We start from the raw sequence: 144,179 nt of genomic DNA on the forward strand, positions 1-144,179 counted from the left end.
GATTCGCTAGCTTTCAGCATTCACGAGGTGAGTCTTCTCACTATACTGTACCCGGAAGGGTTGACTGTGTGACCGGAAGGTCAGATATGATATGTGATATGTATGCTATGTGTGGTAAGCTGTTTGTTATATGTGCTATGTATGTTATGGGTCGGAAGGCGATTATGTTATGGGCCGGAAGGCGTTGTGTTGATGACCGGAAGGTCAGGGCCTGGAAAGGCGTATGTGCGTAAGTTGTATATTGGGGAACTCACTAAGCATTTATGCTTACAGTTGTCATGTATGTGTTTCAGGTACTAGCGAGGACCGTGGGAAGGCGCCGGCGTGATCGATACACACTGAAGGATGCTTTTATGATCTTGGGATTTATACAATTTGTATTTGATATGACACTTAAATTACTTATGCCTTGTTTTGAATGAAAATAATTTATTTTTAAAATGAAAAATTTGTTTGGAAAAATTTGCGTTGTTACAATAATAGTATATAATAAGAATTGAAAATCGGTTTGAACAAACAACTCTGCAAGTTAAAAACAGTTTGTTAATAGGTTTTCAATTCTTAAAAATGTACGAATTATGGAACCATGTAAATGAAATCATGAATTTAAGTACAAGATATTCTTGTACTCTTGCTTGTATTCCCCCCCTGAAAACATTGAAAAAAAAACATTGAAAAAGGGTAGGGGTATGAACTCACAGACGAGAAAACGTGTCGGTTCGGATGCTAAGTGTCGGTTCGAGGCTTGATAACACGCGAGGTTCCTATGTAATATGAAATGGTATACAAATATATTTAATTAGATTTTAAATTACTAATTAGATATGATAATACACTCCAATGAACGAAAACACTTCAAAACGATTGTTTGGAGTGACCCGGGTGACATATACGGGCGTGTATTGATGCGTGGGACTTGGGAATTGAGTTTGCTCTGCAAGAGTAAACTCCTTATGGAGTTTTCGGCCTCTTATACTATACACACATGAGTTCACGGCCGTGAACTCATGTTTGGGTGCTTTATGGTGCTAAAATGGTCCAATACACTTGGGAAGAGTTGGTATAATTTTATCTAAGGCATGGAATGGAAATTAAATGATCAATAACATCACTTAAGGGAGTTTACGGCCGTAAACTCCTGTACCCCCTTAGATTGATGATTTAATGGCCTTAGGTTAATCACATGTGATTCCAATAATTTTTACAAGCCTTGGTATGAATTTAGGGCACCGAATGACTCATCTTTAGGAGTTTACGGACCTGGAACATATTCTTAGGGTATCATGGCCATAAACACCTAATTGGAGGGTGTTTGACATGTTTAAGGTCCCCAAACTATTTTTAGATGATTATAGGATTTATTCCAAGGCTATTGGTGAAGTTATATGGCTTTTTAACACTAGAAAATGAGTTTACTCCCCATGTATGAGGAGTTTATGGCCCAAGCATGTTCTTGGGCAGTAAACTCAAGTTTGCTCCTCAAAATTTATGTTTAGGGTGCTCTAAGTCCGGATTTGTAAGCCATATAGTCGTATCTAAGTCCCAAAATTGATTTGGAGGGGTTTAATTGCTTAAAACCCAAGTTTTTAGGTGTTTACGGCCCAAGCATACTCCTTGGCCATAAACACATGTTCCAGGTCCAAAATGATAATTTAAACACGAATTTGAAGGCCTAAGAGGTTAAACAACAAGTTGGGGATGTTACCTCAAAGATTTGGAGCCTTAATTCAATGTTTTGGACCTTGAATCTTTGGTTGAGGAGAGAGGTTAGAGAGAGAGTAGTGAGATGAAGCAAAAGCTTCAAATGGAAGTTTAGAACACTTTAAATAGTGTTCGGGATTTGGAAACGGTGGAATTTTACCCGATACCGGCTTTAGACGGCGCTTTTGGTCGCACCCGATCAATTTGCCGTAACTCGATATGGTTGATTCTAGAAATGTTCCGATCACTAATATGAGGTGTTAGAATGAGTTCTAAAGGTATTAGGACACCCATTAAGTCATAATATAAAATACACGTTAATGACTTAATTAAATGACGGAATCGAAAACGAAATTGGAAACGGCGATTGGATTATCGAAATGAGTTACGAAAAGGGGTACAAGCGATGAAGCGAAATTTCGGGTTGTTACATTATCCCTACGTTAGAGGGAATTTCGTCTCGAAATTCAAAGATTTGAACACATATCGCGAAGTGAAAAGAGATATGAGGATGGATCTACTGCTTCGGTTCTTCATGCTCCTAAGTGGAATCGGGTCTCCGCTTGACATTCCAGCGAACCCTCACTGTCGGGATGCGGCTTTGTTTTGAACGGTAAACCTATCAATCCATGATATCAATTGATTCATTCATGAAGGTTCGGACTTCCGATGATTTCGATCTCATCAAAGGGATTACTAGGGTTTCGTCAGGTCGGCACTCCTTACGAATAACGACGTGGAATTCCAAATGGTTGTTGTTGAGTTCTGAAGATAACTCGGAGAGGGCTACGGAATCGATTCCTAACGAGGATATCGAAGGGTATAATGTTCCACGAGTTAAGTTTTCCGCACTTCTCAAAGGCGTAATATGTCTTTCCAGAGTAAGACTTACAACAAGTGGGTACATTTTCACACGACAGAGTAGCTAAGGGTCCGATGGTTCTAAAGGAATTTCTAGGCGGTTTTGCAATAATTAGTCGGCGGGACCCAAGAGTTGACGGGTTTCTATGGGTACCCCCGGTGCCAACTAATTCTTTATTGCCTTAGATTTTGGAAAGGTCCATGAGTATGACTGCTTTGCTAATCTACGTGATCAGGAAAATGGTTTGACCGAAGGGCACCACTACTACCTCGTAGTGATCATATCAAGCCCTGGTTGCTGTCTTGGACACATCGTCCTCACTAAGGTTTTGGCTACAAGGTAATTCCAGGGATTAAGTCGATGCGAGACTTGACTATGCATTCGGAAAGAATTCTCAAGAATTCTTCGGAAAATGGCATCGGGAAAGAGCTGTAGACTTCTCGTTCTCGATGATCACACGGACAAGGAATACATGGGAAAAAGTTTTTAGCTTTGATGCACGAAGACCATGAGAGTCGGGTCAGAGGAAAACTAAGACAGATGGCTTTCTTGAAATTAAGAACAACAACATGTATGAGGCTCGTTCATTACATGCCACAGATGGCATTTAAGCATTTCATGAAAAGTTAGCCATTAGATCGAATGGAAAAGAATAATTGTTCGGATTGAGGATACAATCTACGGATATGACGTTAGCGTTCTCATTCTCACTTGATAATCATCTCGACAGTATACGTTTTCGATTACTCACGAACGACAGGGTTTAAAAGATGTTCAAATGGATGGTCAGCGAATTTCTTTCAGTGCTAGAATCGAAAAGAATCACAGACATAAAATTTAACGAGGGGAAATATACATGTGCCAACGGTGGGGTCGGTGGTAGTCTCCTCTTGTCCTATCGCTAGAACTCTTCCGGTGTTGCCAGATGTTACTGCCTTGGGGCAGTTTCGCTTGAAATTTCCAACTTCTCCACAACAATAGCAAGCCCGACCAATGCCCGCTCCGGAAGTTTGACTCGCTGATTGAGTTGGTGTCTTATAGTTTTCGCCATGTGACCCTTTATGCCACAACTGTTGCAAAATACCTCTATACATGGACCGGAAGAAAGGTGATGATAGTTGCACTTGTCACAACTAGGAAGGGTTCCAGCGTACCTACTGGCAGGTTTTCGAGTTGAGGATCCAACAACAAAAACAGTTACAGGGGAAGTGGCAGCATGCACTGCCACCGTTTGCTGCCTCTTTGAAGACTCCTGCGATGTCTGACTTTTCTCCTTCTTCCCAATTTTTCTTTTCTCACCACTCCTCTCTGTTGGCTCAGGAGTGGTAGTTGCCTCCTCAAGGTCCTCACTATGATCGATTAGGATTTGTGCTAGGCGTTATGTATCCGGCCTCGCAGCTATGACGTTTCCTTTCGTTGGCTGGGTCAGCCCCCAGATGAATCTCTCTATCTTCTTACTCCCCGGGGTAACCATTCCCGGGCAGAGTAATGCTAAGTCATTGAAGCTGGAAGTGTAAGCGATGATATCGGAACCCTTCATCTTCAGGTTCCAGAGTTCGTGTTCTAACTTCTGCATTTCGCCCCGAGGGCAGTACTCAGCCAGCAGAAGTTCCTTCATGGCTTCCCATCCCATGGCGTTGGCTACAGGTAAGGTTAGGGATTTGACTCAGCCGTTCCACCAAGTCAGAGCTTTGTCGATAAAGGTGCAGGCGGCAAACTTCACCTTGTCAGATTCTGAGCAGGCGCAAATTTCAAAGATGGATTCGATCTTCTCGAACCATCTGGTGAGGGAAATGACACTTCCAATGCCATCAAAGGACGTGGGTTTTGCTTTCATGAAATCTTTATAGGAACTCCCTTTTCGGTGTACCTGACTGCTTTCTTGGTTTTGGGTTTGGGTACCACCTCCCGAATCACCGGAACCGCCAGAGTTCCGTTGAGACATGGCAGCGGCCACTGCGGCTGTAACAGATGCCTGGAATACTACATGAGCAATTTGGGGAGGAGGTGGTGGCGGAGGGTTGTTGGTCCTGGAGCTGGGTCTCTTTCTGGGAGGCATCTTGATCTAATAAGATCAAGAAAGAGAGGATGATAAGTCCTCTGAATTGAATCAAGAGATATGACAGATATATGCTGAATAAGCGATAAAGCAGGGAAATAGTTATTAAAGCAAGAAAATTATCGCTAAGGGAATGATTAAAGAACAATTCATGAACGAGGATTTCTACCAAGGATCGGCTCGAGAAATACTCCCATAGTATTTCATGGTTCGCTACGACACTGGCTCGATGTTTGTGGTATTAGGGTAGGTTTTAGGCATGCCGCATACCACAGTCACTCCCAAGCATATGTTGGCCGTGTCTCGAATGAATATAGTTGGCCAGACTATATTGACCCTAGACACGACTACATAACTGCCCAGGTTTAACCGCAGTACACAACACCCATTTACTTATGTTTTGTTCTACTTGTAGTTACGGATCTCGACGATTCGGTATACTTATATACTTTTGAAAATACTTATATTTTTTTATGGATACTTTTAATTCAGAGCACTTAGGCCCCTTAATGTTTATAGTTTTATACCATGTAAGGTTTGGTATACTTCATTTACTATAAACAAGGGCTCTGATACCAATATGTAACACCCCGAAAACCGAAGGCGGAAATATTTTTGGGGTTGACTCCACGTTGAGTATCAAATCCAATGCACATAGTAAGTAAAGTAAAACAACCATTACATTACATATAGAAAAGTTTACATTTGTTTCAAAAGTAAAGTTATACATGTGATACATAGTATATATGAACAAAATGAGACAAGTCTTCTACGCACTCCGTCTTCGTCAAAAGAGATCGTCGGGTACCTGTCTAATGCGGACCTGAGAATACAAGCGGTTTGAAAATCAGCATAAAGCCGGTGAGTTCATAAGCGGTTAGTTTTCTGAAAATGTACGAGTTCCTTTAGTTTCCTGAAAAAGTGGTTATCCAAGAAAATCCCATATTTTCTTAAAAGTTGGTTACCAAATCCAAAATGTAATGTAAAAGATGTACACTGAAAACATGATTGTTCTTGTGAATTGTAAAGTTTGGTTATCTAACTTGTTACACTTTTCTAGTTACGTACTACTGTTACCCAGGAAAATCCTATATTTTCCTACATGTGTGTGTGAACTATTACCAATTCTGATTATGTTCAATGTTATCCCCTGGAAAATCCCATATTTTCCTGAATGTGTGTGTACGAATTGTTACCGGTTCTGATTATGTTCAAAGTTATCCCCAGGAAAATCCCATATTTCCTGAATGTGTGTGTGTGTGCGAATTCTCCTGAAAGTCTGATTATCCTTAAATGTACATTAGTTTTATTACGTACATAAAACTAATAATTAAGTGTGAAGTATTCATAATCTTGATTGCGAGTCCTTAACCATACTTCAGACTAGATATGACTCGGGCCAGGGCCAGTATCCTTTTTATGACTTTCGTCACCCTTGAACCTTTCGGTTCGGCTGTAGCTAGCAGCCAGGTGTGGGATTGTCAGTCCCGTATAGATCTATACACTCAAGTCACGTTCTCCCTCCTGGAGATTCTGGTTACAGGGGTAGTCCTCCACTCTCTCGTGCCAAGGAAGTGTTACAGAGGACGTGTCTCTAATATTTAAGATTACTCTTTACTTCTCGTGTCTAGGGAAGTAGTATCTATAACTAACTAAGTTCTAATGGTGCTACTCCTTTACACTCGAGCCTAGGTGTTTTATTAAGGACATTACAAATGTTTTATGTTTTCAAATGGTGTATGTCCTTTATACTCGAGCCTAGGGTGTTTTATTATAGTCATTACAGTTGTTTTATGATCTCTATCAATATAAGTGTGAACAATCAATTGTGAAGTATACAACATAATAGTATATAATAAGAATTGAAAATCGGTTTGAACAAACAACTCTGCAAGTTAAAAACAGTTTGTTAATAGGTTTTCAATTCTTAAAAATGTACGAATTATGGAACCATGTAAATGAAATCATGAATTTAAGTACAAGATATTCTTGTACTCTTGCTTGTATTCCCCCCCTGAAAACATTGAAAAAAAACATTGAAAAAGGGTAGGGGTATGAACTCACATACGAGAAAACGTGTCGGTTCGGACGCTAAGTGTCGGTTTGAGGCCGTATAACACGCGAGGTTCCTATGTAATATGAAATGGTATACAAATATATTTAATTAGATTTTAAATTACTAATTAGATATGATAATACACTCCAATGAGCGAAAACACTTCAAAACGAGTGTTTGGAGTGACCCGGGTGACATATACGGGCGTAAATTGATGTGTGGGACTTGGGAATTGAGTTTTATCTTCAAGAGTAAACTCCTTATGGAGTTTTCAGCCTCTTATACTATACACACATGAGTTCACGGCCGTGAACTCATGTTTGGGTGCTTTATGGTGCTAAAATGGTCCAATACACTTGGGAAGAGTTGGTACAATTTTATCTAAGGCATGGGATGGAAATTAAATCACCAATAACATCACTTAAGGGAGTTTACGGACCTAAACATGGAGTTTATGGCCGTAAACTCCTATACCCCCTTAGATTGATGATTTAATGGCCTTAGGTTAATCACATGTGATTCCAATAATTTTTACAAGCCTTGGTATGAATTTAGGGCACCAAATGACTCATCTTTAGGAGTTTACGGCCCTGGAACATATTCTTGGGATGTCATGGCCGTAAACACCTAATTGGAGGGTGTTTGACATGTTTAAGGTCCCCAAACTATTTTTAGATGATTATAGGATTTATTCCAAGGCTATTGGTGAAGTTATATGGCTTTTTAACACTAGAAAATGAGTTTACTCCCCATGTATGAGGAGTTTATGGCCCAAGCATGTTCTTGGGCAGTAAACTCAAGTTTGCTCCTCAAAATTTATGTTTAGTGTGCTCTAAGTCCGGATTTGTAAGCCATATAGTCGTATCTAAGTCCCAAAATTGATTTGGAAGGGTTTAATTGCTTAAAACCCAAGTTTTTAGGTGTTTACGGCCCAAGCATGCTCCTTGGCCGTAAACACATGTTCCAGGTCTAAAATGATAATTTAAACACGAATTTGAAGGCCTAAGAGGTTAAACAACAAGTTGGGGATGTTACCTCAAAGATTCGGAGCCTTAATTCAATGTTTTGGACCTTGAATCTTTGGTTGAGGAGAGAGGTTAGAGAGAGAGAGTAGTGAGATGAAGCAAAAGCTCCAAATGGAAGTTTAGAACACTTTAAATAGTGTTCGGGATTTGGACACGGTGGAATTTTACCCGATACCGGCTTTAGACGGGGCTTTTGGTCGCACCCGATTAATTTGTCGTAACTCGATATGGTTGATTCTAGAAATGTTCCGATCACTAATATGAGGTGTTAGAATGAGTTATAAAGGTATTAGGACACCCATTAAGTCATAATATAAAATACACGTTAATGACTTAATTAAATGACGGAATCGAAAACGAAATTGGAAACGACAATTGGATTATCGACATGAGTTACGAAAAGGGGTACAAGCAATGAAGCGAAATTTCGGGTTGTTACAGGATCTTCGATACATCTAGCCTTTTATTCTAATAACCTAGGACCCAAACAGCCTTAGGGACCTAAATTCTTTAAATGATTGCAGGTTTTGTGTGACGAGCAATACGATGACAAATGGTATATCGACAATGGTTGCTCTCGTCACATGACTAAGAAGAAGGAAAACCTGAGAGATTTTCAAAGTCTAGACAATGCTGGTTGTAGCACTCGGTTCCTGGAAGAAGGAAGAGCATAGAAGGATCTTGAAGAAACTGAAGGATTCAAGTTTAGTTCATCATTTGCAGTGTTTGAAAGCCGAAGGATTTGCAGAGCAGCAGCAGACAGAGGTTTCCCACGCAGATTATCAGCAACTACTCATACGAGGTGAGTTACCTTCCAGTAGGGGTGGGTCTAAGGCTACAATGTCGGCCCACCAAAGAGGAATATTTAGGAGATGATTGTCTTTGTGATAATTATATTGGTCTGGTTATGTGTATTGGTTATGAGATTTATCTGTATGATATGTTATGTGTATAGTAGGGATCAGTTTCCCTGACAGTGGTCCTTAGGACCGACAGGTAGGCCAGTACCTAGATATGCCTGACTGTATGTTTATATCTTGATGTTGTATGCTAGTGGTAGGGGTGGAATAATCCCCAGTTACCGGTTGAAAGATGTCGATGATGGTTACCGGTTGAAAGATACCGATGATATTGTATGGTATGTGGTATGATGGGGGAACTCACTAAGCTTTGTGTTTACGGTTTCTGGTTTGGTTTCAGATACCTCTTCGTCTAAGGGGAAGGAGCCGGCGGTGAAGCATCGCATCACACACACACATGATTCCGCATCGGATTTTCTGGGAGTGTACTCTGATTTTCATTATTTTTGATGTCATGGTTTGGGACACAACCTTATGATTTTGTAATGTGTTGCTTTACTGACAATGTTATGGTAAAATGTTTTAAAAATTATTAACTCAAAAATGAAATTTTTGGGCTTGAATTTTGGGACGTTACACTGGTGTTGTGAAATTTGGAAATAATAACAAGTGTCAGGTCAAAGGTTATGGCAAGTTGACCAATGGGAAGTTAACAGTCAACAGAGTTGCTTATGTCGAAGGTCTTCAACACAATTTGATCAGTGTTTCGCAACTTGTTGTGGGCACTGGCAACCAAGTTGTTTTTAATGAAGAAGGAAGTGTCATATCCAACATCGAAACAAAAGAAGTTATTCTTAAATCAAAACGAAAAAGAGATATGTTTACACTTGACATCAAACCCATTGTTGGTGTTCCTTCTGTTTGTTTACTTTTGAAGGCTTGCTCTGATATAAGTTGGTTGTGGCATCGAAGATTGTCACATTTGAATTTTAAATCTAAAGAAATTGGTGGTAAAAGATCTTGTTTGAGGTTTTCCTGTGTTAAAATTTGATAATGATTCTCTTTGTGTAGCTTGCGAACAAGGAAAACAACATAGACAAGGTCATTCAATTGTGACTGATACAAAGATCGTCGAAACTTTGGAACTTCTACATATTGATCTTTGTGGTCCTTCAACAGTTGAAACACTCAACAAGAAGAGGTAGATTTTGGTTATTGTTGATATTTTTTCCAGGGTGCTAAACAAGCAAACAAGGAAGATCGAAGAAACTTTTAATCTCACATTCGATGATTACTATATCAAAAGTGTTGAAAAATGTTTTCCACAACAACCAATCATTAATGAATCAAATAATGAATATGAAAGTATAAATTCATTCGATGTTGATTACGATAATTTTTCGTTCTCCTGATAGGGCTATTGATGCTGAAATTTATGCTAAGGATAATCGAATTCCAAAAGCATCAAAACACTCTAATGACTCGACAATAATACAACCAATTGTTGATTTACACTCGATAACAAATTCTCAAGAAAATGACGGAAGTCTGCCAGTTTTACAAACTAATCAAGTGGAGGGGGAGCACTTGCATAAGACTACTCATGTTGAGGGGGAGCATACTTTCGAGGGGGAGAATGGGAGAATGAATGTTGATGTTGAGGGGGAGCATCAAGAAGATAATTTTGTTGCGGGGTAGCAAAATGATAATCAAACAAATATTTCAAATAGTCAACACAAAATTTTTCATGATTCGATTGATAATGTGTCAATTGCAGTTTCATAGAATGATGAAACATTCGAAGATGCACCGTTGGACTTTGATCCAACATATCCTCTGATGGACAGATGGACTCGAAATCATCCACATGAACAAATTCTTGGTGATCCACAAGTTGGAGTATTAAAGAGAGCTCAAATACGTGCAAAGAATGAGGTACTCAATACTCATCAGGAATTTTGCATGTTCAATGTTTTTATTTTGAAAATTGAACCGAAAACAGTCAAGATTGCAATGGAAGATCCTGATTGGATTGTTTCTATGCAATTTGAGTTGGCTGAATTTGAAAGAAATAAAGTTTGGCATCTAGTTCCTAAACTAAAAGACGTGTCAGTGATAGGATTAAAATGGATTTTTAAAATTAAAACCGATAAAGAAGGTAACGTTGTTCGAAACAAAGCTAGGCTTGTAGTTAAAGGTTATTCGCAACAAGAAGGTATAGACTATGAGGAAACCTTCGCTGTTGTCTCAAGACTCGAGGCAGTTCGAATATTTTTGGCCTATGCAGCACACAAGGATTTTGATGTCTACCAGATGGATGTCAAGTGTGTATTTTTCAATGGTGAACTCGAAGAGACTATGTATGTTGAACAACCTCCAGGATTTGTTAACGAAAAATATCTTGATCATTGTTATATCTTAGACAAAGTTGTTTATGGGTTAAAACAAGCACCAAGAGCCTGGTATGCAACTCTTACCAATTTTTTAAAGCATTCGAAATTTAAACAAGGATCAGTTGATCCCACTCTCTTTCGAAAGAAAGTTGGGGATCATCTTATGCTTGTTCAATTTATTTTGATAATATTATTTTTGGCTCTACTGACCCTGTTTTGTCAAGAGAATTCGAAAATTTGATGAAAAGTCAGTTTGAGATGAGTATGATGGGGAAGATAAACAATTTTCTGGGATTAGATATTATAAACAATTTTCTGGGATTAGATATTCGTCAAAGCAGAGAAGGAATATTTATCAATCAAGAGAGGTACACAAGAAATCTGCTGGAAATGTTTGGAATGATGAATAGCACAAAGCTGAGAGTACCAATGGCAGTTGGAACAAGACTTAATCCTTGGTTGGATAAACCAAATATTAATCTCACAATATATCGAAACATGATAGGCTCATTACTCTACCTTACGACAATTCGACCTAATATTATGTTTTTTGTGTGCAATTGTGCAAGGTACCAATCGAATCCCAGGGAACCTCATCTGACAGCAGTAAAGAACATATTTCGCTATCTCAAAGGATCAACTTCGTTAGGATTGTGGTATCCTTCGAAGTCAGGATTTTTCATACAGGCATTCTCAGATGTTGATTTAGGAGGGTGTAACCTTGATCAAAAAGCACAAGTGGTGGATGTCAACTATTGGATGGGAAGTTAATAAGCTGGGAATCGAAAAAGCAAACATGTGTGTCGATTTCCACAACAGAAGCAGAATATGTTGTGGCTGCAGTTTGCACTTCACAAATCATATAGATACAAAGTCAACTGCATGATTATGCAATCAACATGAAGAAAATTATGTTGTATTCACAAAGTTCCATTCGCATCTACCATAACCCTGTGCAACGTTCGAAAACCAAACACATTGCTCTTCGTTACCATTTTATAAAAGATCACGTTGAAGATGGAAACATAGAAGTTCATTTTGTAAAGACCACTGATCAGCTTGCTGATATCTTTACAAAACCCTTGGATGAAAAATCTTTTGTAAGAATTCTAAATGGCTTAGGAATGATGAATGTGAATTTTGTTCATGGATAACTTTCGATAGAATGACAAGCCAAAATGGAGAAAGGATGTCGATTCAGCACTTACTGTTCATGACTCAGCGGTTACTGTTCACAATCAACGCTTCGACATGCTTCGCTTTCGACATTATGCTCATTGGTTTGATAAAAATCTTCGTTACTTTTGCTATGTTTTAAATTGTCGATAGTCAGGTAAAAAAATTTTGTTGTCTATTATTTTCGTTATCAAAAATAAAAAACAACCAAAAAGATTTTCATTTTTGTAATTCGTTTTCAAAGATTAAAAACAACAATAAGATTTTCATTATATTCTTTATTTTTCAAAATATCAAAAATACCAAAAAAAATTCGTTATTTTTATTATTTTTTCTCAAAAACTTAAAAATCCAAAAATAATTTTGTTTGTTATATTTTCTTGAGTAGGTATTAATGAAGATTTTTGGTGGTTCATGCTTGCTGCTTAAGGGAAAGGTATATTTTCGAAACTATGTCATAGTTAGGATGTCCCTAGAAGCATGCTGCAGCATGTCGACCCAAGCCTCCACGACTCAATAGGTTTCGAAGCCTTAATGAATCTCTCCTTCTGAGGATTCTTCCCAACTAGGCTATATTACCATTAGTCATTGAGCTACATATTCTACTCAAATGAGTTTAGAGTTTTCTGTTTGGTCAATGAATAACAGTGGTACTTTCGAATCTTTAAACCAATCTTTTTCATCCTAAAGTTCTTTCACAATCACACACGATGACATATGTCCAAGGGATTTCTAAATAAACCAATCAGGATCTAGACATATCAAAACTCTATGTTTATGATCTAACATCATGAGACCGTGATGGAAGTGAAACCCAAACTTTCAAAACATTAGGAATTGACGGGGAACTTGGTTCCAGATTTTAACAAAACATTTGTTTCAGTACCAAATTTCGATACTTAAAATCATATTCTATCTATTTGCGTGGTCTTGCTAAAAAGTTTTAAAAACCCACGACATTTTTACCAAACAAGATCCAAATACACTTTTGTTTTGTGGAATATGATTTCTGTGTAAGTATTTGTCTGATTCTTCGTTATTTCAAATGTTTTTCCAAGCCATACTTGTCCCTGACTACACAGGTCAAACAAGTAATTTCGTTTACAATGTATCACTCTTATGTTTAGATGTGATATGTAACGAAATCTCAAACCAACCCATGAAGCCATATAAAAAGATGCCCTTCGATACTTCTCTACAAGTATTCGATTGTACTTTACGGGAAACCACACAAGCTATTATTATCACTCTTGATAATTAACGAAGCGATCTTTTCCTGGGATCTAACTGTCTTTGTGTCGAAATTTTATTTTCGACATCACATGACTCATTTTTTTAATTTGTTTCTTATCTTTTTCATTGGCACACATTGAACTCACGAAATCCTTGAGGTTCTGAGTAATACCAACTCAAGCTGATGATTTCGCAAGTCTGGCATATGACTTCTCTTTGAAACCCAAAAGTGAAAGAGCCCAACCTCCATGTCGAAGATTTTTCATACTTATCCACTGGGTACTATCGAAGCGACGTTTGATGTGATGGTTTGGTTACTGTGCGCTTTCCTAGGGTAAAGTGCTCATCACTTTTTTATGACATGGCATGCTTTACGGCTACGGGTATAACTTTCAAGGAACATGTGGCAAGGTTATTAATGCTAACTGTTTGGGATTCAAATTGTGGTTACATATAAAAGGGGATTTGGGGATTCATTCCAATTTTACGCTCACAAATTATTTTCAAAAGATTGGTGATATTATACTCTCTGTTTCTTCAAGTTCTTTTCAAAACCCTAATCATGGCTACTCATCAATCGCTGACCATAGATGATGTCTCGTCTCAACCACTGATGAGGATTCAAAGCACAAATTACCAAGTTCACAGTGATGAAAGTGTTTATCCAGAGGAATTACAAATGCTAATCGTGGCTCTCAAGAGTTTTGTGTTGTCTATTGCCATGTTCAACTCTTTTGTTGTATCGATGTCTTGGCAATCTTTGGATGGTTCTACTGCGACATACAACAAAACCATGATGATTTTTACCTTTCAATTGATGAATGACAAGAAGTTCAGACTGACAAAGAAGTTGTTCGCCCAAATCTTGAACATACCTAATTCTGAACCATTTTACAAAGTCTCAAATGAACAAGTAATTCACATGTTCAATGAGATGAGTTATCAACCTACTATCACCAAGATCAGTGAGTTCAAGAAATTAGGGTTGCCGTGTATTTGGAACTTTTTGTTTGGAATCTATCTTCGATGCTTGACAGGTCGAAGTTTGGGATTATATAAAGCAAGGTTGGAAGTATACACAATGGTGGCTGGCATTTATTATGACCTACAAGTTGATTATGCAACTTAAATGTGGGATGAATTTGTTAAAAGTATTGAGTATATAAAATGCCAAGGATGGGAATTCGTGTTCTAGGTACTGGAGCCTTATTCTTCAGTTTTTCTATGATAAAGAAGGTATTCTAGTCCCTAAAAATGAAGAAACAACTGGATTTGCTTTATATCAGTTTCCTAAAACTGTTGTAGATGATGCTGAAGTTTTTCCGAGTAATGTTAGAATTCCAGATGCAATGCTTCGAAAGGTTGATCATATGAATCCTGTGTTGGTGAATTATTTAACAACGATTAATCCGGATGTTGAAACTGGGGTGTTATTTACAAAGACAACTGAAGGTCCTTCGAAGAAGAGAAGAGTATCAAAGAAGGAAGTTCAGTCAAGCCCTTCGACAGTTGTTTGAGTTGAAAAAGAGGCGAAATCTCCAAAGAAGGTCACTATTAAAGTAAAAGCTTCGAAGAAAATTTCAAAGCCCGTTGTTCCTGAAACTGTTGATCCTTTGAAGGATGTGGTACCTTCGAAGACTGGTGTTCTCAAACGACTCAAGAAAATGGCTCATAAACCTCGCCATTCTCCTTAAAGTTCTGGATGTTTTTCACCTTCCTTTGTTAGAAAGCCACAAATTGGTTGAAAGGGTGTTCTCATTCGTGAAATACCTATCCTTGTTTCTCCACAAACAAAGAAAAGCAGAGCATGAGATATGGCGAAGAAGATCTCAAAGAAACAAAGGAAGCAAAGGAAATTGGTATTGCAAGAAGATTCGAATGACGAAGAAGTGGTTCCTAAAACACCACTTGCAGATACAATACTAAGCTTCTTCACCTGTGGTGGATTCTCCAGTTAAGTCGACTTTCGAGGAGATTGGAAATCTTGATGGCACTGTGAAAACTTCTACATTGGACACAACCATCAATCACGGTGAACAACCAAAGATTTTGACTCCTGAGCAGACAACGGTCATACCACCCGAGGTTTCAAATACCGAATCATTTCATGAGGAGGTTCGAACCTCGGGCATCACTGCAAACGTATCTAATACGGGTGCAAATGTCAACAAGGGTGATGGAGTTTCGACACATGAAGCCCAAGGTAACCCTTATCTTGCCGTATCATCTACTTTCGAAACCTCCAATATTGATACTTCAACTCCGTTACCACTATTCCTTGTTCCCAATACATCTCATATCCCTTCATCTACTCATTCTCCTACTTTCAATACAATTATGCATCAACCCATTACTTCCTTATTCCCATCACAATCTATCGAAGAACCCATAATAGTTCTTGATGATGAAACTGATGATTGTGGGTTCGTTGGTTCCTTTGCTGACATTGAGTTTGATCCTGAAGAGGAGAATATTCCCGACAACATGCTTATGTCTAGGAAGCAGTTCAAGATCTTAAACCGCAAACTTAACTCTTTACTCCAATTACAAGCTGATAATGGGGGTAAACATTCTGTTTTTGGAATTGAAGTGGATGTTATGTTGAAAGCTCAAGAGCTTCATCTTCTCAACAAAATCGATCAATCTGACCAGAACAACGAATTAAGGGTAAAAGCTTAGTCTATGACTTTTAATGGCGAACTGAAAGAGTTGAAAACTGATGCCAAGCAAAGACATGTTTTGTTTGTTCGGGATGTGAAGACTGTTCGAGGGGATGTTAATCGAAAGATTGAAGAATTAAGAGCTGATGTGGCCAAGGAGTTACAAGAAGTGACTAATAACTACTCTTCGATTCTCGAGAAGGTAGACATTATAGTTGGTGCAGTAACCAAAATAGTTGAGCGCTACAATTCCATGCTTCCGGAGATGGATGCACAAGATGAGTCTGAGACAAAACAGTTTGGCAAGATTGATTCATTGTTGGTTGAGTTGAAAGCAAATGGTTTCGAAGTCCAGTTCTTCATCACTTTTCACTCCTAAGTTTTTAACTCAGAAGTTTTGTTGCTTGAGTCGACAATTCATTCTAAGTTGGCTCCGCTTTCAAAACTATTAAATTTACTACCAACAGATGCTCCACCTGTTGTTACAGGGGTGCAAGGGGGAGAAATAAAGGTGGTTGGTGTAAGTAAATGGGAAGGAGCATCTGGGAAGGCGAGTGGAGATGTAAGTGGTGATGTAAAAGTTGTGGGAAAAGTTCCGACAACTCAAATTCCTACTACTTTTCCAAAGAAGACCGATCCAATCATTTCGACAACTACAACAACAAAACCTCGGGCAAAAAGGAGTGTTATTAGTGGATCAAGTTCATCTTCGAAGCCAACTCCTACTAAATTAGATAAAGGCAAAGGAAAATTTGTTGTCATTGAACAATCGAAGGAAGAGAGAAAAGCAAATATTGAAGCTGAAATGGAAAAGCAACGCCATATTCAAACTATTCTCAGACTTCGTCAAAATGATCCTCCAACTCTGAACAAAGGTGACCCAAGGAAACTACATAGCTATGAGAATATTAAAGCTATGGTAGTACATGGAGAGATGCATGTCTTTGAGAAGAAGCCAAAGAAGATTTATGCTACTAAGAACTTGGATATGAATCATCTAGATTTTCCCATCAACAATATGATGTTTGTTACTTCGCAATATCAGATTGTTGACAAGTATGAAGACAAGGAAGAGTTCAAGAAGTTAAAACTTTGTTTTCATGTAGTACTTGGGAAAGAAGATGAAGTTTGGTCACTTATCAAGATTGTTCGAATTTTGAGTATATCCAAAGATGCTCTATTTGAGGGTGTACTTCAAAATTTTCGATATCAAGTGGTCAGAGCAAACAATACAACTTTCACCTTTACTGTTGCTGACTTTCCTCTTATGAATCTGAATGACTTGATCACAGTCGTGAAGATTCTTAAGGTCAACAATGAAACGAAACTTCAGGGTACAAGCAAAGAAGATTATTTTCTGAGTCTTCCTCATATCAAGGTTTTCATCGATAATTATTTTGATTGTTTAGCCTTGACATATGTTGAATTAACTTTAACAATGGGCAAAGAGATAACTATACCTCAATCAATCTTGAAGAGTAAAGTTGATTTGCAGCCTTATGATGATGGAGAGATTTTTCTAAAGCCACTTGGAGTAGTTTTTGTTGGAAGAAGCAAGAAGGGAAGAATGATGAAGTATTTGTTTCAAGCATGCGATGTCGAAAGATATACTACAACTCATTATTTGAACTTGATGGTTCGTATGAATAATTGTAAGAAAAACAATGATAAAGATAAGGCTGATTTGAAGATGGTGATGAATTGTTTGCAGCGATTAGAAGTTTGATGCATCAAACAATCCATATATTAATGACTTAGATTCAACGCTTCTCACAAAGGGGGGAATGTTGGGGTTCGAAGGTTATGAGATGTCGAAATTATCTTTGTTACTTGTAATGTTGAATTTTGGATTGTATTTTATTTTAAGGACTACTTTTGTAACGAAGCTTAGATGTCGAATGTCTTTTATTTTTTGTGCTTTCAGTTTTCCCTATAAGTATGGGATGGATACTTTAGAGGTTAAGAACTTTCCTTGATTGTTATCATTTATATTTTCCTCTTGTATTCAACAGATCAAACAATACAACATGCCAAACAGATTATATTTAGATCTCTTGTTCTTAATCATTTCATACTCTGATTTTGTTTGATTACTCGATTCAATCGAAACTACAAAATGATCGATGGCTTAGGTTATAAAGAAGCAAAGCACATAGATCTAGCAACATAAGCAATATAGGTGGCATCATTAGCAGCAACAATGGCATTAGCGGCGACACCAAGCACATTCATCTTGGTGTCACCGCTAAAAATGTTACCCAAATGCCCATATTTCTTAGTGTTTGAAAGTCAAAACCCTAAGTTGATCGAGTATCGACGCATAAATCAGTAAGTAAATCGATGTCTTCCTAAATAAGTCCAAATTAACCGAATAAAGCTCTAAAAAATGACATTCAGCAATTTATATGTTGTTTCAAGTTGTAACTGTTTAGGGTGACATATTTAAGATTTGTGATAAAACAAAAAAGTTTAGATTCTAGACTTAAGAATGACGTACAATTTAGGAATTTTCTCAATTGTAGCTTTTTTTTTTCTTTTCTTACTATTCTTATATAACTAATCAGTTTTGGATAGTAGCAGTACAAATGGTGGTTTAAATTGGACTACAAATATACAAACGTCTAAAGTTCATTATAAATCATATCATAATCATAATCATAATCATAATCATAATCATAGTCATAAATACTTATAAAGCTAACATTTTTTCTTGAATCTCATGCATTTGAAACCCTCTTTTTGAATTTTCTCAAACCACATTCATTTGAAACCCCCTTTTTAACTAATGCAACTCAAAAGTTTTCTTAATTATGATTTAACACTCAAAAGTTTTATAACTTATGTTATGTTTAATTAGCATTTAGTAAAAAGTTTACTATAAAACGATCAATTTTTTGGGAAGACATGCATACAAATCATATACAAATTTCAGGAAGTAAACAAACTTAAAGGTTTTTGTGTTGGGTTGAGGTCGTATGACCACTTTTGGACATATGCTATTATATTAGAGCTTTTAATTTGTAAGTTTGCTATACTAATTGGTTTTTATATTTTCTTTGTTTTTGGATTATTGTAATACAGTCGCTATATATTGTGGTTTAATCGTTAATATATTGATCATATGTTATATAGGGTGATGTCGAAAATATTTAATTAAATATTTTGAAAATGTTTTTTTTCTTTTGTAATTGTACCGTTTTAAAAAGTCAATTAATTAAAACTCATACATATGTTATAGTTTCCATCTCTCTCTCTCAGAATTCTACAGATGCCTATTTTCTTTTAATATTATTTTTCATATCTAACATTAAACTTTTTAATAATTTATATCAAATAAGAAAAACCTCATGGGATAAACAAACAACGAACAAAAAAACGGCATAAGACTTATGGTTTTTTCTTTGTGACATCAATTAACTGTTCATATATTTTATAGCTGTAAAAGTATCCATATGAATTATGATGGAAATTCAGTAAATAATAAGTTTTAATAGCAATGTTAAAGTGAGTAAAAATCGTAAAATAATTTGTTAAAGTAGAAATGAAAGGAAACAATCATAATTCGATATTACTGGGAGTAAAAATAGGAGAATAGCTTTATTTAAAATATAGTATTTGTAGCTATACTACGTAGTTTTAAGTCGAAACGACGTAGTATTTGAGGTTCTATATCTAAGCTTACATACTAGACAGCCACGTATTCACTTTTCCCTATATATATATATATATATATATATATATATATATATATATATATATATATATATAATAGAGGTCAAAACACTTCAACCAAAATTTATTTAAAATCTAATATTTCAAATGCTTTTTAATAATTATTGTAAAAATTCCAACATATGTTACTTAATTGATCGATTAATAAAAATATTAATGTTTTGAAACTCCTAACTCTTAAACTTATATTATTTAATTTGTTAGTTAACTAAAATATTTATCCTACATAAAGATAACATTTTTATGTTTGGTTACTCCTATTTTGTTTATGTAATTAGAAAGAAAGGTGTAAATAGAATGACTACTTCAATTTCACATAAGAATCGATACCATTAGAGAGATATATTGTCTTTAACCGGTGGTAGAAGATCCAAATATCATTTTTAATTATTTATATTAATGCTTAGTAATATCTACTTTATATTTCTATTCTCCTTAATTTTTTAGGTACAAATTAAGGAAGAGGATTCTCGGCGCACCAACATAAAGTCAAACGTACGCCTTGCAAAATATGTAATTAAAATTAAATATCATATTTACTAATCGACTTATTTTAGAACTCTTAATGACATTTATGTATTATGATATATTTTGTATAACTTCATTCTTAATTTCAATGTTTAATATTTGAAAGTTCATATATGAAACCTTGGATGTTTTGGTGTAATATAAATAGTGTAATACAAAGTTTATTAGTTCAATATTGTTTATTAATAGCTCATTCAAAACAACTTATTTCTTATTTTATCCAAAAAAAATATTATCAAACATAAGAAAAGTAGATTATATTAATGTTATACAAAAACTTATAATATATATTGGATATTATAAAAGTAAAAGTAAAGTTTATAATGTATAGACTATATTACATAGTATCAAAATATAAATTGATGAATTTTTATGTTATTTGATAATTCGGTTAATGCCCAAAACATGACTAAAAACGTAAATTTCAACAAATTTTTATATTTTTTCCCATAATTATTTTAACCAATTAAATGCATTCTTGCGCAAAGTGCGAGGTTACGCCTACTATATTATAAAGGGAACATTTTTTCTTTCACCACATTCATTTGAAACTCTCATTTACACCAAATTCATTTGAAACTCCCATGACTTTTCAATTTCTTTATAATAATGAATATAAATTGGTTAATAAGATTAAATAAATATCAAACCTAAAGTGTAATCATATATAAACTAAATTTCAATATTAAAAAAAATATCTTTACTTCTATTTATAAAATTATGCTTTTTAACTTTTTGCATATTATACTTAATTTATTAGTTTTAATATATTGTTGGATGTAAATCATTATCATTTTAAAGCTACATTTTTTGAACAATTTGTATAAAATATTTTAATTATAAACTTAAATATAACATTACAAGATTAACTTAAATATAAATTTTAGTTTAACTTAAACAACCCAAATAATATTTTATAAATAGTCAAAACTGATAAAATATAATGTCTTTCTAATAATGATTATAATTTGGTTAATAAGTTTAAATAAATATCAAACCTAAAGTGTAAAGTCATAAATAAACTAAATTTCAATATTAAAAGAATATCTTTACTTCTATTTATAAAGTTATGTCTTTAACTTTTAACATATTATACTTAATTTATTAGATTTAATATGTTGTATGTAAACCATTATCAATTTAAAACTATAACTTTGGAACAATTTGGATAAAATACTTAAACTGTTAATTTAAATATAATATTACAATGTCAACTTAAATATAAATTCCAGTTTTCACTTAAAAAAGCCAATGTATATTTTGTGAATAGTTAAAAGTGATAAATTGTAGTGCTAAATTCAAAAACTAAATTATAATATCAATTTAACTAAAATATTTCCTAAAAATATTTATATAATCGTTAAAAGTTTCAAATAAGTAGCTTAAAATAACTTAGAATAACAATAGTTAAAAATAACTCTATAAATGATTATATTGTTACTTTTAAAATCAAAAAACAATGTCTGATGTTTTAAATAATTATAATGATAGAAATTAAAACGTTAAGAAAATAAATTTAAAAAAATTAATTAACAATAACAAGAACTATAAATAATTCGCGGGTAGAAGTCATTCAAACGGTTGAGATTATACAGTTATAATAGATGTATATATTATCATATAATTGAAAATAATCAATATATTATATCAATTTAGTATACGAATTATTATATCAAATTTAATGACAGCATTATTTTTATATTAAAAAAACATATATTTATAAAGATTTCAACTATATAGGTGTTTCTACATAACGCGCGGGCATTCACCTAATCGTTTGTGAGATACGAACGTTATAGCTAAAAGTGCTTATCTAAATGCACAATGTACAATAAGTAGCTAATAAGTAGCTGCCTAGAATTTAATCTTTCAATTGTTTTGATATTAACTTACATAAATTGCCCTTACAGTTTTACGTTCTAGTCACCCACTTAGAAACATTTCTTTTCACTTTTTACCCTTACAACCTAATTAAATTGCCATTTGCCACTTTTTTCCCTTCTTTTTTTGTTTTTTATTCTTATAATACATATGTTATTACAATAGATACTTTTTTATTTGCCATTTGAAGCCCTTAACTTTTCTTTTTTCATTTTTATCATGAAAAACTATGTTTTTATAAATACACGTTGCAAAATCGGTCCTTATGGTATGTATTTTTTTGGGGTTTCAGTCCAAACCTCGACTTGTTTGGATTCATGGTCTTTTTGGCATAGTTTGTACGTAGAAATGGTCTATCGACTTAACTTCCGTTAAGTTATTGATGTTAACCCCCTCACGTGCATCTCACATGAGGGTATATTTGTCTTTTCACATATAAATGACCATTTTTGCACCTAAAAGATATATCCTTTTTTTAAATAAAAATTAATACCTATTAATTTATTTTAATAATTAAAAAATAAAAAAGATTTCTCTTTCTCTCTCTCTCTCTCTCTCTCTCTCTCTCTCTCTCTCTCTCTTTTTTTTTTTCTCTCTCCACCCAAAATACAAAAAACCAAATCTGCAATGGTGGGTGGTATTTGAACTTATGAAATCGAAAATCAACTTTAACTAGAGAATCGAACATTCAACTTCAACCAGAAAATCAAGTTCAAAAACCAAAAATCAAGTTCTGAAATTAAAAATCAACCAGGAAGCAAATATTAAAAATTTGGGTTCGAGTGGGTCCATGGTTCGATTTGCAAATAGAGACAAATCAAGCTTCGATTTGGAACCTAGGTAAACAGAGAAGAAAGGGGAGGGTTATCAGCTCTGATTTTGTTTTGAAAATCTTCGTCTTTGTCACCACCTATTCGCCTGGAAAGTTTGTCTTCTTTAAAGCTTACAGAAGACCCAATTAACATGAGTTGAACTTTGACAACTGGAACTGGAACTCAAAAAAGGGGTTTTTTGTGATCGTGTGTGCAGGTGAGAAACAAGAAGATAGAAGATGAGTGGGGTAATTGGGTGTGTGTTGAGAGAAGATGGGTAGGGTAATTGTGTCGTCAATCTCCGTGGATGTCGACCCATTGCCTCGACAGCAACTTCGGTAAGGAAAGGTGCGAAAGGGGGAAGATGCAATGAATAACTGAAGGAAGTCGCGAGGCTGCTCCCCAGCGAGTCTCATCATGGTTTCTTTCTCGTTATCAATAGCAACGATTCGGAAGGGAATCAGAGCAGCTACAGCAACGATTGAGGTGGAGTGTTTGGAGTTGTGCTTTTTCAACTGTAGGAGGGTTACGGAGGTGTTGAACATCGATTGCATTCATCGAAAGGGTTGTAGCTCCTCTTGATCTCACCGGAAACAACCATCCAAGGGTATGTTTGTTTGTTTGATGCATGACAGGGGATTTTGGGTGAGGCTTCTTCAACAATTGTGTTTGGGAAGAAGAAAAGGGAAGATAGAGTGAGGAAGACGAGAGAGAGAGAGAGAGAGAGAGAGAGAGAGAGAAACCTTTTTTATTTTTTAATTATTAAAATAAATAAATAAGTATTAATTATTTTTTAAAAAAAGGATATATTTTTTTACCCGACCGGCATGGTCCATTTGGGTTGCATCTCATCCAAACTATTTATGGATAATTTTATGAGAGTTATACACATATGTTTATTAATATATTATAAGTTATAATATATTAATATGAGGTTATGTTATTTAATTAGTCTTAGTCTTAAATTAATTATGAATTAATTTAGAGATTAAAAGGAAGACTAATTAGATTATGGGCTATTGATTTTATATGGTGTGGGCTAACACTCATTTGTTAATGGGCTAGGCTTTGATGGAAGTCCATGGATGATCCATGGAGCTTTTAACCCATGGATCCTTGGAAAGGAAAAGTCATGGGTTATTAGGGTTTCACCCTAACCATGTACACTATATAAGCATGCTTATGGTGCATGAAATGGAAACTAGTGAACTAGTGTGTGTGCGCTTGTGTGTGGCCAAAAAGATACAAGTGTGTATACTCTCTCAAAGTTTTCCAAGAGTTTGTGGTGTTTTGTGATTCCATTTGAGGCATTCACACTATTGGTGCTTGGCCCTCAAACTCCTCAAGAACCAAACTCATCAAAAAGGTATGTAATCTCTTCTAACTTTTTATGTTGAAATGTTCCCCATGCCATGTTAGATAGGTTATAAACCTTGGAAAATTATTATTTTGCATGTATTTAGACAAACATAGATCCAAGGTTTATTAGGGTTGCATGCACACTTAGGAAGTGTTAGATTGCTCAAAACCCAACAGTGGTATCAGAGACTAGGCTTGCTTGTTTGATACTTGATGCAAAATAGTTGAAAAAGTCGAAAAACTTGTTGTCTGACTGATGAACTCGCCGAGTCCATGGGGGGACTCGCCGAGTAGGTTCATGCACTCGACGAGTAGGAGCGACATAGTGCAGATTTTCGACTTTTGCTGCTGGAAATGGACTAGAAACATTACCCTAAACTGTTTTGGTGTTTTAAAACTTGTTTTAGTTGGTGTAATGGTTGTTCTAATCCATTTACAATAGCATATATCAAAATTCCATGATTTTATGTGTTCATATAATGCTTGAAATTTTGATGATCATGTTCATGTTCTTATGAATTTAGAAGATGATAGGAATTATTTGCTGAATTGTTTAGAATTAATTCTTGATCATTTATGTGTTTTAATGGAGTCCATAATTTGTCCTCAAGTTATGGATATCCAAAGGTCACTTTCTTTAACACACACATTTAAACACATAAGTTACATGAAAGTGAAGAGTCTTCATTTTTATGAACCTTTAATTCATAAGTTATGAAATGAAAAGTTTTGGATAGTTACAAAACTTGTCCTCAAGTTTTGGAATTTGTAAAGTTTCACACACTTTAATAAACTTTAATTCCAACCCTTAGAGTTTTAATAGTTAAAATTCAACCCTTATACTATTTATAACATTAATGGTTAATTATTATATATATGTATAAGAATAAGTCGTTCTACCGTTAGTAGGCCTCATTCACGAAGCCGGTCTATAAGGTGGGTATAAGGTTGTTGCCTATAAAATGGTGACTTAATGGGTGTCCACTCTCACCCACCGCTCGCTTGACTGGTGGAGGGTCGTTAGCCGAACGGGTAGGACAATGACCTTAAATCCTCATTAAAAGTATAATGATTATTATAAAGTAACTAAACCTTTTTTTTAATTCCCAATCTTAGTTATTTTAGGAAAAATGTGAACATGGTGTTAATCCATGGAATTCACACTTTGTACCTTACCAAGTCGTTGATGGAGCGTGTGTGGTTAACCGGCACACTAACTTGGACTAGTAAGGATCACGAAGGGTGACTTAATGTTTGTCATAGATCAATGGAGCGTGTGTGGTTTACCGGCACATTGATTAGGTGACAATATTAAGGGTACCAAGTGAATTAGCATGGTTATTCACACCTTGTTTTGTGATCCTCGGCATCCCAGTCACAAAACTTGAAGGGCATAATCGAGATCGAAACATGCCATTGAAAAGTTCAATGAATCTCAAAAGAATCTAGGAATTTCAAATCCAATTAAAACCTAATAATTCATTTTGTTTTTCATGGTGGAAATTGGTGAATCGTCATTCACCTACCTTTCAAATATATTATTACTTAGATTACGGCATCCCTCTTCTAAGTATAATATATTGTGATTGGGTCCTAACCTTAATATTACATTCGGGTGTCTTATTAAGGATTCTATATATCTAATCTAAACTTGCTTTCTTCCTTCAGATGTCTTCCAACACTAATGCTTCAGGCTCTAACCCAACTGGTTCTTTCTCTCTCATGAATCTTTGTGGGAGGTCATCTTTGATGGTTCCAACTTCATGGATTGGATTAGGAACATCAGGATGGTTACTCGTTATGAGGACAAGGAATATGTCCTCGATAAGGAGTTAAAAGAGCTTGATGAGTCTACTGCTACTCTTGAGGAGATCGCTGAATTCAGGACACATGAAAGAGATGCTACTAAGGTGGCATGTATCATGATGGCCACGATGTCAGCCGAGCTCCAAAAGTCATATGAAGATTTCTACCCTTTTGAGATGCACCAAGACCTGATGGAAAGGTACCATCAGAGTGCTCGTCAGGAGCGGTATGAAATAATCTCCTCCATAATAACTACCCGCATGAAGGACGGTGATTCCTTCACGGCCCACATGCAAAAGATGCAAAGGTATGTGGACCGTTTGCTGAAGCTGAATGTGAACATCCCTGAGGAGTTGGCAATTGACATCATTTTGCACTCCTTACCTTCTTGTTATGACCATTTTCGTATGACATATCATATGAACAAGGAGGAAGTTACCCTCAGCAAGCTTCAAGGACTCTTGAAGACCGCGGAAATCGGTCTTAAGGGCAAGGCGGTTGTTACCTCTACTACTCCTACTCCAACATCTACCCCTGTTTTAGCTATTGGGCAAGGCAAAAGGAAAAAGAGGAAGCACCCATCGAAGGGTACCAAGGGAAAGTCTCTTGAAGGCTCCTCATCGAAGACCAAGAGCGGTTATGTCACTCCTTCTGCCATTCCCAAGGATGCTGAATGCTTTTATTGCCATGAAAAGGCACACTGGAAGCGAAACTGCCCTAAGTACTTGCAGGATCTAAAGGATGGGAAAGTGAAACCCACCCATGCAGGTATTTACACTATATTGTCTAATTACTCATTATATTCTAACTCTTGGGTGCTTGATACAGGATGTGGTATTCACATATGTTCTGATATGCAGGGCCTAAGAAGAAGTGAGGATGTGGAGCACGGGAAGATAAACTTGATCATGAGGAATAGGAAGGCTTCGTCTGTTTCCAAGATTGGAGTTTATACTTTATTGCTTAATAATGGGTTAAAATTAGATTTGAATAAATGTGTGTACTCGTCTGAAATGGCGAGAAATATTATTTCTTTTCATGCTTTGTACAAACAAGGTTTTACCTTTTCGTTTGATAATGAATGTGGTGGTATTAATGCTTTCTATAAAAATGTGTTTTATTTTAAAGCGTTACCTTGTGATGGTGTGTATGAAACTGTGTCGATTGTAGACAACTTAGGAAATAATGTGTTGTATATTGATTCATCTACTAGCCTAGATAAAGCATCATTGTAGCATTGTCGTCTTGGACATGTAAACAAGAAACGCATAGGCCAACTCCAAAAGAGTGGAGTTTTGGAATCATTCGAACTTAAATCGGATGATAGTTGTGAATCTTGTCTACTTGGAAAGATGAAAAAATCACCCTTCACTGGAACTTGTGAAAGGGGTGAGGGTTTTTTGGACCTAATACATACTGATGTATGTGGGCCTTTCAAAACCGCCACAAGGGATGCTAATCGGTATTATGTGACTTTTATTGATGATTTTAGTAGATATGGGTATGTCTACTTAATCAAACATAAGTCAGAAACCTTTGAAAGGTTTAAGGAATTCAAACAGGAAGTAGAAAATCAATTGGGCAGGAACATTAAGATGCTTCGATCCGATCGAGGTGGTGAGTATCTTAGTACCGATTTCCTTGACTATCTTAAGGAGTGTGGGATTGTCTCACAATTGACTCCTCCCAGGACACCACAGCTGAATGGTGTAGCCGAGAGGCGTAATCGAACCTTGCTGGACATGGTTCGCTCTATGATGAGTCGAGTTTCGTTACCAATCTCTTTTTGGGGGTATGCCTTAGAGACTGTCACCCATATCCTTAATCTAGTCCCTACAAAGAAGGTTACCAAAACACCTCATGAGATGTGGACTGGGAAGATTCCCAATTTGAACCACATCAAGATTTGGGGCTGCGAGGCTTTCGTGAGGCGTGAGACTCATGATAAGCTCGAACCTCGAAGTGAAAGGTGTATTTTCATCGGCTACCCACAGAAATCCTTCGGTTACCTCTTCTATAGGCCCAGTGAGAATGTGGTCTTTGTAGCAAGAAGAGGGGTCTTTCGTGAGAGAGAATTTATAAGCCAAGGAGACAGTGGGAGGCAAATTGATCTTGAAGAAATTCAAGAAGCAATTGGTGAAGGAACCTCAGACACTAGCAATCAACCTGAGGAGGAAACTCCTGTTGAGCAAGCTGACATGTCTGTACCTCCGAGGCGTTCCACACAGGTTAGGAACACACCTTCGTTTTATTATGGCTTTCATATTACTACGAAAGGTGATACGTTTATCAGCGATAGTACACTGGTAAATTTGGATGAACCTAGCAGTGTTAAGGAAGCCATGGCAGGCCCGGAGTCTGCTAAATGGAAGGAGGCTATGGACAGCGAGATACAGTCCATGTATGACAATCAAGTTTGGAACTTGGTTGACCATGTACCAGGCCGTAAAACAGTTAGGTGCAAATGGATCTTCAAGAAGAAGACCGACATGGAAGGAAAAGTGCATACTTATAAGGCTCGAATGGTTACGAAGGGTTTTACTCAGACTCAGGGTATTGATTATGATGAAACCTTCTCGCCGGTAGCCAAGATTAAGTCTGTTAGGGTTATGTTAGCCATTGCTGCATTTCATGATTATGAAATATGGCAAATGGATGTCAAAACCGCTTTCCTTAATGGAAAGTTGGCTGAGGATGTGTACATGAATCAGCCAGAGGGTTTTGTCAGTGCAGAGTACCCTAATAGAGTATGCAAGCTTGAGAAATCCATTTATGGATTAAAACAAGCATCTCGTAGCTGGAATCTTTGTTTTGATGAAAAGGTAAAAGAGTTTGGCTTCTCGAGAAGTGAAGATGAGTCTTGCGTGTATGTCAGAGCTAGTGGGAGTATAGTTAGCTTCTTGGTACTGTATGTGGATGACATACTACTTATAGGAAATGACATCCTAACCTTGCAGGAGGTTAAGTCTTGGCTTGGGAAGTGCTTTGCTATGAAGGACCTAGGGGAGGCTACCTATATCCTAGGGATAATGATATTAAGAGAAAGGAGTAAAAGACTAATTGGACTTTGTCAGAGTACTTACTTGGATAAGGTGTTGAAAAGGTTCAACATGCAGAATTCCAAGAAAGGAGATTTACCGATCCAAAGCAATGCCAAACTAAGTAAGACTCAGAGTCCGAGTACAGAGGCAGAGATAGCTAAGATGAGCCAACTACCGTATGCTTCCGTTGTTGACTCGATCATGTATGCTATGACTTGTACCCGCCCTGATGTGGCATTTGCTTTGAGCATGGTCAGCAGGTATCAGGGGAACCCTGGCAAGGCTCATTGGACCGCGGTAAAGAATATTCTCAAGTATCTGCGGAGGACTAAGGATTGGATCCTTACCCTTGGTGGGAGTGATGACTTGAGAGTATTAGGGTATAGTGATGCTGGTTTTCAGACTGATAGGGATAACTTCCGCTCTCAGTCGGGCTGGATCTTTACCTTAAATGGAGGGGCAATTTCTTGGAAGAGTTCCAAGCAGAAGACGGTGGCTGATTCGACTTGTGAATCAGAGTATATAGCAGCAAGTGATGCAGAAAAGGAGGCGATATGGCTAAAGAACTTCATCGGAGACCTTGGAGTTGTACCAGCTATTAAAGAACCTATGGAGATTTTCTGTGACAACAATAGTGCGGTTGCCTTAGCCAAGGAACCAAGAGATCATGGCAGATCCCGACACATTGACAGAAAATATCACTTCATAAGACACAAGATTGAAGAAGGACTCCTCGTGGCAAGGAGGATATCGTCGGATGAAAATCCTGCAGATCCCCTTACGAAGGGACCGACGAGGGATAAGCATTTTCAGCATGCGAGGCGCATTGGGCTGAGGGACGATATTAGTTTTACAGATTAGATAGTTTTCCTAAAACTTGTAAAATGTAATCGACGTTTTGATGATGAATAAAATTTGTGATTTATTTATGAGTAAAGTGTTACTATCATTGTCAATTATTTACTATTGTTTCAGTTTTGCATGTTTTGACTTCCAGAATAATTAATTTATTCAAACCTCCACAATCGGTCATACGTCGGAAGTAGGTATGAATCAAGATTGTCATGAATTGGGTTTGTAGATGTCTAAAGGTGTTTAGACATGGCAATGGTTGCTGCAACATTCGTGAGTACTCATAAGTTATGAGTATTGGTATAAACCCACGCTCACTTGTATCACTTCATGGAATTTATCTCGAGTGATCGTGAGACGATAATATCATATAAGTCTTCAAACCTAGAGATATGAGTTGTTACCTATGAGTTGGTTGTGCATTGATTGCACGAAACCGCATCAGTAACTTGATGTTATAAAACGTGCCTTTGTGTACAATTCAACAAGTAGTAGAACAAGCATATGAGTCGAAGTTTATCTGTTCCTTCTAGAAATAGAAGCGATATCTGGGCCCATCGATGATTTTGTGTTGACCCATGTACCGGGCCCGGTCAGGACCAAACTGATGTGTTCAGTGAAGTTCCTAGTCAAACAAAACGGAAATCGAGAAACAACTGCCAGACAATAAGCAAGACATAGTTCCATGTGTTTGTCCGGCTGATATCATGAGAACAGAGGATTATATGATCACTTTTCTTAAAATGGCGCTTCATAGTTCAACGGAGTTTTCGAGAGCTACGATTGTTGGTTGGTTCCTGAAGTTATATAGGCAAATACAGTTATTAGACTTATCCAAGTGGGAGTCTGTTGGATAAGGTGTCTAAGTCCATAACTTATTTGGTATATACTTGACCCGACCGGCATGGTCCATTTGGGTTGCATCTCATCCAAACTATTTATGGATAATTTTATGAGAGTTATACACATATGTTTATTAATATATTATAAGTTATAATATATTAATATGAGGTTATGTTATTTAATTAGTTTTAGTCTTAAATTAATTATGAATTAATTTAGAGATTAAAAGGAAGACTAATTAGATTATGGGCTATTGATTTTATATGGTGTGGGCTAACACTCATTTGTTAATGGGCTAGGCTTTGATAGAAGTCCATGGATGATCCATGGAGATTTTAACCCATGGATCCTTGGAAAGGAAAAGTCATGGGTTATTAGGGTTTCACCCTAACCATGTACACTATATAAGCATGCTTATGGTGCATGAAATGGAAACTAGTGAACTAGTGTGTGTGTGCTTGTGTGTGGCCGAAAATATACAAGTGTGTATACTCTCTCAACGTTTTCCAAGAGTTTGTGGTGTTTTGTGATTCCATTTGAGGCATTCACACTATTGGTGCTTGGTCCTCAAACTCCTCAAGAACCAAACTCATCAAAAAGGTATGTAATCTCTTCGAACTTTTTATGTTGAAATGTTCCCCATGCCATGTTAGATAGGTTATAAACCTTGGAAAATTATTATTTTGCATGTATTTAGACAAACATAGATCCAAGGTTTATTAGGGTTGCATGCACACTTAGGAAGTGTTAGATTGCTCAAAACCCAACACTTAGTTGTGTTCATTGATTTTTAGTAATTTTGCTTCACAAATGTTTGGTTAAGCCATCAATTTGGCATTTAAATTTCTTGAAGCAATCTTAAATTCCCTAAATCAAAACTGGGTGGTGATGCCGTGAGAATGGCTTCAGAGAGAGAGAGAGAGAGAGAGAGAGAGAGAGAGAGGCCCAAATTAATTATCTATTTTCTTTTTCATTTAAATTAAATAGAAAAAAAATATATATATATATAAGAAGGGAATTACAGTCATTTCAATTTTACGAGGGACCAAATTTACGTACAAACATGGTCAAAAGGACCACGAAGCCAAAAAAGTCGGGGTTTGGACTAAAACCCCAAAAAAATGCATACCACAGGGACCATTTTTGCAGTTTTGTCTTATTTAAAAACCATCCAACTTAAAAAAAATAGTCTCTTTAACTCTTCTCAACTTTTGATAATTCACTCAATGATTATTTCTTTTAAACTTTTAGTGTTTTTTAAGCTATGATATCCGCATAAAAAACACACGTAGAAACTCATGGCAAAACGTGGGCTCAAATACTAGTTATACCTAAAGATCATCGTTCATTATAAATCTCTTTTATTCTGAAATCGATATCTTTTAATCCCTACTTAGGGGGTGTTTGGGTTTGTTTTTTTTGCCTAAAAGGTTCTTTTAAACAAAAAGACTTTTTGTCTTATAGTTTTTTGCAAAAGAATATTTTAAAATGTGTTTGAATTAATTTTTGAATGAGTAAATACCAAAAAGCCAAAAATCATAGATTTTGACTTTTAAAACCACCATTTTTTTCTTGTCAAAAAATTATTCTAAAATGACTTTTAGAATTACCAAATACATTTTCAAACTTTTAATTTTTGGAAAAGCCAAAAGTGAAAAAAATCATTTTGAAAAGTAAACCCAAACACTTTTTTATTCTAACATTTTGGCTCACGCCTAAGAGCATTGGGTGTGGGCAACAAGGTACAACACCAAGTTGTGTCACCTCATATGCCACATAAACAAATGGTGTTATAACACCAAGTGAGAAAATGGGCAACAAGATGCAACACCAACTTTTTGAAAATAAATATTTTTTTTGTATTTTTTTTTTGCTATTTCATTTTTTTTTTACTTTTTTTTTTGTTTTCGTTTTTTTTCTTTTTGCGTTTTTTTAATAACTAATATATTTTTTATAAAACATATAATTTTAAAAACAAAAAAAAGACATAATATTTAAAATCTAAAATTCCGATTATAATTAAAAAAAAACATAATTTTAAACCTAAATTAATAACTAAAATACCATTCAAATTACTACTAAAACCACACCAATCCTAATTAACCCAAATACTTCCTAATTTGTTCCTTCATCGCTTGTAGGGCCGCTAGATCAGCAGGCGCTAAACCCTCCTCGTTTGTTCGAAGAATTGACAACTAATGTGTTATTAGTTCCCTCTCTTTTTGTTCCTGCTTCTCCCGTGTCTGCCTTTCCAGGAACTCCAAATGACGACGTTTCAACTCATTTTTTTCTTTTATTAATAAATTGTGCTCGTCGAATTTGGCTCTCATTTCCGCCGCATCTTTTGCTCTCGTCTCCACCTCCTCTGCATGTCTTGCAGCGCGCCTCGCTTTGTCGCGTCCGGGTGGTCGTCGCGGTGGGGATATCTCTTGGATATCATCAGGGATCTTATCATCATCGGCGCTTAGGTCGATGTTAGCCCGTGCGTCCGACACGTCGACCGAGCTAGAATTGCTAGACCTTTTGGATTGAACCTCCGACAATGTAGGCGTTTTATTCCACTTTGGATCCGCTCGTAACAATTCTCATGATTTTTCAAAGTCGAAAACATGACCCATTTCGACCTTATATTGTTCCTTAGCAAATTTGAACAAATCGAAGTCGTTGGTTCCGCTTTGTTGTTGCGCCTCAAGCCGGTTGTAAATACTGTTTAATTTGCTGCACCGCTTAGTTATCATACCCCATTTGCTGCTCAACATGTCGTTGTTGCGATATTGATTTTTCTTTAAAATAGCGTGAAACTTGTCGAGCACCGCCCCCCAATAAGCTCCTTTTTTCATTCCATTTCCGCGAAGTTTGTTTTTTGAAGTAGCACACCAAGCCGCCGTCAAAGCATATTCCTCCTCTGGTGCCCACCATTGTAGAACGTCTGTATTTTCTGTTTCTACCGCTATTGATTTTCCTTTCCCTTTCCCTTTCTTACTACTTCCCGCTTCCACTTGAACTGATGGTGGTGTTGTAGGCGACGGTTGATTGGTTGTTTGTTGCATCGAACCAAAAGTAGAAAAAAGATTTTATTGTAAATTTGGGTTTTGACCAAATTGATTTTGTTGAACGTAAGATGAGTTGGGAAATTGCAGTGGCGGTGAAGCGGGATTGAAAGCGGCACTTTGGTATGGGATTTGTGGTGAACCTTGAGACGATAAAAGGTTGAAATAATTTTCATACCCCGCAAATCCGAGAGGCGAGGTTGTGTTTGGGTTTGATGATGGAGGGGGGTGTTTGGGTTTTGCTCCATTTTTTGAAATTTTAAGAAAATATGTTTATAAGATATAGAGATAATGAGAGAAAGGTTTATAAAAATTTGAAATAAAGTATATATATATATATATATATATATATATATATATATATATATATATATATATATATATATATATATATATATATATAAGTTTTTTTTTTTTTTTGAATTTGACCGTTTTCAAACGGTCTAAATAACAACGGTTACTTTTTACGCGTTACAATTCGTTTCCATGGCAACGAGAATCCATGCAACGAGGTGCAACGAGATTGGAGGGCAGTGTGTTTCTCGTCGTAACGCCGTTGAGGGCTGCCACCTCACCCGCATTGCATCTCGTTTGGACCCGTACCGGACACTCTAAGCGGAGATGAAACAATAATGCGTGGAAAGATATACCATTGTATTTCACATAGCATTTTCCAATCGTGTTAGCATATTCTAAAACGCGCGTTATTAAAATGTACATAATCAACAATGAGTAAAACACTTTCGATGCGACATAATCTTTTGTCTCCATTCAAAAACACACTTACTTACCACCCTCTTTTAAAAAGATTGCAAACGTTTTTATTGTGACGAGGACCCAATTTAAGCCAACTTTATTGACTCGACCATTGGTGTAAATCTTCTTCCTTGGTCCAGCCCTTAATTTATGTATTTGCCATTATGTCAATATAATTATATCTATATAAGTATATATTGTGTTTAATGAGAAAAGTTTATTAATTATTACACTCTAATACCGTTCTAATCTAATGATTATCCTTGAATAATTTTTCTCATTCTACTTACTCTCTCTCTCTCTCTCTCTCTCTCTATATATATATATATATATATATATATATATATATATATATATATATATATATATATATATATATATATATATATATATATATATATATATATATATATATATATAGGGGATAGTTCAAATTAAAACAGTAAATAGTGTGAGAACGTAAAAACACTATTTTATGTTATTATTTTGCAATTAATTTTGTATCCACGACTTTATGTCATTATTCACCAATGAATAAAAGAATAGTCACATGTTAAAATTAAAATTAGAATTTACTATAAAAATGACATACATGAATTTATAATAGAATGATAACATTTTAACGAATATATGAATAATCAAATGTTAATATTCATATTAAAATTACTTCAACAATACACATATACAACATTCATTACAAACTAATAACATAAACTTAGTGTTTTTACGTTCTCACAGTATTTGTTGTATTTGAACTTATATATATACTAGCCGTTTACCCGCGTAAAGCGACGGGTGCGGATCAACAAAATGACATAAAAAATTTGTTAAACAAAATGACGAACAGATAGAGATTTCTTATACCTGGGCTAGGATTAAACGTAAGACATTTTTGGGCTTATTCGATTTTAATAAAAAGAAAACCAAAGGATGAGGTAGCGAGCATGAGAGAGAACCAAGGTTTTGCGGTCAATGGCAAGGCATTCATGATAGACGAATGCTAGATCAATGCGCCTCTTCCAGTTTATATGAAATATTTTATAACGTGTACATCATATTAGACCGATTTAAATGGATGAAGAACACTTGGTCAAACTTTGACCCATTCAAAATCTTATCATCATCTTATTTGACTTTTTCATTATTATTGACAGATTCAGTATTTAGCGATTCAATTGGATATAAGGAACACTTGGTCAAAGTTTAACCCATTCAAAATCTTATCATCATCATCATATTTGACTTTTTCATAAATGTTGACCAGATAAGATTTAGTATTTACCGATTCAATTGGATATGAGGAACACTTGGTCAAACTTTGACCCATTCAAAATCTTATCATCATCATCTTATTTGACTTTTTCATAAATGTTGACCGGATAAGAATTAGTATTTACCGATTCAATTGGATATGAGGAACACTTGGTCAAACTTTGACCCATTCAAAATCTTATCATCATCATCTTATTTGACTTTTTTCATATTTAATCCATTCAATTTGAAGATAAGCTTAGAAGGCCTATTCAAAATCTGTCTTTGACCGAATAAGATTTATTATTCTCCGATGCATAAAATTATTGTATATGATGCTTAAAAGTTTGTACCTCTTAAAATTCAGCAAAATCTTGTAAATGCTTATTAAGGTATAAAGATTTATAACGTGTACATTGTGACATCCCCAAAATCTCGGCCAGAAAAGACCGATTTTCATTTATGCTTTTAAAATAATTTCAGAGTAAATCCTTTTGATTTGAAAGAGTTGCGGAATTTGTTCCCAAAAACAAGACGTGATAAAACAATGTTTACCAAAGCATTTCATAAAAGAAATGTATTTTCATTATATAATCAAAACTCGGGGTGTCATGTTCCGATACGGACCAATAAGCATAAACGATAACATTACAAGTCATTCAACAAATATATACATATACAAACTTGTAAACAAAACAACTTGATGGTTCATCTATCTTATGCCCTCGCGCCACTTCCTGTAATACAAATAAAACTGAGTGGGTCAGGCTTGGGAGCCTGGTGAGCATATAGGGTTTTCAACCCACAATAAATAATCATATTTAATTTTCACCAACCAACAATAACCCAATTACCCATTCCCGTTATTCTCACTTTTTGTCCCTAAGACAACTAACATAAGGGACCTAGTCCAAGAATATTTCATCGGGGCGACAACACATGCTTCGGGGGTACCTCAGCAATATAAGTCAAATAAGGCAACCATTAGGGGGATGGAGTACAGCGAATGAACACCCAAGTTCATTAACACCTACAGGTGGCGAACCTGCTAATGTTTCCACAAGACTATCTAGAAAAGTCGGTGGTCGTCATCTAAACTTCGCTAGATGACTAAATCAAACAACAACGAGGCCTCTCATCTGTTTATTACACACCAACTATCTACCCATGTTCTACCCAACATATTAGTAGATAAAAATATACATTTTTATACATAGATAAAAACCTGTATAACATGCTTTGATCAATACATATTCCACATAACAGATGAGGCACACACACATAACACGTATTTCATAGAAGACAAATCAGATCTATGAGATAGAAGAGAGTGAATATACATTCACACATAAAACACAAAATATACACATAACACGTATTTCGTATAAAATACTTCATGATTATGCGTTAGAAGAAAGTAACCACACACTCACACCTATAAACAACAATATACTTAATACACTCTAACCAAACTTGTATTATTATCGTGTTTATGAAAGGTACTATACACTCACTTGATCAGAAGATGATCGGACAACACTACGACTTGCAAAAGTAGTAATCCTCAGCAGATCTAGAAGATCTTCACAAAAATCGAACTTCTCGCGGGCAGAGCTTCGGCTCAGGAACCGCACTTCTCGGGATCTTCGGGATCTCGGGACTTGCCTCGGGGCTCGAGAATAATACCGGGGCTTCGGGGTATTTCTGGCACGCAAATCGATGCAAAACGGGAGAGAGAAGAGAGAAAATAGCAAAAGAACTCGGCTGCCCTCGGATCCTATTTATAGGAGGCCGGAGCCTCGGAGTACGCGGGGCGTACAGGTCCGAAATCGTCACTGCTTACGTATCCGAAGTGCTCGAGTGCGAGTGTCGACATCCTCGGTGTACGCGGGGCGTACTTCGGATGAGTCCGATGACTCCTCTTCGGATAATGCTGGATTTTTCAATTAATTTTAAATACAAATTATTTAATAAACTTCGGAAATTCATATCTTCTTCATACGAACTCCGTTTTCGACGTTCTTTATATCCACGCGAAGGTGAGACTACGCTCTACAACTTTCGTTTAGACTCCGTCGGCTAATTTTAAATTTATTTTTATTATTTATTTTTAGTAGGTCGGGACAGAAAAACTTCGTTATAAATTCATAACTTCTTCGTTTGACGTCCGTTCTCGCCTAACTTTTTATCGCTTCGATACCAACAACGAGACCTTCGATCCTCGTTTAGATTGCTTCGGCTAAAAACCGCTCGATCTCAAATCGAGTATTTCAGGTTGCACACCGCTAAGCCGAAACTTCGATAAATCATAACTTCCTCATACGAAGTCAGATTTGGGCGTTCTATATATATTCAGAAACCTCGTTTCAACTACTACAACATTAACCAAAGATATCCAGTTTATTTTACACTTTAATGTTGACGCTTACTTTTATTCTTAATTAATCAAACCACATAATTAAGCAATTAAGCACAAACACACAATACTTAAATAATACAATCTTATTATTTCAAAACGGGTTACAGAGGTTAACCTAGACTATTACATTGCTAAAAATGGCAAGCCCGGAAACACAGGCGTTACATACATCGTATTAGACCGATTCAAATGGATATGAAGAACACTTGGTCAAACTTTGACCCATTCAAAATCTTATCATCATCTTATTTGACTTTTTCATTATTATTGACAGATTAAGTATTTAGCGATTCAATTGGATATGAGGAACACTTGGTCAAAGTTTGACCCATTCAAAATCTTATCATCATCATCTTATTTGACTTTTTCATAAATGTTGACCGGATAAGATTTAGTATTTAGCGATTCAATTGGATATAAGGAACACTTGGTCAAAGTTTAACCCATTCAAAATCTTATCATCATCATCATATTTGACTTTTTCATAAATGTTGACCGGATAAGATTTAATATTTACCGATTCAATTGGATATGAGGAACACTTGATCAAACTTTGACCCATTCAAAATCTTATCATCATCATCTTATTTGACTTTTTCATAAATATTGACCGGATAAGAATTAGTATTTACCGATTCAATTGGATATGAGGAACATTTGGTCAAACTTTGACCCATTCAAAATCTTATCATCATCATCTTATTTGACTTTTTCATATTTTACTCATTCAATTTGAAGATAAGCTTAGAAGGCCTATTCAAAATCTGTCTTTGACCGAATAAGATTTATTATTCTCCGATGCATAAAATTATTGTATATGATGCTTAAAAGCTTGTACCTATTAAAATTCAGCAAAATCTTGTAAATGCTTATTAAGGTGTGTGTATATATATATATATATATATATATATATATATATATATATATATATATATGGATTAATCGGTTAAAAGGAAATTTTGTTTTATGTTAGGAGTCTAATATCTTTAGTATAAATATATATGTATGTTCCTGTTTTTGATTAATAAAATAAAAAATATCGTAGGAAGTTCAAATCTTTTTTGTGCTTTGTAAGTGTTTACAAGAGAATCAACTCTTTGTTTCTTTCTTTTACCTTGGTGTACAAGGTTTGATATCCACTTTTAGTTTACACTTGGTATCAGAGCGGTTTCGTTGAAGGGGGTGTGATTCGATGTTGATTACAAGCAACCTCGTTTCTCTTAATCGGGCTTGTGAGAGACTAACCGGAGGCGCATAATAAACAGACGGTAAGATGTCAAAGCGGGTGGCTTTGATTTAGTTCATTTTGTGGGTGACGGAAGATGGTAAAGGTGGTCGAGACCTTGTCTTGTTGACCGGTGGAAGAGTGCTCTTGGAACAAACTTGATTAAAGAAGTCGGGGTTAAGGAGAAAAGGATGTCGTTGGTTAAAGAAGGAGGTTCGATGACATATCAAGTTCCGGTTTTGACTCCAACGAATTATCCAATGTGGGAGGTCAAAGTCAAGTCGATTATGGACGCACACGACATATGGGAGATGGTCGAACCAAAGGCGTTAGGTGAAGCGTCATATCAAAAGAAGTCAAAACAAACTCTTGCTTTTTTTGTTTCAAGCGATACCCGAAGACATGGCGGTTCAAATGGGGAGTTACACCGACCCAAAGCAAGTGTGGGATGGGCTAAAAACACGGTATTTGGGAGTGGATCGGTTGAGAACGGCTCGACTTGCAACCTTAAAGAGAGAGCTTGAAAGTTTGCGCATGAAAGAGGGTGAAACGGTTGATGATTTTGTGATGAAATTATCCAATTTAGCATCAAAAGTAAGGAGTTTTGGTTACGAGCTTGAAGAAGTTGAATTGTTGAAAAGGTTACTTGATTCGATGCCTAAGTCGTTTCTTCAAGTCGTAGCTTCAATAGAGCAATGCTTCGAGTTGTATTCAATTTTATTCAATGAAGCAGTTGGTAGCTTGAAGACATACGAGGAGTGTATAAGAGGAACCGAGAAACTGGAGGATACTCAAGGTGGGTTATTGTTGGTTAGTGAGGAAAAATCGCATGTCTGTAAGCATTGTGGCAATGAACGTTCAAATCGGGATGACTTTGGACGTGGCCAGGGAAGAGGTCGGGGGTTCGAGAGAAGTTGAAATGGTAATGAACGTGTTCGGGATAAAATTCATGTTAAATGTTACAAATGTGGTGAGCTTGGTCACTATAAAAACGAGTGTCCTAAATGGGAAAAAGAAGAGATGGGTCTAATTAAAGAGGAAACGTTACTGTTTTGAACGAGTGGCTTAACCGATTAAAAAGGTGATTGTTGGATTAATCGGTTAAAATGAAAGTTTGTTTTATGTTAGGAAAACTTTGAATATAGATAATAGTTTTTTTTAGTTTTGGTATTAGAATAGGATTCTAATATCTTTAGTATAAATCAAGGTTCTAAAAAGCTCGCCATGGCGCGCCACGACTCCAAGGCTTGCACATGCCGTCAAGTTTTGCCAAAACGCCGCCTTAACTCATATATGTGTATAAAATGAATAATATTTAAAAATACATATAAAAATATTAATTATATAGAAAATTGCCGCCTTAAGTTACGGCTTACAAACTTCGTGACTCGCCAAGGCTCGAAAAAGTTTGAGGCTTAACATTGCCGCCAAATCACGTCTTACGTTATTTAAAATCTTGGTGTATATATATATATATATATATATATATATATATATATATATATATATATATATATATAACCTTTTAAATGACGTAGTTTGAAACAAAATAAATCCAATTTCATTTTTTCCAAATTTTGTTGTAATAGAATACCATTGAATTAAGTTAAATTATGGAATGTAAAAAGTTCACTTATATATCTTTTTCTTGCAAAAATCCATTAAAGTTTATAAGGAACATAAAAAACGAATATTTTTTTAATGAAGATAATTCAACCGTTTTGTCCTTCGATTGAAAACTATATCTAGTAATTTGTGCAAACCTTTATTGAGTTATTGTATTTCTCTTAACTTTATTTTATTACTTTTCATTTAAAGTTTAATCGGATTGCTTAAATGGTCATGACTTTTAATACTTTAAGTTCTTAGACATAATAAAGAAATCGAACATAAATTTGATGGTTATGTATCAAAACTACATATTTTGGAGGGTTCTATATACACCGACATTGATAACAAAAGCCTAGACATTTTTTTTGGTGGGAAACATAACATCCAAGAGTCGAAGCTAGTGAAAACCGGACATGAAACATTTTTTTTTAAGTTCCATTAATCTCAGTGGCTCACTACTCGACCACCTTAAGACTATTTATTCAAAGTTTTTGAACACAGCCAAAAACGATTTACACCTAATTGCATCACTAATCTAAATAATTTCATCCAATCAAAATAGTACAAACTCTAAAATGATAATTAAGTACAGGTGATAAATTTAAAGCACTGCTTATGGTGGAATAACTTTTTGGGAGCTAGAAGAAACCATTTGAGTTTGATGCTCCTTCCTCGTGTTCTTGTATGCCTCAAAGAAGTCTTTATTCTCCTTTTCAAGCTCACACCACACTAAATCCACATAACATATGTAACATGTTTATGACCAAAAAGGAAATAGAAACATTGAAGTAAAAGACACTGCATGTGGAGCACGGTAGTTTTTCAATTTTATTTATAAAACTATGGGGATTTTTATTATAATCTATATGGAAAATATCATATTCAGACTCGCAACAATATTTAAATTATCTTTAAAAACTATAATTTTGTTGTTGTACGATTGTTGTTGTTCTTATTATATAGATCCTCAATTTATAAAATATTATTATTATGTCATTATAAAACAGAAATCTTAAAAAGAAAACAACAAATGATAACCATTCATGAAATCTGTCAAATTTATTATATTTTATCCCGTAAACAATCTATTATAGTCGTAGACTATTTTGCTTTGATTGATAACATATTCCTACAACTTATGATTTCCATAGTAGCGTCCAAAATAAAATATTTGCAATTGAATATATTGTATGATACTCCCAAGAACTAAAATTAATAAAAACAATGTATATCCACCAAAAAATATCCACATATGATTTTAAAATATTTGCAGCGATTATATAAATTATAAGTATCCAACTGCTATACAATATCTTTTTAGCTTTGCTACATAATAAATGATGATTACCAGTAGAAGTAATGGCAGGCATGATGTTTGCATGCTTAGAAAGGGCTTCCATGCATTCTTCTTTGCTCATATTGAATATTAAACACTCCTCTATCAGACGATGCACCTGCAAAAATACATCAAAACGAAAAAATCACAAAATTATATATATATATATATATATATATATATATATATATATATATATATATATATATATATATATATATATATATATATATTAAGAATTTAATATTAAAGATGACTCAAAGACAAACGGTGGAATCCGAACACGATTAAGTTACTTCAAAGATGAATCAAAACTGACAACCCATGCGCCTTAATTTCAATATCTAGGGGTTTGAGTCCAATTTAGCAAATAAGATCAAGAAATCATAAAAATGATGGTTACATATTCAATTACAGTCTCTAATAGGAATCAAACGACATGTAACTAAGGTCTCAAAATCTCAATGATATATACATGTAATATCACTGACATGCATGTATATATCCTTGTGTGTGTGATTACATTAAGTTGAATAAAATCTTGATGCGTAGGTTAAGAACAAGAAAGAAGAGAACCCACCATGTGAATATATGAAGCAGAAGAATCAGCCATATTTATGATCTAAAAACCCTTTTGTTTCTTCTTCTCTAAGTTGGAGAGAGAGAGAGAGAAAAGAAAGAGAGAAAGAGTGGGTAGGCTTTGATCCGAGCAGTTGTTGAAAGAGTTATGATAACGAGTGTATTTTATATATATATATATATATATATATATATATATATATATATATATATATATATATATATATATATATATATATATATATATATATAAAACGAGAGTGAATATACCCTTAAGGGTATATAAGCTTAGGTACCCAAACACATCATAATACATCGTTTTGTATCATATAATACATTCTAATTGTCCAATGTTCTGATAATTTAACTTCTAACTTGATTACTTTCATGATTTTTATAAATTACACATTTATCTTTCTCTTACATAATTTTCATTTTCAACTACAATATATATAGCTTAGTAGATGTTCGGCAAATAGAGGTGATATAAGAGATAGATAATAGTGAAATTTCGAAAATTTTGAAAGTAATTCAAGTTAAGGGTTGAAGTTTAAGAACATTATAATGAATATATCAAACAAAACAATGTATTATGATGTGTTTGGGTACTTAAGCTTATATACCCTTCACTTTTCCATATATATATATATATATATATATATATATATATATATATATATATATATATATATATATATATATATATATATATATATATAATCAAAATATGGTTAATCTAGATTTGATATATAGAGAACATGCACAAGAACAAAAATGTTTGTATTGCTTTTAGTTTAAATAAAAAAAAGTTGTGTTTATTTAAGGAATGGAAAAAGACATTGGTTACTATAGGTTACTATAGGTTTCCCCTCGTTTATTTAAAAAAAAGGACAAGTGAAAACAACACCCATAATAGAGATTAAATAGTAGTATAATATTATATAATAAAGTATTAATTAAAATATATAATTAGTGTGATGGCTGTACATATGTGGGTCCCAGTTGCCACGTGAGAGGATGAATTTGATTGGTTAAAAGAGATTAGGAGGATTTTTAGGTAACAAAGACTTTCCATGTGGCACCAGCCCACGTGAAACGGGTCCTATGTTGACCCCACCAAGTCGGTAAAACTAAAATTGAACCGGATTTATTTTATAATAACAAACCCGGCTCATGTCATCTACAGGGTCCTGATATAATTTATGAAATTAAAATAATAATAATTGGACAAAGCCGTGAAGAGTAGCTTTATTAACATTTTAGTTATTTTAGGTAGCATTTATAAATACCTTTTAGGGTGTTTTTGAAGCAAAAAGATATTTAGCCTAGTTTTAGCGATTTGGCTTACCAATAAGACTATAGCAGTACCGCATATTATTTATTTATCCTCTTTAATAAATAAAGGTTTTTTTGTCACATATCAATCACTTATAAATTTTGATATTTGTCATTTTATGGTATTTTTGAAAAATATATATTATCCACTTGTCAATTTTTGATTTGTTTCAATTTTTAAAATTAAAGTCATATACTTATATATGTAAAGTATTAAATATGATGTATATGATATATTAAATTGCAATAAATATTTATCTTCCTTAATTTAAAGTTATACATTAAAAATATTTTATGTTTACACTTTAATTTTTAATTTTTTTTAAATCAACTCATGTAATACACGGGTTTCACACCTAGCTATATAATATAGCAACCATTACTTTATATTTTATATTTTGAGAGGAGTGAGAAATAATTATTTTCTATCAGTAAAATTGTGAAGTAAAATAACTTGACGATGAGATGAAAAAAGAAAAAATAAAAAGTAACGAAAAGGTTCAACCAATGGCCTACAAATGTGAGGCAGGGGGTTGTCTTATATTTACATTACATAGGTCATCACGCCTATCCATATCTTTGATTTAAGCCCGCCTACCCAAGTCCATCCAAAACAATTTGTTTACAGTTTTTTACTACTTTGATTCTTACGAAAATACTTTACAAAACTTGTGTTCTTTAGAAAAATACTTTATATATATATATATATATATATATATATATATATATATATATATATATATATATATATATATATATCCAGTTTGGGCTCTAATCGACCCAAAAATTTGGGCCCTTTGGTTTTTACTATATTAATGTTATAAACCCAACTATTTATCCAGGCTTGAGCCTCGTAATAATAAATCAATAGAGTCTAAATGGCAAAGTTAAACGGAAAGTAATGGATTCTCATATTATAGATTAATGGATTACCTGAAAATAGAAGATAATTAAAAACTCAAAAGTAAAAACTCAAATTTGTTTCCAACCCTGAAAGCCTAATCGTGAAATCTAAATAAAAATCTAAAATAGCTTTCTTATGAATCAAAATCCATAACAAATTTTCAACTTTGTTGGTTTCCCTCTTCTTGGTTGATGCTTCAAAGCCAACCGAGCACACAATGACACACATGTACATAGATTCAACACACAAATTGACAATTTAATATAGATTATACATACTTGTAATGGTGATTGGTGAACTCAGGACATGTAACATTCCAAAAATACAGTCTGAAAATTTCGTTTGAAATTAGTAATAAAACCATATTCATCAAACGTCATATAAGAATCATAAGAACGTATCTCAAAATATCTTAACAATTGTCAAATATATCAGAGTGTAAACATCCCAGGCTGAACAAATGGTGTGTGCACTGCAATCTTCCCGAGCTCCTCTTTTGAAAACTGAGTACCTGAAACCAAAACTGGAAACCGTAAGCACGAAGCTTGGTGAGCTTCCCCAAACTACCACATACCATACAATAACATATAAAGCATCTACTGGGCTTTGCCTACTACATTGGACCGAAGTCCGGAAACAAACCAGGGCCTTGCCCTCTGCATCAGACCGAAGTCCGGAAACTGCATCGGACTGGAGTCCGGAACTAACCAGGGTCTTGCCCTCTGCATCGGACTGAAGTCCGGAACTGACTGCATCGGATCGAAGTCCGGAACTGATTAGGACCTTGTCCCCTGCATCAGACCGAAGTCCGGAACTGATTGGGACCTTGTCCCCTGCATCGGACCGAAGTCTGAAACTGAATGAACATAACATGGCATAAACATATCAACTAGCATGAATACATATACTGCATACTGCATCGGAACAGAGTCCGGAACACATAACACAAAACATGCTTCAATCACAAAGACATCAAGCACTCTAACTACTGCATCAGACCGAGGTCCGGAACTAACTGAACATAGCATAACATAATCGTAGCATATAATATAAACACGTATACTGCATACTGCATCAGACCATAGTCCGGAACACATAACTCATTTGTATCACAAAGACACCAAGCATATATTGAACTACTGCATCGGATTGAAGTCCGAAACTACTGCTAACTAAACGGACCGGCATTGTGGCCGTAGACCTGTTCCTACTGGAAGGAAACTCACCTCACACTGCTGAAATCCCGTAGACACAACCCCACACTGCTGAAGTCCCGCAGACTCAACCCCAGCTGCTAGATGACAGATTCCCGAACTGTCAACACCAAAATAACACCCAATTAATAATTGGGTTCTAACACATATTATAAATACATACTTTGGATAATTACTACATTACCCCTAACTTGGCTTACCCAAGCCCAAGGCCCAATCCATAGGCCCAAAGTCAACTAGGGATCAAAGCCCAACATATGGCCCAATTTTCCAAATTATGCCCAATCCTTCATATGGGCCTTACCCTAGAGTCCAACTAATTACTCTAGTCCATTTGATTATTCTTGGATGGCCCAACACAAAGCCCAAGTGAAATTAGGGTTTCTCATAAAATAATAATTAGGGTTAAGCGTTTCTCACTTAACCCATTAAGGGTTTAACCCACTAAGGACTTAATCCATTAAGTCCATAATTTCTTAGATTAATTTTTGCCAATGATTATTATTTAATATTTCACTTATTAAATAATTCTCGTGTGTGTCTTGATAATTTCTCAAATATTAGTATTTTCTCAATTAGCCCATTAAGGACTTAGTCCATTAAGTCCTTTATTCTACTAGACAAATGACACGAAATAGTTTGGGCTTAATTCACAATCCAAACCCAATGGCCCAAAAGTGGGTCCAAATAAGTCCAAGACCCAAATACTCATAATTAGGGTTTTCCACCCAAACATGGCCCAATAGGCCCAAAACTAATCTCTAAGCCCATTAGGGTTTGCTAGAGAGGCACCACCCACTACCACCTCGGGTAGTGGTGGTCAATGGCGGCTCACGGCGGCGGCCACCACCTTACGGTGGTGGTTTGAGTTTCTTTTCATTAATCTTTGATAATTACAATTACAATGCTTAAACCACAACTAAACACACACTACTAACACAAATACACACACAATAAAATATGTCTCTTGCTCGGGAATGCACACGACCACCCACTTCACGGTGGCGTACGGAGGTCCGATAGCAACAGCAGCGGCAAAGCGGCGGCAACCACCATTTCCAATGGTGGTGGTGGTTCCTGTTCATAATTCACACATACTACATCACAATTAATAAACACACACACACACAGCCACCTCCTACAGTGGCTGGTGGCGGCAAATGGGCAGAAAACGATGGCAGGGGGCGGCAGCCACCATGGTGGTTGCTTGCGATTTCCGGCGGCCTAAACACACTCCCGCTTGACTGGACATGCGATCCTTTGTCACTCTAAGCTGAGCATGCGCCGAAACATACCTCGACACACATACTAAGCCTCCATCCTTATAGCGGCAGATGGCAGCCAAAGGATTCAACGGAAGGGAAACTGCTCGGAGCAACAATGGAGACGGGGCTCGAGAAAATGACGAGGGAGAAGAGGAGAATGCATTACCGGCGGAAGAGATGCAGCAGCTACACGAGCTCGTCGGTCTTCTTAGCCCCCGATGGCGGCAGCGCGTGAGATTTGGCTCCGAAATTTGGCTTCTCCCTGCACCTCCGGCAGCAAAGCATGTGGTGGTGGTGCTCAACGGCGTGACAACCGACGACCCTATCTGATCGGAATAATGAACAACGGAGAGGTGGTGGCGGCTGGAGAGAGAGGGAGTCATAAGGTTAGCGGCTGCATCATTTAGGGTTAGGGTTCGCATGGGTGGAGTAGGGTGACGGGTTTAATACCCGATCACACAACTTTGAAATCAATTAACATCTTCGGTCCCTCTAATCCGATTTCTTTTCAAGCTTGCTCCTTTATTTACACTTTAGACCCCAACTCCTAAATTCTTTTCAATATAATCCCAAAAGTTACTAAAAATCCCCTCCTCCACAATTTATTCTCAATTTGAATCCCACACTTACACTTTTAGTCCATGACTCCATAAAATCTTTTCAATTTAAATCTATTAATTACTAAACGTGCCCTTGCTTCTAGAATTTTTCCCGAAACAACTCCGGAACTTACTAAACAACCCTCCACTATTAAAATTCTTCACAAATTAATCCGGGGATTACATTTATTAATTTATTTAAATAAACGGGGCGTTACAGGACAAGCATGTAGCTGCTATATTCAGAAAAACAATTAGTACAAGGTAGTGTGTGGTTGATGGCCGTCCTACACCAATGACCAATCTAGAGTACACACAAGAAAGTTCTAATAACAAAAAAAGGATTCAAAAAGTATAATCTACAATCAGAAAAATAATTATTTCATAAAAATAAACCTAAATTTCTGAAGATTTAAGCAATACCAGTAGAGATGGTGATAATGATGACGATCAATCAAGAATTGAAGAAGGGCTAGAAGGTAGAGTTGCAGAAGGCTACCAGGCACTGGCTGCATTTCAATACTTAGTCTACCACTGAGGCATTGATCGAATCAGACAATCGAAATCAAGAATGAAAGAATGAAGAAGGTAGAATAGAGAAGAGATTGAAGGAAGAAGAATGATTCATACAGGATTTCTCCAAGATTGCAGTACCCCTCACTCATCTGACGAGGAAGGGGGTGGATTTCCGATGGGGCCCCGAGCAGCAGAGGGCGTTTGAGACCCTCAGACAACGACTATACGAGGCTCCAGTCTTGACTCTTCCAGAGGGAGTTGAGGATTTTGTGGTGTTCTGTGATGCATCTATCACGGGACTAGGAGTGGTCCTCATGTAGAGAGGACGGGTGATAGCCTACGCATCATGACAATTGAAGCCGCATGAGACGAGATAACCTACTCATGATCTGGAGTTGGGAGCGGTGGTCTTCGCTCTCAATATTTGGAGGCATTACCTCTATGGGGTCCGCTGTACCATATACACGGACCACAAGAGCCTGAGACACATCATGGATCAGCCGAACCTGAACTTGAGACAACGCAGATGGCTAGATGTAGTCAAAGACTACGACTGTGAGATCCTTTACCACCCAGGTAAAGTGAACGTGGTTGCGGACGCTCTGAGCCGCAAGTCAGCTGGATCTTCTACTCCAGTGACGCGCATGAGGATTTTAGTGGACTCTCTGCTTGTAGGCTTGATCAGGGAAGCCCGGGCTGAGGGTATGCATCAGAAGAACTGGAAGCTTGAGAGGATTAGGGGTGAGAACCCCCTGTTTGTGCAGGATAGCCGTAGATTATTGACCCGTTGTGGTCGGGTCTGGGTTCTGATGTCTGGTGAGGTCAAACAGACTATTTTGGAGGAGACTCATAAGTCTCGCTTCTCTATCCACCCAGGGGCCACCAAGATGTACCGGGATTTGTGATTGAGTTAGTGGTGGTTGTGCATGAAGCGAGAAATCGCTTGGAACGTGGAGAGGTGCCTGACCTACAAGATGATAAAGACCGAGCACCAAAGGCCGCATGGCAAGCTACAGCCTCTAGAGGTTCCCATGTGGAAGTGGGAACATATCACGATGGATTTTATTACCAAACTGTCGAGGACGGCGAAGGGCTTCGACGTTATTTAGGTCATCGTGGATCGATTGACCAAGAACGCCCACTTTTTAGCGATACGGGAGAGTTCATCAGCCGAGAAGCTGGCCAACGTGTATATATGCAAGATCATTGCTCGTCATGGGGTGCCGGTCTCTATTATCTCATCATGGCAGAAGTTCCACGAGGAACTGGGCACGCGGGTGCACGTCAGCACAGTCTATCATCCGCAGACGGACGGACAGAGTAAGCGGACCATACAGACTCTCGAGGATATGCTGAGAGCCTACGTTATTGACTTCGGTTGGATTTGGGACTCGTACCTACCCCTTGCAGAGTTCTTCTCAGTGTTCTAAAAGGCACGCCATGGCGCGCGCCAAGGTGCGCCATGGCGTGAGGCGTGGCTTCGCCGTTACGAAAAGCTTCATAACGTTGCTGTTAGGCATGGCGCGTGGCAAGGCGTGATATGGCACGCCATGGCGCGATATGGCGTGTTATGGCGCGTGTTTTTTCGTTTGAGACACAGTTTTTTGCTCTTTGTTATGTCTTTTCAAATCGGAGATACAAGTATTGTGGTTTTTGTTAACTTTTTGTTATTAGTTATTGATCTAACACTTCTAAAAAGTAGTTATATTTAATATAAATTTATATTTATGTGGTAATATAATTTTAAATTAATACAAAATCGCCGCCTTACATCACGCCTTGAAAAACATCATGGCTCGCCATGGCTCATTAAGCTTGAGGCTTGGCCTTGCCGCCACGCCACACCTCACGCCATTTAGAACCTTGGTTCTCCTACAACAACTTTCACTCCAGCATTGGTGCTCTGCCTTATGAGTTGTTGTATGGATGGAGATGTCACACCCCTGTTGGGGCGAGGTTGGTCACAGAGTGATGGTTCGGACTGAGGTAGTCCTGCAGACTACTGAGATGATTCAGCAGATTAGATAGAGATTGCAGACCGCACATAATCGACAAAAGAGCTACGCCGACCGGCGCCGATCCGAGTTGGAGTTTCAGGTCGGTGATATGGTACTCCTGAAGGTCTCACAATGGAAGGGTGTGATTCGTTATAGGAAGAGGGTGAAATTGGGTCCCTGATATATTGGGCCATTTAGGATTACTGTCAGGGTTGGCAAGATGGCGTATAGACTAGATCTCCCTGAGGAGCTTAGTCAGATCCATAGCATTTTCCATGTTTCACAGTTGCGGAAGTTCATTATGGATGAGGAGGCAGTAGTATCATTAGATGATATTCAGGTCGATGAGCGCTTGAATTACGTGCAAAGGTTGGTGGCTATTCTTGAGAGGAAGGTAATACGAAACAAGGAAGTATATTTGGTAAAGGTATAGTGGGAGCACAGGAGGGGACCTGAGTGGACGTGGGAGCCGAAGGCAGAGATGCGGGAGCTTTACCCCGAGTTATTCATCGCAGCAGGCTTCGAGGACGAAGTCTTGTAACACCGTAAATTTTCAAACCAATTGTTTCATTTTCAAACACAAATAAACACATGTCACATTTCTCAAAAATCTCAAGTATCAAACATCAACACATTTTTCAAAAATTGTTTATCACAAATCAAGGATCCTCCAAAAACATATCTCCAATGCGAGTGTGTGTACAATCAAGTCGGGGCCTTCCCGCGATCCTCGAAAGTACCTGGAACACATAACACATAACACGGTAAGCACGAATCTTAGTAAGTTCCCCAAAATACCACACACATCACGTTAGTCACTCGAGGCTAACTCAATACGACCATCCGGTCAATGTGTTCCAGTGGAGACCCTCCGGTCCCTCAACTCGGGCGGACCCTCCGATCCTAACTCAATAAGCTCATAATAATAAAAGACAAAATTACATAAATGGTCCCTGTGGTTGAAAAATTATAACACCGAGGTCCTTTTCAAAGTTTGTAAACACCATGGGTCCTTTTGAGAAGAAATTTGCACATGAGGGGTCCTTTTGGTAAACACCATTAACTTAGAGACGTTAGTCTCTCTCACGTGCTCACTATGTGAGGGAAATTCGGTATTTTTCATCTTTTCCACACTATTACCTTTCATGCTCATAACCCTACATTAGTTCATCAATCACTACCCCAAAACCCTTTTCTCCTTACGATTGAAGAATCTGCAAACAACCATAATCACGAGCAATATCTCCTTCATCTTCTTCATTGTTGAAGTTCATGCATAATGGTTTTTAGTATATGGAATCTCCGTTCACGTTTTGCCCCTGAACTATACTTGCACGAAGAATATGGTAAGTTTTATCATCAAAATACAAAGTTTATCTTACACTACTAGAAAAACAGCCTTTTACGACGCTCATTGCGCATCGTAAAAGGCTCAGACGACGCGCAAATGCGCGTCAAGGAAGGCCCTGTCATAAAGAAAGACGACGCGCATTTACGACGCTCATTTACGACGCGCGTTTACGACACGCAATGTGTATCAAGGAAGGCCCTGTCATAAAGGAAGACGATACGCATTCACGTGTCGTAAACTTACGACGCGCGTGTTAATGACACGCAATGCGTATCAAGAAAGCCACTGTCAAGAAAGGCCATGTCATAAATGAAGATGACACACATTTTTGCGTATCATAATTTTAAATGTTTAAAAAAAATATTATTTATAGATTTAATTATTTTCAAATTAAATTTGTATTTAATGTTTTATAATAGAAAATAAAATATCATATACAAAAAATAGAATCCATTGCATAAATGTAATGTCATACAAATAATCATTCCATGGAAAGATAAAACAAATCAATAGAAGTTGTAACAAAAATTTACAAACTAATAGTTCTAATAACCTAATGTGTGCCTCACTGTAAACAAGATTTGTGTTGCTTTTTTTAAATGTGTGCCTCACTTGTCTCCACTCTTCCTTAGTAACACCGCTCAAGGACTAAATGTATGAACTTGCTCAAAGTATCTATATTGCCTGCAAAAAAAACATTACTACAAAATAAGTGTGAAGATGGATTATTACAGTGTAAGAGAAGTAAAGAACCTTGAGCTTCCTCAAATGGGACAAATGGGTAGTCAGACTTGATAAACTTTGCAACACGTATATCTCCTAATGCAAGATCAACATTAAGGTAATGGGGAACAACATCACCTAAAATCATATAATATTTATATACCCTAGACTAGATAGAGCTTTGCTATAAATAGCAACCTACTTTATTTACTCTGTTTACTAAACCAATGTATGGGAATGGAACCTACTTTACTTTACTCTCTTATGGTATATGAACATGATTAGGATAGGTTGTGTTTGCTATATTTTGGTAGAGGGCATTCATTCATTCATTCTCATGTGTTTTGCAAATACAAGACATTAGATTTAGATGAGAGCTTTTTGGATTTGGATGATAGACTAAAACTTAATAAATGAATGAATGAATGAGGATGACCTTTGATCTAAACTGAAGAGCTGGATCGGTACTTCGGGAAACAAGCCTAGCAAGTGGAAGCATCTCATCAATTTCAGCACGTGGAACCTCAAGCCTCATTCTCCAGCGACCCATAGAAGATATCACACTCCCTAAATTACCAGCCATTGCTCTTCTTAGTAAGCCTCATTCTCCAGCAACACGTATTCGCCTTGAATCTCATACTGGCTATTGCTTTGTTCCAAAACAACCTTCTCAACAGTTACCTGAACCAAACTAACATTAAACTCTCATAGGGAAAATTAAATATATAACTATTATTTGAAACAAAACATCTGATTTAACTCAACTAGTAACCAACTGTGGTGAAGTAGAAAGAGAGCATTCTGAAAAAATCAAAGAGTTGACCAATTCTGTAGACGTCCCTACTTAAAACTTGTTCTCCATTTCCACCCGCAACCTACATATGTAAAAAGATTAGACAACAATTAAATAAAATTCTTTCATTTATTTTTCTTTTTCATAATCTTGTTATGCTGCCTCAACAAGGTTTCTAATTTGAGCCACCCGTCTGTTCACCAACTCTTGTGTGCTTCCATCAAAATCAATGGTGGTTGTGTCTTTGGTCAACACCTACCTCCTCTCTGATTACAGTTCTTGTATGAAATAGAAGTTTTAAAAGTTTAGGGACCAAATGTAGTCATAGAGAATAGTTGGAAGACAGATTTCAACCAGAACCCTTTGTTAAAAAACAACATATGAAATACTTGCCTCCAGTAAGAATAGCAATATCATCAAGATATTGACTTTTTCTGTCACCAAAACCAGGTGCTCTACAAAATTGGTCAACCTTCAAACAGGGAAATTTGATTTAACCCAACGTCTCTTCCTTTACCAACCTACATATGTAAAAATATTAGCCAAAAATAAAATATAATTATAAATTATGAATATTTAGCAGCATAGCATTGTGATGAGACAAACCTGTATGTATTCATGGTGCGTGATGTTACCCTGCCTCAAAAGTGGAATTGAACCCTGCATATATATCTTCATTTATATTAATAACACGTGAAGCCTTACTTATTCCACCTCGAGAAATATGGAATTTTCAGTCAAACACATCAGGATGCCCATAATGCATCAGGACCCTGCAATACATATCAACCAATCAATTATAAAAAATCATAATTTCAATTTTTTAATTTTATAAGGTAAAAGGCAATTAATAATGACAACTCACTTGAGAGGATACGCCAACACACATTGTCCCAATGTAACAAAACTTGTATCTTGGTTAGACACTTATGTAACGCCCGCAGATCCGGGCTAGTCAATTTAGAGGCAATAGGGGTCGAAAACGACTTTTCGACAAAAAGATTATTTAGAATAAATAATCTTAACCAAGTTGTAGAAGATGTCACAGGGTTTCCGTACATATAAAGAACGCCGAAATCCGAGTTATAACGAAGAAGTTATGACCCGTCGAAGTTTCGCGTCGGAACCGGCACGGCGCCGGGAAGCGTAAATAGTAAATTTATGATAGAGCGAGATTTAGATTTAGCGCTCTAAACGAAAGTCGTAGAATATGTTAAACTAAGAACTTCGATAAAAAGATCGCCCAAATCTGACTTCGTATGAAGAAGTTACGATTTTTCGAAGTTTTGGATTAGCAGTGTACAGTCCGAAATTCGAATATTAGATCGAGCAATTTTTAGCCGACACAACCTAAACGAGAATTGAAGATCTCATTATTAGTAGCGTAACAATAAAAAGACAGACGAAAATGGACATCGGATGAAGAAGTTATGAGATTATAACGGACCAATCATGTCCCGGTCTGTTAAAAATATAACTTTAAAAATAAATTCAAAATTAGCCGAAGGAGTCTAAACGAAAGTTGTAGAGTGCGTCTCCACCTACGCATGGATATAAAGAACGTCAAAAACGGAGTTCGTATGAACGAGTTACAAATTATAATAGCATATTTACGTATTAAAATAAAGTATAAATCATATATACGTACACATATATATATATATATACATATGTATATATCATTAGAAAGGCATCGACGATGCGGTCATTATAAGACTAATGTTGAGTTCTTTCGACATTAGTTTAGTACAAATATCTTTAAATCTATTTAAAATAGTATTATAAAGGGGTGTTTAGTTGTTTATATAACTATAAGGTCATTAAGTAATTATGGGGGGTAGTTTTTGTAAATTCAATTACTATAAATAAGAGGCTTGGGCTCTCATATTTCTTGCACCATTCTCTTGATTCAAGAGTCTTTCTCTCCTTATCCCCCGAGCATCTCGGTCCCTCGTGATTCGACTTCTCTTTCTGTAGTTTTAGTATAGTAAGGTGAGCGCTGAAGCGCTGCACGAATCTTTCTTAGAAAGATTCAGCGACGAAGTTCTGCCCCTACAGAGCCCGACTCCTAGCTAAAATCTCCTTGTAAGTAAGTTATGCTTACCCTATTTTAAATATAGTTTATATTTAAAATTAGTATTGTTATTATAAATTTATAATAAATATTTGAGCTATTATTATGACTTATATAAGTGTCGTTATAATATCTTTTTAACTACTCGCGGTACGGGGAATCTGGTTTAAAGGGCCGCATAGGGCTGTTGGATTTCAGAAGTGCTATATGCCAAAATGGTCCTGCCCTCCGGTGTTTTATGTCTGGCCCCTGTCTGTACATAGTGGTTGGAAAGTATTGTTTAAACGCTTATATAATAATAATAATAAGACTAATAATTAGTCACGGTAAATATTAGACTAAAATCTAGTGGTAATAATACTAGGTTTCGTCGAAGGAAATTATTTTAAAGTAAACGAAGCGCTGTCCGAGTACCGAGTCACCACCTTCTCAAGTGAGTGCATAGTTACTTTCATCTTACACATAGATATGAAGTATTTAATATATATTACGTGTTGTGAGTGCATAGTTACTTTCATCTTACACATAGATATGAAGTATTTTATATAAACTACGTGCTATGTGTGCACATTATCTGAATACTTGTTGTCTATGCTGGTTGAACGTTTTATACATGCTTTAAAGGACTTAAACTGTATACGTATTTTATATATACGAAAATGTTGGGTATGAGATGGGTAGATGAATGATGAGAGATAGAAGATGACGTGAGTATACATTGGCAGCTACAGACTTAGTGCCTATGGGACAAACACCGGTAGCTATGGACTTAGTACCTTTTAGACGTTGGTAGCTATGGATTTAGTACCTGTTGGGAATTGGTAGCTATGGACTTAGTACCTATTAGTTAGACGCTGGTAGCTAAGGATTTAGTACCTGTAGGAATTGGTAGCTATGGACTTAGTACCTGTTGAACATTGGTAGCTATGGACTTAGTACCTATTAGATAAAGACTGGTAACTATGGATTTAGTACCCGATGAATAGACTATAGCAGCTATGGAATTAGTGCTTTATGAACGAACATTGGCAGCTATGGATTTAGTGCCAGTCCTATAACCCTGGAAGTAAGGGACTTCGGAATAAACGAATGCAGGATAGATGACTCTTAGGTTAAATCCTTAAAGAGTAAAGAAGATAATGGGGATGGGTAATTGGGTTGATTGTTTGATTGAACATAATAATTATATTATTGTGGGTTGAAAACCCTATGTACTCACCAGGTTTCCCAACCTGACCCACTCAGTTTATGTATATCACAAGTGACGAAGTGAAGTGACATTACACTGAGAGATTTAAAAGAGATGTAGATCACTAGTGTAAATCATTGTAAGTCTGTTTATGCTTATGTTTCGGTATTAACGATGACATCCCAAACATTTTAAAATGAAATAAATACGTTTCTTCGAAAATGTTTTAATAACGTATTTACCATGTTTTTCTGGGAATAAATTCCGCAACCTTTTTATAAAATGAAGTACTCTGATTTTTATAAAGCATAAACAAAATCGGTCTTTTCTGGCCGTGATTTTGGGGATGTCACAACTTAAACATAAACCATGCCAGGGAAGAAACACTGTATAAAAAAAGCCATTGACCATTTTATAATATGTTTTTTTAATCATCAGTTATTTATAAAAATAAAAAAGTAACGGATAAAAAGGTATTGGTGGGTCAACCTGACCCGTTTTGACCAATATAAAGCTTTCCCATTTTGCCACCTTACTAATATTTTTACGAGATTGAAGATTATGCTCATTCAAATGATCTTAATAAACCAAAACATATATAGAGAGATAATAAACAAGTTTTCATGATTATGTACGATTGTAAAGAAAGGATTATCAGATGTTAATCAAACATATATAAAAGGGAGCATAACAGTTAGTGTCTCTTTCAATTTGTTTCACATGTGAAAAATACACACCTTCCAAGCAATAGCAGACAACTGTTGAAATAGTCAAAGATAGGATCAAAGGTATCCATAAGCATCAAACAGAGATGTATAAGAAAATTGGATCCAAATCCAATATGAAACCAGGCATGACGAAACCCAGTTTGCGAAAATTGGTCCAAGTTGGTCCAATCCAATCAGATTTTACTATCCTAAAGATTAAATATCGGGCTAAAACTATATAATTGAAATCAATTACAAACAAAATCATGAAAGTCCATTTTTAATTAGATTAAACCAATTCATTTTTTTCATCCCGATAGTTAAGAACCATACCAATTAAAAAAAACTCAAATTACCACTATATAGTATATCCTAAAAAACAAATCCGGTTAAAAAAAACTCAAATTTTTTTGAAAGAAAGGCAGGCAAACCTTCCTGTAAAGAAATGGAGGTTTCTCATTTTCCTTGCCTCTTCAAGATAATTATCCTTCAAAAACAACACATAAATAAATATTTCAGCATAAGCAGAAGCAAACAAAACAACCAGAAACGACAATAGTAAATACTCTAATGGAGACCAGGGATCTTCAAGGAGCAGTAGCAGCAGCTCTGAATTTGAAGATGCAACTGAACCAAATACTCTAATGAAAGCTATCATTGACTTTTCCCTTGATTCCTTTTTCATTAATCAAGATTTATACCAATTCTTTCAGTCTTCCCTTCCTAATTTAGTCAAAGGCTGCAGATGGGTCTTGTTGTATAGGTAATAATATCCTCTTAATTGGTACAAAATTTTCCATTTTTAATCCATTTTTAAATTTGTATTTACTTTTTGTTTCCAATTAAGAGAAGAGAAATACATATTTTTTCTAACCTGTCCTGCATAGCTCGTGAGGCCTTTAATTGATCCTTGCGTACAAGTAAATGTACATGTCTTGCATATTTAGTCAAATATATTGCTTCCTCAGTTCCTGTATCACCTCCTCCAACAACAGCAAGAACTTCACCCTTAAAAATTGGTGAAGCTCCATCACAGATTGCACAAGCACTAATTCCCCTACTCCAGAACTCATCTTCACGAGGTAATTTAAGCGTTTTGGCAGTCGACCCTGTAGCTCCATCACAGATTGCACCGCCTATTTGATATCCCTTGAACACTACAGGCTTCAAAATGATTGGATAGCAATTCTTCCTGCACTTGTGATATTTCCATCTACCTGATTAGAATTATGAAAATTAGGTGTAAGAGTCAATGAAGAAGACCACTTTTAAGTTTAATAAGATCAATCCACTACTAATAATAACATCAGTACTTTGGAAATTAAGATATGAACTTTGAACAACTATCACGGAATCCAGCAAGATTTGAACAATCTAAAAGGCTAAAACACTCCAAACGGTTTCCCGTTATCAAATGCTTCTCTATAGGCTTCCTTAGGTCAAATTCATTGCAATACTCTATTTTCCCATCTGCATCACATTATCACAAAACAAAAGATGTTTACTTTTTATACTAAAAATCCCCACAATGGATAAAAAGATACAAAATTACCTCGCTCCTCGTTATGTGGCTTATTTTCCCCAAGGTACTTCTTATATTGCCAAGCAATCCGCAAATCCTTCTACAAGCTCATAAAAAGGCAGAATTTACATTAATACAGTTGTAGTTGTGAAGAGAAAGATGCATGTTCCTAAGGGCAAAATGGGAAAAAGTAAAGTAGTACCTGTTCTGCATCAGTGTTACGAGATTTGTCATCTTTGGGGACTATAGTAGTTGGCAAGGTTCCAAGAAAGGCTCTAGGGTTTTTGACTGGGCTTGCATAAAGAACAGGTTGGTTGTGTACTAGTCCCTGAGACATGAAAGTCCTTAACAAAAGCATATGATGAGGTGCTTCAGTGTCTTCCATGATCATTACCAGACTTCCTAAATGGAATCCCCCACCTAAAATCTCTAGATATTACAGAAACAATTCATCCATTAGGAAATTGTTGTCATACTTGTTTAGATGCTTTAATAAAATATAAAAAGGGGGTATTGGGATTACTATCAAGATCCGGTATGCCTGATGAAAGAAAGATTGTTCCATTTGGTCCATACTTGAGACCAGGGACAGAAGAGGTAGGTGCAGCTGAAAAGTTCTTTGAGAAACTACTTGTCCGGACTTTGCTAGTAGCCATAAATATCGGACAGTTTTTTAATCCTCCTGAGAAATAAGAACAAACGGATCAAACAGGTAAACAACATATATAATGATTTTGGAGTAAATGATTTTATTAATAATCATATATAATGTTTGTAGAATACTTGAATAGCATCAATTTTGGAAGGAAACTACCAAAGCAGATATGCAATCTATTCCACATCGCTTATTAGTGTAAACTAGAAGTTCTCCAAACTGGATTTGAAGATAAATTAATTTAGAACTCTCTGAACCATAGTCCACGTGAACTCCATGGCAATCAGCGTCTTCGTGATTCCGAAGGAACGAGACAAGATCGATTCTAGCTTTGCCCAAAAACCCTAGCTTCCGTGGCCCTGTGAGCATTCATTGACAAACGAGACCCTAACCCTTTGATCATGGTGACCAGAAACCCTTCAATTTCAATTGGAACCGAAACCCAAGTTCCAGAAATAGTTGATTTTGTTGCCCTGTGAATGTAAAGTGTTCAATTTCTTGTGATAAATGAAGCAATAAGGATCGATCTATGGAGGATGTGGGTCGTAATTTGAAGGATGAAAAAAACCCTAATTTGAGGATGTGGGTCGATTTCCGGTATGCAAAGCTGACGGGGTGCTTATAAAAAGCTTTGAGAAGCAACTGAGCCAATGTTCTTATCAAAAGCTTTGAGAAGCTTTGATAAGCATCATAAGTCGTAACAACGATAGGTGCATTCTTCATGTTTCTTTCTCTTTTCGTCTCTGCCTCAGAGGGAGACTAGGGCTTGAAATTTCTTGATCTTCAGAGAGACATTAGAGCAGAGATCCGATGAGACGATTAACAAGTAAGGTCAGGAGTAGGGGAGAAGCGGATTGGAGAGGAGGGAGAGGAGAGAATCGATTGTGAAGATGAAAGATAGAAAAAAAGTAGAAAAGAACAAGGCGGGTTTTCAAAATTTTGGGGATTTCATTTCCCCCTATCTACTAAACGAACGCGCGTTCATTAAAATTATAAAGCGACACTCACAGACGACGAGCGTTTAAGATACGGTGCCCTCCGTGTTTTTTTTTTTTTTTTTCTTATAACACTAAATTAAGGGCACGCAATAATGCGTGACCTAAATCCTTAAATTTTTTGAAGATATGACACTTTTTTAATGTTGATCTCTTTTGCGTAACATAGATCAATGAGCGTCGTGGTTTGCGCGTCGTAAAAGGGTCTTTTTCTTGTAGTGTTAAAAAATGTTATAGTTAGTTTTTTCCCCTCCAAGGTAACAATAAAGTTTTGATTTTTATCAGGATCATTAGAAAAAAAATTTTCCTTCAAAATCCATCACAGTTGGGCTTTTACGAAGAACAGATGAATAAGATATATTGATGGAACAGTTGATTATTACGATTTCGTTGATATGAATTTGTTTTCTATTCATGAGCTAGCCGAAATGGTTAGGGAACTTGGATATAAGAATGGTGAGCTGATCTACCTTCATTTTCATACACCAGGTACCAAATTGGATTTTGGGTTAATGCCTCTGGTTACTAATGGGGATGTTAATAACATGAGTAAATATGTTAAGGAAAATAAAGTACTTCACATTTACATAGAACATGGGCAATCAACACTTAATGAACCTGTTCCATATTTTTATGATGCAAATGAAGGTCACCCATTGGAAGATGCTACTAAATTAGATTCATTTGAAGGCCTTAATTTTAGGGACATAAATTTGGATGATGATGATTTGTTCAGTATGGATGATGAGAGTGAAGATGGGATTATAGATGGTAGTAACACAAACAATGAAGAGAGTAGTGATTTACTATTTGATGAGAACAACATCTTAAATGAACCAGAGGTTGACATGACAGACTTTATTAGTGTTTTTGACCAAGAAGTTGATAGAGATCCAAGTACCATTCCAATTCTTGATTCATTTGACAATGGTGAAGATGAACTGAATGTCATTGATACCCAAGTTCTTGATTCTGGGATAGTTGAAGGGGACAAGAGGAAGGAAATGTTGAAAAATCTTGCAAAGCCAATTCTTTGTTCACTAGGGGAAGTTCATCAACCAACATTCAGACTTGGTCAAAGATTTAAGAATAAAGAGGATGTGAAGCAGTTGGTGAAACTTCATTCAATACACACTAAGAGATCCCTTTATTTTGAAAAAATGACAAAACAAGAATAAGGGTAAAATGCAACGGTGTTGTTCCAGACTTTAGTCAATGTGGGCCATGGACAAAAAGCAAGATTAGAAGCAAAAAAAAGTTGTTCAGTCTACTTCTTCCACTTGCCCTTGGTTACTGTTTGTTTCAAGGAGAAATAGTGAAGAGGAGTGGATGGTGAAAAGTATAGTTACAGATCACAACTGTGTTCATACTAGAGAAATCAAAGCTTGCACAACAAATTTCATGGCTAAAAATCTCATTGGACAAGTAGAGAGGAACCCAACTATTCCTGTTAGTGCCTTACATGAAGATCTACAAAAAAAATACGAAGTGGGGTTTTCAAGGATGAAAGTTTTTAGGGCTAAACAAATCGCTCAAAAACAAGCAATATGCTTTACTCAGGGATTATGGATTAGAACTGATGAGATCTAATGTTGGAACAACATTCAAAGTAGATGTGTACAGTGAACCAAATCCCAGTTCACAGTCTAGAATCTTCAGAAGAGTTTATGTTTGCTTGGGTGCTTTGAAGTTGGGTTTTAAAGCAGGTATGAGAGATTTTTTGGGATTTGATGGTGCATTCTTAAAGGGTCCTTTCCCAGGTCAAGTTTTGTCTGTTGTAGGTCTAGATTCAAACAACGGAATCTACCCTCTAGCCTATAGTATTGTTGAAGCTGAGACTAAAAGTTCATGGAGTTGGTTTTTAGAGTGTTTAGCAGATGACCTAGATTTGAATGCATCTTCAAACTTCACCTTTATTTCTGACAGACAAAAAGTAAAATTCTTTTTAGATTGTCATAACTGCTATTTCTATTGCTAATTTGTAAATTATCTAATTTATGTTTGTTGTCTTAAATTAGGGTATCATACCTGCTATCAATCAGATGTTCCCAAATGTTGAGCATAGATATTGTTTACGACATATTCATGAGAATATGAGGATGCATTGGAGGGATACAGAGTACAAGGACTTCTTATGGGACATTGCAACAACAACTACAATTCCACATTTTGACAATGCAATGGAGTTGTTCAAGAAGTATGATGTTACGGCACATGATTGGTTGAAGAAAATTCCAGCAGCACATTGGAGTAGAGCTCATTTCAGTGGTTTGTTTTTTCCCTGTTATTATTGCACTATTTTTATATAAATTGTATTAAATGTATATAATCTTATATAGGAATGGCAAAGACAGACAGCTTGACAAATAACTTGTGTGAGGTATTTAATTCAAAAATCATTCATGCTAGAGACAAACCCGTGATAACTTGTTTGGAATATATTAGAGAATAATTTATGAAAAGGATAGTTGTTCAAAAATCCATTGACAAATCTAAAGGACAACTAACACCAACAGCTACAACCATTTTAGAAGGTATTAAGAAAGAAGCAACTCAAAATGTGTGCATTTTTAATGGTGTTGAGAAGACACAGGTGACCACTCCAAGGAAGGACCAATATGTGGTCAATTTGAAGGAAAAAACTTGTACTTGTATGTATTGGGAACTCACAGGCATTGTTTGTAGTCATGCTGTGAGTGCAATTTGGGACAAAATCAAGTATGGTGGAAAAAAAAAAGTACCTAATATAGAGGCATGGGTTCATCCAGTTTATTGGCTTCAAACATGGGCTGATATGTATAGCCATAAAATAGACCCTATTAATGAAAAGAGCATGTGGCGCAAATCAGCATGTCCTTTTATACTAATGCCCCCTAAACATCATATTCAGGTAATCTTTAAAATTTAAACATAATACTCAGGTACTATGTACTATCTGGTTCTAATATTTTTCTTTTTTATTTTTAGGTTGGGAGGCCAAAAAAGAAGAGAAAGAGAGTTGTAGGTAAGGTTGTGACTACAGGGAAAAACTTGAGCAGAAAGTACATCACAATAACTTGCAGCAAATGTGGAAACAAAGGGCACAATCAAAGAAGCTGTAAGGATCAAGATGGAGAAAGAGAGAGGATGAATGATGGTGGTAATGAAGTACAGAAGATAAGCAAAGCAGTGGCTGATGGGTGATATTTGTTATGTTTGTGTTTATGGGTACTTTTGATTTTGGGTATTTTTGGTTAAAGAATTTATGACTTTTGCTTATGGGTAGTGTTTTGGTTAGACATATTTTTAGTACAATGCTTTTGTGACATTGGATTTTAATTTAGTTTGTGTAAAAATCATGTTTTTGTGAAATTTGATTTTAATTTAGTTTATGTAAACATCATGCTTTTGCTTACACAAATGATACTAGAACTGTTTCTTGCATGATGTTATGTTAATATAATCCAGGAAGATGCAGTACTCAAGAAGCACTTAACATAAAAAGGTATCCCCCATATGAAAATTACCAAACTAACCTTTATTGATTCTAACATGGATACACACCATAAAGTAAATCCCTTGTGAATACATAAAGTAATTCAGAAATATACCAAATTGCCCTCACATATTGGGCATTTGAGAGAGACTAACATCTCTAAGTTAACGATGTTTACCAAAAGGACCCCTCATGTGCAAATTTCTTCTCAAAAGGACCCATGATGCTCACAAACTTTGAAAAGGACCTCCTGTGTTATAATTTGCCAACCACAAGGACCATTTACGTAATTTTTTCATAATAAAACTCAACATAAATCATAAAGACATAATGCAAAATATCACAATACACAGATAAGCACATAAGAGAATCTCAGTCACACAAAGATACCACTCATGGTATGTATAGTGAGAAGACTCACCTTACAAGAAATCGGCTAATCTCAAACTCAATCACCGGTCTAGCCTCCGCCTAACACATACGACAATTATACCTAATTAATCATGGCTCTCAAGAAGCTACACTAACCCTTCTACAAACTCACAGAAGGGTAAAATACCATTTTACCCCTAAATGGCCATAATTGTCCACAAATTCACCAAACCCTAAAAGTCAACCAAAAAGTCAACGGCAGGGAGTACGCTGCGCATACTAGCTCTCTACATTGGGCGTACTCACTTGCCATGCAAGCATCGGGGATGTGCGATCCCTACGTTGCGCATATTGGGATTACGCCCAGCGTATGCCCCGGTTTCACTCTTCTCACTCATTTGGTCTTAATCAATTAAGACCTTGGCTCAGATTACAGATCTAGACTCCTTAACAGCTCTTACTCCATAAAGTCAGTGACTTTAAGCCTTTGCATGGCTGATATGGTCACAAACACACAAAACATCCACTCTCTTTTCTCAAAAAGCTCATATCTCATGCATGGCTTGATTCCAACATCCAAGACTGGATTTTCATTCACAATATGAATTTGACTTACTATTATTCACAATGTGAATCTATAGTGAAATTTCGTTTTGTTTTTTGTTTAGATCAATATTAATCTATGTTTAAAGAGTACAAAAAACTGTGAATTTTGATACATTTATTCAATTTTTTCAATAAAAAAGAAACCTTAACTTTTCAAAAAACAAATAAACGAAGTAGGTTTTTTGAAAAAAAAAATCATTTTTTGTAAATCAATATGGATCTCTATAGAAAGAGGACGTAAAATTATTAACAATGGTATATTCGGTTCCTTTTCAATAAAAAAACATGGCCTAAAAGAAAATTAAACGAAAAAAATGAAGTTTTGTTATAATCCGGCTCATTTACGTTCATTATAAAACTCCATTTCATTTTGCCATTGATCGTTTTAAGTTTCGATGTTTTAGATTGATTCCTTGATTAATAGTGGTATTCTATTGAACTTTATATATATATATATATATATATATATATATATATATATATATATATATATATATATATATATATATATATATATATATATATATATATATATATAGTGATAGATGGATGTTCCCTAGGTTTTGTGTTTGTGTTTTTCTTTGCAGAATGAAGAAAACTAAAAAACCAAATATAAACTTTGGAACAAAAATCATTCAAACTGTGACACGACAAAACCTTATATCGAACCACCACCATGTAGAAACAAAATATACATATCAAACATTCAAACATGCAAACAAGCGAATACAAAGGCAAAAACCAGATAATTTTGTGGTGATATATATAACCACCATAAAAAGCTTCGATTTTATGGAAAATATCAAGCACTTTTCTATTAACTTTTTTTTTTCAAATTTTCAATTACAAAGAGTACCCATATCGTCTAATATCTCTTGTGAAGAAAGGATGCCGTAAGGCTTCCCTAGCTTTCAGTCGCTCTGATGGGTCAAATCGCAAAAGCCCCTGCAACAGATCTATCAACGCCCCAGCAGAGTGATCCACGTGCTGCATCACCAGGTTCTACATTCATTTCAAAACAAAATCCTTCACTTTCCCAAATTTTATAATTTTATATATATATTTAAACTTATAATTTAATACTAACCAAATTAATTAATTAATTAATTAATAATAATACCTGAAGGCGTGGGAGTTTCCACACTGCCCTCATACTTTCTCTTGAGGTTGCACCCTCAGGCCAATCTAATCGCGCTCCCCTTCTAAAATATTTCTCAGACCGACGGCTACCCAAAAAAAAAAAGTAAAAACATCTTTTAAATTTATGGTCCATTAAAAATTAATGATAAACAATAAGTTAATAACAGATTATTATGTATTATATATTACTCGGCTCTCATGATCATATGTTGAGGAAGTGGTCCTAAAACTCTCTCCATCATAGCAAGATGTTCCAAGTTCTCATGCGTCTGGAATAAAGCTTCACCCTAATTGAGAAACCAAAAATAATTAGAAAGGGTAAAAGAGTAATTTCACAACAAGCGTCGTGTTGAGAATTTGACTTACGGAGCAAAGTTCAACGAGTATGCAACCCACGCTCCATAAATCACACGGGTAGTTCCATCCAAGGCCTGAGATTTTGACACAGGTGATTATTGTCTTATTGATGAATGATGGGGTCACACAGTATGATAATAATAGATGTGAATTACCTAAAATAACCTCAGGGGCACGATAATGGCGTGTTGAGACAACATAGCTGTGATCTTGGTGTTCATATGTAGTACTCCCAAAATCAATGAGCTTAATGGCGCTTGTTTTTGGTAGATTCTTGAAGTAAGAACCATCTTTTCCGGATCTTGACAGAAACTGAATTATAACAAATTAAAACTACTGATTTATAAAATACGCATACATGCATATGTTTTTTTTAATGATAACATGCATCAACATACCTTATAATCCGGCACCTTAACATACTCTGAAGAAACCAGAAGAATGTTTTCTGGTTTTAAATCCGTATGTATAAGTTGTAGATCATGCATAACTGCAAAGAAAAGAACCAAAATAAATTATTCAAAAGAAAAAAAAAAAAGAGCAAATAGCAATGGATTACACAAACAAGGACAAGTAAACATATTACTACAAAGTTTCAAACATATAACATCTGAAAGATATATGTCACGTGTATAAAATGAAATATAGAAAGAAAGAAAGAAAAAAACAAAAATGGTACAAGTTTTTTTCACACACATGCTACAGATTCCAAAAGTTGTCTTGCAAAGTCACGAACAAGATCAATGGGAAATGAACGGTAGTTGTTTTTGCGGAGAAAATCGTATAAACTTGGACCAAGCTTCTCAAAAACCTGTTAAGACCAAGTTTTTTTTTTTTATAAAATATAAATCCAAGCATATGACAACTACATGGTGGTGTCATAAGCAATTGGAAATTAATCGAATCTCATAAATACTTACAATACAAATATGATTACGATAGTCAAACCAATTCCGTATTTGCACACAACTGCAAAAATAAATATAAATCTTACACCAAAACCACTTTAAATTCTTGAAAAATAAAAAGAAGAGAGATATGTATACATACCGTGATCCACCAACATCATGTCTAGCAAGCTTCTGTAAAACATCAATCTCAATCATGGCAGCTTCACGATATTTGTTTATTGAGCGCACAATTTTAATGGCTACAGGCTCTTTCTTTTCGTTGTCCAAACACTCCAAAACTTGCCCAAAAGTACCTATTATATTTGGTTATTCTTATTGTCAATCAACAAAAACTAATGCTTTACATTTATGGTTTATGTAACAAAATAGCTAACCTTCACCCATTTTGCTCAATATACGATCTGAAATTCAGAAGTAAGGCAATTATTATTATTATATTAGCATGTGATTTGCACTTGAATTACCAATTACAATTTACAAGACTTACATCGAGGAGTTATATTCTCTCCTACAGCAAAAATGTAGTGGCCTTCTTTATCATCAGGTCTCCATGGAGGGGAGCCATTGTGAGGGATTCCTTTGTAATATATTGAAGAGTAAGAGAAACTGGGGACTGCTGCATTTATGAAATCCTGTCTGCAGTATAAAGCTGGGAGGACCTGAGTGACAATGAGATTTTGTAAATTATATATGATATATACCCGAGTTTGTATCCATGTATGAATATGCTACGAAATTTGAAGATTACTACAAAATCTGTTGATTCAATTGTAACCTCATGTTATTCAAAAGTTTTTATGTACAGATCAAGGTGTTCTTCATCCATGGATGAGACTCTATTCCACAAAGATGAACATGTTTCTCTGTATATATTACTTCATCCATATCTTTACATTCAAATTGTTCAATGTTGTTATAAACTGATTTCTCCAAACTACAATATGATCAGGCAACAGATCCACTTCCTGGGTTTAATCCCTGAGTTTATATGTGAAGAAAAAAATTGTGTTGAAAACATAATTACCTTGTTTGATAATTATACAAAATTTCATGGAATTGGATGATGTCATGCATCAGATGCAGTTAAGAACTTAAAAAGATATGAAATGAAAATCAACTTGAGTACTTTCTATGGCTTAATCTGTTGAATTACAGAAAGATCTATATTCTCTTTTTGGGTGAAAGGACAAGATCTATATTCTACAAACAAAAAGCAAAAAAGTCTGAAGATCAAAAACACACAGGTAACTCGTTTTCACTGTTTCTAATCACAGTAAAAGTGGTTCCTAAAATGAATCCCCAATAAGCAAACGCAATTACATTAAGACACAAAAATTCATCAAGAACATATTAGAATCGTAAAATTTTGAACCTTTGGGGGAGGAGGAACAGGAGCGGGCATGTCCCAAGCCAATCGAGGCCGTTTCCTTGGTCGCTTATCCATATTTTTGTGAGGAAATTCCAAGATCCTCTGCGTCTCCATCCCGTAACACGATCTACGAAATTAAGCTTTGGAAATATATCCCGATTCACATGAAGTTACGCAAAATTTTGTTTGTGAAAAATCGAGGGATTCGCAGGAACCCTAGATTTAATTGAGATGGAGAAAGAAAGCTAACAATGGAGATGAGGCAGAAAGTAACCATGGTTGAGTTAAAATCTTACCTCCATGGTTAAGCGTTGGCACGTGATTACTCTCTTTAGCGGCACGTGACGTGAGTACCGAGAGTTCTTTTTCTTTTATCTTTTTGGAGTATCGACAGTTAGCGACCCATCTTGCCGTCCAATGAGGTAATGGCCATATCGAGTAATTGGGCCTGCTCGATTGTTATTTCTTCTTAAATTCCAGCTAATATTCCCTATTAAACTCAACACTTTATAGACAACCATTTTTATTGATAATGTTTTTGAACCAACATATAAATTTTATTTCGAGATAATTTAGGATAGAATCATAGAAGCGTCAAAAAGGAAACATATATAGTTAGTTGAGGTGGAAGACTTTGTCATATTATTTTCATGGCACCATTCCATTTTAGCTTAAAACACCGAAAGGTTGGATCAAACGTTCCAAGTAGTCAAACCATGTATATTATGCGGTTATGTAGGAATGACCTATAAGTATTTTTTTTTTTTGTCTATATCTTACAAAATGTTTAAGTAGTTAATATGTTGGTGTGATTGTAATGTTAAAAATGCAGTTTATTTGACCAAGTTATGTAGAGTTTTCTACAAAAAGATAGTAATTAGATAAAATATTTTTTAAATTGATGCAGTTTTTTGTTTAATTACCGGAACATAGTAATTTAAATGAAAAGTATTTTATGATTAATTCTTAGTTTTTTTTTCTTCTAAAACGCTGGAACATTTCCTCGGAATTGCACCATGTTTTCAAGTTTAATATTTTTTTTTCTTTACAACCACATCCCCTATTTCTTGATGGAACTAATCACGGGATCGATACATGTTACTAAAATTTTAATTAATTGAAAACCCTAGAATAGTTGATGTCAATAAATTGAAAACCCATAAATTGATGTTGTCGATAAACTTGTGACGTCGATAATTAGAGGTTTAAATCCCCTTATTTCTCTTTTATTTTATTTCTTCTTATTTCTATGTCGTTGAATATATTGAACAGGAAATTAAAATTCAGTTAATTAGGCTGGAGGGTGTGGTGCCACCGAAACCGCACTCCATCTCCCGCCACATCAGCGTCATGTCGTTTTTTACCATATAAGTGTGGTTTCTTATCACACCAAGGGAGTGGTGCCACACTTTCAAAAGGCAAAAAATAATAATAATAAATAAATAAATCAATTCATTTATGCCCCAAACGGTCATACCCACCAACAACCAATCACAACCCACGGTCTTCAAGGACCGCACTGCGGTCTTGGCTGCACCTAACCGCACCCTGGGGGTGGTGTTCCCTGACCACGTGTCACCATCGCGGTTCCAAACCGCATCCCATTCCGTGAAGCCTTAGAGATTTAAATCCCCTCATTTTTTCTATATTTTGGTGATTGTGACTTGTGGGGTAAATCTTATTAAACGGGTTTCAAGTTCTTCCACATATACTAAGATGGATGTTCATCGGCTAAGACTTGGTTCAAATGATAAGTTTGATTTGTGAACAATGTAAAACTCGTTCTTCATCTTGTTTTCTCCAAGAGAAATTAAATATCCTCCTATTTTTCTTCCTACAAATCCTCTTACCCAATTAAATAATGACATGTGTCATTTTAGTATACTAAACTATTATTAAATGAACATTAAATGTGACACATGTCATCATTTAATTGGATAGGGAGATTTGTAGAAACAAAAAGTAGAAGGATATTTAATTTCTCTTTCTCTAATATTTCTCAGGTACCATATATACATCAACCAAAGCGGATTATATGATGCTTTGTGAGATTCCAATAACTAAACCGCCATTATTGTAGGTGCTTGAGTTAATTTCAAGATCTAATGAAACCCAAAAAAAAATAAATAAATAAAATTAAACCTTTAGTTAGTTGTTTCAGCTATTTTCCAGATAAAATGAAAACCCATAAATCAAATGCACATTCCACACCAAAAAAATAAAAAAGGTTTTGGATGTTCACTTTTAATATCATACTAGGTGTGAGACCCATGTATAACATGGTTTATTTAAATATAAAAAATATGAAATTTTAAACATTTGAGGTTTGTATTTATAAAAAAAAGTAAGAAAAATATTGAATTATTAAAATTAAAGTGTTTTTTTCTTTTAAATTTAAACAAATAATCTAGATAAATAAACAAATGAAACTAATGAGATTTTAACTTAGTAATTTTGAAATTAGAAGGAAAGTTCATTAATGAAATTAATATGCATATATTATTACATTTAAAAATTATGTGGAGTTTAATAAAATGAAAAAAATAATAATAATAATAATAAAATGACATATGGAAAAAAAAATGAAAATAATAAGAAAAAGTCATGTGTCATAATGCATTAGAAGATGGCAAGTGGCAAAATTATTTTCATTTATTAGAGATGATCCATTTTTTATTTCAATAAATTCAATTTGGGTTTTGCCTACATTTTGTTCTTCATCTTTAATGTAACATCCAAAATTTCAAACCAATTTAAACTTTTTAAAACATGTCAAGTTCATCAAAACATTACGACTTTGTTTTCAAAATATTGATTATCAGAGTCTCTCCCAAAAACATAAACATAATAGGAGGAGCTGTACGATCATGCATTGGCCTTGCCTTGATTCCTTGATGTACCTGAAACAATAAACTGAAACTGTAAGCCCGAAAGCTCAGTGAGTTACACCCCCCCCCCCCCCAAAAAAAAAAAAAATACCGATACACATACAGTCCACATAGCAATATCAACATTAACATATCATATCAATCAAAACAGAACAGCATGCACTGGGTCCACAACTTTACAAGCTGGACTACCCCTGGGCCCTCAATACGAGTCTAGAATGCCTACCGGGCCCTCAGCTTGTATCTGGAATGCTCCCGAGTCCTCAGTATGAGCCTGGAATGCCTACAGGGCCCTCAGCTCATATCAGGAATACTCTAGGGTTTGTTGGCTACCGTACGGAGTAGTATAACCTCAACCCATCCCACATAACATGTCGACATGTATCATAACTAATGCACATACAGATAAGCATACAGTATCACAGGTAGTCCTACAGGTCTACCCGACTAGCATATCAACTGGCATACATCACTAACTCAAACTCAACATATCAATAACTACTAGGATATCAAATCCAATGGGCCGGCCTTGGTGCCTTAGACCCCTTAGTATAATGAGGATAACTCACCTCGCAACTGATGTCAGAAACTAGGAAGCTTCAACTTCCAAATCACCAACACGAACTTCACTACCTATAAATGCCATAAAAACCCTTTTTCATAAGTTTCCAAATTATCAGAATACCCTCAGAAGTCATCTGGTCAACTCTTGGTCAAAGTCAACGCCCACCGTCAAAGTCAACAGTCCATGTTGACTCGACTCATCGAGTGCAGTTCATCGACTCATCGAGTCCTTCCTGAACTCGAGAAGTCGTGAAATCCTTGACTGGCTCGTCGAGTTCTCCTTTAACTCGCTGAGCTCATACGTGTCCAAGAATCGGGGAACCTTAGTCGACTTTCCGAGTTTTCTAACGACTCGTCGAGTTCAAGGAAAACTTCAACGGACTCGTCGAGTTGTTCATCAACTCGTTGAGTTCACGGCCAAATTTATCGGGCTCGCCGAGTTGTTCATCCAACTCGTCGAGTCCTCGCAGATCTCCATCCATGCAGGCGCTTTTTAGGCCATGGCAAGGCTCCAGATTACAGATCCAAGCTCTTATGGCATGTTTATCACGTAAAGTTGCAAACTTTACGCACATGCAAGGTTCTAAAGGCTCTAAATGACCAATATATGCTTCCAATGGAGTTTTACACCTTGGGAGAGTCTCATTCTTGCATAAGCTGGAAACTTTATGTACTAAGAAGCCCAAAGGAGCTCAGTTCTGAAGTTACAACTTCAGATATGAGATTGCAAAGAAGAGTAGCTTCCAAACATACTATGAAAACCCTAGAAGTTGCCCAATAGAATGAATGAGGTTAGGGTAACGATTTATACCTTCCAGATGATGCTAACTATAATAGATCTTAGGTCCTTCAAGCTCCTTGCTTCTAAATGCTTGATCTCCAAGCTCTTTTCTCTCCAAGAAAATCCTCCTTCAAGCTTAAGAATGCACAAGATGAGCTCACACACGATTAGGGCTTTAGAGGGACAAGAGGCAGTGAAGGGGAGGCTAGGGGATGGCCAATGATCCTTTAAATAGGGTGAAATTCCCCGAAATTTAGGGTTTCATCTGCCAGATCCTACTCGTCGAGTCCCTTTGTGGACTCGGCGAGTAGGTCACTAAATTCGCGATCCCACCTCGCTGCTACTCGACGAGTAGGGCAGCCTTAACTCGTCGAGTAGGACTTAAAACTAAATAAATTCTTTATTTAAATCCATACATGAGAATCGGGACGTTACATTTAATTTTAGGGATTTATTGTAGTTGTGTAATTAAAATCAAAACAAAAAAAAATGGAGATCAATCTTATGTTTAGAGAAGTAAAACGAGGGATTATGAGTTATTAGTGGCGGCGGTTTAAAAGATTGGAGGAGAGAATAATAAAACAAGAAAACCAAGAAAAAGATGAAATATGGGTAAAAGTATATTTTTTATGCATCTAACAGATAAAAGTAAATAAACATAGACCCCATTTGATAGTTGCAGACTGAGAAAGTGCTGACTGGGAAATGTCTATCTGAGTAATAAATTCTGACTGAGTAAGAAACCATTTCGTTTGATTGTACATCTGACTAAATGTGCTGACTTATGCAAAATGACCATTTTACCTTGATGCTCTAGTGATGGATAATAATAATAATAATAATAATAATAATAATAATAATAATAATAATAATAATAATAATAATAAAAGTAGTAGTAATAATAATAATAATAATAATAATAATAATAATAATAATAATAATAATAATTGATTATAAAAGTTCAGGGTCCAACTAGTAATTTCCATAAATTAGTTATGCAAGACAATTTAAAGTTGCGGTTGATTCGGTCAAGATGGGTATCTTCAAGGACAAAAACTGCTTAATTTCAATTTTGAGTTGTCTTCTTCCCCTGATCAAATGCAGCCTCTATTCGTGTATTTTTGTGCGCCTGTGTTCTAGTTTCCTTTTCCCTTTCCAGGTATTAAATTGATGGTTGGGGAAGGAGGATGAGGGTGGTGCAGGGGCAATGGTGGAATGAATTTCAATCAGATTCAGTCAGCAATTGTTTTGGGTATGAGCGAGTCAGACATTGACACATTGTTGACCCGGTCAGATGCAAAGCTGAGGCATATCAAACACATAGAGCTGACCGAGCCATACATTTTTGTCTGACCCGACCTAGTCAGATCCAAATCAAACAAGGCCTTAGCCAAAATGATGAACCATGAAAGGGGTTGAAACCACATGGTATATTGGCGTAACGAAGTCAAATGTTGTTGTGAACATGAGACTTTTTAGAAACCGCATGGACCAATTAATTATGAAATCTTGTCTAAATATTAAAAAAAATAAGTTCTTCATTCCAATGGTTTTGACTATTGAGTGGTTGAATGAATAGATTTAAATCATAAAATACTTTCATCACAAATATCTAAATCATTATTTTTCTTTTTAAATTTGCATATGTTTTAAAGCAAATCATGAATGTTTTAATCAAAAAACGATTTGTGAAATATCAACTAAATTCTATGAGAGGTTGTGGTGTTGCAATCAGTGTGAACGTGAAAATGAAAAGAAAGTGACACGAGTGATCTTATTAGGAAAGTATTTGATCATTTATAGGATTTTGTGGTGTAAAACATTGGGAGGTGATAATGATCGTTTGTCTTGTTTAATCTTATTAATCGAAATGTAAATTACAGAGATGTGTCTGAGAATATGAGTACAAGTGATTCAGTCATTGTAGGTGTGTGTTGTGTGATTTATACATGTTTATTTAAAATCTAGGTTGACTAACTAGATCTCCGATATCCTCAGGATCATGTTGAACAAGCTCTTGCATGTTGCCTTAACTTGGTAACTTTGGGTTTTAAGATTGATTGAAGCGATTCTTCAGTGTAGACGCGTCTTGTGGTTACTATTTATACACATATAAATAATAAACAAGAAATATATTCGTTAATCTCGTTTGGAAGTAATATTGGTAATATTTAGGATCCTGACTCGTTATAACATATGTTTATCCACTTTAAGATCCGAGATCCTAGACATGTTTCAGGATATTGACTCGTAACAATGAGTACTTATTGCAAATGTTTAAAATAAATATGTATCTTACATTATATCAAGCATATCATACTACCTCATGAAGTTCTAAGCCTAACAAGACATACAATAATGATCCATAATAATATGATGGGCAAAGTGAATATATATAAGAGCCTCACACAAGCTTAGGTATAGAACCCCTTTAAACTATATTATTTTGATTCAAATATAAATCAAGCGCTTCTTATATCCTATCCTAAATGGTAGATTTGTTATTTCTTTTCTTAATTTCAAAATCCTTTAGTTTCTTTTCCGATTAATCTTGACTTTACTTTTGATGGTCCAACGAATTGGCAGCAAATTCAATTGCAAATTGATTTTAGTTTGCATCACTTAAAATAATGTTCAGTAAAGAAGAAAAAAAGAATCTTAGATACAAATACATTTTGGTTTGCATCATCTTCCATAATCCTAGTCACGTAGATAAAATTAGGAACCATAATCAATAAAATCAAATTTTATGTCTGTGTAGGAATTAAGGAAGAAAAAACACCGTACGAAGAAAAACTTATGAAGAAAATGTTGAAATCACAATTAATTTTAGGAAATGACTTAGTTTACAGATTTGGAGAAAATGGAGTTAGGATATTCAAATTTTTTAGGAAGGAAATCATGGTAGTTAAATCAAGATTAAAAAGGTTATAACTTAGCAAAACGACGTAGTTTAAGGGTTCTATACCTAAGTTTGTATGGGGCTGTTATATATATTCACTTTTCCCTAATATGATTCAAACAAGTAACTTTTATATTATTATTATTATGTTTTATTTTTTCTTACCTTTTAAATTTTGATATAATTAATATAAATATATTTGTCAAATAAGTTCTTTTTAAATAAATCAAAATAAATCAAAATAGTTAACAATAATATTAATCAAAAGTTATATTTAATTATAACTTTCTGGCTAGATTCTATTGAGATGATTTGGTTATAAAAAATATCTATTTAAATTCGTTAACCATAATAATTATAATAATTAAAAAAATAATATTATGCACTATCTGCAAAATGGATGTCATTTATCCACTTGAATGATATATGTTTAATATATTTGTTTCTTATATAAATTTACGTCAACTTAAACTTGATGGTTATTGAGATAATTAAATTTAAATTTATGTCTATATCATTCATTTGCCTAGTATAATTTTGAATTGACCCAATTAAACAATAAGAAGAAAATGGGTAAAAAACCTACATCCGACAGACCCGGCCCGATCCTGAGTGTTGGTTTGTTGTATACGGGAGGCGCCTCGTTTTAACATTTGAATTTTGTACGAAGCGGAGATGGCCCCCCAATTCGTCAAATATATACGCACTCTTTGTAGCCGTTAGCAAAACTCAAATCCTCCACACTCTGTTCTCTCTCGCCAAAAATCAAAATTCAATCTTGTAATCCAACAAATTCCGATCTCGATCAACTCTTCTTGTTCAAGCACAGGTAAAAAAATTCTAACATTCGCGTTTGGTTTGATGTTCTTGTTGTTTTGGGATCTTGATCGGCAATTAGACTTATTTTAGGGTATGGAGTATAAAAGGAGCACAACGTCAATGACGCCGGATCATAATGGGAAAGCGGGAGTTGGAATGGTAGCCAATCCGATGCCGTTTCTCACTCCTAGACCCGAGCGGAGGCGTCCGGAATCTAGAGGTATCGATTGGAACTCTAGTAAAGTTGAGAAAGATCGTGGTGAAGTTAACATCCAAGTTTTGCTCAGATGCAGGTACACTTTCTTCATTTTTTTTCGATTTCTAGTTAGGTATTTAATTTCATATGCGTTTAGGGTAGGTTAATTGGCTGTACACATACATTTCGTCAACTATTCTTAGGCTCTGTTTCAAGGCTTGGTTTGTTCATGTATTCATAGGCCCTTAAGCGAGGAAGAACAAAAGTGCAACGTACCAAAGGTGATAACATGCAACGAACACAAAAGAGAAGTAGCAATATTGCAAAATGTCGCCAACAAACAAGTAGACAAACTCTTCACCTTTGACAAGGTACATCCCTGAATCTATAATTACCATGAATGTGATACAAAAAGTTATCTAATTCTTATTCCTTTTTAAAGGTTTTCGGGCCCAAAGCACAACAGAGATCAATATATGACCAAGCAATCTTTCCTATTGTAAATGAAGTGCTTGAGGGCTTCAATTGCACAGTTTTCGCATATGGTCAAACTGGTACGGGTAAAACATACACAATGGAAGGAGGGATGAGAAATAAGGGTGGAGACTTACCTGCTGAGGCAGGGGTAATTCCAAGAGCAGTTCGCCAAATCTTTGATACCCTAGAGGCTCAAAATGCTGATTACAGCATGAAAGTTACTTTCTTGGAGCTTTACAATGAAGAAATAGTTGACCTTCTTGCCCCTGAAGACAACACCAGATCTTTAGATGAGAGGCAAAAGAAGCCAATTTCGTTGATGGAAGATGGGAAAGGCTGTGTTCTTGTAAGAGGTTTGGAAGAAGAAGCTGTATACAGTGCAAATGACATATATACCCTCTTGGAACGAGGTGCAGCTAAAAGGCGTACAGCAGACACCTTGTTAAACAAACACAGCAGTCGTTCTCATTCAGTTTTTACAATAACTGTACATGTGAAACAAGCAACTGTTGGAAGTGAGGAACTTATTAAATATGGGAAGCTTAATCTTGTTGATTTGGCAGGGTCAGAAAATATTTCCCGGTCAGGTGCCCGAGATGTAAGGAAACAGATACTATATCTTATTCTTTTGTCTTTCACAATGCTTGAATTTTTTTGTTTTTCTTTTACTGCTTTTTATTTACAAAAAATCATGTTTTGTTCATTGTAGGGTAGAGCAAGGGAAGCTGGAGAAATAAACAAGAGTTTGCTTACATTAGGTCGTGTCATTAATGCACTTGTGGAGCATTCTGGTCATGTTCCATACAGGTTTGCATTCATAATATTTCTGTTAACTTCTAGTAAAAATCCATAGGGAAAATTACCAGATTTATAATGGTTTTTCTGTAATTTTCTGTAAACCATATTCTCATATGTTGCTTTGTACAGAGATAGTAAGCTGACAAGGCTGTTAAGAGACTCACTTGGTGGAAAGACCAAAACCTGCATCATTGCAACGGTTTCTCCATCTGCTCATTGTTTAGAAGAAACATTAAGCACTTTAGATTATGCACATCGTGCTAAAAACATTAAAAACAAACCAGAGGTCAGAATTTAAATTATTTTATTCTATATAGCTATACCCTTGATTTTCTTTTTTATATACATTACCCGTATCTGAATTCATATATTTTGATACAGGCAAATCAGAAGATGTCTAAAGCTATGCTGCTCAAAGATATGTATTTGGAAATTGAAAAAATGAAACAAGGTTTGATGACTCACACTGCCATTATCCATAATTTTTTTATGCATAATATAGTTAGAAGTTATGATTCTATTGAAATATAAACAGATCTTAGAGCAGCTAGGGAAAAGAATGGTGTATACATTCCACATGAAAGATATGCACAGGATGAATCTGAAAAGAAGGTATGCGTATTGTAATCTCATTAGCATACTTTTTCATCTACTTCATCTTTTCATATATAATGTTATATTGTTGTTATGTTGATCATTGTATCATTTTACAGTTGAAGAGTGAAAAGATTGAGCAGCTGGAGATTGATCTAAGCATCAGTGAGAAGGTACTACTCCTTCCTCTGTCTCTAAGAGAAATATATCAAACACTACTTGAGGAATCATTTATCAATTAAATTTTTTTATTTAAATGCAGCAAGTAGATAAATATCGTGAACTCTATGAAAGTGAAGAAGAAAAAAGATTGAGTCTTGAAAGTGATCTCAAAGATTGCAAGGTATGAAATGACCAAACAAGTGGATATAATTTTTAATTTTTTTTATCTCATATTTCCTGTGGACACATGCAGGAAGATTTGGAAAAAAGTAACAAGTCATTACTGGATATTCAAGGAAAGCATAGGGAAGCCATGTCAATGTTGAAGAAAAAGGAAATTTTCATCTCCAAACTTTTAGATTCAGGTCAAACATAAATCTTGACTTTAACTAATCCATTAGCTTCTTTTTATGCAAAAATTTTATATTTTTCAATCTTGTCATCAAAACAGAAAACTGTCTAGTTGAACATGCAAAAGGTCTGCGTAACAAATTACAAGATGCATCAGAAGACATAACTGGGTTGTTTTCAAAAATAGGTATATTGCTTTTTCATATTTTTAATTATTACAGTATATTTTTTATGTTGTATGTATAAAAAGTATAGAGTAAAGTATGTTGCTGTTTCCTGCAATTTGCTCAATAACAAAACTAACCAAACATAAATTTTCATGTATAGATTATAAGAGCAAGTTAGAAGCAGAAAACCAAGGGCTACTTTTGTCATTTGGTTGTGAGCTCGATCACAGCCTAAAAGATCTGCAGAAAGTTGTATTGAGTTCAGTTTCACAACAGCAGAAACAAATGAGATGCATGGAAGAACATGTTTCTGTGTTTCTTGATACTAAACATGATGTAAGAAATTAGTTCCATTGTTTTCTAAATCATTTTTGAATTTTACAATTTCTGATTTACTGAATTTATTTATCAACCAGAAAACTGAGGTTTTGGAATCAAGGATCAAGAACATAACAGAGACATACACATCAGGCATGAAGGTATTAAAGGAGCTTGTTGACACACTGCAAACAGAAGCTTCTTCTGATTTGGTTCATATGAAGTCCAGAATATCAGATCAAACATTGGCAATCGAAAATGTAAGAAATCATTAAATAAAATTTAAGGTTAAATAGTTAATAGAAACAAATCAATGATGTGAAACATTCTTTCATGCAGATCTTTGAGAATGCAGTCATGGAGGCTAAAAATGTCACATGTGATATTCAGAATTCTATAGCTGATCAGAAGCAAATGCTGGCTGTATCTGTTCAACAACATGAAGAGGTATAAACACATCACAACAAGGGTGTTGTTATTTTAACTCTTAAATTTTATAATTATATTATTACTCTTTTCATAGTTTATATCTCATATTTTGTTTTTTAATTGTGTAGGGACTACATAAAAGTTTGGAGACTTCACATGAAATCTCAAGGGCAGTAATTGGTTTCTTCAACAATCTGAATCATCAAGCTACCAAACTCATGAAAGTTCTTGAAGAAAATCATAAAATTCGATCACATCAGCTAAATGCATTTGAGAAGAATTTCAAGGTAAAAAGGCAATAAAAGTTAAAGAGTAAACTGCAATTTTGGTCCTTGAGTTTTTAGCTTATTTTTTTTAGTTTCGCTTCTAAATGAATCGGGTTGCATTTGTGGTCACTATTTTAAAAGTGTTCTAAACCATTTTGGTCAGTTGTTAAAATTTCAAAATGACCATTTTGCCCTTGGACAAAACTGAAAAAAAAACAGTATACCACTTAGGATGTATGATATGGTGCAACTGTGGGAAAAGTGTATGAGTTCAGATATAAAAGGTATAGTACACTTTTTCTTCCAGTTTTGATCCAATGGCAAAATGGACATATCAAAAAATTTAACAGTTGGGCTATTAACTTAGAGAAACCAAGGAACCAAAAGCTTATGAAATAGTGAAATAAAGATCAAATTTTGCAGCCCAATTCCTTTAGTGTCCAAAACCAAAAAAATCAGATAAACTCAGGGACCAAAAATGTAACTTACTCTAAAGTTTATTAACCAGTGTATGATTTATTTCCTATTTAACAGGAAGATGCAGCCAGAGAAGAACAAATGGCAATCGAAAACATTTCAACAATCTTGAAGAACTTGATGGCAAAACAAACTTCAAGGGTAACTAGGAAAAATTCTTCTTGTTTTCATATATACATGTCATATAAAAAAAAGATTATTAAATCTTGACAATAATCTATATATTGTCATCCAACTTCATTATCAGGTCTCTGAGGCATCACAAAATCTTGACAACTTAAGTTCACAAGACAACAAGATCTTGCTGCAAGACATATCCAACATGCTGCAGACATCAAATGATGGAAAGACTGAAGTGAATGAACATATAGAAAAGGCGAAAAGCCATTATACAGAAGCCATGTTTATTTCAACTCAAAATCAAGCAATGATGGAGAATTGCTTTGAGGATTGGTAAGATTTATTGTATCAATTGATTAACTTTTGCTAATTTGGTTGAGTCACTGATTTTAGTTTTTATTTTTTATTTTTTTTTATATTAATGCAGTACAAATAAGGTTGGAAAATCCTTGCAACACTGGAACAATACAGAGTTGGTGATTAATCATGTTAATGAGAGCAGCATAGTTGAGACAGAATTGCTTATAAGGTATAATTACTACATATCATATAAATACATATACCCTAAGGGGCATAATAGTCTTTATTTTTGCATGTTCTTGACCACATAACTTAATCTTTTGTTTAGTGAGAAACTTCATGTAAACAAACTTAGAAGTGAAGAGATCGCTTCAACACACGCGTCAATGGATGCAAAATTCCATTCAGATGCTACAGATTTGAAATCATCTGTTATTGGTAATCTTTATGAATTAATCCTTTTTTTTTTGTTTATAAAACATATGAACCGATAACTTAATCGGGTGAATAAATTGTATCACAAGCAGATTCACTCATGATGGATCAAGAAATGAAGAAAGAAATTGATTCTGTGTCAAAGACATGCTTACATCACCTTACATCCTTAGAAGATGAACATGATGATAGAACAAAAAACATGCTAAACCAATCCGAGTGCCTAAAGAAACATTACAAGGTATAAATTATGATTTTTTTTTTATTGCTTTAAACGAGAATTCATTTTTGTGTTAAATATGTATAACAGGTTGATGATGATTCTGGTGTAAGAAAACGTGAGATAGATGTGCCTAGTTTGATATCCATTGAGGCAATGCGAACACTTGCTTTTGAAGATCTTTTAGCAACAAATACTGCTTATGAAAACCGACACAAGTGTGTGGAAAATGGAAGCAAAGTGAAACATCATCATCAACATTTAAGCTCGGGGTCTCCTAATCGATGTCCTTTTGCAGATGTTAACTAGTTTTTTAGTGTAAAAGGATATGTCAAGGTGAAAGCTTTTTAAAGCATATATATAATTATAGTTTCATGTTCTTAGTGAAGTTCGAAACTTTGTTACGCACTCATCTACTAATGAGTGACTTGTATTCGTTTTGGATGTGGCAAACGGGCGGGTTGACCCGTTAATATTCATATAATAGGTAGGTTGTAATCATTTGAACACAATTTGAGTCAATTTTCAAACTGTTTGGCCTATTTCATTTTAAAATATCAATTTTTATAAGATACACATAAAAAACATTAATAAAGAGAAATATTACCATAGTGAAATGTGAAATGAAAATATATTTCCAATTAAAAAAATATGAAATACAGTAAATATAAAGAATATTCTATGTGCCATTAGGGAGGACGGTACCGTTGCGGTTTTCACAAACCGGAAAGGGGGTACCATCGATACTGCCGGTTAACCGTTCCTTGTGGTTTGGTGGTTTATGGTATTGAATTGGTTTCACCAACCTAGACCTAGGAATCCGTGTCTGTATGTCGTGTATTCGTGTCAGACATGAATTTACACGGCACAAATTTGTTAAACACGAACACGACACGAATTATAAAACGTGTTTGGGGTATCAAACACGAACACGACACGTAAAAAATTTGTGTGACACGTGACATGACACGAATAGACACGTTTTTTAGCCGTGTTACACGAAAACACGAATAAACATGTTTTTAATGACTTTTTAAGCTTGGCTATAAACGAATTATTGACTTTTACGAAATTGGCTATATATGTGTTTATACATGTTTGTACGTGTCACGTGTCAACACGAATTTGTATCGTCTTTTATACGTGTTTAAACAGGTAAATCCGTGTTTGACATGTGTAAGACACGAAACACGAATTTGAAATACGTGTCAGACACGAATAAACACGAAACACGAATTTCTAAAACACATACACGGAAAAATCGTATCGTGTTCGTGTCGTGTATCAAATTGTCAGGTCTACACCAACCCATTTGTTTTTCGACTAAATTTCAAAGGCTCCACCTGCCTATTTCAGCATGCAAATGCAGAGAAATAAGGATATACAAAGTGAAACAAATGTTTGACTTTTCTTTTAAAATGATTTTTTGACTTCTAACTTTTCCAAAAAGTTAAAAAAGTCTAAAAGATATTTGGCAAATGGAAAAGTTCTTTTAAAACAACTTTTTGCCATGAACAAAAAGAAGTTTTTTCAAAAGTTATGAAATTCCATCTTTTTGTGACTTTTGCCTTTTAACTCTTAAAAGTTTTAAAAGTCAAGCCAAACATATCATTTTAGAAAAAATTGTTTTACAAAAAGTCCTTTTATAAAAAAGACTTTTAAGTCTAAAAAGGAATCCCAAACACACCCCAACTCATGTCAAATACATCTCATCATATAACAAAGTCATAATATCCCAGAATCCACATAAATCCTCATTAACAGACGAGTGTGTACAATCATATCGGTGCCTTCTCATGATTTTGAGATGTACCTGAAACACATTTAAATCAACGTTGTAAGCACGGAACTTAGTGAGTTTCCCAAAATACCACATACACAAACAATTAGCTTCTCATGACCATATCTCAATAAGGACCCTCCAGTCATGTGTCTCAGTAAAGACCCTCCGATATTACGTCTCGGTACGGACCATCCGGCCACACACACACACACATAATAATATAACATCATAAGTCACAAAGACGACATGCACATATATAGCAATTAAGACCCTCCAATCGATAACACGAACAAGACCCTCCGGCCACACATAAATTACCACACTGTAAGTATAGTGAGAAGACTCACCTCACGCAGTCAACCAAATAAATCTCGCACCCGAACTGTCGGTCTAGACTCCGCCTAAAATATACCACATATACCTCTAATTAATAAATAATATTAAGAACCTGTTAATGCTAGACCGAGCCTCTCAACTAAATCTCAGAAGGGTAAAAAACCATTTTGTCCCTCCTTGGTCAAAAGTCCACAATTTGACCCAAAACTCAAAAGTTAACAAAAGTCAACACCCAGCGCGTACGCTGGGCGTACTGCTAGCTAAGCATGCGACGGGGGTTTCCAACTCTATGTTGCACGTAGCAGGGAGTATGCGCGGCGTGCTCCTCAGACTCATATTTCCCACTCCTATTGGTCTTAATTCGTTAAGACAAGTATTCCAACTAAAGATCCGAGCTAAATAAGGCCTCATAAAGTTGTTGACTTTAAGCCTTTGCAAGGCTAGTCAAGGCCCAAACCCAAAAACTCTAACTTTCTCAATACAAAAGACCATACAATTCATGCATGGAGAGATCTAGACGTCCAAGCACTCATTTTTATGGATCAAGACACTCTAATACACCTAAAAGGATAGAAGAATAGCTCTGGAGTTCATCAAACTCACAAAGTTCCATACTTGGGTCATAAAACCCTAAAAAGGACCCAAAACAAGAACCAAAACAAACAATGAACAAGTTTTAAACTTGATACCTTTGGAAGATGCAACAACTGAACTAGACGTAACGTCCTAAAAATCATGACATAATTTTTTTTTGTTTTTAGATTAATAGATCGTTAATGCATGCTTTCCCATAAAAACAGAGCAATTAAGTTTTATCAAAACATTGACAAATCATAATAATTCACAGAAAACAGAAACATGTGGAGTGTGCTCTACAATAATCCTGAGCCTTTCCATTTGAAAACCGGAGTACCTGAAACATAGACTGAAAATCGTAAGCACAAAGCTTAGTGAGTTTCCCAAAATACAATACAACATACAACCACAAAATAACATGCAACATACATATAGTTGACATGGGCTCCCCCAGTGGTCTTTATCTGGGATGCCATGGGTTCCCCTCATGGTCTTATACCTGGAATGCTATGGGCTTCCCCTCACCCCCACCCTATGGTCTGATATCCAAATGCCACGGGCTCCCCCTAGGGTCTTCCATACAATTATCACAGAGACAACTAACATACGACATAACACGTAATGGGTCAGTATTGGTGCCTTCGAGCCATGGATATAGTGAGAAGACTCACCTCGCACTGTTGAATCATACTGAAACACCCTTGGTTGTTAGTTGGCAGATCCCGGAACTATCAATGACAAAACAACGCCCAATTAACAATTGGGTTCCAATCCATAACCATAACTCCATGCATGGGGTAAAAAGACCATTTTACCCCTAACCTAGCTTTATCCAAACTAAGACCCAAGCTTACAATCTGAAAGGCCCAAAGGCCAACTAATCAACCAATGACCCAATTTTCCAAATTGGGTTCAAACCCCTTACATGAGTGGCAATATGGTTAGGACAGATTTCGATAGTCGAAGTTCTCTTTGGAAGTCGCGTGGAGCGACTGTGAGGTTGCTCTTTGGCTTAGCAACCGGGTAGGAATCCGGTATTCCAAATGGCGACAGTGATTTGGGATTTTGTGTAACGACCCAAAAATCATGACTAAAAATTTCTTTTAAACATTACTAAAAATAGATTTATAACAACGTATCATAAGTCAAACATAACTTTTGAGTATTAAATAAAAAACATAATATCATTATCAGAGTCAAACATTCCCAGGCTAACTGACTATGGTGTGTGCTCTGCAATCTTCCCGAGCTCCTCTTTTGAAAACCGAGTACCTGAAACCAAAACTGAAAACCGTAAGCACGAAGCTTAGTGAGCTCCCCCAATCTACCACATACCACACAAAAACATATAAAGCACATATTGGGCCTTGCCCACTGCATCGGACCGAAGTCCGGACTAACTGGGGCCTTGCCCCCTGCATCGGACCGAAGTCCGGAAACTGACTGGGACCTTGTCCCCTGCATCGGACCGAAGTCCGGACTAACTGGGACCTTGTCCCCTGCATCGGACCGAAGTCCGGGCTAACTGGGGCCTTGTCCCCTGCATCGGACCGAAGTCCGGACTAACTGGGACCTTGTCCCCTGCATCGGACCGAAGTCCGGGCTAACTGAACAGAACATAACATAAACATATCAACTAGCATGACCACACGTATACTGCATACTACTTCGGGCCGTAGCCCGGAACACATAACACATAAATCATGTCTGAGCCACGAAGGCATCAAACATACTAACTACTATATCAGATCAACATCCGAAAACTACTGCTAGCTAAACGGGCCGGCATTGTGGCCTTAGACCCATTCCTACTGGAAGGAGACTCACCTGAACTGTTGAGCCCTGTTGATAAACCTCTGGCTGCTACTCGACAATCCCCTGAACCGCTGCTCCTCTAGCTCTCCGAGCTATCAATATACATATAACACTTAATCTGACAGTCAACTAAGTCAACTCTGGTTAAAGTCAACCTTCCAGGTCAACCTTACTCGCCGAGTCTTCCTAAAGACTCGCCGAGTTCATAAGCTCAGGGTCTTTCTTATTCGCGACCCGACTCGCCGAGTCAGTCCATGACTCGCCGAGTCCAACTAGTTCCAAGTCCTGACCTGTCCAACTCGCTGAGTCACCACCCGACTCACTGATTCGAGTCTCAACTCAAAGGGTTTAGGGTTTCGCGATCTGACTCGCCGAGTCCAAGAACAGACTCGCCGAGTCCTAGACAATCTTCAACCAACTCGTCGAGTTGTTCATCCAACTCGCCGAGTCCATGCCTAACTTCATCCGACTCGACGAGCTGTTCATCCTACTCGTCGAGTTCCTCCTCATCTTCAAGCTACTTGCCGAGTCCACTCGAAGGACTCGCCGAGTCTATTCAGTCCTCAATCCATGCAGTGGCTTTTCGAGTCAAATAGAGCTTCCAACACATAGATCTATACTTCTAGGGCCTATTCCCCACGTAAAGTGGCAAACTTTACATGTAGATTGAGAGATCTATGCTCAAAACACACTAAACTAGGGTTTATGGCAAACATGCCTCTTCAACATACCAAGGGCTGATACTTTAGGGGATTCAAGACCAAAACCAACATGGATCTGAGGTAGCAACCTCAGATCTGAACCTCCAACTCGAATTGGTTACATATCATACCAATAATGACCAAAACTCACACATAAGAATAGATCTAGATGCAAAGGGAGTCCAAGCAACAGCTTATTACCTCCAATTGGTCTGAAATGACTCCTCAATCCCAGATCTACAGTCCCTTCTTGCACCTCCAAGGTCTTTCTTCCTCCTCCAAGCTTTAGTGCACTCTTCAAGGCAAGATCTAGCTCAAAAACGGATATGGCGGCTAGGGTTTGGTGTTCTGAGGTAGAAAGGCAGTAAAGGAACCCTAGGAAAGAGAATGAGACGCTTAAATAGGCTCCAAGTCCCGGATTTAGGGTTTTCCTCGATCAGACCCAACTCGTCGAGTCTCCTTGGCCGACTCGCCGAGTCGGTCGCTTTCACCACAACCCGGATCCCGCTCGGACTCGCCGAGTCCCTCCATGGACTCGCCGAGTCTCCCCTAAACTTGAGGTTTTCTTTCTTTTCTTGGCTTTCCAAACTTTGGGGTGTTACATTTTGCATAGAGTAGCTTGTGGACAGTAAGACGCTAAGTCACTTGCAGTTGGATTAAATAATCTCAGAGTAATTATGTCACAACTAGCATTTTTAGCTAGGAAATTCTATTCTCATGTAAACATCATCCATTGTAAGGCATGTGCTCAAAGTGAAAATCACACTCTATGATCAATCAAAATCATCCATTTGAAATCAAAACTCTCTCAAGAGGTTCAAGACCTAATACAATACACCTCATACGTTCAACTATGGTTTGAAAACCCTAGAAATCCCGGTTCAAGTTCATTATGAACTAGGACTCTCTTATTGGGCCTAATGGACCAATAAACTTTCAACTTGATCACCTCAGGCCTATGAACCCTAATTGGGCTCTAAATAGACCACATTCCTAAAACTTTAGCATTTTGGGCCATGTTGGCCTAAAAAATCCTTCTTATCTCTAATGAGCCTTGTTGGGCCATAAAAGATTTCAATTTGCCCTAATGGGCCGTAAACTCTTTAATTAGGCTTCATTGGGCTGAGAACCTTAACAAGGGGCCCAATGGGCCGAAAAATAATCTTAAACTTCATGAATTCGAACAAGGCCAAGGATAGGCCCAAACATCCCTCCATCTTCATTTTCTTTAGCCCACATGTTTGGCCCATAAATTTGACAAAAAAAAGGAAATGTTTATATTCTAAGCATGACAACTCATCTTTGCATGGGGGATATTTGTAACACCCATAATCAGAAAGACCAAGAAAGGAAAGGAAAACCCTAAGTCAAGGGGGGTCAAATTGTCAAGTCCAGGGTGGAACTCGACGAGTCCGAGCAGGATCCGGGTCGAGGAGTAAGTGACCGACTTGACGAGTCGGCAAGAGGACTCGGCGAGTCCGGTCTGAAGAGGAAAACCCTAAATCCGGGACTTTGTGCACTATATAAACATCTCATTCTCTCCCTTAGGGTTCTGTATAGCCTCTCTTATCTATAACACAAAACCCTAAGCCTCCATTTTAGCACATTCAAGATTTCTTGCCATTTTGGGTGATTTGAAGGAAGAAGGAGGGAGGGCACCTTTGGTGATTCAAGGATTGTCTTTAGATCCAGAGTTGGTGTGACTTTTCAGATCCCTTGAGGTAATAAGGTGACCCTATTGCATTAGATCTATTTTATGGTTGAGTTTTAGGCATTTTTGAGTATGGAGGAGGTTTATTCCGAGTTTGGAGTAGATATGAGGTTGCTACCTCAGATCTAGGCTATTAAGGATCCAGAAAGCCTCCGACTAAAAATCCTGCTGCCTCCCATCCGCCTACCGGATGCACTGAGACTATTCTGGTCTAACCAATCTCCCGATATCTGAGTTACCGGACTCCCACCGGTCACTACACTCCATCGCAAACTCCTAGTCTCTTCCAGCGACTCCTGAAGATACTTCGACTATCTATAACTGTTCTATCCATTCTGCCGCTCATACAGAAACGATGCTGCTGGAACCAGCTTGCTTTTATCCCACCTGATTACTCATCTCCTACTAACTCGAGCCTTCCCTCCTGAATGAAAAGCTACCTGCCTAACTATCCTTACAGATCACTTATACTCGGCAAAATGCTCAACTGATCCTGCTGAGAGGTACTTGCCATTTCCAAATCAACCAACTATACCGTCAGCACTTGCATTCCAACACAAATACACTACTGACCCAAAACCTTGAACCTTCCAAACACTGAACTGCCTGCAATAATGAACATGCCTGAAACACTAAACTGCTTGAAACGCTGAGCTGCCTGAAACACTGAACTGGCTGAAACACTGAGCTGCCTGAAACATTGAACTCCAACCCAACTGTGGAGTCAAGGGACTCCTCACTTAGTCGCTTCTACGACTTCTGAACAAAATCTTTCTCTGGAGCTAGTTTTCACTAGTTATCCTGTCACTGCGGCTCTAACAATCTTCCGATCCAACTGATCGGGTCCATACGTCACATCCTGACATCATCAATTCCACGACTAACATCATGATGGCTCCCAGACTGACGGTAGCCCTTAACATACCCGAACCCCAACGGTCCACTACTACTCTGATCTCATAACTGATGCAACGTTCTATAGCCAAAATTGCTGACTTAGCCATCACTGAACCATTTGGGAAATCCGAAATCTAACCCGTGGATTCCCATATCCTCACTGCTGCACTAGAACTGGTGGGTACTACTACTTTCCCGCGTCCAACACGCGCTCATGCCACCTACCAATCTGATAAAGGCTGCGACTACGCTCGCGGACTTACAACTCTCTAGTACTATATGGCTACTAGTGAATGCTACGGCTACCCCCGCAGACTTACAACACCACTACTACTACTCTAACCCGAGGACATCCTGACTATCCCTAGTTCCGCTAGTGATTCCTCATCCCGATTTCTCAAACCAGCCCTCAGTCTTTGAATTCTGCATCATCCTCGACATCCTATATCCTTGATATACTTAGCGCTTCGTCGAGGAATTCTTCGGCTTGGTTCCCAAACCAACCGTCTATTAGTCCGGATACAAGAAGTTATTGTTGGGAAGTTTCCAACCTCCCAACTCCCGAATCTACGCAACCTGCATGCCGCCTCAGACACTGGCTACTAATACGAAAACATCTCTTGATACCCGTTCTCAGGATCCTCATTCCGACCCTCATGCGTCCGACAGGTGGTCCTCCATTCCTGGATTCCCAACCAGCTTCTAACCATCTTGATTACATGAACTAGCTGCTGGGAAAAGTTCTCGAACTCCCAATTCTGAACTTCTCAATCCATCCATCACTGTGCTACTACCATTTCTTCTCGGAGGTTGCGCACTCATTCTGGGTCTACGTGTCTCTTATCCATGAATACTCGGAGGGTTCTCCCCCACTTCGATCATGCTTACCCCTTGCTGCTTCACACTCAAAAGAGATCCTGATCTTCACTACCATTCCGGAACATCTACTAGGGAACCCAAGCCTGCCAGGTAGGAATTTAACCAATCCATCCCAATCACTAACCACTCCGAACTAGTGAAACGAACCAAATCTCTCTCAACCATGCTACAGTTACTGCATCCTCCGAAACCTTCTCCATAAGAGCACATCCCCTAACTACCAACCAATTATCCGAGGTATGCAAATGGCATATAACATAATCACAAGCAAGCCACACTATAACACAACACTTATACCACAATTTGATGCAGAACCATAACAATATAATCATGACATAAGCTGACAGAAAAACAAAAGTTACGTACCTTCATTACTCAGTGCTGCTTGAATCCCTGCTGAAATCTACCGGAAAACTCGGCTCTGAGCCGTAGGCACCCTTGCCCGGCCTCGACAACTGCTGGCGGTACTCGAAGTCCCAAGGGCAGGAGCTGGCACCTGCCCTGCTGGATACAAACTCGGACAGTGGTCCTTCTTGTGGCCCCTCTGACTGCAATGGAAACATAACGGATCAAGCCCCTGGGCGATGGTAACAACACAGTCTCTGCTAAAATGACCAATCTGGCCGCACTTGAAACACCCAGCATCGCCACCACTTCTACGCCTACACACACCCATGTGCGTCCTTCCGCACTTCCCGCATCGACTGCGGCTCTGATAGTTCCTCGTCCTCAAATCTGGACCCTTGGGCATCTTACCCGAACCTGTGGCTACCTGAGTCTCATCAATTTTCCTTTTCCCTTCTGACTCCCTGCCCGACTCTCGCTCCTGCGTTACCCCAACGGCAACGCCTGCTAACTGAACAACAGATGTCTGATCCTAAAGCCTCGCTATCAATCTATCAGTGATCCTCACGACCATGTCGGGCAGATCCTCGCGAATGGCTCGCGAAACTTCCTCAACTATCCAATCATGCAATGGTCTCTCTTGGAGACAGAATTCCCCACTCACCCCTGCCCCCTGATGGCAGGAACTAGAAATGGGATCTCCCTCCCTGATGGATCCCTGAACTCCATAAGATTCGGGACCTAGACGAGCCCCAATCTGTCCTGAAACTAACCCGGCCTTAAAGGCCTCAAGATGACTGTCCATGAGCTCCACAATGGCCTCTCTAACCGAACCGAAAATCACTGGAGTCTGATCAATGATGTTGCGCGTAATCTCTGCGGAAATGAAATCCCTCATCTGATCATCAAGCTGCCCGGCTCTGAAGCCCGAGCCAGACCCCTCCTCGACACCTGAACTGCTAATTGGTATCTCGCGCAACGTCACCATGCTGAAAATATAACAAAATCCTGATCAATTTACATACTACTGCTGAGGAATTTCTCGCATACTCTACTAGTTCCTTGATTTTGCCTCGGCCCCTCTTGAATCGAATACGGATCCTCTGCTTTCAGTAGTATGGGCCCCTACTACCTTCCACATCTATCCGTACTTTCCTCAAGAGTTACCTCAACTCCACCAAGTCCCCTTTACTCTTCAACTGATCTCTGCTACTCTCATCCTAGGCTTGCCCTAGGGAATCTCTGACTCTACTCAAACCAGTCCTCAGCTGCTGAAGGCCTCCTTGTTATGCCAATTAGCCACCACCTGAATACCATCACATGTAATGAGGCTCGGATAATCCTTCGAGTAAAAGTCTCGTCCCTACAACGGTTGGACTCAAACGAGAGCTGCGCAGTAGGGCCAAATCCAGCACTCTGAGATTATTCAACCCTGCTCACATGTGATGTGACGTATTCACCTAATGGCTAAATCCCACCACTCGGAGTCCCACAAAGCACAAAGAAAGCAGCATTCGGATAAAGGAGACATACTCAGGCAAAAAAAACTATTCTCATAACGAGAAACTACACTAGCATACAATGCTAAGTTCGTGCTACCAGGCATAACCTAAACAGGCTATCCTACTGCTGTCTACTCAATACTAGCATGCAATTCTCATAAAGTTGAACACATAAAGCAGGCACATAAGGCATCATCCTAGATCCTTAGTCCTATTCTAGCATGCTGTTCTACTGAAGCTGGAACTGAAACTGAAACTGAAACCGATACTGATAATCATAATATAACTTGTATGGCTAAATTGGGAGTACTTACTTGAGCTCGGCTGATTGCATGCACCACACCCTTTTCTCCTTTCAAAACTCTTTTTGCTTTTTCTAAAAATTGTTTTCTTTTCTCAAAATTCTTTTGTAACTACGATTTTTCTTTTGAAAACTATATACCACTTCCTTAGTTTGAGTTCAAACACACTCAGGAGTGCGCCCGAATCCCTCAAACCAAGGCTCTGATACCAACTTGTAACAACCCAAAAATCATGACTAAAAATTTCTTTTAAACATTACTAAAAATAGATTTATAACAACGTATCATAAGTCAAACATAACTTTTGAGTATTAAATTCAAAACATAATATCATTATCAGAGTCAAACATTCCCAGGCTAACTGACTATGGTGTGTGCTCTGCAATCTTCCCGAGCTCCTCTTTTGAAAACCGAGTACCTGAAACCAAAACTAAAAACCGTAAGCACGAAGCTTAGTGAGCTCCCCCAATCTACCACATACCACACAAAAACATATAAAGCACATATTGGGCCTTGCCCACTGCATCGGACTGAAGTCCGGACTAACTGGGGCCTTGCCCTCTGCATCGGACCGAAGTCCGGAAACTGACTGGGACCTTGTCCCCTGCATCGGACCGAAGTCCGGACTAACTGGGACCTTGTCCCCTGCATCGGACCGAAGTCCGGGCTAACTGGGGCCTTGCCCCCTGCATCGGACCGAAGTCCGGACTAACTGGGACCTTGTCCCCTGCATCGGACCGAAGTCCGGGCTAACTGAACAGAACATAACATAAACATATCAACTAGCATGAACACACGTATACTGCATACTACTTCGGGCCGTAGCCCGGAACACATAACACATAAATCCTGTCTGAGCCACGAAGGCATCAAACATACTAACTACTATATCAGATCAACATCCGAAAACTACTGCTAGCTAAACGGGCCGGCATTGTGGCCTTAGACCCATTCCTACTGGAAGGAGACTCACCTGAACTGCTGAGCCCTGTTGATAAACCTCTGGCTGCTACTCGACAATCCCCTGAACCGCTGCTCCTCTAGCTCTCCGAGCTATCAATATACATATAACACTTAATCTGACAGTCAACTAAGTCAACTATGGTTAAAGTCAACCTTCCAGGTCAACCTTACTCGCCGAGTCTTCCTAAAGACTCGCCGAGTTCATAAGCTCAGGGTCTTTCTTATTCGCGACCCGACTCGCCGAGTCAGTCCATGACTCGCCGAGTCCAACTAGTTCCAAGTCCTGACCTGTCCAACTCGCTGAGTCACCACCCGACTCACTGATTCGAGTCTCAACTCAAAGGGTTTAGGGTTTCGCGATCTGACTCGCCGAGTCCTAGACAATCTTCAACCAACTCGTCGAGTTGTTCATCCAACTCGCCGAGTCCATGCCTAACTTCATCCGACTCGACGAGCTGTTCATCCTACTCGTCGAGTTCCTCCTCATCTTCAAGCTACTCGTCGAGTCCACTCGAAGGACTCGCCGAGTCTATTCAGTCCTCAATCCATGCAGTGGCTTTTCGAGCCAAATAGAGCTTCCAACACATAGATCTATACTTCTAGGGCCTATTCCCCACGTAAAGTGGCAAACTTTACGTGTAGATTGAGAGATCTATGCTCAAAACACACTAAACTAGGGTTTATGGCAAACATGCCTCTTCAACATACCAAGGGCTGATACTTTAGGGGATTCAAGACCAAAACCAACATGGATCTGAGGTAGCAACCTCAGATCTGAACCTCCAACTCGAATTGGTTACATATCATACCAATAATGACCAAAACTCACACATAGGAATAGATCTAGATGCAAAGGGAGTCCAAGCAACAGCTTATTACCTCCAATTGGTCTGAAATGACTCCTCAATCCCAGATCTACAGTCCCTTCTTGCACCTCCAAGGTCATTCTTCCTCCTCCAAGCTTTAGTGCACTCTTCAAGGCAAGATCTAGCTCAAAAACGGATATGGCGGCTAGGGTTTGGTGTTCTGAGGTAGAAAGGCAGTAAAGGAACCCTAGGAAAGAGAATGAGACGCTTAAATAGGCTCCAAGTCCCGGATTTAGGGTTTTCCTCGATCAGACCCAACTCGTCGAGTCTCCTTGGCCGACTCGCCGAGTCGGTCGCTTTCACCACAACCCGGATCCCGCTCGGACTCGCCGAGTCCCTCCATGGACTCGCCGAGTCTCCCCTAAACTTGAGGTTTTCTTTCTTTTCTTGGCTTTCCAAACTTTGGGGTGTTACATTTTGCATAGAGTAGCTTGTGGACAGTAAGACGCTAAGTCACTTGCAGTTGGATTAAATAATCTCAGAGTAATTATGTCACAACTAGCATTTTTAGCTAGGAAATTCTATTCTCATGTAAACATCATCCATTGTAAGGCATGTGCTCAAAGTGAAAATCACACTCTATGATCAATCAAAATCATCCATTTGAAATCAAAACTCTCTCAAGAGGTTCAAGACCTAATACAATACACCTCATACGTTCAACTATGGTTTGAAAACCCTAGAAATCCCGGTTCAAGTTCATTATGAACTAGGACTCTCTTATTGGGCCTAATGGACCAATAAACTTTCAACTTGATCACCTCAGGCCTATGAACCCTAATTGGGCTCTAAATAGACCACATTCCTAAAACTTTAGCATTTTGGGCCATGTTGGCCTAAAAAATCCTTCTTATCTCTAATGAGCCTTGTTGGGCCATAAAAGATTTCAATTTGCCCTAATGGGCCGTAAACTCTTTAATTAGGCTTCATTGGGCTGAGAACCTTAACAAGGGGCCCAATGGGCCGAAAAATAATCTTAAACTTCATGAATTCGAACAAGGCCAAGGATAGGCCCAAACATCCCTCCATCTTCATTTTCTTTAGCCCACATGTTTGGCCCATAAATTTGACAAAAAAAAGGAAATGTTTATATTCTAAGCATGACAACTCATCTTTGCATGGGGGATATTTGTAACACCCATAATCAGAAAGACCAAGAAAGGAAAGGAAAACCCTAAGTCAAGGGGGGTCAAATTGTCAAGTCCAGGGTGGAACTCGACGAGTCCGAGCAGGATCCGGGTCGAGGAGTAAGTGACCGACTTGACGAGTCGGCAAGAGGACTCGGCGAGTCCGGTCTGAAGAGGAAAACCCTAAATCCGGGACTTTGTGCACTATATAAACATCTCATTCTCTCCCTTAGGGTTCTGTATAGCCTCTCTTATCTATAACACAAAACCCTAAGCCTCCATTTTAGCACATTCAAGATTTCTTGCCATTTTGGGTGATTTGAAGGAAGAAGGAGGGAGGGCACCTTTGGTGATTCAAGGATTGTCTTTAGATCCAGAGTTGGTGTGACTTTTCAGATCCCTTGAGGTAATAAGGTGACCCTATTGCATTAGATCTATTTTATGGTTGAGTTTTAGGCATTTTTGAGTATGGAGGAGGTTTATTCCGAGTTTGGAGTAGATATGAGGTTGCTACCTCAGATCTAGGCTATTAAGGATCCAGAAAGCCATAAAGTTTATGCCAATAAGTTGTTGGTGAAGCCACTTGGTCACAAAACCTAGCCCTAGAGTGTTTTAAGCCCATATCCTTTTGGTTTCACGTAAAGTTTGCAACTTTACGTAGGGAATAGACTTGGGAAGAGTGGATCTATGAGTTGGAGCCCCTGCGTGGCTCGAAAAGCCACTGTAAGGATTAAGGACTGATGATAAACTGTTGGATTAGTGTCTAAGTCCATAACTATTTTGGTATGTACTTGACCCGATTATGAGCATGGTCCTTTTGGGTTGCCTTCACCATAGCAATATGTAGGATGATTTATGGAGAGAAAGGTTTAAATATGATTTATTAATATATTATGAGAATAATATATTAAAGGAGAAATCATATTGTTTAATTAATATTAGTCAAGAATTAATTGATAATTAATTTTGTGGCTAAAAGAGATTAATTAAATTTAGGGGACTGGACTGTAATTATTGGATAATTGAGTTATTGGGCTAAGGAATGCTAATGGATCAAGGGGTGAACGAAATTATGATGGAAGCCCATCATATTTTCGTCCATGGCCTTATCCAGAAGGTTCCATGGGCTGCTTAGAGTTTAAGCTGTCCATTAGGGTTTTGACTGAAACCCTAGCAACTCACAATACATAAAGGACCCTTAGGCTCCCAAAAACGTGGAAAACTGATTCTCTAGGGTTTCCAGCCGTTTTTGGGCAGCCTCTCTTCTTCTCCTCTTCATCCAAGTTGCATAAGGTGTTTGTGACTCCATTAGAGGTGCATCACTTGAGGCACTAAGCTTTTGAAGCCAATCCAAGCAAGGAATTGATTGTTATTGCTATATAACAATCAAAGGTAATTCTCTAAACCCTAATTCAGTTTATAATATGTTAGATCTAAGTTTATTAGTCTTGGATTCAAAGCATGTACAATAGAGAAACCTAGATCCAAGCATTAGGGTTTGTATGAGCACATAGGATTGTTCTTATGCCTAAAACCCATCAGTGGTATCAGATCCTTGATTAGTTTCAGTTGTATTTGATGCTTATATGTTTTATTTACTGAAAAAACGAAATTTTGGCCTCTGCCCGACCTGACTCGGCGAGTCAGTGGATGAACTCGGCGAGTCCAGGGGTCAGACAGAGGGATTTTCGGGTTTTGGCTGTTGTTTTGACTTGGACTTGATGCTTAATTTGTTTTATGAAGTTAAAATCTGAATTTTATCTTAATTAAGTGTTTATCCATGCCAAAACAATAGATAATTTCAAATCTTTTAAATATTGGTTGTTTATGTGATAAATATAGATTATTTACATTTATTTGGTAATTATCTAATGACTAAAATAAGATTAGGTCAAATATAGATAATGAATAAATTAATTGTTTAACTTATATTATTTGTTATTTGATCCTTTGTGATGTGAAAAAGTTTCAATTGCACCCTTTAGGTTTTATAGTTTAAATTTGAACTTAAAAGTTTTTGTTTATGAAATTTAAATAAGTTAAACCCTAATGTTCTGAAATGTTTCAAAACTTGCCCTCAAGTTTTGGAATTTTAAATTTGATTAAAAGTTTAATTTTGAAATGTTAAATTCTAAAACCCTAGTAATTTGAAAAGTTCAAATCACACCCTTATGGTTTTGTTAATTAATTAAAGTGTATAATTAAAGGTGATTTAATAAACCCATAAAGTTTTTGGTTTACATTTAATTAAATTAAAAGTATAATTTACTAAGTTAAATCACCTAGTATTTTAAAAGTGTAAAATACACCCTATACTATATATAACATTAAAAGTCTAATATTATATATGAGTAATCAGTCAGTCTTACCGTTAGTAGGCCTCATTCACGAAGCTGGTCTATAAGGGGTGTTTAAGGAAATTGCCTATAAAATGGCGATTGAATGGGTATCCACTCTTACCCACCGCACTCTTGACTAGTGGAGGGTCGTTAGCCGAACGGGTAGGATAGGACAGAAACCTTCCATTATAAGTATAATGAAGTACAAAGTAACTAAATGCTTTTTCAAATTCCCAAATCATAGTTACTTTAGGAAAAATGTGAAATTGTATGCTAATCCATAGAATTACACTTCGTACCCCTGTCAAACGTTAGTGGAGCGTGTGTGGTTAACCGGCACACTAATTTGGGGATGACATTGGTAGCGAAGGGTGACTCGATGTTTGTCATAGATCAATGGAGCGTGTGTGGCTAACCGGCACATTGATTAGGTGATAGTAGCATTGGGTGCACCACGTGATTCGTATGGTTATTCACACCTTGTTTGTGATCCTCGGCATCCCAGTCACAAATAGTAGGGCATAATCAAGATTAAACATGCCATTGAAAAGTTCAATGAATCTCAAAAGATCTAGGAGTTTCAATTCATTTAAAACTTAAACTTCCTTTTTGTTTTTCATGGTGGAAATTGGTAAATCGTCATTTACCTACCTTCAAATATTTTGCAACTAGATTACAACATCCCTTTTCTAGGTTGTAGAATATTGTGTTGGATCCTAGCTTGATGTTTCATTTGGGTGTTGCATCAAGAATTCTAATCAACATAACTTGAATTTTCTCCCGTTTTGTAGATGTCTGAATCTTACAATGGTCTTCCCAAATCCTTTGGAACAAGCTTTCCAAATGAAGATGACGTTCCAAGATACGATCAAGGAAATGAGAGTCATGCTTCACTTCCTCCACCTCCTCCAATTGTTCTCCCTGACCCACAAGTTCAAAGGCTTGAAAAGTTCAAGCTCACTCAAGCCCTTTTGGCAAGTAAACACGAAGATGGGAAACCTATGTGTGCGCACGTCTTAGAGATGAAGTCACACATTGATAGGTTAAACATGTTGGGTGTCGAGATTTCAAGTGAGTTGGCTGTTGACTGGGTTCTTCAGTCACTTCCTAAATCATATAGTGAGTTCGTTAGAGAGTACTATATGATGGACCACGACGTGACCCTAATTGATCTCACATATTTGCTTATAGCTGCTGAATCAGCAATGATTTGGCGTGCTGGTCAAGCAAATTTGTCTGGTGAATCAAACTCCCAAACTTCAATGGACACTAGCAACATTGGAAGTCCAGAAAGAACTAAGTCTGTGATTGTCCGATGTGCTGTGCCAAAGGAGTCCATTTGCTTTTATTGCCAAGAGAAGGGGCATTGGAAACGAAGTTGCCCTAACTACCTGAGAGATCTAAGAGATGGGAGAGTCAAGACGTATGGCTCTGCTTCAGGTAAAATCCATTATCTAACTCTTTTGAGTTCTTATTCTAGATTCTTAATACATGATGTGATAAGATTACATTTTGATGTTTTGTAGGATCGAAGAAAAGAGAGGAAGCTTGAGAGAAGAAGTGAGCTGAATCTAATCGTGAAGAAATGGATTTCGATCGCATTACTTGAAGAATGGATTCTTGAGCTACTACTTGGAGTTAGAATAGATTGTTAAGAAATATGAAATAACATAGTTTTTCAATTGAATTGCATTGTAAGGACAAAATTTTTTCCGCAATAAAATGAATTTTGATTTTATCTTATTTATTTATCCTTGCGATGGCATGTATGAAAAAAATTGATGTTTGAATGTTTCTATTATTAGCAAATGGATTTGATTCTTAATTATGTTATTTGTGGAAATGTCAAAAGTTTACCAAATAGGGAGAGTTTCTCATCGCCCAAGTTTCAATTGGACAGAAACTTGGAATCATGCAATGTGTATTGTATGATGAATGAAAAACTTTCACATTTGGGAAACCTAGACTAATTCTTTGACAAAGTGTCAAATTGAAGGACTAGGAAGATCAAGTACACTAGGTTGTGCGTTGATCAAGTCTACCACAAGAGTGACAAAGATATTCGTCATGATTTACTAAAGTTTAGTGAATATGGTTATACTTATAAGATTGAGTATAACTCTGAGTTGACTGAATTAGTTTCAATCAATAGCAGAACGAATAAGAAGAATCAAGAAGGCAGAAAGATAAAAGTTTCTCCATTCTAAGAAGAAGGGAGAGTACCTTTTATTGTGTTTTATGATGAAGTCTTAATGATTAAGAACCATATCTCAATTGATCCTCTAAGTGAGTCTTAGTGCATTTGCATGTCTAAGAAGAGGAATCAAGTATTGTAGAAATGGTTAAATCAATAAGTCAATCATACTTCGTTCCAATATCAAGTCTTAGAGTCAAGATTGTGACATTGAGTGAAAAGTCTTAAGTAGGTTTATAACACTCATCAAATGTGGAATTTGGAAAAGTTTTCTCATTCTTGCACATTTGAAAAGTTGTGCTGTCTTGGATAAGACAAAGACCAACTAGGACCAATTATGTGAAGTGTTTTGTCTTGATAAGAACTACACTAACTCTTGAATATTTGATTTGTCAAGAAATGTTCCTTGACAAGAGAATCTTATATGTCAAGGAGTCAGTGGGAGTCTTAATGGTCTTGAAAGGTTTCAAGAACAAATCAAGAATATACCTTATCGATCATCACTAGCACATGACTTGAGGTTTGCAACCTATCGTGTTGACATTATTTTGTTTTTGTGTCATTCCAATTGAGTTAATTGCGTATGTGAGTTCTATGAGTTCTCATTTGAATGCATACTAGAGCCTTAGTTGATGGAAAGTACATTGATATGTAAGGACAAGTTACTAAACTACTTGGAAGACATGGTGGGCACTCGTGTTACCATAAGGCAAGAAATCAAGATTAAGAAAGTTCAATCCATATGAGTTTGGATTTGTCACAAACCTTGGTTTTGGCAAATTCACATGGATAGGAACTCATACACCATAAAATCTAAGTGTCATAAGATTCCCTCCTTCATGAAAATGACTGTGAGGAAATGCTTTCACTAAGAGAGATTTTAAGAAGATAGCAATTGTGAAAATTGTATTCTCAAATTCGATTATGGTTACGACATCCCTTTCCATAGATCAAATTGTGAGATTTGGCAATTAGTTTGAACATTTGGAACTTAGTAACATAAGTTCTGAATTGTTTAAACACACATATGAGCTATCTAAGAGAAAGGTGTGTAAGGTTAAGAAGCCTAGATAAAGGCTTATCGAAGCATCTGGTATTAGAAATATGAATTTCAGAAATTCAATAGGCATTGTTTTCTGAAAGTTCATTTGTTTTCTGAATACATGTCAAATCTAGTGGGAGCATAAGTGTTATGCTTATATGATAATAATCATCATGATAGTGGGAGCATAAGTGTTATGCTTGTATGATTATTATGGCGAGTATTGCAAGTTAGCAATATTAATTATAGAAAAACAAAGATTCAATTTGCAAAGTTGCATGGGTTGAAAAGTTGTTTTAATATAATTAAGGGAGAGAATATTATACTTCGTTTCAAAATCTAAAGCTTAGATTGAGAAATTTTAACCTTTTCAGTCAAAGGATACATTGTGTGTTCTTAAAATTCGATTATGATTACGGAATCCCTCTTCATAGTTCGAATTGTGAGAACATGACACATAAAATATTATGGCAAAAGATTGGTAAAGTATCATATCTTTATGTAAGACATTATGCATCGTGTCCCATACGCTTCGGGTATAGGATCGATTGCAAATGCTATAATATTTTACCATTCTAAAATTTTCTAAATGTATAGCGCATTAAGAGGGAAAAAGGACTAGAATTGGTTTTGACTAAAATAATTAAACAACTATCAAAGGATGATCCAAAGTTCGCTGAGGATTGGTCGCTTGTGAGTAGTTGGAAGTATGGTATTGGATGGACCATATCGACATTATTATGAATAGATAAGATTCTATTAAGAATGAGTTGTCATTTGGCAAATATGGAAATGTTTCCATATTGGAAGTTGAATGTTGAGAGTCTATGTCTAGATTAGAAAACTTTATGCAAGAAGGATGTTCAAAGGAATGTACTTTGAATGTGAGACTTCACGTCTATGGAATTGTCTTGTAACAATTTCTAAGAAAGTACTTTGTAATTTCATTAGCCAAGTCTTGGTGACTTTTGTGCTATGACTTTACGAAAGGATCGTTGCGTAAAATGTTAGAATCTAGCATATTCTAGTAGTGGCAAGAACCTTGTGTTCTTACACTAACAGTTAGGATTAAGGAATTGTGAAATGAGCATCATTGAAAAGGTTTTTCAATTAATCTATTTCACAAAGTAAGGAACATAGGAAACATAGTGTGCATGCTTTATGCATGGGATAACTATTGTTGTAATTTGAGTAATAAGTTGATTTTCTGAAACAGTAAACGATAATAATGAGTAATCAATATGGTGGTTAAATAGAAGTGTTTTATTTACTCTCACAAGTTTGAGGCCATATAGGATTAAGTATTATTGTTATGTTTCAATTTGCATGTATTGACTTCCATAATAACTAGGTTATTCAAACATCCACAGTCGGTCATACGTTGGGAGTAGGTATGAATAAAGACTGTCATGAATCTGTCTGTAGATTGTCTGAAGTGTTTAGACATAGCACAAGTTTGCTGCAGAGTTCATGAGTGCTTTGATAAGATTAGAGTATTGGATTAAACCCACGCTCACTTGGATCACTTCATAGATTTATCACGAGTGATTAGTGAGACGATAATATTGTATATTCTTGAAACCGAGACATGTGAGTTGTTATTTGTTGGTCGGTTGCACATTGATAATAAGTAAACGCACCAGTAACTTGGTGTTATAAAACTTATTGTTGTGTGTGATTCGATCAGTAAATGCAAGCGAGCGTTTGAGTCGAAGTTTATCCATTCCTTTTACCCAAAGTGGGATAAAAGCGATATATGTGGGCCTCTCGATGATTTAGTGATGACACCTAAGCGCTTGGCCAAGCCGGGACTAAGTTGATGTGTTCAATTGTAGTCTGTTGTCAGTCGTCATAAATCGGAAGTCGGGAAACAGTATAGAGAGAATGATTGAAATTCATGTCTTTTGTCTATACGATATCTTGAGAATGGAGGAATATATAATCCCTTATCTAGAGGACACTCTATCTGATAAGATCAGAGTTGACAGCGGCTTTTGAAAGCTACGATTGCTGATCAGGTTCTGAAGTCATACGGAAAATAGTTACTAGACTTATCCAAGTGGGAGACTGTTGGATTAGTGTCTAAGTCCATAACTATTTTGGTATGTACTTGACCCGATTATGAGCATGGTCCTTTTGGGTTGCCTTCACCATAGCAATATGTAGGATGATTTATGGAGAGAAAGGTTTAAATATGATTTATTAATATATTATGAGAATAATATATTAAAGGAGAAATCATATTATTTAATTAATATTAGTCAATAATTAATTGATAATTAATTTTGTGGCTAAAAGAGATTAATTAAATTCAGGGGACTGGACTGTAATTATTGGATAATTGAGTTATTGGGCTAAGGAATGCTAATGGATCAAGGGGTGAATGAAATTATGATGGAAGCCCATCATATTTTCGTCCATGGCCTTATCCAGAAGGTTCTATGGGCTGCTTAGAGTTTAAGCTGTCCATTAGGGTTTTGACTGAAACCCTAGCAGCTCACACAAGTATATAAAGGACCCTTAGGCTCCCAAAAACGTGGACAACTGATTCTCTAGGGTTTCCAGCCGTTTTTGGGCAGCCTCTCTTCTTCTCCTCTTCATCCAAGTTGCATAAGGTGTTTGTGACTCCATTAGAGGTGCAACACTTGAGGCACTAAGCTTTTGAAGCAAATCCAAGCAAGGAATTGATTGTTATTGCTATATAACAATCAAAGGTAATTCTCTAAACCCTAATTCAGTTTATAATATGTTACATCTAAGTTTATTAGTCTTGGATTCAAAGCATGTACAATAGAGAAACCTAGATCCAAGCATTAGGGTTTGTATGAGCACATAGGATTGTTCTTATGCCTAAAACCCATCAAGGTGCATTTTATACACCTATTTTGCATGTTTATTTCCGTCTTTTTATAGCATTCTACTTCGTAATTCTTGCATTTAGTTGATTATTAGGGCAATTGCATATTTCATTAAGAATGCCTGGCACTTCACTATTTTTGATTTATTTTACAAGCATTTTGGAGCATGGAACGTGGAGCTTGGATGCATGGATGCATGGAGCTTGGATTCTTGGAGCTTTGGAGCATGCAGAGAAGATGAATCGGTCATTCCATGGAGGAAAGCGTGAAGATATAACCCGATTCATTATTGCATTATCATCATAGCAAAGGACTACGTTTGAAATGTGGTTCTTGTCACACTGACACATGTCTTGTTTGTCCTTTATCATCTCATATTTGAGCAACATGACTCGTGGTGAAGCTAGATTGAAGATGGAGCCAAGAATGAAGACTTTTTGGAATTTTAGAAAAAAGCATGGGCCATGCCAAAAACACATGGTCAAGACAAATGGCCATGCCAAAAACACATGGGCAAAAGGCATGGCCATGCCAAAAACGCATGTCACGTGAACTTTAATTAAAAGAGCAGAAGAACGTCATTTGAAGGTGGAGACGGTTTTTGGAGCAGTTTTGGGCGATCTTGGGTGATTTTCGGAGAATTCTTGGAGTTTTTGAGAGGACCTAATCATTGCAAACACTTTGGATTTCATTTTTGTAAGGATTAAACATTCCAATTACATATCTATTATTGTTTGATTTGTTCTTAGCCATGTGTGGCTAAGAAACCCTAGTTTCTAGTTCTTGTTCAAAACATGTTGATTGCTTGACATGAAGCATATGATTTGATGCTTGATTTGTGATTCTATTCTAGTGATTATGTTTTTGTTTAAACTAGAATCCTTGAATTTGATTTGTGTTTGATTGTCCACTTTCATGAATTGAATTTTTATGCAGTTAATTAACTTTTAGGGCACCTAATCGTTCTATTAAGTTAATAATTGGTAACAAGCAATAAGTTTTCTTATTGTAAAACATATATCACATGTTTTCACACTTCCGAGTGTATGAGAAGAAATGAACATTGTTGGGAAGCTTGTACAAAACTTAATGCAGTTTTTCAAGACAATCTAAGAGCGTGTTTAGGTTGAATTAGTAAAGCTAGGTCTAGTCAAAGAGTGTGTTTTGGTTAGATAATTTGGCAAGCGAGAGGTATTAGAGTGTGTTAATATCTTTCAGTACCAACTTAGAATAACAATCATGAATTACATAAAGTCATAATCAAGTCGAACAACAACATTGAGAACTAGAACTGGAAGCACTTTTACAATTTGTTTACAAATCTGATTTATTTTGTGCATGTTTTTAAAGTAGATTGTTATTTTCATTATTTGACTTTTGCAAACAAATCCCCCTTTGTGACCAAAGTACCTTGCGCAAAGAGGTATAGACTTTTGTCCCGTGTCTCTGTGGTTCGACCCTGCTTGCCTTGTACTACTTTTTAGTACATTAAAGCAGTGTATTTTGGAGTATATCGTACCCCTATCATTTGTTGGGTTTGACACCCCTAACAACTGAAGCGACTCGACGAGTCACATGGGTGGACTCGGCGAGTTGGATGAAGATGGGCATGGACTCAACGAGTTGGAAGAACAACTCGGCGAGTCTGTTGAAGATTGTCATGGACTCGGCGAGTCTGTTCTTAGACTCGGCGAGTCAGGTCGTGAAGCACTAACCTTTCCGAGTTAAGACTTAGATTGGTGAGTTGAGTGGGGACTCAGTAAGTTGGTCAGGATGGGACTCGGAAATCGTGGAATTCGACGAGTCGTCAGGGTGACTCGGTGAGTTGAGGCGTATTGGGTGAGTTTCTGAGTATAAGGACTCGATGAGTCAACGGGCTGACTCGGCGAGTAGGGTCAGTCAGGAAGGTTGACTTTGACCAGGACTTTGACTTTGTCAAGAATGGACTTAGTTGGCTTCTATAGTTCTGTTTGGATCTAAGTGTTATATGTATTGATATTAGTAGCTCGGGGAGCTAGTGGAGCAGCGGTTCAGAGAATTGTCGGTCAGCAGCAAGAGGGTTATCAGCAAGTTCAGCAGTGCAGGTGAGTTTCCCTTTTGTGCGAATGGGTCTAAGGCCACAATGTCGGCCCATGTAGTTATGAGTAGGAAGAACCGGGGGTTAGCCCGAGGCACTGTTTGCTAGTATGATATTCAGGACCAAGGTCCGATGTCGGGCGAGTGCCCAAGGAATGTTTTGCATGATAAAGTATACTTGTTGTCTGTGTGATACTTGTATGTGCCTGGTAGGGAGGTGAGTGTGGGCGAGGTCCCGTATCTCACCAATAGCAGATTGTGGACGGTGTTCCACATCTCATTAGCAGGAGAACAGGGGCGAGGCCCAAGTTAGGGAAAAAGTGAGTATGGGGTGGGCTCGTATCTCACTATCAGTAGGAGCGTGGACGGGGTTCCATGACTCATCAGTAGCAGGACAAGGGCGAGGCCCAAGATAGGCAAAGCCTCAGGGCAGGATTCATTATTATATGTTAGCTTATGTGTTGTGATATGCTTATGTGTGAGTATATGTTAGCGGGCGAGGCCCAGTGACAGGTGAGGCCTAAGTGAAACAGATCTGTATCCGAGCGGGGCTCGAAGCCAGGCAGGGCCATTGTAACGGACGGGGCCCGGAATAGCGGGTATGGCCCAGTATATGTAGTATGTGTTTATGCAAGGTATGTGGTAGGTTGGGGGAACTCAATAAGCTCCGTGCTTACGTTTTCAGTTTTGGTTTCAAGTACTTCTGGTAGCGGAGGGAAGAGCTCGGGGTGATCGGATGGCACACACCATTGAATTAGTCAGCATGGGATGTTTTACTCTGATAATGAAATATGTTTTGAAATTAATACCATGAATTCATGTTATAACTTATGATATGTTTTTATGATTATGGCTTTGATAATGATTTAAAGAAAAATTTTTGGTAAGGATTTTTGGGATGTTACAAGTTGGTATCAGAGCCTTGGTTTGAGGGATTCGGGCATACTCTCGGGTGTGCCTGAACTCAAACTAAGGGATTGGTCTAAAAGTTTTCAAAATGAAAAGACAGTTTTGTGAAAAGAGTTTTTTTGAAAGGAAACAGTTTTAGAAAAGCGAAAAGAATCCAGAAAGAAAAGGAACTTTGAAAAGAAAAAGGGTGTGGTGCATGCAATCAGCCAAACTCAAGTAAGTACCCCAAAATACCCATGCAACTTTATGTTATGTTTACTAGTTAGTAGAACAACATGCTAGATTAGGACTAAGGCTCCAGGAAGGATGCCTTATGTGCCTGTTATATGTGCTTTAAGCTGCATGATAGTGCTGATTAGACAATAGTAGGATAGCCTGTTTAGGTTATGCCTGAGTTTATGAGCTTATGTTGCATGATAGTGCAAATTTTTGATATGAGATTATGATTGCTTGAGTATGTTATGGTTAGACTTTCCCTTGTCTGAATGTTGCTTGCTTTGTGCATTGTGGGATTCTGAGTGATGGGAGTTAGCCATCAGGTGAATACGTTACGTCACATATGATCAGGGTTGAATAATCTCAGAGTACTGGATTTGGCCCTATTGTGCAGCTCTTTTCTGAGTCCAACCGTTATAGGGACGAGTCTTTTACTTGAAGGATTATCTGAGCCTCGTCACATGTGATGGTATTCAAGTGATGGCTAATTAGCATCACAAGTAGGCCTTCAGCAGCTGAGGGCTGGTTTGGGTGGGGTCAGAGGTTTCCCTAGGGTGAGCCTAGGATGAGATAGTCATGGGAGCAGTAGTATTAGAAAAGGGACCTGGTGGAGTCGAAGCAGTTCTCGAGGAAAGTACGGATAGATGTGGAAGGTAGTATGGGCCCGTACTACTAGAAGCAGAGGATCCGTACTCGATTCGAGAAAGGCCGAGACGAGACCGGGAAGCTTGTAGTGTGTGTGTATGATCCCTCAGCAGTGATGAGTATTCTGATAGTTTTTGCGATTTGTTTTCATCATGGTGACATTGCGAGAGAGACCAGTGGGCGGATCAGGCGCCGAAGAGGGATCAGGCTTGGGTTCAGGGGCCGAGCAGCTCGAGGAGCGGATGCAGGAGTTGATATCAGCTGAGGTTATGCGTAGTATCTTAGATCAGACTCCTGTGATCTTTGGCACGGTCAAGGAGGGTATACTGGAGATCTTGGATGAGAGGTTGGGAGCCTTTCATACCGAAATAATGGCTTTGATGGGAGCGCATACTATGACATTCCGAGAGTTTAGAGCTTGCGGAGCGCCAGATTATCATGGGGCTAGGGACCCCATCGCTAGCAGCAGGTGGTTGGCCGATGTTGCCAACGCATTCCGTACGAGCAAGTGTCCCGAGGGGGACAAGGTCAGACTTGCCTCCTTTCTTCTAAAAGACAGAGCGAGGGATTGGTGGGAGGAGGTTGGTCATGCCATTGGTAATGATGTCGTGTTGGACGCGATGACATGGAGCGATTTTTCGGCCAGGTTCAGGGCTGAGTTTTCGCCGATTATTGAGGTGCAGCAGCTGGCACGGGAGTTTCAGAATTTGACGCAGACTACTGAGACTGTGGCGGAGATCACCGCCAAGTTCAGGGATAGGGCCCTCCTTGTTCCGCAGTATGCCGTGAACGAGGAGATGAAGAAGGCCCGATATCACGAGATGTTGAGGGATAACATCAGGCAGTTTGTGAGCAGGTCCACCTGCAAAACGTTGGAGGATATGATCGCATGAGCTAGAGAGAGATTGATTTGGAGCAGATCAGGAAGAGGAAGCCAGATGAGGTTCAGGTAGCCACAGGTTCGGGCAAAAGGACCAAGGGGTCAGATTCAAGATCGAGGGATTACCAGAGCCGCGACCGATGCGATAGGTGCGGCAGGACGCACGAGGGTGCGTGTAGGAGTGGTAATGGTGGAGATTCAGGCTGCTTCAAGTGCGGTCGGACTGGTCATCTTAGCAGGGATTGTACTGCTACCACCACACAGGGATCAGACTTGATATGTTTCCACTGCAGTCAGCGGGGCCACAAGAAGGCCCAGTGCCCCAGTTTGTTTTCGGCAGGATGGGTGATAGCACCTGCCCCTACAACTCTGAGGATCACAGACGATCGTCAAGGCCGAGCAGAGGCGCCTGCGGTAGGAGGCAGGGATTTTCAGATGACTACCTTGGAGGCGCGAGCAACGCTGGACGTTGCAGGTATGTGTCTTCCGTTTTCTGCTTTCTTTGTTCATGATTATATTGTTTTGGATCTCCATCGTTTGTGGTATAAGTATTTTAGAATTGAGCGACTTGCTTGTGACTTAGTTGTATGCCATCTGCATACCTTGGATAATAAAGTGGTAGTTAGGGGGTGGTGCCTTATGGAAGCAAGTTACTTAGGACGCATCAGCTATAGCATGCTTGTGTGGAACTCAGTAGTGACCCGTTGAATTCAGAAAGGTGTTATTGAGTGATGGATTGGTTAGATCCCTAGCTATGGCAAGCTTGGTTCTTCAGCAGATTGTTTGTGGTATATCAGAGAAGATTGGGAATTCTTCTCAAGCATTGAGCATTAAGGTATAAGCAGGATCAAAGTAGGGGAGAACCCTCCGAGTGTTCTAGGGTAAGAGCACGTAGATCCAGAATGAGTACACGACCTCGGAGAAGGAAAAGGAGTAGCACATCGATTGATGGGTTGAGGAGTTCAACATTGGGAGTTTGGGAGACTTCGCAACAGTTGGTTCATGTATTCAAGATGGTTAGTATCTGGTTGGGAATTCGGGTTAGAGGGTCGCCTGTAGGACTCGGGAAAGTTGGAATGAGGATTTTGAGAATGGTTAGCATGGGATGCTTTCGTGTTAGTAGTCAGTGGTAGAGACAGCATGGTAGAGCGGCGGGAGAGCCGCAATATTTTTTCGTCAGTAGCCAGTGAGTATGGAAAGTGTTGTAAGACTACGAGTAAGCCATAGCATTTCCTAGCAGCTTAGTTAGAGGAGTGTGGGCGGAGGCCCGTATCTCCTAGTTAGCGGAGTTGGGGCGAGGCCCTTACCTCCTAGTGATCCAGGTAGGAATCAGGAATGAGTAGTGGATGAGAATAGTATGGAGCTTGCCTGCATAGCCCTAGAAAGGTGAGACCTTGGGAGAGGCCGCTCTAGGATGTACTTGGGTGAGACCCGTGGGCGAGGCCCGTATGAGAGTAGCAGTATAGGTGAGACCTGAGAGCATGGTTGCTCAGTAGTGTAGTCGGGTGGGACCCGTGGGCGAGGCCCGTGAGTTTTAGTAGCACATGTGGGACCTGGTAAGGACCTTAAGGTCGAGTTAGGGGGATCGAGGATCCCAGGGCTTGTAACACCTGAGTGGAAGAATAGAGGGGGGGCAGTATTAGGTAGCCTAAGTTTCCTCGGTAATCGCTGGGAGCGACTAGAAGTTTGTGTTGGGGCTAGCGACCGGTGGGAGCCGGTAATCCAAATATTGATAGATCAGTAGGGACCAGGGTGGTCTCGGTTCATCCGGAAGGCAGATAAGGGACAACATAGATTTTCAGTCAGTGGCAGTGATCGTAAGCAGTCTATGGTGGAATTCAGTTAGTTAATCGAAGGGTGATCAACACTAAGTTATAGTAGTGAGAAGTGTCCAGTGGACACTGGCGGTAAATACTCGTACTGGAAGTAGCGGGGGGTAATGGAGTTGGTGAAGGATAGGACCTTCACAGTGACAGAGGAAGTAGTTGGTTATGGAACGTTGCCTTGGAAAGGCCAGAAATCACACAAGGAAAGAAAAGGGGTGAACCCCTAGGGTGTTCAACATAAGTACTCGGGGAGTATCAGAAGGTTTGTTAGTTGAGTAAGTTGTGTTCCCAGAATGTTTAGGGTCAGGGTTGACCCAAGATTATTATCCGCAAGGATTAATGTTAGTCAAAATGACCGGGCGGAAGGCCAACGAGGTAGTTAGCGGATGTTAGGTCTACCCATCAGAGTGTTGAAAGCAGATTACAGGGCGATTGGCCGTAGAGAAACTTCGAGGATGAAGTTTAGTTTAAGTGGGGGAGAGTTGTTGTGACAACCCGAAATTTCCATTATGTACAACATATCAAGTCAATAGAATTCAGAACAGTTACTGTTAATTTACAGACGATTTGGGATAAGTTTGAACATTTTATGATTAACACTTTAGGAGATGCCAGGAGAGGGGATGCTCTTAGGGTTATTGTGCAACAATAAACTTTCATACTACAAGAATTTGGAAATTTCCGACCCAAACATGGAGTTTGCGGTCCAAAACCCCAGGGGTATATATATGGTCCTTAGCCATATTTATTCATTTGTTCCATTTCCAACTAGAGAAAAGCCAAATTCTCTCTCACGGATCTTCGGCCTTTCGTCCCAAATCGTGAGTACTTCTATCTAAGAGTATAATAGGGCTTGTTATGTGACTAATAACCAAGAAATCATAAGAAAACAACAAGATCAAAGAGTTTACGGCCCAAGAACACCTTGGACCGTAAACCCTTCTTTAAGGGCCAAAAGTCTGCCCTAGTCCCTTCCTTTCATTATGAAACTAGCCTAGACTCGTACCCTAATGCGTGTGAGACTTGAAAACACCAAAAACACCATTTCCATGAGAGATTACAACCGTAATCTCTAAGGGATTTGGTTCTAGGGCCCTGAACTCCTCAAAGGAGTTTAAAGGTGCCCTAATATCTTCCAAGGACTAAACCATCAAGTAGAAATACTTCTAGGGAACATGTAAGGCTTCAAAACATCAAATGAACAAGGGATTAAGAGATTATGGCCGTAAACTCAAGGGTTTACGTCCGTAAACTCCTTGTGTGATGGTTCCTGGAGAGTAAACTCAAGAATAGGGTCCTTTGTAACCCTAAACCCACTAGCCTTGTCCTACAACAACTTAGATGCAATCCTTAGGGCTTATAACACTTATATAAGGTGTATAGAATGTTCTAGGATGTCTTAACATTTTCAATTAGTAATTTAAGACTAATTGGGTACATATATGTGTGATTATATGTTAACTAGGATCTTTGGGTGTGTACAAGTTTTCACTTGACACTTAGCAATCCTACATCATTCAGTTCATCCAAACCACCCTCTATAGGTGAGTTCATACCCCTTAATTAATGTTTTAAATGATTTTAAATGCTTTAATGGGGGGGGGATACAAATAGAAAACAACATCTTAATGAATCAATTATATGTGATTTATAACTGTGTTTTCATCCAGCAGATTTCACATACTTCAAAATGTGATGCATGAAATGGTTTTTTATCTTAAAAATACTTTGTTATCAAATGTATTACTTTTGAAATGTTTATTAAAATGACATCAAGTCATTGTTAGCTATTGTTCAAAACTCTTAAATGTCTTACAAAACCATTTTCATCTTCTTGATCAAAACTATATCTATACACTTATGTTCTTACATATGTATTGATATGATAGCTTTCATCCTTCATTCAGTTCTCACACTCTTGGGTAGCAAGGGTGTATAAACCTTCTTGGACGATCAATTACCTTCCAGTTAACTATTATAGGGATAGTTAGGAGATACGAAACATTATTCCTATTACAAGGAATTACACCAGAGTCAGTTCATTCATGAGTCTATACTATACATTACATGTTACATGAATACATCTACATTGATATGCTTACATGAATACATTTACATAGATAAATTTACTTGTATACACGTACAAGGATACTTGTACCTAGATTCTATATGATGAGTTACTAGTACATACCATACGTGTAAATTTGTTCTGCCTATCCTAGTGCTAAAGGATAACTAGACGGGACTAACCATTCCGGCACCCACCTGTTAGCAACAGAGGTAATGAACATCTACGGATGCGTACGGTTGATACTTATATTAGGGGTACCTTTACGGGACTAACCATTCCTTAAACCTGCTGCCAGCTACAAAGGAAAATGAACAATCTACGGATGTTCAAGGTTATACATTTCGGCAGTTGTCACAATTAGAAATTTTTGTGCCTTGTAACCAACACTTAAACCAAAGTATGAATCAAAAACATAAGAGCATGTATGATGCATACTCTATGACAGCAAAAATTTCAATCAAACATCTCATGCAAGCAATTCAAATAGTCATTAAGCAATTGGAAACCCTGGAAGTTCTTGTTTAAGTCCATTTTGGACTAGGACTTCCTTAATTGGGCCCATTGGACCAATAAGCTTCCAATTTGACCATATAGGGTTTAGAACTCTTAAATGGGCTCTAATTGGACCCACTTTCATTTAATTCAATATTTTGGGCCATATTGGGCCTAGAATGAAATAGATTAATTATATGAACCATTTTGGACCATAATTAACCCAATTTAGCCTAATAGGTCATAAAAATCACATTTATATTTTTTTAGGGCCAAAAATTATCTAACCTAGCTATAATATGGGCTTAAGGGCAAAAATCCCAAAAACCTCCTCTCACCCTCCCCATTCTCGGCCCAAGCCCAAAAGAGTGAGGGGTTGACTTTGTGTGTGTCACCTCACAATTGTTCAAGGGACTTCCATGCAAGAAGACTCAAACATCCATGCACTCCCATACTTCCAAGCTAGCTAACTCTTTTTCTCCCTCTCTCTCTTGCTCTCGGCCGAGTCCAAGCACACACACACACCCACACATTTCACTCTCCTTTATCTCAAGAAAACTCTCTCTTAACTCATCCATATTTCGAGATCTAAGAAGGATTCAAGGGGATTCTTACACAAATTCTTCATCTAAGGTAAGATTAAGTTTGGATCTATGTTATAGGTTCTTGTTTTATCAAAAATCTCCTTCTAACCCATGTAAAAATCATGATCACTCTCTTAGAAACCCTCTAAGTTCGAGATCTTCCAAGTGAGGATACTAAGGCCGAATTTCTTCTCATTTTCATCCAAAAACCGAAACCACACCCAAAGGTGAGCTTCATACCCCCTGTTTTTCAGTTTTTATAAGTTTTTGTGGGGGAGAATACAAGCAAATGTGTAGATCTATGAGTAAATGTATGCCTTGTGTGATTTTTATGCTTATATGTATGATCTTATGTGATTGTGATGTTTATATTAGCCAAAAGAACCTAAAAACCGAGATCTACAATATGAAGAATGAAATAAGTATAAATTATACCATTTCACACTAATCAAGTCTAGAAAAATAATTTAGTTGGTTAATATGAACATTTTTGGGCTTAAAACCCATTTTTGGGCTCAAAATGTCAAAAATACAAAACTAAGGGGCCCAAAACGACAAAATATAAATTCTGAATGTTGAAATGAGTCTAAACAGTTTCTAATATATATTTTCTGAATATCAACACTTTTGAAGGGTTAAAAATGTGAATTTTGGACATAATGGGCTAAAATGGGCTTTTTGGCCCAATAAAGCCCCAAATTGCGAGATTTTTGAATTGGAGGGGCTGAAACTGCACATTTCTGTAAAACAGGGGATTTCTAGTATACTAAATCTATTTCAAGGGCCAAAAATGCTTTTCAAATTAAAAAGGGACCAAAGATGCAAAATTTTTCCATATTGGGCCAAAATTGTAAAAGTTGCGAAAATGGAGGTTTCAACTGAGAAAATTTCATTTTTGAAGGACTTAAGCTGTTTATCCAGTAAATTTGTGCTAAAAATGTCTTTCCAACAAGTTTTGATACTAAAATGTCAAGAAAAATGGTTTAAGGACAAAAATGGAAATTCTTTTATATACAAAGGGTTAGAAGTGTAAATTTTATCCAAGAAGGGGCGTAAAAAGATAAACTCTAATTCTTAAAACAAAAAATCCCTTACGATAAAAATACGAGTACTACGTCTACCGGCGAAACGTAATAATAAATACAGTTTCAACACCAATATCGTTACCAAACGAATTGATTCGGTCTCGAATCAATAACGAATCCAAAATCAATAAACAATGGTACTTCAATACACACGCGGAAATTTTACAAGAAGTCAATATTCAATCTTTGGGCTCGAAAGTTTCAAATCGTGCTTGTTGGGCCTAGCTAGCCCAATGACATGATCTTTAGGCCCGAAAGGAACACGCTTACATGTTATTGGGCCTTCTATGACCTAATTCCGTGTAAAAGGACTTTCAATAGCTTTATTATGCTGTTGGGCCCTAAGGGTCCTTTGGTACTGCTAGCAAAGTCGAGAAGTCAAATGCGAGTCGAGCCAAGTGCCTTTCGCATTCACGATAGCCTTGAACGACTTATGGAAATAACGGGGGCTTTGTACCCTCTTTTCTCCTCGGTTGTGGGGCTATGAGAAGTTAGGGTGGTTGGATTAAGTGAGTAGTACGGACGACGCCTAAGGGATCGTTTGTATTTGATAGTTGTAAACTAGTCATTTTCATTAATGCGTGATTATAACGACTCACAACCCATAATTAATCCAATGTCACCTGGAATTATCGAAAACTACGTCGTATCGGAATAACACCAAATAAGCCATGTAATTTGATGTATTGGGAAAACATCGGGTTTTCCCTGGGGAATTCAACACTCTTAACTACGTGATGTATACAAAGTCTAACAATTATTCATGTTTACAATAATCAACAAGCATACTTACGAATCTTCACACTTTTTCTTATATACAACATTTTTTTAGAAAATATCGAATTTTCTGTGGTTTTCAAAATTATACAAATCATTTCTTTTCAAACCTTACTTATGAACTCACCAACATTTCATATGTTGACGTTTTTCCAAAATACTTGTATTCTCAGGTAACAGGTAAATCGAAGAAAAATGTACCCAGTGATGTCATGATGTTTGTTTAATTAGTATCGAACGGTTTATGTTTTGGAAGTGTAATGTTTTGAAACAATGTACTGAATGTAAACAATATCAGTTGTAATATTTCAATGCATGGTGATGAATGATGTTATGATTCATGTATAATCATTGTGATGGTATTCAATTGAGTCACAATAGCCCTCGGATGTTTCCGCCGTCTGGTTCGGGGGTGTGACAGCAGTCGCGATGTCGAGTTGATCCTAATACAAAAGGATAACACTTACATGGCTATATTTTTCTTATTCCTTTATTTTGTGATACATTCACATAAACGATGAGGTAGACTAGGTACTGATAGTAGTAGTCAAAAAGAGGAAAACTATATTTGTTATAGCAAAACATACAAGTCTTGGTAGAAGATTACTTTCAAACATTCGGGTCTTGGTAGAAGACTACTCATATGCTAGTAGGAAATATGAGATTTTCTAGGGTTTTCATACTTATATCAAATGTTTCATTCAAAGAATTACATGGCATTCATAACAACTTTCCAAAACAAGGCAATGACACTTAAATACTTATGAATTCACTAGGTTTACGCTGATACTCGCTTTCAAAATAACTTGTATTCTCAGGTCACCAGTAGACAGGTATGATGGCCAGGTTTTGAGAAGACGGAGCACAGACAAGACTCGTCTTTTATTTTGATTACATATTTTGGTGTCTTATTACAATGAAAGAACACACATGTATTAAAACGTTACTTTTAATGCAATGGATGATGTTGTTGCTTGTTTACTACTTTACACTGTTATGATACTTCACATGACGTCCTCCACCCCTGAATGTTTCCGCCGTTTTTGGTTTTGGGGTGTGACAGATTGGTATCAGAGCATTGTTTATAGTGAATATAGTATATCAACCCATAAAAGATATACTAACTATAAATACATTAGGATTAAAATGCTCTGTCTAAGAGTATATACTTTTAAATAATAAAATATTTAAGTAAGTATACATGCCTGAATTCATACTAAAATCGGTGTCACAACGACAAGAACAAAAGTATTACGATTGTTGAATATCACAAGTAAGCCTGGGGATATATGGTCGGTCTTAGGAGTGGCATAGCCTGATCAACTATGCTGGTCCAAGGAGTGATTAGCATATGCCCAAGAATGTTTGTGATGTGGCAACAAGTCTAAAAACTTACCAACACAACCATAAAGAAATACCATAGGGGTATTTGGTCTTACTGTAATTATATTAGTCAATTCGTCTATTTAGTTATTTCTTATATCCCTTTTTCTCGCGTAGATTTTAATGGTTGGATTTCACCACGGCGACCCGTACTTCCCAAACCAAGGCAACGCTGGATGGCTATAGGAAGAACCAGAAGATGATCACCCAATCCCTTTGGATGATCACCATGCTGAGTGTTTTTCTGATAGTTCTGACTCAGAGTTGGAAGTCAACAACCTACCTCCAGCTGCTCAAAACCCAAACCTGAACCCCCGTCCCGCATTTCAAGGACCCACACCTCTGTGGGCCACAAACTTGAATAGATGGAGTCAGGAACAGGGTCAACCTATCCCCTACAATGGAGACAGAAGCTTCTACAACCTCACTGAGGGAGGTTCTGCTGACAGGGTCCTACCCATCATGGTTCGTAGGATGTCTCGGAACACGATACTGGATCAATCAACTATCAATCGAGTGTTGGAGATTGATGCCAACTCCGACGTTAACACCGTCCGCATTCGCCAACTAGAGTCTGCTTGTCACACCCCAAAACCAAGAACGACGGAAACGTTCTGGGGCGGAGGACGTCATGTACAGTATCACAACAATGTAAAGTAGTAAACAAGCAACAATGTAACAGCCCGAAATCCAGGTATTCTTCTATTTGGCCCTGCATTTTGGTTATGTTGTCATTTTAGGGTTTTCATGATAGGCGAGTACGCTGGGCGTACAAGGTGTACGCTGCGCGTACTCGCGCGCCTCATTTGGACGCGTTCACCCTCAGGTACGCTGGGCGTAACCGGTCCAGACCTAAAAATCCTAATTCCTTAGGATGGCTATAAAAGGAATGTGTGGCTGGACTTCTCAGCCACCATCCCTCCGAGAGAAACCCTAAAGAGAGTGTGCATTCGTTCTTAAGCCATTTTGTGAGTATTCTAAGCTTGGTGGTGCCATTCCAAGGTATCAAAAGAGAAGAAGAACTCGTTGGGAAGGCTAGAAGTGGTGTTCAAGTGTAGATCTGAGCTTTGCAAGGGTTGAAGCTTCATTATCAGGTAAAAAGTTCGGATCTTGTCACTTGGTTCATGTTATATGCTTCAAGTACCATTTTCTAGGGTTTTAGTCCCAAAGGTGGAGACTTTTTGTGCAAATGGTCTCCATAAGCTTAGATCCATCATACTTCTGGTTTTTTGGAGTTGTAGACTCATAAAAATGACATCTTGGACGTGAATGTTGCACCATGCATGAGATCTAGGTCCTTGAGTTGGAATAGAATGATGTTAAGAAGTGTTGGAGCCTTTACAGCCATGCCAAGGCTTAAAGGTCTCGACTTTATGGGTTTAGACGCATAAACAGAGTCAGATCTAGAAGTTGGAGTAATGGCTTAACCGATTAAGACCAGAAATGAAGTATGTTAGAATCTGATGGTTACGTCGGGCGTAACTCCCAATACGCGCAGCGTACTGGGTGGAGACCCCGATCCATGGGCTGGCGATGTACGCCCCGCGTACGTCAAGCAGTACGCCCCGCGTACTCACAGGGTTGACTTTTGTTGACTTTTAGGGTTTTGGTCAACATGGAGACTTTGGGTCAAGGAAGGGTAAAATGGTCTTTTACCCTCTGAGGGATGATGATAAGGGGTAAAGTTTTAGTTGTGGAAGTATTTGATTATTAAATGATATTTTTATGATTAGGCGAGGTAGAGTCGTCGTTGGGATTTGGAGATATCGAGTACGCGAGATCTTAGACTTTCCATGAGGTGAGTCTTCTCACTATACGTTACCTTGAGTGGTATTATGAGATTATGTGCTATGTATGAGATTACGTGCTATGTGTTATACGTATGCTGTATGATTGTGTAGACCGGACCAGAGGGTCCAACGATTCTGACCGGGCCAGAGGGCCCAACGATTCTGACCGGGCCGGAGGGCCCAATGAGCTGTGACTGGACCGGAGGGTCCGACGAGCTGCGGGACTGGAGGGTCCCACTGAGACATCTAGACCAGAGGGTCGGATTTAGCCTTGAGTGGCGTATTTGTGGTATGTGGTATTTTGAGGAACTCACTAAGCATTTATGCTTACAGTTGTTATGTTTGATGTCTTAGGTACCAGCGAGGACCGTGGGAAGGCAACGGCTTGACACGTACACACACACCGATGAAGTTTATTATGTGTAGAGATATTGGGATTTGTTTTAAAAACAATATTGATTATGGATTTGAATTTGTGATGTGATACAGTATGTGATTTTGAAAACGAAAAATTATTTTGAAAATATACGGTGTTACAAACAACATCATCCATTACATTAATAATATAATTATTATACAACTGTGTTTTGTCAAATTTTGATAAACACTAAGGCATAAATCAAAATGAGAAATGTGTCTTGAACGAGCTCCATCTTCTCTAAACCTTGCATCGGTACCTGTATATAGATGACCTGAGGATACAAGTAATTTTGAAAGCGAGTATCAGCTTTAAAGATGGTGAGATCATAAGTATTTTAGTGGCTTAATTTGTATGTAAGAAAATGTAAGTTTTAGGAACTGTAAGTATGGAAAAATGTAAATGAACTGTAAGTATAAAAATGTTTGTAAAACTACTGTAAATGTATGAAAAAACCTAGAAATCCCTATGATTCCTACTATTAAATAAGGGTGTCTTCTACCAAGACCTAACTGTTCTCAATGTAGTCTTCTACCAAGACTTAACTGTTCTAAATGTTCGTTTCTTGTAAAAGTGTGTAATTTTCCAAGTGTAACTATCATTATCAAAATATAGTTTTTACATTAAATGTTTAAGTGAAAAGATCACTAAATATATGTAAAGGGAAAATAAATGTAGTACTGTAGTGTTGTATTATAGGAACTACTGCTGTACTAACTACCTTAAACCGGATTTATATTAAGGTATTATGTGATTAATTGCACCATACTATAGACTGGTAACCACGACATACGAATGGTCGTAAAACGGAATGACGTTTGGCACCCGCAGACCTGCAGGTCCGGCTGTAGCTAGCAGCAAGGTGTAGGATAGTCAATCCAGTATAGATCTATACGCAAACTCACGCTCTCCCTCCAAGAGACTCTGGCTACAACTCGGGCCATGACATTTAAGGCATGCTCCGATACAGTGGATCACAATTTTGTGAACGTATTCATGTATATGTACTTATGTAAGCGTAATCATGTAAAAGTATATGAACGTATGCCTTTGCTACCCAAAGGCACTGAACTGAATGAAAGGAACTATTATGTCCATATATGTATACATGATATATAACTAATGTTTAAACGACCTTCGGACGGTACCCGATATCCCACCAGACCACATCTCAATTCTCAAGCGCGAAAAGGAAATAGGGTGGATAGCCTTCCTAATTCTTTTAAACATTACTTATATAACTATAAAATATAGGCATGCTTATAACAAAATCTCTATGTAAACGTAATTATGTAATTGTACAGTAATGTTCTAGCTGTAATGTATGTTCTCTCTATCTAGCAAGTATTGACTCATGAATGAACTGACTCATTGTGTGATATCGCGTTCTAATAATAGTTCTAATATCTTCCTAAACTACCCATATGGTAGTTTACTAGTAATATAACTGGTACGTATGAACATGGATGTATACCCTTGCTATCCAAGGGCATTGGATGAACTAGAAAGACCTTTTATGACTATATATGTACACATGATATATAACTAATATTTAAACGACCTTCGGACGGTACCCGATATCCCACCAGACCACATCTCAAGCGCAAAAAGGAAATAGGGTGGATAGCCTTCCTAAGTCTTTTAAACATTTCTTATATAACCATACATATAGAGTGTCACACCCCCAAACCAAGGATGGCGGAAACGTCCGGGGGTGGAGGACTTCATGTAGAGTATCACAACGAGTATAATAGTGCTCAAAGTAAATACAACCATCATAAATATAATTGAAAAAGTTACACCAAAATATATGTTTACATGATTCGAATCAATTACATTATGATACAAAATGAACTATTTGACGATTCATCGTCCCATCCTCAAAACGTTGTTGATTTCCTGTTTTCACTGAATTCCTGAGAATACAAGTAGTTTTGAAAAGTGTCAACACAAAGGTTGGTGAGTTCATAAGCTTTTGACAGTAAGAGTTTGAAAATCGATCTTTGTAAAGAGATGTATGTTACCAAGAAAAATCCAATATTTTCCTTATAAAAGCTATGTGGTCCTAAATGTCAGGTCCGAAAATGAACAAGTATTTGTCATACTTAAGGATATAAATGTGGTTTTAAATGAATGATGTGTAGTCTTAAATACCAAGACTGAAAATACACCATAATACCTGTAATTATTGATATAAAAAGTGATTTTAAATCGACATAAAACCCTTTTTGATTTATGAAAATCCCTGTAAACTTTATGTTGTTAAATCCCTATGTGAGCCGCTATAATCATACTAATGACTGAATAAACCTGCCACGACGTTTCTCAGGCGTCGCGAAACTGGAATGACACTTGTCACCTCAGACCTACCGGTCTAGCTGTTGCAAGCAGCTCTGGTGTGGGGCGTCTAACCCAATATAGATATATACATGTAGTAGTGGTAGACTAACCGTATCCGTCCCAAGCTTCTATGCTTGAACCTTGCCTGCTACATGCGTGACATTCCCGAAGGTCTCCTGTAAATACTTGTGATAAGGTTTCGGGAAGTATAACACCCTTTTGGTGCGTGTTTTGGAGTTTCGCAGCGAGAGATGACCCGGAGATCCGTGTTGGACGTGTTTATGGGAGACAAAGGTTCCGATATTTTGGTGGGTTAGGTGAAGGGCCCTTTTGTAGTCGTTAAATCGGAAAGATGAGGGCTATATCAATCAAAATTGGATGATGACAACAGTACCTTTTTAGATAACATGTGTTAAGTTGTATTCATAAGAAGAGATCGCTAGAGTGATAGAGTATCTTGTGTTTCTTATCAGGATGTTCCGATTTGTTTGATGTTATTATTTACTGTAGATGATTCATACCACAATGTCTAGCACTGGTAGTGGGTGTGTTTCGATAGCCAGTAATGATACTTGATATCATGATCCCTGACAGGTTTCCCTACGATCGAGTGGTATATGAACGTTGTATGTAAGTTGATGTTAGTGAAATCATCGAGTGGGTGGCCCCACTCAATTCCTACTACTAGACATGGAATAGGAGTCATGATGGAATTATTTGTTTCAAGGCTTCAGTATTTTGATTATAATTAACCCTGATGTATGTACAAAGTCATCACATCTTACAGGTAATGATCCTAAGGTCATATATGAATGTCTTTGGTTTGATTTGAACGAGAGAGTGTTTTAACTACTTTTAGAAAGACTGATATTTTAGCAAACATATCAAATTCATTACAAACATATGGTACTTAAACGTTTTTGTCGTTGGAAACATTACAAAAGTCCTAATGTGGTTCCCTGCTGCTCCTGCTGGTGTGTTCATCACACTCCTCCTGCTCCCCCGTCATTCTTCTCGGTTGGACACTCTCTCTTAAAGTGTCCCATTTCACCGCATAAGTAGCATACTGGGTCTACCTTGGTGCTGGTGATTGAAGGGAGATGCTGGGTCAGGGCCTTACAGAAACGGAAGATATGTCCTTTCCTGTTGCAGTTATTACAGTGTGGAATCCGGCAAGCTCCTGTGTGATGGTAGTTACACTTGTTACACTTCGGAAGTGTTCCCATATACTGCCTGACCGGTGCTGGAGTGGCAAACATTGTGGCTAGTGTCGAGGCATGATTTGTGACTGCTGTCATTATAGTAGGAGCAACCCCAGATTGCTGTCTTTTAGCGAGTTTTTGAGATTGGTTGCGCTCCTTCATGTTCCAAAACTTTCTCTTCTTGTTCGTAGGTTTGTGGCCTGAGGTATTTTCGCTGGCAGACACCCGTTGGTGTTCCTGATTGTTACCACAATCTGTATTGTCAGTACCGCTTCCATTTCTGCTAGCGTTGTTAGCATTGAACTGCGCCATGACGGCTGCCACGGCTGCCGTGACTGCAGCCTGAAAAGTAGCAGAATCTATCTGCAGGGTTGGCGCCTTGCTAGTTGGTTGGTTTCCCCTTGGTGAAGACATAGCTCTGTTCCATGATGAAAAACGACTTCGTTAGTGGAAGTGATTATCTTAAGTGCATCCTTACGAGTTATATTTATGCATATAAATTTTTGCACATTACTGTACTATTCCTAGTGTTCCCGTTAACGTTCTTGAAATTGAGTTATGGCAGTGGGTAAGAGTAGGTTTCATACGGGCGTTAGGCTTTACTCATCTTAGAATCATGTTTGTCCGAACACGCTTGGATGAGGAGTTTTGATGGGACCCGGTGCATTAGTGCTGGTATGATCGCACCCATAGGTCTATGAAGAAGGAACTTCTCAACAAAATGTTTAAGGGTGAGATGATAATGAGTTTTTAGAATGGCTATACGTCGCGAGTTTCTAATTAAGTTTATCTTATATCGATTTGTAACGCAACCCGGTCGTTAAGGGTGTTTTGAAAACAATTCATAGCGAGATTCTTTATATGGTATATTCATGTATTTCAGTAGTTCTGTATCCAAGTGAACCCTTATACTTGACCCAAGATAGGTCCTTATTATGACCAATTGAAGTATGCTTAGTTATATAACTAAGACTAAATAGACATTCGAGTCTGTTAGGTATATCCTATGCCCATCTTGTTAATATGATTCTAGTAATTCTGGTTTCAGCGAAATTTTTTGACCTAGATGTAGGTTTACCTCACATTCGTGCATGGGAAAGTTTTGATAGCAACTAGATCCCTCGTTTAGTATGACCGCTTAAATCCCAGTGTCGTGCTTACGCCTAGAATAGAGTAGCACCAACGCATACTCACGAACCTAATTTACAAGGTCTTGTGAGCGGTATGAACTCTACTTACGACGATCCGTCCCTTGCGATGCCTGAGGCAAAGTCGATGCACCTTGCAGCTCTGTCAATTGATGCTTGGTTGCAATCCTCCTCTCTTTGAATTCCGTGTGTCTACCCCGTTACTCTTTTGCCTCTGCCTTAGTGGCGATAAGGTCCTAAACAGAGAGTTGGTCTCCGAAATAGTAGTCTCTTTTCGAGTCTCGGGTACGTGAGACAGTAGGGCCTGTAATAGCGCGCAGTTTCCGAACTCGGGTTGTAGTCTACCTGCTTTAAGCCCCGGTGTTCATGATCTGCCGGGTCTTCGCCGGGAGGGCTCTGTCAGTCGGTCCCCCGTGGTTGAGGTCATAGTACCCTCGTTGGTCTCCACATGGTGGTTGTTGTCATTGCTATCGACATTCAACCCTTGATCACGATTGCCCAACGGGGCACAGGTTCGATGTAGTTGAAACGGTTCGCGGAAACCCTTGCTATGCATGGAGGATTGATTACCTCCGGTTCCGCTTTTGATTCTCCTCATAACCATTCACCATTTCTCGGGTTCGGATTGGGAAAGTAGGGGTCGTCCGGTAAGTAGGATCTTACTATGTTGTTCGTGCGAGAATAGAAGTGGAAGAGATAATTACTAGGTGTCTAACTCTATAATTAGTTACTTATAGGGGTGATCCTTATTAGTTACTTCTATAATGACATGGTGCATACTAATTACATATAACAAGATATGATAGACCTTCGAATAAGTGATCCTACCCTAGATCTACATCCAAACAAGGAAAAGGAAGTAAGGCAGTGACCACAAATTCTAAGTCTATGATTTCTAAGTTATATAATATATTAGGGTATCCACCAAGGGACTATAGACCTATTATTAAGGATCTATTTAGTTTTCATATAAGTTATGATATTACAAAATACTCCTATAGTATTTTAAACTCCTGTTTTGTTCTAATGTTCTCATTGTGGTAGTGTTGGTAAGTATTTAGACTTGTTGCCATATCACAACCATTCTTGGGCATGTGCTAATCACTCCTCGGACTAGCATAGTTGATCAGGCTATGCCATTCCCAAGACTGATCATACACCCCCGAGCTTACTTGTGATATTCAACAATCGCTACTTTTGTTTTGTTCGAGAATAATGCTGACCTTAATATGTATGCATGCATGTATACTTTTAATAGGAAATTATTTATTTCTAAAAGTATAATTGTTTTGAAAACTTTAAATCAGAGACTTTTAGTCCCAATGCATTTATAGTTTGTATATCTTATGTGGTTCGATATACTGAGTTCACTATAAACAATGCTCTGATACCAATCTATCACACCCCCAAACCAAGGATGGTGGAAACGTCCGGGGGTGGAGGACTTCATGTAGAGTATCACAACAACGAGTATAATAGTGCTCAAAGTAAATACAACCATCATAAATATAATTGAAAAAGTTACACCAAAGTATATGTTTACATGATTCGAATCAATTACATTATGATACAAAATGAACTGTTTGACGATTTATCGTCCCATCCTCAAAATGTTGTTGATTTCCTGTTTTCACTGAATTCCTGAGAATACAAGTAGTTTTGAAAAGTGTCAACACAAAGGTTGGTGAGTTCATAAGCTTTTGACAGTAAGAGTTTGAAAATCGATCTTTGTAAAGAGATGTATGTTACCAAGAAAAATCCAATATTTTCCTTATAAAAGCTATGTGGTCCTAAATGCCAGGTCCGAAAATGAACAAGTATTTTTCATACTTAAGGATATAAATGTGGTTTTAAATGAATGATGTGTAGTCTTAAATACCAAGACTGAAAATATACCATAATATCTGTAATTATTGATATAAAAAGTGATTTTAAATCGACATAAAACCCCTTTTGATTTATGAAAATCCCTGTAAACTTTATGTTGTTAAATACCTATGTGAGCCGCTATAATCATACTAATGACTGAATAAACCTGCCACGACGTTTCTCAGGCGTCGCGAAACTGGAATGACACTTGTCACCTCAGACCTGCCGGTCTAGCTGTTGCAAGCAGCTCTGGTGTGGGGTGTCTAACCCAATATAGATTTATACACAACTATCACGTTCTCCCTCCAAGAGACTCTGATTATAACTACCAGGAATTTAGATTCCGCACTCGGACGTACGGAAGAGATTGTCTCACAATTTAGGTTAACAAGTTTACGTGTGGTGTGCATGAGTGTAAAACCTTTTTCTGTGGGAATAAAACCTTCTGAAATGTGTTTTTTGTGTTAATGGAAACATAAACCATACCTATTATAGTTTATCCCAAAACGTTTGTAATGTATAAGAACTCTTTTATGAAAACGCATTTGTGTTATGAATCCATAAACTATGCTTATTATAGCTTAATATACGTGTTCTAAATGAATGAATAATCTTATCATGAATGACTAAGTTTCATTTTATGATGATAAACTAATAAGGAAACACTTTCAATATTTAGAACTTATTGTTATACACTTTGCTCAACATAATACAAAGTGTTATGAAATTTATATGCTATTAACTAAATTTAACCTTCCTGCGCTGTTTTAGAAAAGTCATAGAAAAATCATACGAAGTCGAAAACTAAATCCGTAAATTTTGAGAGTTCCCAAAATTTGTCTAGTTTACTCATAATTTTTATCATGATTTTTAATGACCTCCAACTTGGGTGAAATAGTCCATAATCACAGACTGGTCCGGATTGGTGTTTGAAATGATAGGCATTTTTGTAAAAATCACCATAAATTGTAGAAAAATCGTATGGAGATATGCAAGTAGTCATTTTAAAGGTAAGAACTTGAACTACTTACACCTAAAACAGTTATTCAAACAAAAATGTTTAAGTTGTCCAAAACAGTCCGTGAATGGAGTCCAACTTTTCTGATGAAAGCTGTTAGAAAATTTTAGTTATGTTCTTGGTGTTTTAACTTGTATTCCCCCCCCCCCCCCATAAAAACTTGAGAAAACATGAAAATGTAGGGGTATGAACTCACCTTGATTAGTTTCAGTAGATGAGTGTTGAAGAATAGAAGTGTCCAACTCAAGAACACTTGAAGATTCGAAGATCTAACAAGAATGTGACGATGTTTGTGTGAGCAAACTATGATTTTGAGTAGGAGGATGTGTAATAATCATAAGAAAGAGGATGATACTTACTAAATGAAGGAGAAAAGTCTTGGAGTATGCCTTGAAGTTCTCGAATTTGAGAGAGAAAGATGAGAGAGTTTGGAGTGTGATTCTTGGTGGAAAAATGAGAGAATGAATGAAGTGTGAGGAGAGAGGGTGGATGTTCCAGCTCTAAGAACGTGGGAAATGGCTGGAAATAATGAGAAAGGACTATGAAGTGACTAGGGATGGGCTGATGGTGAATAGTGACATGGAGTGGGTATGTGAGTGGTTGCTTGTGTCATAGAATAAAGGAAAGTCAACACTCCACCTCTTGTACTTCACCCACTCTTCTTGGATAAGGTTTTATCCTTAAAAAACGTGATTAATTAATAATTAAGGGGTCTTATATGTCAAAATAAAGTTTTGGGTGAAATTCTCGCGTTAAAATAATTAAAAACGAAGCTAAAATGCAAAACTACTCGAAAACCGGAAAGAAATGGACTTCCAGCGAGGCCTCTCGGTCCTAGGCCGAGGTTCGGTCCTCCTGATGCTAGGCGTGAAGCGAAGGAAGCGAAGGTAAGCAGGAAGCGAAGGGCTCGGTCCAAAGGCATCAGAAGCGAAATGGACCGAAGTGAACAGTACCTTCGGGTTCGGGTGTGTGCGAGGTTCGGTCGCAAGAGGACCCTTCAGGTTCGGTTCTTTGAGCGAGGTTCGGGCCCGAGAGCACCCCTTCGGGTTCGGTCCTCTTGGTTTCGGTCCCTAAGAGGACTTTCGGGTCCTAAGAGGCTTCGGCCCTATTAAGAGGGTTTCGGGTCCTTAAGCCCTTTTTGTCCGTTCTTGCCCCGTTTTTAGCCGGTTTTTACCCGGTTAAGGGTCGGAATGACCCGAATGACTTCAGAAAGTTGCGGGAAATTTTGAGAGAGATTTCACATACTTGGAGCAATTTGGGAGAGATTTCTCATACAAAGAGATATTTGGGAGAGACTTCACATACTTGGAGAGATTTCTCATACAAAGAGGGATTTAGGAGAGATTTGACATACTTAGAGAGATTTGACATTCTTGGAGAGATTTCTCATACAAAGAGATATTTGGGAGAGATTTCACATACTTGGAGAGATTTGGGAGAGATTTGACATACTTAGAGAGATTTCAAAATAGAGAGATAAAGTGAAAACGATTGAGAGAGGTTTCATTTGTGACCTTTTTGAGTGTCTGGCTTCGCAATGCAAGGTCCGTAAACCCTGTTAAGCCTTGTTTAAGGATCTTACACACTCCCGATGAGTATGCAACATTGTTTTATCGGTTTGGCTCGCCACGTACCACAGTTTTAGGTTAAGGAGATCTAGATGTATGCACTTTTCGACTTATGATCTCTCATTAGAATAACGAGTTGTTTAGGAATTACATAATGTAAACTCTAGCACCCATGGGCAAATTGAGTCGAACGGTTTGACTTGTTGACTTCAGTTGACTTTGACTTGACCGAAAATTGACGGTTGTCACATAGAGGCATGCAATTTATAATAAAAGCATAAAATAAGTTTTGTAAAAACCTTTGAACATAAATATTTTCTAATAAAAGATCAACTTGATGTCGATCTATAAAAGGGTTTTGAAGGCATGGGTTTGATAAAACGGTTTAGTATAAAGAAACATTTGTTTGAAACACAATTGTAAATAATTTTGAAATGTAATATACAGAGGAAAATGTACAGTGTAATAAGGAGTTTTAAACATATAAAGTGTTTATGAAAATCATTTGAAGGAAACTGTTTGGTAAAACGGCTAATGAGTAGTAAATCATTTGAATGTTGCTTATTAATCACATGTGATTGATATAATAAGTAGCATGATTCTACTTGTATCCCCCCATAAAACATTTAAAAATAGTTAAAACATTGATTAAGGGGTATGAACTCACTTGTTGAAGTGATTGGATTTGAACGGACTGTTATCGTAAGGAATGATCGGACAAGTGCTTGGTGTCAAGTGAAGACTTTAGACACACACAATGATCCTAATTACATATGAAGACATATGTATATAAATAATTAGTGATTAAAACACTAATTATACAAGTATAAGCATTTTAATGCGAGGAAAACACTTTTGGTCAGTGCTAGGAGGCAAATGGGTTGCAACAAAGGAGTATAATGCCTCTGATGGGAGTTTATGGTCAAATGACCATATGTTTTGGAGTTTACGGCCCAGGGGAGTAAACTCATGGCCGTAAACTCTCAACAAGGTCTCTAAATGAAGCCTATCATTTATACAACTAGTTTGGTGAATTGTTTCAAGGCTTAATCAAGTGTTTGGGTGACATTTGCCCCCTTTATAGGGCTTTACGGCCCTGGGACCATATCCCATGGAGATTACGGCCGTAATCTCCTTTGGGGGAAGGTTTATGGTGTTTTCAAGCCTCTAATTTAACAAGGAATAATTCAAGGCAAATGTCCAAGGCTTTAAGAGGATTTATGACATCATTTAGCACCATTTATTGGAGTTCACGGCCCTGGAACATCTTGGGCCGTGAACACCCTTTTCTTGGTGTTTTAATGGTGTTTTCTAGCCCCAAACACACTAGGGTACTTGTCCTAATTTTTCTATTGGCTTAAGGAAGGTTTTTAAGGCATTTTGGCAACCAAAAATGGAGTTCACGGCCCAAGAACTTCCTTGGCCGTGAACTCACTTTCACCATTGATTCCTAATTGTTTTTGTGTCCTAAACATGCAATGGTAGTCCCTATGTTGAGTTCTAAGGCTTTGAGGGGCATTGGGACACTTTTGGCCCTTAAAATGGAGTTTACTCCCCAAGTGTTCTTGGGCGGTAAACTCTCGAATCTTGGGGTTTTGGCATGATTTTGATGTTATAAACTACAATCTAAGCTATATTATATAACTAGATCGAAGTACTCACAATTTGGGATAAAAACCCAAAGATCCGTGAGAGAGAATTTGGCTTTTCTCTAAATGGAAATGTAACTAATGAACGAATATGGTTCAGTTTTCTATATATAGTCCTGTGATTTTTGGCAGAAAATATTTTTATTCCCGGAATGAACTCTACTATCCTAGAGTATTGGAATAACAGTGTTGCACAAAACCCTAGTGCATCCACTCTCCTGATATCTCCTTAAGTGTAAATCCTGAAAAACTGCCAAACTTATACCCGAAGTCTGGAATTTCACTAAAACTGTTCTACTTCTATTGGCTTCAAATGGTTTGTACAGAATGGAAATTTCGGGTTGTCACACTGCTCATGAAAGAACTCTGGTCTGCAATACAGCTCTGCAGAGGGAACTAGCTGAAACCCAAGCTGAGGTCAGGGAACTTCGAGCTCAGCAAGTGAGAGCTGACAGGCATATGAGGGACATAGAACACCTACTATCGGGATCAAGAACTCATGCTAGCAGTTCTCGTCGCCGATAGAATCTCAACGACGCATCTTTTGGATATAACCTAGTTTATGTAAAAACTTTGGTCTAGTTTCCTATCGTTGTAAATCTTAGACCGTTAGGTCTTGATCTAGTCATAGTTCTGTCAAAATTTTTCCTATATTGGTTGATGTAAGGCCTACTTCTAGGCCATTTTTCCCAATCTTGTTACATCTGTAATTCCAGTATTATTGACAGATATCTAATCATACGGAAATTATTATTATCCAAATGCTTTCATCTTCACTCAAATCATACTATTCATTGTGTTGTTGGACTATGGAGAGTTAGTCCATGAGTCACTCTCATTATTCATTTATCCTTATCCATGTCGTCATCTTTTAATCGTATAGTTAAAGATGCCGCCACGCAGGAATCCTAGGCGTAACCCCAGTAACAAAACGCCGATACCACCACCTCCTCAACAACCTTCTCCCTTCGATGCCACTATGTTCCAGGCAGCCTTCACAGCAGTCGTAGCAGCTGCTGTGTCAGCCATCAATGCTCCTGTCCCTAGTGGATCGGGAACAAGTGCACTTCCCTCCAACCACGACGAAAGCCATGGACATCCTCGGGAATGCACCTACAAGGACTTTACGAATGCCAAACCCGAAACTTCAATGGAACTGGTGGGGTTATGGTATTAAGGTAATGGATTGAATAGACGGAAGCGGTCTTTGAAATCTGCGCCTGCCCGGAGGGCAACAAGGTCAAGTTTTCCACTTGCACCTTCTCTGACAGAGCACTAATGTGGTGGAATGGCCATGTTAAGTCTCTGACTTTAGTGGTGGCAAATTCCATCAACTGGGAAAAATTAAAATCATGATGATGAGAAAGTACTGTCCTCGAGGGGAAATACAAAAACTCGAACAGGAACTCTGGGGTCTACAAATGGTTGGATCCGACATATCAACCTACACAAATAGGTTCTGTGATCTGGCAATTCTATGCCCTGATGTGGTTGCTCTCGGGAGCAAGAAGATAGAGAGAGATATCTGGGGACTGTCGCCCCAGATCCAGTCAAGTGTGTTAGCTTCCAAGCCTGTCACTTTCGACAATGCCAAGGAGCTGGCACAATCTCTCATAGATCATGGGAAACATCGGAACCCAAAAACCCCTACACCCCAGCCACCAAAGGGAAACACCAGAATCCATGCAAATTATCCCACAAATACCCATATCATCACAAACATCCATACAACCATTCCATCACACTACTCTCTCTTCCCTCCTTCTCTCTTCTTAATCTCGGCTTAAGGCCATTCTCCCTCACCAAAATCATTCAAGGTCCTTTCACTTCCAAAAACCTCAAGAACTCTTCCATTTTCATCATAAACCCATGAGTGGGTGAGTATGCACAAGAAAGTTCATCAAACTCACATACTAGGTAAGCTACTTCACTCTCAAGTTGGATAAATTCATCTATGATTGGATCCTCCTAAAAGCATCACAAATCTCTTGATTATACTACTAGAAACATCATATTTTAGAGGATCCTCTCAAGAAGCAAGCTAAGTTGAAATCTCTCTCTTTATTCATCCAAAAACCGAACCATCAACCCCAAGGTGAGTTCATACCCCTTGTTTTCGGTTTTCATATGATTTTGAGGGAGAATACAAGTTGCTTTGTGTAGATCTATGTGTATATGCATGACTATGTGTGTTTTCCATGAATTATTTGGTGATTATGTGTTGATTACTTCATTAATCTAAAAATATGTTAAGAACTTGAAGTTTATCACTTGGATCTTCATAAGAACCTTGAGAAAACTATGTTTTATCTCATATATTACATATAAACTTGTAGATCTGGAAATTATACACTTAAAATAGCAAAAATGAGCGTTGTGCTCAAAGATCTATAACTTATACTCAAAAATCAGCTTTTGACAAGAAAGTTGTAGCCCAATATCGAACTGTTTTGACCCTCTTAATGGAAATATTTTTCACAACTGTTTTACATGGATAAAGTTCATATTTATACATTTAAGATGACTACTCTCACGTTTTCATACGATTTCTCTACAATTTTTGGCGAATTTTACAAAACTGCCTATTAGATTTGAAATAATTTCAGACCAACCTGTGAAGGTGAGCAATTTGACACTTTTTAGAAGCCATTATAAATTATGAGAAAAATTGTGAACAAAGTAGACAAAATTTCCAAATTTCCAGAATTTACGGATCCAAATTTCGACTTACGATGATTTTTCTACAAATTTTCCAACAACTAGGTCGGAAAAGCTCAAAACCAGAAAATGTGTATTTTCACAAAAATCAAGCCAAGAATGATATTTTTGACAAAAAAAAAGGTTTTAAAATTTTATTTTTACCACAAACTAGTCATCAACACAAGTTTTGAACAAAATGGAGACTAAAGTGTTATTCTTACAAAACTTGGGCCTTAATTGTAAATTTTTGGCTTATTGGGCAAAGAACGTCATTTTTACAAAAAATGGGCTTTTATGCTATTTTAGTGAATACTTGAACCAAAACCAACGAGATAAACTAACAAACAGATTAATTTGATCATTTTTTAGGTTATTGAGCCTTAGTGGCCCATTTTTATGTGTGATAGGTCGTGTATACTATTTATATGTGATGCGACATAGACCTCCGGTAGCTCTTCTGGTCTTCTGCTGCGGCGGAGATCTGCTAGTCACAATCAAAGAGATGCGTTAGAGCCGTCCCAGGGACTGTGCCCTGGGAACGAACTCCGACGATCAAGTTAGATCAACTGGAAGATCTAAGATGGTCCTTCATAGCTGGAGAGAACCATCTTGGTGTTGGTGGTGTGGTGGCTGACGGCGGCGGGTGGCGGCTGAGCCACCCGGCTGGAGTATAGTGGCGGCTGAGCCATAGGGAAGGTCTAGTGACGGCTGAGCCATGGGGAAGCTCCCTCTCCATGGAGGAGGTACTATTCATTATATAGGGTACAATTAGGTCAAGGGGAATTAGGTCAGGCCTTGGGCCAGCCCAATTCAGGCCCAACTAGCAAGGAGCTAGGCAAGGCCGCCCGGAGGCGCCGGGAAGGACTGGCGGGCGCGCACCAGGAAAGACTGGCAAGGGGCGCTAGGCAAGGGAGCGTCGGGCCGGGCCGGCAAGAGAGTCCCCAGCATGGATGGCAAGGGAGCACTAGGCCGGGCCGGGAGCTGTCTAGGTCATGCTAGTGGACCATATATCATCAAGTACCCCCAGTCTGATGTTATTGGTACGCGGCCAATGACATCGGACTGGACTAAGTCGTATAAACCAATAGGAGAGTCCCCAACGGGGTTGGGAAGGGAGTCCTCGACAAGGTTGGCAGGAACGTGCCAGGCCAAGCTGGCGCGCTAGAGCAGTCTGGGCCACGCTAATGGACCATATATCATCAATATGTTTATTGGGCCTCATTGACCCATTAACATGTGCGACGGACCTTGGATACTATTTGTGTGCTATTTGGGCCTGTAAATACCTTACATGTGAAATGGGCCTTAGTTGTCCTTTCATATATATATATATATATATATATATATATATATATATATATATATATATATATATATATATATATATTGGGCCCATGTTATATAATCTCATTCCAATTGGCCTTGAAATGATTTACATGTTTAGCGATGCCTTAGCGGTTCACTTACATGGTTCATTAGGTCTGGAATGAGATTATACCTTTTCTTCGCATAAATTCGATTAAGGATCTAGTGAGTTTTGTCGGTTGGCACCTATTAAGTGTACGATCATAGCCTGTAGTTATAACCAGAGTCTCTTGGAAGGAGAGCGGAGATTTGTGTACAGATCTATACGGGGATGACACCCTACACCTGAGATGTTTGCTACAGTTAGACAACCTCAGTCTAGGGTGACGAAAACCTTATAATCAAAAATCAAAACCGGCGTCCAACAACGCCAAGACAGGCAAAATTGTCATTATTTAGTATGGTTATGACGTCTCTCTTAGAGGAATTAACGTTATGAAGTTTACAGAAGACCATTCTCTTATCTCTTGGATTACTCGGAAACATTCTCGTACTGGTACTCAACCTCGGGGGTTGGTATGACAACTTTCTATTTTACAGACAACATCGGGTTGTCTGGGAACATTCTCTTTACATGCTCTTTACATTCTCTTTACCCTTTTAGTCAAATAAACAATAACATACATGCATTAATACAAGATCTGCACAAACATACTAAACAGTTTGCAGAAAATATAGGATTTTCTGGTGGTTTTCAAAGTTATACAAATCATTTTCACAAACATGCTTATGAACTCACCAACATTTTTATGTTGACCGTTTTCAAAATAACTTGTATTCTTAGGAAACCGTTAAAGCATGATGAATGAAACAAACTAATGGATATTGTGTTATATTTGTTTCATCATACTCTTACTATTTTGGCATGTAATATTCAAATACAATACTCGATGTAAACAATGAATGTTGTTATATTACATGTGTGATGATGATGATGTTATGTTTCATTTATATTCACTATAATGATATTTCAAGATGAAGTCACGCACAAGCCCCCGGACGTTTTCGCCGTCTGGTTCGGGGGTGTGACAGATTGATTTGACCCTGTTGCGCAACTCTTGTTTGAGTCTAACCGTTGCAGGGATGGATCTTCTACTCGAAGGATTATCTGAGCCTTCTGTAGGGTATAAGTATTTTGCAGCTGGTTATGGTTAGTGGCTTTGTTTTCATAGGTTGCATCGGGATAACCAGGGTTGGAAATTTTATGGTTGATCAGTTATTCGATGAGGTTTTGGTATGGTAAAATTTCAGTGTAGGCGGTCTGTCAGGGAGACAAACCATTATAGAATTCAGATTTTGGGAAGACAGAAGTGGTTTGCGGAAGTTGGAAGTTTGTTTCCTTCGGGATGGAAGATTGGTTGGGGTTTCGGTTGTCTTGAGGAGGTTGTTTTAAGTGCACAATCATCAGTTGCGGTCCTCATATCAGTTTTTTGGGTATGGGTGTTAGTAAGGAGCGATGTCGAGGACGGAATCTAATTTAAGTGGGGGGAAAGTTGTAACACTCGGTTTTGAAAGTGTTGCGTTACTTGGGGATGCGACCCAATTATCATTTGTCATGGGGTTTAGGGCCTTGGGGAAGGAAGGATTTGGCCAGTTCAGAGGTGGGTGTCCATGACATAAGTGATCCAAGTATTCGTTTGTGTCTTCTGAAGCCAAGGGTATGACTGTAATTTGATATCTCGGTCTTCTATGGATTTTGGGTTTAATCCGGGAAGGTTTTAAGGATTGGGAGAGTTATTAGGAGCGTAGTTCTTCTCACCACCTTTTCGTGGATATAAGGTTCGTTGGAAACAAACCTAGGATGAGCGAGTTATGGCATTTTGAAGTTATTAACATAATTGGCACTTGGATGGAAAAGCTTTCATATTAGTCCCACGCATGCAAGGATGCATGCGCGTGTTTAGCTGGGTACGCCCAACGTATAAAGATAAATGTTCACGGATTCCATGCGTGTATACACTGCGTACCAAAGGGTACGCGCAGCGTACACATGCAGTCCCCAAGCCCTAATTTTTAGGGTTGAGCAATATATAAAGAAAATTATGTCCTTAAAGATCAGCCTCTCTCCCACCCTTAGACAACTTTCACGAAACCTTAATCCCTCGTTGTGTGTTCTTGGAGCTTAGAAGGCCATTAGAAGAGTATTTTGGTGCTTTTGAAGAAGGTGTTCACTCTTGAAGATTCATGGAAGAAGATAGAGCTTTTAGATCCAGAACCTCATCAACTTTTGACTCTCATTTGAGGTATAAACTCTTAAACTAGGTGGTTATTTCCTTAGATCTCTTGTGTTGGGTTTTTTGACCTTTTTGGTCCCAAGGATCAACCTTATGATTCAAATCCATTTCCTAGGCTTAGGGTTGCCACCCTTGGCGCTATTTGAGTCACTAAGATAGAAAGTTGCCATCTTGAAGGTCATGATGTGTTCATGCATTAGATAAGGTCGTTTTCATGGAATTAGAATGCTATTTTTGGATTTTGGGCTTATTTGGGGCATGATAAGTCACCAAGTCAGTGACTTTTATGGGCTTAGGCGATAACTAAGGATCAATATATATGATTTGGACCATTTATTTGAAGCATTAAGTGCTTAAAAGCAAAAAGGACTTAACAAAAGAGTACGATGGGCGTGCAAACTGATACTCGCAGCGTACAGATCACGAATCCAGTACACGCTGCGTACAGCTGAGTACGCCCTGCGTACTCAGTCAGAGCGGGCTTCGTTCATGTGGGCATCAGTTTGGACCGTTCCTTGCACTTCTTTACTTTGGGCCTTGGTGGACCATCAAAAATCAGATATTTTTGGGCTAAGAATGTGTTTGGGCTTAAAGGGAAGGCCCATTTGAGGTTTTGGGCCCAATTTGGAAAATTGGGCCATTAGTGGGCTTTTATGGATTTTACAATTTTGGGCCTTGTCGGTTTTGGGCTTGGGACTTAGTTATAAATCTTGTTGGGTCAGGGGTAAAATGGTCAATTTACCCCCAAGTATGGATTATGGATCATGTCTTGGGACCCAATTGCTAATTGGGTGATATTTTGGTATTGATAGCTCGAGGAGTTGTTAGGGCAGAGACTAAGGATCTCTTGCAGGGAGCTTCAACATTCGAGGTGAGTCTCCTCACTGTTTGTATGGGTCGAAGGCACCAATGCCGACCCATTTGGTTTATGTATTGTAAAAAGACCCGGGGGTTAGCCCTAGGCATTATGCATGAAAGACTAGGAGGTGGCTCTTGGCACACTGTATGCTAATTAACTAAGTAGAGTAGTATGTATGCTAGTTGTCTTTGTGATGCTTGCATGGAAGACCAGGAGGTGGCTCTTGGCACTTGTCTGTAAGACCCAGGGGGTGGACCCCAGCTTGGCAAGAAAGACCACGAGGCGACCCGTGACATAATGGCAAGACTATGTGCGACACAGAACACCTTTATTGATTATGATATATGAATGATATATATGGCTCAGGATTATGTATGACATGTATGGATTAGTTGATATCTATGATATGTGGTATTTGGGGAACTCACCAAGCTTCCTGCTTACGATTTTCAGTTTTGGTTTCAGGTACCTCCAATTTTCAAATAAAGGAGCTCGGGACAATCACAACGCATACACCCGTGTTTTCCGCAATATGTGATTTTTGGGAATGAACTCAGATAAATGTTTTATTTTAAATGCTTTTCAATGTGTGAACAAAGTTAGAAATGTGTTTTAGTTATATTAAAAATGAAAATTTTACCTTGGATTTTTGGGTCGTTACACGAGCACTTATATTTCCCGGACCCTCTGCCTCAAAGCTTCTCTAAAGTGGATTTCTTCAAACTTCTGAAAAGCCTCATAAATCGGACCAGAGAAAGAATAGAGAGAGAAGATTGGGTGTGAGGAATGAAGGGGATTGAGATTGTTTTTTATAGGAGAAATTTGGGGAGGCATGTTGCACACACCTATGAGGAGCGACATGACCTAGGACAACATCGAACCATCCGTTTCTTGCCACGTGTCACTTGTCTACTGGTCTACATAATGCCTTCTAGAAGCATGCGTCGTGCTTACCTGCACGGGGTGCATTTTCGAGAAACTTCCAAAAATTATATCTTTCTCATACGAGCTATGTTTTTTATTTTCTTTATATCTACGTAAAGCTATCGCCGAGTACTATAACTTTTATTTAGACTCTATCGGCTAATTCTCACTTTATTTGTAAAGTTATATTTTTAACGGACTTAAATCGTTAAATTCCATATAAAAATCGTAACTTGTCTATACAAATTTCGTTATCGACAGTCTTCATATCGACATAACTGTATCTAAGAGATCTTCATATCGACACAATCAACCGATTTCCATTTCTATTTCAGTGTCATGCATTGTTGTACCGAAACTTCGAAAAACCATAACTTACTCATATGGAGTCAGATTTAGACATTCTCTATATGCACACTTTTGTTTTTACAACTACTACAACTTCCAGTTAGATTACTTAGACTAATTATCAATCTATCTTTTTTTAGTGTTAAAAATAAAGGTTGAACGCAAAACATCGAACAATCATAACTTCTTCATAGAAAGTCAGATTCCAGCGTTCTATATATCTACGTAAATCGTATTGATATTTCCTACATGTTTATGACAATTAGTTCTTCTAAAGAGTAATATATTTCTATTTCGAATTTTATAAACAATTGTTTATATTAAATCATACTGAACGGTGAAAAACGGGATGTTACACTTTCCTTATTTATCTTTCCGAAATCTCCATAACTTCGCTAACTAGATTACAGAACGAGAAGTCGAATTACGATGAATCGAAATATATCTCTCCCCCCTCCCCCCACCCTCTCTCTCTCGTTGGAAGAATTGGTAGAAAGAAATGAGGAGGGGTGACCCTCCTTTTATAGGAAGGTTTTTTTCCTCACCACGCCGCACCCTATAAAGGGCCGCACTGCGGTCATGGGTCAGATTGACTTTCTTTCGTGCACTGAATGTTGGATTGATGGTGCGATGTGGCTTCGATGTCACAATATCATCGTGTTATTTATTTGGTAACGTGATAGATTGGTGGTGACTGTCATTTAGTTGATATTACAATATTGTAAATATAGCGACATAATTAAGAAAAAACATAATATCAAAATCGCAAATTTGCTAAACATAGTGATTTATTGCAATTCGGAGAAAATGGTTATCGAGAGAACATGTAAAATCGATTATTTAGTTTTGCAACAAAATTATATGACATAATTACGAAAAAAAACTCGGTATGAACTTTAAAATTTTATAATAATAAAATGAGTAAATTACACGATTGGTCCCTATGGTTTGGGATAATTTGTGTGTTTAGTCCCTAATTTATTTTTTTAACTCGGAAGGTTCCTACTGTTTGTTTTTGTTACACACTTGGTCTTTATTGTTTGTTTTTGTTCCATGTTTGGTCCATGTCTTATTTAAAAATATTATTATTTAAATAAGGAAAAATTGTAGGATATGTAAGATAAGATGAGGGGATGTTGTTGAGGGTGTGTTTATTTAAATAAATTAAAAAATCAAGGAAAAAAATAATTTTTTTAGGTAAGACATGGATCAAACGCGTAACAAAAACAAATAGTAGGGACTTTCCGAGTTAAAAAATAAATTAGGGACCAAACATGCAAATTACCCTAAACAATAGGGACCATTTGTGTAATTTACTCTAGTAATTTTTTTACACTTTATTATTTTAACGATTATTCTCCGATTTTTTAAAATTTAAATATAAAAATAAAAACAAAACACAAAAACATTAGCACGGCGCCTCGGCTTTTCCGACACAATAAAAAAATACACAAATAACTTTTTTGTATTTCATAATTACTCAACGTGTCACCCCCACCGAGAGTATAGGCCCAGAAGGTTATAATCCTCTGCAACCAATTTCACCTCAAAAGCATCTTCGGTTTCCGGCCCACAGACATCCGTCAGCCCATCTAATCAACGAACGACTTTGATCTCGCCACGTGCACATTAGTACATGATCCAGAGATGCTAATCGTGCAGAAGACCATCTTTGATCCTTTCTTTAAACTAAAGCAAAAACTAAGCAAAAAAATCCACACAAACCCTCACTGCTTAGATCTCGCCGTGATCACCTTCCGTACAACACTCGCCGGAATCGGTCGATCGGAGATCATACAGACGCCGGTAAACTTTACCAGAGATATAATATTTGTGTTAAGTTCAATGTGTTTAACAGTTTATCTAATGTGAGTTGTAAATCAACGAAACATCCAAGTTTGCTTGATTTTCCTTAGGGTTTGACTTTTTTGTTAAACTAATTTCATTTCAGCATTTCTGCATTCAGCTTCATTTTATGTTTTGAAGTATGAGAAGTAAAATGTCAAATACCTTTTGCGAGAGAACTGAAAGTTCATTACATCGTTGAAATGATCGGCTGAAGTTGATGTTTAAATATTGGCTCTTGACTAAGATACCGGATTAGCACTTGGAAGATGAACATATTTTTTATGTTCAAAATATTTGTTAATCAACTGTATCTTAATGCTTAGTAGTTAATTTAAAATCACTACATTTCTAGCTTCGAGTATTAATCATGATTTTGCGAAACTCATATTTGACTTGTTTTTTCTCACATTTTTTGTAAACTAAGCATCATGAAAAGGACTTAAACTCGACAATGTAATAAGTTAGAGAAAGTTATCTTTGTTAACACAGCGCAATTTTTGCATATCATTTCTAGTTTTGTTAGATACTTTCCTAACAAATTTATATGACTGTGTTTCTGTGAACAGTGAGCTCTAATCAACGCTGCAAGATGGTATGCTCATTTTTTTATTCACTATAAATGCTAAGTTGACAGTTCTTATACTCATTTGGGAACATCTAAATGATATATCATTCTGAAATTACTCATTGTCCCAATCTTTCCAGAACAAGGACTTCTGGATGCCAAAAGCTCCAGGAAATTCAAATGATAGTGATATAGCTCACAATAACTCTCCTAGAAGCGACCTCAAACGTTCTCAACAATGGTTCATGGAAGGTGCTGAAGCAGAATTATTTCCCAACAAGAAGCAGGCAGTTGAAGTTCCACACCCCAATTCATACACTGCACTTTTAAACTCAAACATTTCTTCTTGGGGAAATTCTTCTAGTTTCCACTCCCAATTCACAGAAAGGCTGTTTGATGATGAAACATCAAGTATCAGTTACAGTGGGATTAGAAAAGTCAAAGTCAACCAAGTCAAGGAATCCGAGGGTTTTGTATCTGTTTCTTTGGGACATACCTATTCCACAGGAGATAATATTAATAATACCATCAATGATCATGCTTATAGCAAGGCTGATGATGAGTCCATAACAATGGGGCTCTCTTTTGATAGAGGAAATGACAGCATGATATCAATGGCAGACACTTTCAACAGGGGGGACAACAGTTTTATGTCAATGGGTGAGCCTTATAGTTGTCCATCTGCCAGCAAGGATAATAGCAATATTACAACAATGACTCAATCTTTCATCAAAGAGGATGATAATAACATAGCTATGGTTGCCTTCAATGAACATAGTAATGCTTTATTGATGGATCAGGTTTTCAACAAGGATGACACAATGAGCAAAACTGATAGCAGTGGTTTATCAATGAGACACTCTTTTAGCAAAGTTGAAAACAATATCATCTCTTTTGGTGGCTTAAGTGATGATGCTGATAACATGAATTCTTCCGGAAGGCTTGTATGCAATTATGACTTTTTAATGGGACAGCCTTCAGTTCAAAGATTAGAAGAACATGGTTTTTCTGAATCTACAAGTGATGCACTTGTTAGTGGTGTACAAGTAGATACTATTTTAAGGAAAAAAGATCAAAAAGGAAATAAAAAGGCACCTCCTAATAATTTCCCTTCAAATGTCAGAAGTCTTTTATCGACCGGTATGCTAGATGGGGTTGCTGTGAAGTACATTGCATGGTCAAGAGAGGTAGATGCTAATTAACTAAGGGGCTTTTTCTTTTTTTTCCCATTAAGTCATGTATGAGTAAAGTCACTGAATGTGCATTGATGTTTGTTTGGATAAAGTGTTATTTTCTAGACTGAATACAAACCATTTCAATGCGACTAAATGATCATTTTACCCTTACATTCAAATAAACAGTTTTTAGAATATTCATCAATTTTAATACATTAAGCCAGGTTATTTGGCTTAACCCATTAAGTCATTATGATGAGATTAAGTCAAAAAGAAACATCCATATATAGCTGTACAGATAAATTGTTTAGTAATCCATTAAGTCCATTAAATAAAAAAGAAACACCCCTTATTGTCATGAGCTCCTTTGAGGTTAAATTTTTTACTAATGTGTCATAACTCATATGCATGGTAGAAGGAGCTTCGTGGTGTTATCAAAGGTGCTGCCTATCTTTGTGGTTGTCAATCGTGTACTTTCTCCAAGGTGATTTTTTTTGCATATGGTCTTACTTATGGAAGCCGTTTTGACCTCCTAACAATTAGATGTTTGACTTTTTAAGGCTATTAATGCTTATGAGTTTGAACGCCATGCTGGATGCAAAACAAAGCACCCAAATAATCATATTTATTTTGAGAATGGAAAGACAATATATGGGGTTGTTCAAGAGCTGAGAAACACGCCTCAGAGTGTGTTATTTGATGTTATTCAGACAATAACCGGATCCCCAATCAATCAAAAATCTTTTCGACTTTGGAAAGGTACAATTTTTAATTATTCTTCATTTAATATGTTTCCTATTTCCAGTTATTACTGATTCATCTTCATGATCCACTTTTTTATTTATTTATTTATTTTTTTTCAGAATCATTCCTGGCTGCTACACGTGAGCTTCAGCGGATATATGGGAAGGAAGAAGGAAAGATTGTATCATAGATCTGATTTTAGTAAGGTATGACATATTCATGTTTTTTTGCATGATTTTACGTATTATTTTAGATGTGATGTCACTTTTAGCAATTTTATTGTCCTTGTTATATTCAATGGAGAATCTGATAATGCAGCAAACAGTGTCACCATTAAGTAGAAACTGTACCTTTTTGTAGGCCACCTGTTATAGTAGATAAAGTTCCCTTTACAAAAAACAAAAGTTTCTGTTTTTCCTCTTAAGTTTTAAAAAACATAAGCATTATCATACAAGAAATAGCAACCAAGTTTCACAATTTTTCCACCTTTTGTTCACTCGAACTTTTTTTAAGAGGGGCGTTTAGTTCATGGGATTTCAGAGGATTTGGTCAGAATTGGAATTTTCAATTCCAGTCCAGTCGATTTCTGTGCTTGATTGTAAAATTGTATGGAATTGAATTCCGTGGGAATTCATGAAATACCTCACCTGAAAGATTTCACATTCCTTCCTAAAATCCATGAAATCAATTCTTATCATTTCATCAATCCTTAAAATTACAGAAATACCAATTAACCTTATAGTTTACTTCCAGAAATAACAATTATCTGTACTATTTGATGATAGAAGGTACATACCATTTTTAGCCTTCACAAAGTGCAAGATCTAGTTGTACTTTTCATGATTATAATAAATTG

General features: G+C 37.3%; 7 protein-coding genes across 12 annotated transcripts in view; 3 read left to right on the forward strand and 4 right to left on the reverse strand.

The window, feature by feature from the left end:
• Positions 1-41,469: 41,469 nt before the first annotated feature.
• On the reverse strand, positions 41,470-43,197 carry LOC145090834 (uncharacterized). Its single transcript, XM_079028897.1, has 3 exons — positions 43,048-43,197; positions 42,480-42,585; positions 41,470-41,860 (listed from the first exon to the last, which is right to left on the reverse strand). Exons 1-3 carry the CDS (start codon positions 43,078-43,080, stop codon positions 41,745-41,747), a joined length of 255 nt encoding a protein of 84 aa, XP_078885023.1. The 5' UTR covers positions 43,081-43,197; the 3' UTR covers positions 41,470-41,744.
• A 2,338-nt stretch (positions 43,198-45,535) lies between these two features.
• On the reverse strand, positions 45,536-48,211 carry LOC145090847 (uncharacterized). Of its 5 annotated transcripts, none has more exons than XM_079028905.1 (4): positions 47,931-48,211; positions 47,450-47,576; positions 46,512-46,599; positions 45,536-45,796 (listed from the first exon to the last, which is right to left on the reverse strand). In XM_079028905.1, exons 1-4 carry the CDS (start codon positions 48,184-48,186, stop codon positions 45,698-45,700), a joined length of 570 nt encoding a protein of 189 aa, XP_078885031.1. In that variant the 5' UTR covers positions 48,187-48,211; the 3' UTR covers positions 45,536-45,697. The 5 variants fall into 5 exon arrangements, 3 of the variants coding, with proteins under 3 accessions (XP_078885031.1, XP_078885036.1, XP_078885038.1); XM_079028910.1 differs by having other exon boundaries at positions 45,536-46,141; XR_013701805.1 differs by lacking the exon at positions 47,450-47,576 and having other exon boundaries at positions 45,536-46,141; positions 47,931-48,200.
• Positions 48,212-59,034: 10,823 nt separating this feature from the next.
• LOC145056826 (elongator complex protein 4-like) lies at positions 59,035-59,891 on the reverse strand. The gene is made up of 4 exons (XM_079004555.1): positions 59,759-59,891; positions 59,438-59,664; positions 59,266-59,335; positions 59,035-59,183 (listed from the first exon to the last, which is right to left on the reverse strand). Exons 1-4 carry the CDS (start codon positions 59,889-59,891, stop codon positions 59,035-59,037), a joined length of 579 nt encoding a protein of 192 aa, XP_078860681.1.
• A 2,573-nt stretch (positions 59,892-62,464) lies between these two features.
• LOC145056835 (protein FAR1-RELATED SEQUENCE 6-like) lies at positions 62,465-63,337 on the forward strand. Its single transcript, XM_079004565.1, has 3 exons — positions 62,465-62,818; positions 62,904-63,153; positions 63,225-63,337. Exons 1-3 carry the CDS (start codon positions 62,465-62,467, stop codon positions 63,335-63,337), a joined length of 717 nt encoding a protein of 238 aa, XP_078860691.1.
• Positions 63,338-65,969: 2,632 nt separating this feature from the next.
• Positions 65,970-69,357, reverse strand: FC1 (serine/threonine-protein kinase AFC1). The gene is made up of 12 exons (XM_079028922.1): positions 69,119-69,357; positions 68,234-68,405; positions 68,121-68,147; positions 67,886-68,039; positions 67,756-67,804; positions 67,532-67,646; positions 67,234-67,325; positions 66,991-67,147; positions 66,845-66,909; positions 66,668-66,765; positions 66,459-66,564; positions 65,970-66,340 (listed from the first exon to the last, which is right to left on the reverse strand). The coding sequence occupies exons 1-12, from the start codon at positions 69,227-69,229 to the stop codon at positions 66,182-66,184; spliced, it is 1,305 nt and encodes a 434-aa protein (XP_078885048.1). The 5' UTR covers positions 69,230-69,357; the 3' UTR covers positions 65,970-66,181.
• A 7,575-nt stretch (positions 69,358-76,932) lies between these two features.
• LOC145090895 (ATP binding microtubule motor family protein) lies at positions 76,933-82,921 on the forward strand. 2 transcript variants are annotated; one of them, XM_079028926.1, is made up of 22 exons: positions 76,933-77,079; positions 77,149-77,362; positions 77,507-77,636; positions 77,708-78,340; positions 78,452-78,549; positions 78,670-78,826; positions 78,922-78,991; positions 79,076-79,152; positions 79,254-79,307; positions 79,397-79,477; positions 79,550-79,661; positions 79,748-79,834; positions 79,975-80,150; positions 80,231-80,392; positions 80,472-80,579; positions 80,690-80,848; positions 81,362-81,445; positions 81,552-81,757; positions 81,852-81,953; positions 82,053-82,162; positions 82,252-82,400; positions 82,470-82,921. In XM_079028926.1, exons 2-22 carry the CDS (start codon positions 77,163-77,165, stop codon positions 82,686-82,688), a joined length of 3,174 nt encoding a protein of 1,057 aa, XP_078885052.1. In that variant the 5' UTR covers positions 76,933-77,079; positions 77,149-77,162; the 3' UTR covers positions 82,689-82,921. The 2 variants fall into 2 exon arrangements, with proteins under 2 accessions (XP_078885052.1, XP_078885051.1); XM_079028925.1 differs by having other exon boundaries at positions 76,935-77,079; positions 77,160-77,362.
• Positions 82,922-140,591: 57,670 nt separating this feature from the next.
• The window catches only part of LOC145090921 (uncharacterized), a 7,604-nt gene continuing 4,016 nt past the window's right edge, over positions 140,592-144,179 (forward strand). The window contains exons 1-5 of the mRNA XM_079028927.1: positions 140,592-140,797; positions 141,545-142,591; positions 142,995-143,063; positions 143,140-143,338; positions 143,443-143,529. Of these exons, the coding sequence (XP_078885053.1) occupies positions 140,639-140,797; positions 141,545-142,591; positions 142,995-143,063; positions 143,140-143,338; positions 143,443-143,513 (1,545 nt within the window). The 5' untranslated portion in view covers positions 140,592-140,638 and the 3' untranslated portion in view covers positions 143,514-143,529. The remainder of the gene's footprint in view (positions 140,798-141,544; positions 142,592-142,994; positions 143,064-143,139; positions 143,339-143,442; positions 143,530-144,179) is intronic.

The sequence above is a fragment of the Lactuca serriola genome, chromosome 1, assembly GCF_051521515.1.
Source record: "Lactuca serriola cultivar US96UC23 chromosome 1, Lser_US96UC23_V15, whole genome shotgun sequence".
In the NCBI taxonomy this organism is placed as follows: domain Eukaryota; kingdom Viridiplantae; phylum Streptophyta; class Magnoliopsida; order Asterales; family Asteraceae; genus Lactuca; species Lactuca serriola.

Bases quoted from the DNA above. Each gene is read 5' to 3' on its own strand.
- LOC145056835 (XM_079004565.1), top strand. From the start codon at position 62,465: ATGAGATCTAATGTTGGAACAACATTCAAAGTAGATGTGTACAGTGAA. The intron at 62,819-62,903 runs GTAAAATTCTTT...GTCTTAAATTAG, and splicing joins TTATTTCTGACAGACAAAAA to GGTATCATACCTGCTATCAA. The intron at 63,154-63,224 runs GTTTGTTTTTTC...AATCTTATATAG, and splicing joins GAGTAGAGCTCATTTCAGTG to GAATGGCAAAGACAGACAGC.
- LOC145090895 (XM_079028926.1), top strand. From the start codon at position 77,163: ATGGAGTATAAAAGGAGCACAACGTCAATGACGCCGGATCATAATGGG. The intron at 79,478-79,549 runs GTATGAAATGAC...GGACACATGCAG, and splicing joins GTGATCTCAAAGATTGCAAG to GAAGATTTGGAAAAAAGTAA. The intron at 80,849-81,361 runs GTAAAAAGGCAA...CCTATTTAACAG, and splicing joins CATTTGAGAAGAATTTCAAG to GAAGATGCAGCCAGAGAAGA.
- LOC145090847 (XM_079028905.1), bottom strand. From the start codon at position 48,186: ATGCGAACCCTAACCCTAAATGATGCAGCCGCTAACCTTATGACTCCC. The intron at 46,600-47,449 runs GTGTGTATTTGT...TGGTGTTGACAG, and splicing joins CAAGAGACATATTTTATTGT to TTCGGGAATCTGTCATCTAG. The intron at 45,797-46,511 runs GTGAGTTTCCTT...TTTTGGTTTCAG, and splicing joins CGGGATTTCAGCAGTGTGAG to GTACTCAGTTTTCAAAAGAG.
- FC1 (XM_079028922.1), bottom strand. From the start codon at position 69,229: ATGGAGACGCAGAGGATCTTGGAATTTCCTCACAAAAATATGGATAAG. The intron at 68,040-68,120 runs GTTAGCTATTTT...CAAATATAATAG, and splicing joins ATTGAGCAAAATGGGTGAAG to GTACTTTTGGGCAAGTTTTG. The intron at 66,910-66,990 runs GTAATTCACATC...TCAAAATCTCAG, and splicing joins TGCCCCTGAGGTTATTTTAG to GCCTTGGATGGAACTACCCG.
- LOC145056826 (XM_079004555.1), bottom strand. From the start codon at position 59,891: ATGGCTACTAGCAAAGTCCGGACAAGTAGTTTCTCAAAGAACTTTTCA. The intron at 59,665-59,758 runs GTAATCCCAATA...TGTAATATCTAG, and splicing joins AGGCATACCGGATCTTGATA to AGATTTTAGGTGGGGGATTC. The intron at 59,336-59,437 runs GTACTACTTTAC...ATGAGCTTGTAG, and splicing joins GTAACACTGATGCAGAACAG to AAGGATTTGCGGATTGCTTG.
- LOC145090834 (XM_079028897.1), bottom strand. From the start codon at position 43,080: ATGGCTGATTCTTCTGCTTCATATATTCACATG. The intron at 42,586-43,047 runs GTGGGTTCTCTT...GTATTTTTGCAG, and splicing joins CTGCTTCATATATTCACATG to GTGCATCGTCTGATAGAGGA. The intron at 41,861-42,479 runs GTAATCATCATT...ATGTGGATTTAG, and splicing joins GCCTGCCATTACTTCTACTG to TGTGGTGTGAGCTTGAAAAG.